This window comes from Scomber scombrus, chromosome 5 (genome assembly GCF_963691925.1).
Source record: "Scomber scombrus chromosome 5, fScoSco1.1, whole genome shotgun sequence".
NCBI lineage: Eukaryota > Metazoa > Chordata > Actinopteri > Scombriformes > Scombridae > Scomber > Scomber scombrus.
The window spans coordinates 22,668,641-22,812,819 of NC_084974.1; the positions used below are offsets into that span (position 1 = coordinate 22,668,641).

General features: G+C 42.1%; 3 protein-coding genes across 6 annotated transcripts; 1 reads left to right on the forward strand and 2 right to left on the reverse strand.

Moving 5' to 3' along the window:
- The first annotated feature begins 22,277 nt into the window (after positions 1-22,277).
- LOC133981008 (C-X-C chemokine receptor type 5) lies at positions 22,278-25,898 on the forward strand. Its single transcript, XM_062419894.1, has 2 exons — positions 22,278-22,307; positions 24,846-25,898. The coding sequence occupies exons 1-2, from the start codon at positions 22,278-22,280 to the stop codon at positions 25,896-25,898; spliced, it is 1,083 nt and encodes a 360-aa protein (XP_062275878.1).
- Positions 25,899-26,214: 316 nt separating this feature from the next.
- Positions 26,215-58,995, reverse strand: bcl9l (bcl9 like). Of its 3 annotated transcripts, XM_062418806.1 has the most exons (11): positions 58,428-58,995; positions 56,792-56,822; positions 56,180-56,224; positions 35,695-35,768; positions 34,989-35,397; positions 32,181-32,303; positions 31,644-31,818; positions 31,322-31,421; positions 28,525-30,928; positions 28,153-28,407; positions 26,215-27,900 (listed from the first exon to the last, which is right to left on the reverse strand). In XM_062418806.1, exons 5-11 carry the CDS (start codon positions 35,311-35,313, stop codon positions 26,708-26,710), a joined length of 4,575 nt encoding a protein of 1,524 aa, XP_062274790.1. In that variant the 5' UTR covers positions 35,314-35,397; positions 35,695-35,768; positions 56,180-56,224; positions 56,792-56,822; positions 58,428-58,995; the 3' UTR covers positions 26,215-26,707. The 3 variants fall into 3 exon arrangements, with proteins under 3 accessions (XP_062274790.1, XP_062274791.1, XP_062274789.1); XM_062418807.1 differs by lacking the exons at positions 56,180-56,224; positions 56,792-56,822 and having other exon boundaries at positions 31,337-31,421; XM_062418805.1 differs by lacking the exons at positions 56,180-56,224; positions 56,792-56,822.
- Positions 58,996-80,893: 21,898 nt separating this feature from the next.
- cdon (cell adhesion associated, oncogene regulated) lies at positions 80,894-115,386 on the reverse strand. Of its 2 annotated transcripts, none has more exons than XM_062418938.1 (19): positions 114,889-115,386; positions 99,823-99,961; positions 98,691-98,969; positions 98,027-98,173; positions 97,560-97,703; positions 97,184-97,474; positions 96,819-97,088; positions 93,096-93,376; positions 92,432-92,606; positions 90,845-90,961; positions 90,007-90,210; positions 89,189-89,370; positions 87,949-88,054; positions 85,961-86,083; positions 85,056-85,247; positions 83,888-84,183; positions 83,660-83,739; positions 82,302-82,558; positions 80,894-81,610 (listed from the first exon to the last, which is right to left on the reverse strand). In XM_062418938.1, exons 2-19 carry the CDS (start codon positions 99,893-99,895, stop codon positions 81,456-81,458), a joined length of 3,372 nt encoding a protein of 1,123 aa, XP_062274922.1. In that variant the 5' UTR covers positions 99,896-99,961; positions 114,889-115,386; the 3' UTR covers positions 80,894-81,455. The 2 variants fall into 2 exon arrangements, with proteins under 2 accessions (XP_062274922.1, XP_062274921.1); XM_062418937.1 differs by having other exon boundaries at positions 90,836-90,961.
- Positions 115,387-144,179: the final 28,793 nt, after the last annotated feature.

The following is a 144,179-nucleotide window of genomic DNA, read 5'->3' on the forward strand; positions in this document are numbered from 1 at the left end:
CTCAAAAGTTGTTGATCTATAGAGCATTAGCACATCATTTACATCAAAAAAGTACTTAATGCTGATATAAGATCGATTTTAAAGTCCAGCGATATTAAAAAAAAGTCACTGACAGTAGGGTCATGAGTGCAAATATTTATCACAGTAAGAGCAACATGCTAAATTTAAAAACCCATTACAAAAGTTGCATTAAAATGTATTTTTCCAGTTTTATTGGCTAAATATTTAAATACATAACACACACAAATAATACACAACAAAGCAAAACAAAACAAAAAAACTCCAAAAGAAATTAGAGAACTTAAAAGAAGAAATAAATCTGTAAATAAATACAAAGAGGTAAATAAATAAATATGCATATTACATGTTTACGTAAGTGAGTTATAAGTGCTGAAACAGTAGCAAGGCACTTTTTGTGGTTCTTCTTATGTGATGACATCATCATCATATGTGATGACATCATCAAATGATGTCATTTTTCTGAACAACTTTAAGACAATTATGACATCACAACTTTGGCCATAATTCCGCTTTCATCTACAGTGCTGCCTTTGATGTCTGGGTGTTGGATGCTGGTAAGTGGAAGCGTAGTGATGTTTGCTGGGTGTTGGATTTTGGCAGGGCAGTGATGTTTCCTGGGTGTGTTGGTTGTTGGAGGAGCGGTGATGTTGGCTGGGTGTTGGATTTTGGGAGGACAGTGATGTTTGCTGGGTGTTGAATTTTGGGAGAACAGTGATGTTGACTATGTGTGTTGCTTGAATGGAGGAGCAGTGATGATGGCTGGGTTTTGGATTTGGGGATTGTAGTGATGTTTGCTGTGTGTGTTGGTTGTTGGAATAGCAGTGATGTTGGCTGTGTGTGTTGGTTGTTGGAGGAGCAGTGATATTTGGTGGGTGTTGAATTTTGGGCGAGCAGTGATGTTGGCTATGTGTGTTAGTTGCTGGAGGAGCGGTGATATTGACTGGGTGTGTTAGTTGTTGGAGGAGCAGTGATGTTGGCTATGTGTGTTGCTTGGTGGAGCAGCAGTGATGTTAGCTTGGTGTTGGATTTTGGGAGATAAGTGATATTTGCTGTGTGTTTTGGTTATTTGAGGACAGTGATGTTTGCTGTGTGTGCTGGTTGCTGGAGGAGCAGTGATGTTTGGTGGGTGTTGGATTTTGGGAGAGCAGTGATGTTGGCTGTGTCAGAGGAGGACCAGTGATGTTGACTGGGTGTGTTGGATTTTGGGAGAGCAGTGATATTGACTGTTTGTGTTGGTTGTTGGTGGATGAGTGATGTTGGCTGTGTGTTGGTTAGGGGAAGAGCAGTGATGTTTGCTGTGTGTTGGTTGGTGGAGGAGCAGTGATGTTGGCTATATTTGTTAGTTGTTGGAGGAGCTGTGATATTGATTGGGTGTGTTAGTTGTTGGAGGAGCAGTGATGTTGGCTGTGTGTGCTGGTTGCTGAAAGAGCAGTGATGTTTGCTGGGTGTTGAATTTTGGGAGAGCAGTGATTTTGGCTGTGTGTGTTGCTTGGTGGAGGAGCAGTGATGTTGGCTATGTGTGTTGCTTGGTGGAGGAGTAGTGAGGTTGGCTGTTTGTGTTGGTTGTTGGAGGAGCAGTGATGTCGGCTATGTGTATTGGTTGTTGGAGGAGCAGTGATGTTTGCTGTGTGTTGGTTTGTGGAAGAGCAGTGATGTTAGCTGAGTGTTGGATTTTGGAGGAGCAGTGATGTCGGCTATGTGTTGGATTTTGTGAGAGCAGTGATTTTGGCTAAGTGTGTTGTTTGGTGGAGGAGCATATTGCATATTACATGTTTACATAATAAGTGAGTTATAAGTGCTGAAACAGTAGCTAGGCAATTTTTCTGGTTCTTAATATGTGATGACATCATCATCATATGTGATGTGGAGAGCAGTGATGTTTCCTGGGTGTGTTGGTTGTTGGAGGAGCAGTGATGTTGGCTGTGTTTGTTGGTTGTTAGAAGAGCAGTGATGTTGGCTATGTGTGTTGCTTGGTGGAGGAGCAGTGATGTTGGCTGGGTTTTATATTTTGGGAGAACAGTGATATTGATTGTTTGTTTTGGTTGTTGGAGGAGCAGTGATGTTGGCTTTGTGTGGTGGTTGTTTGTAGGAGCAGTGATGTTGACTGGGTGTTGGATTTTGGAAGAGCAGTGATGTTGGCTGTGTGTGTTCGTTATATGAGGAGTGTGATTTTGACTGTGTGTATTGGTTGTTGGAGAAGCAGTGATGTTGACTGGGTGTGTTGGATTTAGGAAGAGCAGTGATATTGGCTGTTTGTGTTGGTTGTTAGAACAGCAGTGATGTTGGCTGTGTGTTGGTTGTTGGGGGAGCAGTGACGCTGGATTTGTATGCTGGTTTTTGGAGGAGCAGTGATGTTGGCTGGGTGTTGAATATTGAGAGAACAGTGATGTTGGCTATGTGTGTTGCTTGGTGGAGGAGCAGTGATGTTGGCTATGTGTGCTGGTTGTTAAGAGGAGTAGTGATGTCGGTTGGGTGCTAGTAGTTGGAGGAGCAGTGATGTTGGCTATGTGTGTTGGTTCTTTGTACAGCAGTGATGTTAGCTGGGTGTTGGATTTTGGAGGAGCAGTGATGTTGAATGTGTTTTGGTTGGTGAAGGAGCATTGATGTTGGCTGTGTGTGTTGGTTGTTGGAGGAGCAGTGATATTGAATGGGTGTGTTAGTTGTTGGAGCAGCAGTGATGTTGGCTTTGTGTGCTGGTTGTTGGAGGACCAGTGATGTTTGGTGGGTGTTGAATTTTGGGAAAACAGTGATGTTGGCTATGTGTGATGCTTGGTGGAGCAGCAGTGATGTTGGCTGGGTGTGGGATTTTGGGAGAGCAGTCATATTGCCTGTGTATTTTGGTTATTTGAGGAGCAGTGATGTTGACTGTGTGTGCTGTTTGGTGGAGGAGCAGTGATATTTGCTGGGTGTTGGATTTTGGGAGAGCAGTGATATTTGCTGGGTGTTGGATTTTGGGAGAGCAGCGATGTTGGCTATGTGTGTTGGTTGGTGGAAGAGCAGTTATGTTGGCTATGTGTGTTGGTTGTTGGAGGAGCAGTGATGTTTGCTGTGTATGTTGGTTGTTGGAAGAGCAGCGATGTTAGCTGGGTGTTGGATTTTGGGAGAGCAGTGAAGTTGACTGTGTGTGCTGGTTGGCTGTAGGAGCAGTGATGTTGGCTGTGTGTTGGATTTTGGGAGAGCAGTCATATTGCCTGTGTATTTTGGTTATTTGAGGAGCAGTGATGTTGACTGTGTGTGCTGTTTGGTGGAGGAGCAGTGATATTTGCTGGGTGTTGGATTTTGGGAGAGCAGTGATATTTGCTGGGTGTTGGATTTTGGGAGAGCAGCGATGTTGGCTATGTGTGTTGGTTGGTGGAAGAGCAGTTATGTTGGCTATGTGTGTTGGTTTTTGGAGGAGCAGTGATGTTTGCTGTGTATGTTGGTTGTTGGAAGAGCAGCGATGTTAGCTGGGTGTTGGATTTTGGGAGAGCAGTGATGTTGACTGTGTGTGCTGGTTGGTTGTAGGAGCAGTGATGTTGGCTGTGTGTTGGATTTTGGGAGAGCAGTCATATTGCCTGTGTATTTTGGTTATTTGAGCAGCAGTGATGTTGACTGTGTGTGTTGGTTGTTGGAGGAGCAGTCATATTGCCTGTGTATTTTGGTTACTTGAGCAGCAGTGATGTTGACTGTGTGTGTTGGTTGTTGGAGGAGCAGTGATGTTGGCTGTGTGTGCTGTTTGGTGGAGGAGCAGTGATATTTGCTGGGTGTTGGATTTTGGGAGAGCAGCGATATTGGCTGTGTGTGTTGGTTTTTGGAAGAGCAGTGATGTTGACTGGGTGTGTTGGATTTTGGCAGGGCAGTGATATTGACTGTTTGTGCTGGTTGTTGGAGGAGCAGTGATGTTGGCTATGTGTGTTGGTTGGTGGAAGAGCAGTTATGTTGGCTATGTGTGTTGGTTGTTGGAGGAGCAGTGATGTTTGCTGTGTATGTTGGTTGTTGGAAGAGCAGCGATGTTAGCTGGGTGTTGGATTTTGGGAGAGCAGTGATGTTGACTGTGAGTTTTGGTTGTCAGAGGAGCAGAGCTATTGGCTGTGTGTGCTGGTTGGTTGTAGGAGCAGTGATGTTGGCTGTGTGTGTTGGTTGGTGGAAGAGCAGTTATGTTGGCTATGGGTGTTGGTTGTTGGAGGAGCAGTGATGTTGGATTTGTATGCTGTTTTTTGGAGGAGCAGTGATGTTGGCTGGGTGTTGAATTTTGAGAGAGCAGTGATGTTGGCTATGTGTGTTGTTTGTTGGAGGAGCAGTGATGTTTACTTTGTATGTTGGTTCTTGGTAGAGCAGTGATGTTTACTGTGTATGTTGGTTCTTGGTAGAGCAGTGATGTTAGCTGGGTGTTGGATTTTGGAGGAGCAGTGATGTTGACTGTGTTTTGGTTGGTGGAAGAGCAGTTATGTTGGCTATGGGTGTTGGTTGTTGGAGGAGCAGTGATGTTGGATTTGTATGCTGTTTTTTGGAGGAGCAGTGATGTTGGCTGGGTGTTGAATTTTGAGAGAGCAGTGATGTTGGCTATGTGTGTTTGTTGGAGGAGCAGTGATGTTGGTTAGGTGCTAGTAGTTGGAGGAGCAGTGATGTTGGCTATGTGTGTTGTTTGTTGGAGGAGCAGTGATGTTTACTTTGTATGTTGGTTCAGTAAGAGCAACATGCTAAATTTAAAAACCCATTACAAAAGTTGCATTAAAATGTATTTTTCCAGTTTTATTGGCTAAATATTTAAATACATAACACACACAAATAATACACAACAAAGCAAAACAAAACAAAAAAACTCCAAAAGAAATTAGAGAACTTAAAAGAAGAAATAAATCTGTAAATAAATACAAAGAGGTAAATAAATAAATATGCATATTACATGTTTACGTAAGTCAGTTATAAGTGCTGAAACAGTAGCAAGGCACTTTTTGTGGTTCTTCTTATCTGATGACATCATCATCATATGTGATGACATCATCAAATGATGTCATTTTTCTGAACAACTTTAAGACAATTATGACATCACAACTTTGGCCATAATTCCGCTTTCATCTACAGTGCTGCCTTTGATGTCTGGGTGTTGGATGCTGGTAAGTGGAAGCGTAGTGATGTTTGCTGGGTGTTGGATTTTGGCAGGGCAGTGATGTTTCCTGGGTGTGTTGGTTGTTGGAGGAGCGGTGATGTTGGCTGGGTGTTGGATTTTGGGAGGACAGTGATGTTTGCTGGGTGTTGAATTTTGGGAGAACAGTGATGTTGACTATGTGTGTTGCTTGAATGGAGGAGCAGTGATGATGGCTGGGTTTTGGATTTGGGGATTGCAGTGATGTTTGCTGTGTGTGTTGGTTGTTGGAATAGCAGTGATGTTGGCTGTGTGTGTTGGTTGTTGGAGGAGCAGTGATATTTGGTGGGTGTTGAATTTTGGGTGAGCAGTGATGTTGGCTATGTGTGTTAGTTGCTGGAGGAGCAGTGATATTGACTGGGTGTGTTAGTTGTTGGAGGAGCAGTGATGTTGGCTATGTGTGTTGCTTGGTGGAGCAGCAGTGATGTTAGCTTGGTGTTGGATTTTGGGAGATAAGTGATATTTGCTGTGTGTTTTGGTTATTTGAGGACAGTGATGTTTGCTGTGTGTGCTGGTTGCTGGAGGAGCAGTGATGTTTGGTGGGTGTTGGATTTTGGGAGAGCAGTGATGTTGGCTGTGTCAGAGGAGGACCAGTGATGTTGACTGGGTGTGTTGGATTTTGGGAGAGCAGTGATATTGACTGTTTGTGTTGGTTGTTGGTGGATGAGTGATGTTGGCTGTGTGTTGGTTAGTGGAAGAGCAGTGATGTTTGCTGTGTGTTGGTTGGTGGAGGAGCAGTGATGTTGGCTATATTTGTTAGTTGTTGGAGGAGCTGTGATATTGATTGGGTGTGTTAGTTGTTGGAGGAGCAGTGATGTTGGCTGTGTGTGCTGGTTGCTGAAAGAGCAGTGATGTTTGCTGGGTGTTGAATTTTGGGAGAGCAGTGATTTTGGCTGTGTGTGTTGCTTGGTGGAGGAGCAGTGATGTTGGCTATGTGTGTTGCTTGGTGGAGGAGTAGTGAGGTTGGCTGTTTGTGTTGGTTGTTGGAGGAGCAGTGATGTCGGCTATGTGTATTGGTTGTTGGAGGAGCAGTGATGTTTGCTGTGTGTTGGTTTGTGGAAGAGCAGTGATGTTAGCTGAGTGTTGGATTTTGGAGGAGCAGTGATGTCGGCTATGTGTTGGATTTTGTGAGAGCAGTGATGTTGGCTAAGTGTGTTGTTTGGTGGAGGAGCATATTGCATATTACATGTTTACATAATAAGTGAGTTATAAGTGCTGAAACAGTAGCTAGGCAATTTTTCTGGTTCTTAATATGTGATGACATCATCATCATATGTGATGTGGAGAGCAGTGATGTTTCCTGGGTGTGTTGGTTGTTGGAGGAGCAGTGATGTTGGCTGTGTTTGTTGGTTGTTAGAAGAGCAGTGATGTTGGCTATGTGTGTTGCTTGGTGGAGGAGCAGTGATGTTGGCTGGGTTTTATATTTTGGGAGAACAGTGATATTGATTGTTTGTTTTGGTTGTTGGAGGAGCAGTGATGTTGGCTTTGTGTGGTGGTTGTTTGTAGGAGCAGTGATGTTGACTGGGTGTTGGATTTTGGAAGAGCAGTGATGTTGGCTGTGTGTGTTCGTTATATGAGGAGTGTGATTTTGACTGTGTGTATTGGTTGTTGGAGAAGCAGTGATGTTGACTGGGTGTGTTGGATTTAGGAAGAGCAGTGATATTGGCTGTTTGTGTTGGTTGTTAGAACAGCAGTGATGTTGGCTGTGTGTTGGTTGTTGGGGGAGCAGTGACGCTGGATTTGTATGCTGGTTTTTGGAGGAGCAGTGATGTTGGCTGGGTGTTGAATATTGAGAGAACAGTGATGTTGGCTATGTGTGTTGCTTGGTGGAGGAGCAGTGATGTTGGCTATGTGTGTTGGTTCTTTGTACAGCAGTGATGTTAGCTAGGTGTTGGATTTTGGAGGAGCAGTGATGTTGAATGTGTTTTGGTTGGTGAAGGAGCATTGATGTTGGCTGTGTGTGTTGGTTGTTGGAGGAGCAGTGATATTGAATGGGTGTGTTAGTTGTTGGAGCAGCAGTGATGTTGGCTTTGTGTGCTGGTTGTTGGAGGACCAGTGATGTTTGGTGGGTGTTGAATTTTGGGAAAACAGTGATGTTGGCTATGTGTGATGCTTGGTGGAGCAGCAGTGATGTTGGCTGGGTGTGGGATTTTGGGAGAGCAGTCATATTGCCTGTGTATTTTGGTTATTTGAGGAGCAGTGATGTTGACTGTGTGTGCTGTTTGGTGGAGGAGCAGTGATATTTGCTGGGTGTTGGATTTTGGGAGAGCAGTGATATTTGCTGGGTGTTGGATTTTGGGAGAGCAGTGATGTTGACTGTGTGTGCTGGTTGGCTGTAGGAGCAGCGATGTTGGCTATGTGTGTTGGTTGGTGGAAGAGCAGTGATGTTGACTGTGTGTGCTGGTTGGCTGTAGGAGCAGTGATGTTGGCTGTGTGTTGGATTTTGGGAGAGCAGTCATATTGCCTGTGTATTTTGGTTATTTGAGCAGCAGTGATGTTGACTGTGTGTGTTGGTTGTTGGAGGAGCAGTCATATTGCCTGTGTATTTTGGTTACTTGAGCAGCAGTGATGTTGACTGTGTGTGTTGGTTGTTGGAGGAGCAGTGATGTTGGCTGTGTGTGCTGTTTGGTGGAGGAGCAGTGATATTTGCTGGGTGTTGGATTTTGGGAGAGCAGCGATATTGGCTGTGTGTGTTGGTTTTTGGAAGAGCAGTGATGTTGACTGGGTGTGTTGGATTTTGGCAGGGCAGTGATATTGACTGTTTGTGCTGGTTGTTGGAGGAGCAGTGATGTTGGCTATGTGTGTTGGTTGGTGGAAGAGCAGTTATGTTGGCTATGTGTGTTGGTTGTTGGAGGAGCAGTGATGTTTGCTGTGTATGTTGGTTGTTGGAAGAGCAGCGATGTTAGCTGGGTGTTGGATTTTGGGAGAGCAGTGATGTTGACTGTGAGTTTTGGTTGTCAGAGGAGCAGAGCTATTGGCTGTGTGTGCTGGTTGGTTGTAGGAGCAGTGATGTTGGCTGTGTGTGTTGGTTGGTGGAAGAGCAGTTATGTTGGCTATGGGTGTTGGTTGTTGGAGGAGCAGTGATGTTGGATTTGTATGCTGTTTTTTGGAGGAGCAGTGATGTTGGCTGGGTGTTGAATTTTGAGAGAGCAGTGATGTTGGCTATGTGTGTTTGTTGGAGGAGCAGTGATGTTGGTTAGGTGCTAGTAGTTGGAGGAGCAGTGATGTTGGCTATGTGTGTTGTTTGTTGGAGGAGCAGTGATGTTTACTTTGTATGTTGGTTCTTGGTAGAGCAGTGATGTTTACTGTGTATGTTGGTTCTTGGTAGAGCAGTGATGTTAGCTGGGTGTTGGATTTTGGAGGAGCAGTGATGTTGACTGTGTTTTGGTTGGTGGAAGAGCAGTTATGTTGGCTATGGGTGTTGGTTGTTGGAGGAGCAGTGATGTTGGATTTGTATGCTGTTTTTTGGAGGAGCAGTGATGTTGGCTGGGTGTTGAATTTTGAGAGAGCAGTGATGTTGGCTATGTGTGTTTGTTGGAGGAGCAGTGATGTTGGTTAGGTGCTAGTAGTTGGAGGAGCAGTGATGTTGGCTATGTGTGTTGTTTGTTGGAGGAGCAGTGATGTTTACTTTGTATGTTGGTTCAGTAAGAGCAACATGCTAAATTTAAAAACCCATTACAAAAGTTGCATTAAAATGTATTTTTCCAGTTTTATTGGCTAAATATTTAAATACATAACACACACAAATAATACACAACAAAGCAAAACAAAACAAAAAAACTCCAAAAGAAATTAGAGAACTTAAAAGAAGAAATAAATCTGTAAATAAATACAAAGAGGTAAATAAATAAATATGCATATTACATGTTTACGTAAGTGAGTTATAAGTGCTGAAACAGTAGCAAGGCACTTTTTGTGGTTCTTCTTATGTGATGACATCATCATCATATGTGATGACATCATCAAATGATGTCATTTTTCTGAACAACTTTAAGACAATTATGACATCACAACTTTGGCCATAATTCCGCTTTCATCTACAGTGCTGCCTTTGATGTCTGGGTGTTGGATGCTGGTAAGTGGAAGCGTAGTGATGTTTGCTGGGTGTTGGATTTTGGCAGGGCAGTGATGTTTCCTGGGTGTGTTGGTTGTTGGAGGAGCGGTGATGTTGGCTGGGTGTTGGATTTTGGGAGGACAGTGATGTTTGCTGGGTGTTGAATTTTGGGAGAACAGTGATGTTGACTATGTGTGTTGCTTGAATGGAGGAGCAGTGATGATGGCTGGGTTTTGGATTTGGGGATTGCAGTGATGTTTGCTGTGTGTGTTGGTTGTTGGAATAGCAGTGATGTTGGCTGTGTGTGTTGGTTGTTGGAGGAGCAGTGATATTTGGTGGGTGTTGAATTTTGGGTGAGCAGTGATGTTGGCTATGTGTGTTAGTTGCTGGAGGAGCAGGGATATTGACTGGGTGTGTTAGTTGTTGGAGGAGCAGTGATGTTGGCTATGTGTGTTGCTTGGTGGAGCAGCAGTGATGTTAGCTTGGTGTTGGATTTTGGGAGATAAGTGATATTTGCTGTGTGTTTTGGTTATTTGAGGACAGTGATGTTTGCTGTGTGTGCTGGTTGCTGGAGGAGCAGTGATGTTTGGTGGGTGTTGGATTTTGGGAGAGCAGTGATGTTGGCTGTGTCAGAGGAGGACCAGTGATGTTGACTGGGTGTGTTGGATTTTGGGAGAGCAGTGATATTGACTGTTTGTGTTGGTTGTTGGTGGATGAGTGATGTTGGCTGTGTGTTGGTTAGTGGAAGAGCAGTGATGTTTGCTGTGTGTTGGTTGGTGGAGGAGCAGTGATGTTGGCTATATTTGTTAGTTGTTGGAGGAGCTGTGATATTGATTGGGTGTGTTAGTTGTTGGAGGAGCAGTGATGTTGGCTGTGTGTGCTGGTTGCTGAAAGAGCAGTGATGTTTGCTGGGTGTTGAATTTTGGGAGAGCAGTGATTTTGGCTGTGTGTGTTGCTTGGTGGAGGAGCAGTGATGTTGGCTATGTGTGTTGCTTGGTGGAGGAGTAGTGAGGTTGGCTGTTTGTGTTGGTTGTTGGAGGAGCAGTGATGTCGGCTATGTGTATTGGTTGTTGGAGGAGCAGTGATGTTTGCTGTGTGTTGGTTTGTGGAAGAGCAGTGATGTTAGCTGAGTGTTGGATTTTGGAGGAGCAGTGATGTCGGCTATGTGTTGGATTTTGTGAGAGCAGTGATGTTGGCTAAGTGTGTTGTTTGGTGGAGGAGCATATTGCATATTACATGTTTACATAATAAGTGAGTTATAAGTGCTGAAACAGTAGCTAGGCAATTTTTCTGGTTCTTAATATGTGATGACATCATCATCATATGTGATGTGGAGAGCAGTGATGTTTCCTGGGTGTGTTGGTTGTTGGAGGAGCAGTGATGTTGGCTGTGTTTGTTGGTTGTTAGAAGAGCAGTGATGTTGGCTATGTGTGTTGCTTGGTGGAGGAGCAGTGATGTTGGCTGGGTTTTATATTTTGGGAGAACAGTGATATTGATTGTTTGTTTTGGTTGTTGGAGGAGCAGTGATGTTGGCTTTGTGTGGTGGTTGTTTGTAGGAGCAGTGATGTTGACTGGGTGTTGGATTTTGGAAGAGCAGTGATGTTGGCTGTGTGTGTTCGTTATATGAGGAGTGTGATTTTGACTGTGTGTATTGGTTGTTGGAGAAGCAGTGATGTTGACTGGGTGTGTTGGATTTAGGAAGAGCAGTGATATTGGCTGTTTGTGTTGGTTGTTAGAACAGCAGTGATGTTGGCTGTGTGTTGGTTGTTGGGGGAGCAGTGACGCTGGATTTGTATGCTGGTTTTTGGAGGAGCAGTGATGTTGGCTGGGTGTTGAATATTGAGAGAACAGTGATGTTGGCTATGTGTGTTGCTTGGTGGAGGAGCAGTGATGTTGGCTATGTGTGTTGGTTCTTTGTACAGCAGTGATGTTAGCTAGGTGTTGGATTTTGGAGGAGCAGTGATGTTGAATGTGTTTTGGTTGGTGAAGGAGCATTGATGTTGGCTGTGTGTGTTGGTTGTTGGAGGAGCAGTGATATTGAATGGGTGTGTTAGTTGTTGGAGCAGCAGTGATGTTGGCTTTGTGTGCTGGTTGTTGGAGGACCAGTGATGTTTGGTGGGTGTTGAATTTTGGGAAAACAGTGATGTTGGCTATGTGTGATGCTTGGTGGAGCAGCAGTGATGTTGGCTGGGTGTGGGATTTTGGGAGAGCAGTGATATTTGCTGGGTGTTGGATTTTGGGAGAGCAGTGATGTTGACTGTGTGTGCTGGTTGGCTGTAGGAGCAGCGATGTTGGCTATGTGTGTTGGTTGGTGGAAGAGCAGTTATGTTGGCTATGTGTGTTGGTTGTTGGAGGAGCAGTGATGTTTGCTGTGTATGTTGGTTGTTGGAAGAGCAGCGATGTTAGCTGGGTGTTGGATTTTGGGAGAGCAGTGATGTTGACTGTGTGTGCTGGTTGGCTGTAGGAGCAGTGATGTTGGCTGTGTGTTGGATTTTGGGAGAGCAGTCATATTGCCTGTGTATTTTGGTTATTTGAGCAGCAGTGATGTTGACTGTGTGTGTTGGTTGTTGGAGGAGCAGTCATATTGCCTGTGTATTTTGGTTACTTGAGCAGCAGTGATGTTGACTGTGTGTGTTGGTTGTTGGAGGAGCAGTGATGTTGGCTGTGTGTGCTGTTTGGTGGAGGAGCAGTGATATTTGCTGGGTGTTGGATTTTGGGAGAGCAGCGATATTGGCTGTGTGTGTTGGTTTTTGGAAGAGCAGTGATGTTGGCTATGTGTGTTGGATTTTGGCAGGGCAGTGATATTGACTGTTTGTGCTGGTTGTTGGAGGAGCAGTGATGTTGGCTATGTGTGTTGGTTGGTGGAAGAGCAGTTATGTTGGCTATGTGTGTTGGTTGTTGGAGGAGCAGTGATGTTTGCTGTGTATGTTGGTTGTTGGAAGAGCAGCGATGTTAGCTGGGTGTTGGATTTTGGGAGAGCAGTGATGTTGACTGTGAGTTTTGGTTGTCAGAGGAGCAGAGCTATTGGCTGTGTGTGCTGGTTGGTTGTAGGAGCAGTGATGTTGGCTGTGTGTGTTGGTTGGTGGAAGAGCAGTTATGTTGGCTATGGGTGTTGGTTGTTGGAGGAGCAGTGATGTTGGATTTGTATGCTGTTTTTTGGAGGAGCAGTGATGTTGGCTGGGTGTTGAATTTTGAGAGAGCAGTGATGTTGGCTATGTGTGTTTGTTGGAGGAGCAGTGATGTTGGTTAGGTGCTAGTAGTTGGAGGAGCAGTGATGTTGGCTATGTGTGTTGTTTGTTGGAGGAGCAGTGATGTTTACTTTGTATGTTGGTTCTTGGTAGAGCAGTGATGTGTACTGTGTATGTTGGTTCTTGGTAGAGCAGTGATGTTAGCTGGGTGTTGGATTTTGGAGGAGCAGTGATGTTGACTGTGTTTTGGTTGGTGGAAGAGCAGTTATGTTGGCTATGGGTGTTGGTTGTTGGAGGAGCAGTGATGTTGGATTTGTATGCTGTTTTTTGGAGGAGCAGTGATGTTGGCTGGGTGTTGAATTTTGAGAGAGCAGTGATGTTGGCTATGTGTGTTTGTTGGAGGAGCAGTGATGTTGGTTAGGTGCTAGTAGTTGGAGGAGCAGTGATGTTGGCTATGTGTGTTGTTTGTTGGAGGAGCAGTGATGTTTACTTTGTATGTTGGTTCTTGGTAGAGCAGTGATGTTTACTGTGTATGTTGGTTCTTGGTAGAGCAGTGTTGTTAGCTGGGTGTTGGATTTTGGAGGAGCAGTGATGTTGACTGTGTTTTGGTTGGTGGAGGAGCAGTGATGTTGGCTGCTTGTGTTGGTTGGTGGAGGAGCAGTGATGTTGGCTGTGTGTTGGATTTTGGGGGAGCAGTGATGTTGACTGTGTGTGCTGGTTGTTGGAGGAGCTGTGATGTTTGTTGGGTGTTGAATTTTGGGAGATCAGTGATGTTGGCTATGTGTGTTGCTTAGTGGAGGAGCAGTGATGTCGGCTTGGTGTTGGATTTTGGGAGATAAGTGATATTTGCTGTGTGCTGGATTTTGGGAGAGCAGTGATGTTGGCTGTTTGTGTTGATTGTTGGAATAGCAGTGATGTTAGCTGTGTGTTGGTTGGTGGGAAAGCATTGATGTTTGCTGTGTGTGTTGTTTCTTTGAGGAGCAGTGATGTTAGCTAGGCGTTGGATTTTGGAGGAGCAGTGATGTTGACTGTGTCTTGGTTGGTGGAGGAGCAGTGATGTTAGCTGTGTGTGCTGGTTGTTGGAGGAGTAGTGATGTTGGCTATATGTCAGAGCTGGGGACTCGGACTCGCGACTCGGACTCGAGTTGCACTTAAGTCTCACTAAACTGTGACTTCAGACTCGACTTGGACTCGACCTCAAAAGACTTCAGACTTGACTTCGACTCGAGGCTCGAGACTCGCGAACAACCTTTATTTCATGTTATTATTATTATTCTCATTATTTATCTGTCATTCATCTTTTTGTATGATCTCTGGCTCTGAGCTAGATGTAAACACCAACGTCATGCCACGCGCATGCGCCATGTGTGAAGCGCGCATCTTCAGTATCAGACATTGACAATGGCGAGTGCGATAAGTTCAGCAGGAGTGCCTCAGATCATTACGTTTGGATACAATGCCTTCACACTCCCGATTTTCCCTGGTTCTCCCATATTTCGAAACCATCTCCCGCCGCCCTCCCGTCATTTCTCCCGTAATTGACAAGCCCCAAATTTGTTTGTTAATAATAATAAGAAGCGCACAATAGCAAATGTTTTATTTTGAAAGCTCAGACAGGAAACCACCGCAACTCTTATTATGCTTAGTGCCACTAACTTAGTGGCTCCGCTACTAATTATTAAAAAACACAACGTTGCGTTAACTATGGTCATTTTATATATATATATATATATATATATATATATATATATATATATATATATTATAATATCCCCACACATTCCCTGCTGTGTGTTGTGTTAAGCAGCAGATAAAAGGCAGCTTGGAGAAAAAAATAATGAACATGTGTTTGTACCACAGTGTTAAACTGCAGTGCAGTGTTTCTGTGATGTTCATGTTTTGTTCATTTTGTTATATTTTACAACATTGTTAAAATAATTATTTTTTTGTTGAAGAAAATACAGTTATGGAATTGAAATAATTCTTAGTGTATGTTTCTTCACATCACATTGCAGTAGATTCTCTATAGTGAACCTACAATTGGTACATTTTCATACTGTCCTATATCAAGGTCTTTGAATATATGAAGGAATTTGAATTAGTGTTGGCGAGAGACTTGAGACTTGACTCGGACTCTTGACCAGAGACTTGAGACTTGACTTGGACTTGACCCTCAAAGACTTGAGACTTGACTTGGACTCTAGCTCAAAGACTTGAGACTTGACTTGGACTTGTAAAAAATGACTTGTGAACAGCTCTGCTATATGTGTGTTGGTTGGTGGAGGAGCAGTGATATTGGTTGGGTGTGCTGGTTGTTGGAGAAGTGATGTTGGCTATATGCAAGTAGGTGGAGGACAAGTTATCTTGGCTTGGTTGTTGGCCGGGTGCTGGTTGGTGGACAAGTAATGATCTGTGCTGGTTACTAGACGGTGGAACAGCAATGATTTTGGCTGGATGCAGGTAGGTGGAGGATGAGTGATGTTGGATGGGTGCTGGTAGATGGTGGAGGAGTGATATTGCCTGGATACAGGAATGTGGAGGAGCCAGGTTGTCCAGGTGCTAATTGTTGGAGGAGCAGTGATGTTGGCTGTGTGTTGGATTTTGGGAGAGCAGTGATGTGTTCTGTGTGTGTTGGTTGTTGGAGGAGCAATGATGTTTTCTGTGTGTGTTGGTTGTTGGAGGAGCAGTGATGTTGGCTGTGTGTGTTGGTTGGTGGAGGAGCAGTGATGTTGGCTGGGTCTGCTGGTTGTTGGAGGAGCAGTGATATTTGCTATGCGTTTTGGTTGGTGGAGGAGCACTGATGGTGACTGGGTGTGTTGGATTTCGTGAGAGCAGTGATATTGGCTGTTTGTGTTGGTTGTTGGAATAGCAGTGATGTTAGCTGTGTGTTGGTTGGTGGGAGAGCAGTGATGTTGGCTGTGTGTTGGTTGTTGGAGGATCAGTTATATTGGCTTTGTATGCTGGTTGTTGGAGGACCAGTGATGTTGGCTGTGTGTGTTGGTTGGTGGAGGATCAGTGATGTTGGCTGTATGCTGGTTGTTGGAGAAGCAGTGATATTGACTGGGTGTATTGGATTTAGGAAGAGCAGTGATATTGGCTGTTTGTGTTTGTTGTTGGAACAGCAGTGATGTTGGCTGTGTGTTGGTTGTTGGAGGAGCAGTGATATTGGATTTGTATGCTGGTTTTTGGAGGAGCAGTGATGTTGGCTGGGTGTTGAATTTTGAGAGAGCAGTGATGTTGGCTATGTGTGTTTGTTGGAGGAGCAGTGATGTTGGCTATGTGTGCTGGTTGTTAAAGGAGTAGTGATGTTGGTTAGGTGCTAGTAGTTGGAGGAGCAGTGATGTTTACTTTGTATGTTGGTTCTTGGTAGAGCAGTGATGTTTACTGTGTATGTTGGTTCTTGGTAGAGCAGTGATGTTAGCTGGGTGTTGGATTTTGGAGGAGCAGTGATGTTGACTGTGTTTTGGTTGGTAGAGGAGCAGCGATGTTGGCTGCTTGTGTTGGTTGGTGGAGGAGCAGTGATGTTGGCTGTGTGTTGGATTTTGGGGGAGCAGTGATGTTGACTGTGTGTGCTGGTGGTTGGAGGAGCTGTGATGTTTGTTGGGTGTTGAATTTTGGGAGATCAGTGATGTTGGCTATGTGTGTTGCTTAGTGGAGGAGCAGTGATGTTGGCTTGGTGTTGGATTTTGGGAGATAAGTGATATTTGCTGTGTGCTGGATTTTGGGAGAGCAGTGATGTTGGCTGTTTGTGTTAATTGTTGGAATAGCAGTGATGTTAGCTGTGTGTTGGTTGGTGGGAGAGCATTGATGTTTGCTGTGTGTGTTGTGTTTTTGAGGAGCAGTGATGTTAGCTGGGCGTTGGATTTTGGAGGAGCAGTGATGTTGACTGTGTCTTGGTTGGTGGAGGAGCAGTGATGTTAGCTGTGTGTGCTGGTTGTTGGAGGAGTAGTGATGTTGGCTATATGTGTGTTGGTTGGTGGAGGAGCAGTGATATTGGTTGGGTGTGCTGGTTGTTCGAGAAGTGATGTTGGCTATATGCAAGTAGGTGGAGGACAAGTTATCTTGGCTTGGTTGTTGGTCGGGTGCTGGTTGGTGGACAATTAATGATCTGTGCTGGTTACAAGACAGTGGAACAGCAATGATTTTGGCTGGATGCAGGTTGGTGGAGGAGTGATATTGCCTGGATGCAGGAATGTGGAGGAGCCATGATGTTGGCCAGGTGCTAATTGTTGGAGGAGCAGTGATGTTGGCTGTGTGTTGGATTTTGGGAAAGCAGTGATGTGTTCTGTGTGTGTTGGTTGTTGGAGGAGCAATGATGTTTTCTGTGTGTGTTGGTTGTTGGAGGAGCGGTGATGTTGGCTGTGTGTGTTGGTTGGTGGAGGAGCAGTGATGTTGGCTGGGTCTGCTGGTTGTTGGAGGAGCAGTGATATTTGCTATGCGTGTTGGTTGGTGGAGGAGCACTGATGTTGACTGGGTGTGTTGGATTTCGTGAGAGCAGTGATATTGGCTGTTTGTGTTGGTTGTTGGAATAGCAGTGATGTTAGCTGTGTGTTGGTTGGTGGGAGAGCAGTGATGTTGGCTGTGTGTTGGTTGTTGGAGGATCAGTTATATTGGCTTTGTATGCTGGTTGTTGGAGGAGCAGTGATGTTGGCTTGGTGTGCTGTTTGTTGGAAGAGCAGTGATTTTGGCTGTATGCTGGTTGTTGGAGAAGCAGTGATATTGACTGGGTGTGTTGGATTTTGGTAGAGCAGTGATATTGGCTGTTAGTGTTGGTTGTTGGAATAGCCGTGATGTTAGCTGTATGTTGGTTGGTGGGAGAGCAGTGATGTTGGCTGTGTGTTGGTTGTTGGAGGAGCAGTGATGTTGGCTGTGTGTTGTTTGTTGGAGGAGCAGTGATGTGCTCTTGGTGTGGAAATTTGTGAGAGCAGTGATGTTGGCTATGTGTGTTGCTTGGTGGAGGAGCAGTGATGTTGGCTATGTGTACTGGTTGTTAGAGGAGCAGTGATGTTGGCTGGGTGCTGATTGTTGGAGGAGCAGTGATGTTGGCTGTGTGTTGGATTTTGGGAAAACAGTGATGTGTTCTGTGTGTGTTGGTTGGTGGAGGAGCAGTGATGTTGGCTCGGTCTGCTGGTTGTTGGAGGAGCAGTGATATTGGCTATGTGTGTTGGTTGATGGAGGAGCAGTGATATTGACTGGGTGTGTTAGATTTTGTGAGAGCCGTGATATTGGCTGTTTGTGTTTGTTGTTGGAATAGCAGTGATGTTGGCTGTGTGTTGGTTGCTGGGAGAGCAGTGATGTTGGCTGTGTGTTGGTTGTTGGAGGAGCAGTTATAATGGCTTCGTATGCTGGTTGTTGGAGGAGCAGTGATGTTGGCTTGGTGTGCTGTTTGTTGGAAGAGCAGTGATGTTGGCTGGGTGCTAGTTGTTGGAGGGGCAGTGATGTTGGCTATGTGTGTTGGTTGTTGGAGGAGCAGTGATGTTTGCTGTGTATTTTGGTTGTTGGTAGAGCAGTGATGTTAGCTAGGTGTTGGATTTTGGAGGAGCAGTGATGTTTTCTGTGTGCTGGATTTCGGATGAGCACTGATGTTGACTGTGTGTGCTGGTTGTTGGAGGAGCAGTGATGTTTGCTGGATGTTGGATTTTGGGAGAGCAGTGATATTGACTGTGTGTTTTGGTTGTTGGAGGAGCAGTGATGTTTGATGTTTGTTGGATTTTGAAAGAGCAGTGGTGTTGGCTGTGTGGGTTGGTTGTTGGATGAGAAGTGATGTTTGGTGGGTGTTGAATTTTGGGAGAGCAGTTATGTTGGCTATGTGTGTTGGTTTGTGGAGGAGTAGTGATGTTGACCGTGTGTAATGTTTGATGGAGGAGCAGTGATGTTGACTGGGTGTGTTGGTTGTTGGAATAGCAGTGATGTTAGCTGTGTGTTGGTTGGTGGGAGAGCAGTGATGTTGGCTGTGTGTTGGTTGTTGGAGGAGCAGTGATGTTGGCTGGGTGTTGAATTTTGGGAGAGCAGTGATGTTGGCTATGTGTGTTGCTTAGTGGAGGAGCAGTGATGTTGGCTATGTGTACTGGTTGTTAAAGGAGCAGTGATGTTGTCTGGGTGCTGATTGTTGGAGGAACAGTGATGTTGGCTGGTTGCTGGATGGTGAAGGAGCAATGATGTTGGCTTGGTGTTGGATGGAGGAGCATTGGTGTTTCCTGGGTGCAGGCAGATGTAACAGCAGTGATTTTGGCTGGATGTAGGTAGGTGGAGAAGGAGTGATATTGGCTTGGTGTTGGATGTTGGCTTGGTGCTGGCTGTTGGAGGAACAGTGATGTTGGCTAGATGCTCGATGGTGATACAATAATGTTGGATGGGTGTGTTGGTTGGTGATGGATTTTGGAAGAGCAGTGGTGTTGGCTGTGTGGGTTGGTTATTTGAGGAGCAGTGAAGTTGACTGTGTGTGTTGGTTGTTGGATGAGTAGTGATGTTTGGTGGGTGTTGAATTTTGGGAGAGCAGTCATGTTGGCTGTGTGTGCTGGTTGTTGGAGGAGCAGTGATGTTGGCTATGTGTGTTGGTTGGTGGAATAGCAGTGGTATTGGTTGGGTGTGTTGGTTGTTGGAGTAGCAGTGATGTTGGCTGCATGTTGGATTTTGGGAGAGCAGTGATATTGGCTGTGTCTTTTGGTTGTTGGAGGAGCAGTGATGTTGGCTGTGTTTGATTTTGGGAGAGCAGTGATGTTGACTGTGTGTGTGTTGGTTGTTGGAGGAGCAGTGATGTTTTCTGTGTGTGTTGGTTGTTGAATGAGGACTGATGTTGGCTGGGTGCTAGCAATTTGAGCAGCAATAATGTTGGATGGCTGCTGGTTGTTGCATGGGTGTTTGATATTGGCTTGCTGCTGGTAAGAGAAAGAGCAGTGATGTTGGCTGGGTTCTGCTAGTTGAAGGAGGAGTGATGTTGGCTAGATGCAAGTAGGTGGAGGACAAGTGATCTTGGCTTGGTGTTGGATGTTAGCCGGGTGCTGGTTGGTGGACAAGTAATGATCTCTGCTGGATACTGGATGGTGGAAGAGCAATGATGTTGGCTGGATGCAGGTAGGTGGAGGATGAGTGATGTTGAATGGGTGCTGGTACGTGGTAGAGGAGTGATATTGCCTGGATGCATTAATGTGGAAGAGGCATGATGTTAGCTGGATGCTTGATGGCGAAGGAGCAATGATGTTGGCTTGGTGTTGGATGGAGGAGTATTGGTGTTTCCTGCGTGCAGATAGATGCAACAGCAGGGATTTTGGTTGGATGTAGGTATGGTTAGGTGGAGAATGAATGATATTGGCTTGGTGTTTGATGTTGGCTGGGTGCTGGCTGTTGGAGGAACAGTGATGTTGAGGAACAGTGTTGGATGGATGCTGGAAGGTGATACAATGATGTCGGCTGGTTGTTGGATGGATGCTGTCAGTTGGAAGAGCAGTAAAGTTGGCTGTGTGTCGGATGTTGCCTGGATGTGGTCAGTTGGAAGAGCAGTGATTTTGGATGGGTGCTGGTAGGTGGTGGAGGAGAGAAGTTGGCTGGGTGCTAGCAATTGGGTGAGCAGTAATGTTGGATGGGTGTTTGTTGTTGGCTGGGTGCTGGTTAAGTGGAAGGACTAGTGATGTTGGCTGGGTGCTGATAGTTGAAAGAGGAGTGATGTTGGCTGGGTGCTGATAGTTGAAGGAGTGATGGATGGATGCAGGTAAGTGGTGAAGGACTGATGTTGGCTGGTAGCTAGCATTTGGAGGAGCAATGATGTTGGATGGGTGTTTGTTGTTGGATGGGTGTTTGATGTTGGCTTGGTGCTGGTAAGAGAAAGGGCTGTGCATCTGTTGTTGGTGGAGCAGTGATCTTGGCTGGGTGCTGGTAGGTGAAGGAGGAGTGTTGTTGGCTTGGTGTTGGATGTTGGCCAGGTGCTTATTGTTGGAGGAGCAGTGATGTTGGCTGGTTACTAGCAATTGGAGGAGCAGTAACGTTTGATGGGTGCTGGTTGTTGGCTGGGTGTTTGATGTTGGCTGGGTGCTGGTAAGTGGAAGGAGGAGATACTGGCTCGATGCAGGAATGTGGAGGAGGCATGATGTTGCCTGGGAGTTGGTTCTTGGAGGAGCAGTGATGTTGGCTGGATCCTGGAAGGTGATGCAGTGATGTTGCCTGGGTGCCCGCAGTTAAATTTGGCTGGGTGCGAGCGTTTGGAGGAGCAGTGATGTTGGATGGACCATTTAAGTAGTGTACTGGCTGCATAAATGTGTACAAAGTAATACGCTAAAATGGTAATCCAGCAAGACCATGCTGGTGGTAGCATCATTAATGAGAGCTTGCTAGTGGGCCAGCTTCACCAGCAAAAACTATGCTGGTGGACCAGGGTCATTATTGAGACCTTTCGGTGGGGAAGCCTCAGCATCATTAATGAGCACTTGCTGCTGGACCAACTTCACTAGCAAGACTATGCTGGTGGACCTGCATCATTAATGAGAGCTTGCTGGTGGTCCAGCTTCACCAGCAAGACCATGCTGGTGGACTGGCATCATTAATGAGAGTTTGCTGGTGGTCCAGCTTCACCAGCAAGACCAAGCTGGTGGACTGGCATCATTAATGAGAGCTTGCTAGTGGACCAGCTTCACCAGAAAGATTGTTCTGGTGAAGCTTATTGAGACCTTGATGGATCAACTCCATTATGCTAGTCCACCAGCTAAATCAGCACTAACCAGCATAGACCAGCATGCTATATTTTGGTTTGTAACCGGAAAATTGGAATTCATGCAGTTTTCTTGTTTCTGTCCTATGTTGGTAAAATTAAAAATTAAAAAAACTGACTCATTTTTAAAATATATCTCTCCTGCTGTCATTCCAGTGTGGAATTAAAAAGGTTTAAATGCACGCTAATATGTGATAGACTGACTGGAAATAAGGATGCTGAGATTTTAGGGATTTGCTGTTTTCAGATATGTCTTAAAAGCAGTTTTTTTGCATGTAGATTGTAACGGACATGGTCTATTCCTACAAAGTAGCATGGATAATTTGAATCATCTATGCCTCTTTGCATCTTGTTGTAGCTGTTATTTAACCAAGCCCAAACAAACACTGACACTTGTTTTTCTAAAGGATAGGTTCACAATTTTTAAGTCTGCCTTAAAGCAACAGTTAGGTGTCCATATGAACATTAAAACAAACTTTGCTTGATTTAATCATTCCTCCTGTTCATACTGGCCATTAAAATATCCCTTCATAATGCACTTTCAGTGTAAGCAATGGAGGACAAAATCCACAGCCCTCCTTCTGAGCAAAAATGTATTTAAAAAAGTTTATCTGAAGCTAATATGAAGCTTCGACCATCCAAATTAGTCAAATCAAGTCAATATCATTAAAAGTGAGTCTTTTTAGTGCCAAAGTTCCTCTTTTTGTTACAATCTTTCCACTGTAGCTTAAGATGAAAACACTTTCTGCTGATGCACAAAGGACATTTTTACTAAAGACTGTTACTGATTAAGATATCCACTTTATTTGACTAATACAGACGGCTAAAGCCTCATATAAGCTTCAAATAAACTTTTAAAAACATTTTTGCTTAAAACGAAGATCATATATCATATATCTCTTATATTGTACGCACATTCAGAGGGGATCTTCTAATGGTCAGTATGAACAAAAGAAATAATTAAAGCAAGCAAAGTTTGTTTCAATGTTCATATGGAAACCTGACTGTCTTTTTTAGGCAGACTTGAAAAACTGTGAACCTTTCCTTTAAGAGCCTGCCCAAGGGCACCTCAACCTGAATTTATACGGCAACCAAACAAGTGGTTTCCCAGTCACAAGACCATTTACTTAACCACTGCTGCCCAAGTATCTCCACAATACTTAAGTTAAATTATTAATAAGCTCAGGCATGGCCGTAGATACCATTGAGGACACCAAGGTCATGTCCTCTGTATTTTTGTCTTGAAGTTTCGTTTCATTGGGAAGTGAAAATAGCCAACGAGACAATTATCCTTGCATTAACAGACCGTCACGTGACACGTACTTGCAGATACCGCTGCCATGTCAAAACAAAAGTAGTCGGCTATAGCCAGTGGCGGAGTGAGGCCTTGAAATCCACCCAGAATTTTTTCACTGGCCCCGGCCCCGGTGTTGTGTCCCAACTGGCTTCCGTCAGCAGATTCGTCACAAATGTACAAATATACACAGCATATTACTGGAGATTTTTAAGTCGCAGTTATATACTCACTTCCAGAATAACTGGACCACAAGAGGGACCATGACTGAGAAATGCACAGCAAGAAACCAGTAAATACATTATGGATTACATATACCTAATATATAAGTTGTAGTCTTCTTTTTGACCTCGGTATTTGAAAAATCCTGGCTACGGCCTTGAGCTCAGGCTGACTTACACGTTCATAATACATGTGATGAATGTTGCAATAAAGAAAAGAAAAGAAAACACAGAACTGATGCTGATGATAACACCAAAAATCCATCTTTGAAGAGCATATATGACTATAATTGTCACTTGTTTGTCAAAGACTACATTGCAGGGTGCAGTAACTTGTACTTGCATCACTGCTCTTGCATACTTACTATAAAAAGCATTGACTGGTTTGTACCAAATACACTCCCAACAAAGGTATAAGCAAAGCGAATATTGAAGAACCAGTACAAACAGGAAGTACAATGACATTTCACCACGGCAGTGTAAGCTATACCTTCAACTGACTGAGAATCAACACCAATGGCTATAACATACTACGGCTCTACTTCTGAGGTAAATTGTTTTGAAAAATTGTGGAAGTGAATAGTAAATTGTTTAAGTAGCTACTGTCTCTGCAAGGGCTTTTTTTTATTTTAAAAATACTTACGTAGCCTATATAGTGAATAGTGAGGTACTCAAACATGTTTTTATTTTCAACATGTACTTAAACGAAGTAGCTTCGTAGTGAGCAATAGGCTCTTTCTGTGATTTAGACCAATGAAATATCCCTTAAATGCTGGATGGACACCATACATTAAGTTCAATCTACTGTTTAAAACAGTATACATAACTTGTTATAATTTTATAAGCCTCAGCTGCAACATCTGGCATCTTAAAGGAAGAGATTTTAAAAATAAGCACCATCGTCTAGCAGCGTCCTATGGTTAAAACTCAACTACAGGATTTTTAAATTAACTGTAAGAATGTGATAGACAGAATTACTGAAGTGTAAAAAAGGCACCTTTAACAGATGTAGAGTCATGCCGCTTCCTTCCTGTTAAATCATTAGGGAAATAAGTGGTGAGGAAGAAATTAAATGTAGTGCATCCCATATAATTTTCATAAAAGGGGAGTGCAGTGAGTAACTCCATTTTCTAAATAAAGACTTCAAATCGCTTGCAATTTAATTATCATCACATTGATGTAGAGGAAGACACAGAAGAGAGATCTGTCTTTCTGTTACCCTATGGTTAAGCCTTTCTTAAAATGAGTCAGAGGAACACAACCTATGCACTCCTTTGCATGTGTGATAGTGCTTGTGGACTCTGGTGGCTCCTTCAACATCAGATCAATGAAAAATTACACTACCTCCAGAGGGTCAGAAGGATGAATAAGACCGACCCTCTGTATACAGCCCCATGCATTTTAAAATCTTTCTTAGTGTATAAGTGTATATAGCCTACTAACCACATGATCATCTACTGTGACAACAGAAACTCACCATGACTCAACCCAAGCATGAAGAACTTAATCAAATTGTGAAAATGAGCCATATTCCTATCCGTTCTCTGCACACCGTTTCCTCATTCAAATATAAGTCTCACATTATAAAGTTAAACTTATCATATCATCATGTGATACTGATTTTTTTCTTTCTTTTTTTTAGTGTGACAGCAATACACCTCCATAGGTGTGACTTTATCTGCGATTATTTCTAATTCCAAATCATAATCGTTCAAGACAACAACAGATTGAACTGAGACAGTTCGTTTAGCTATTGGAACAAAATTTTGCCATTTTAAAAGGCAGAAAACAAATATATAAGAAAAAAACATCAATATGTTTACCCTTCTGTCTTAAACAAAGCTATTACTTTTAGATGACACTTAAAATTAGACAAACAAGTGTAATATTTGCACATTCTACTAAATACCTCTGGTTTTTCTACCACAGATATTTTTAAATCTACACTACTGCTATTTAGTTTATGATTGGGTAAAAAAGGGAAGTGAAAAAAAGGTTTATCAGTGTTTCCTGACTAACAATTAGTTTGAGAACTGAGCTGAATCACAGAAAACAGAGCGCCAAATGATTAGTAAAACTTCATGATTCCTTTTTTGCCATTTCATTGTAAATAAAACATACCATCAGAATTCAGCTCAATTCAACCCACCTTATAATTGTGTATTACTTCACAGCACATGAAATGATTTTCCTAACTGTGATGAGGTAATTAAAACTATTTTCCTCCTTTATATTTTAAAGCCATACAACGAAGAGAATTATACTGACTACGAATACGATTACACCGTCTGTGATGATGAGGACCGGGACCTGGACCTGAATACTGTGTTCCAGCCTGTGCTTTACAGTTTGATATTTCTGCTTGGAATGGTGGGGAACGGCTTGATGATAGCAGTGCTGCTGAGACATTGGCGCCGTCTTCGCATCACTGAGATCTACCTGCTGCACCTTGCCCTTGCTGACCTGATGCTTCTTTGTACATTTCCTGTTGTTGTAGTTGAATATGCAGCCGGATGGGTGTTTGGGGAGTTTCTCTGCAAGCTGACGGGCCTGATGAAAACTCTTAACTTCCTTTGTGGGAGTTTCCTTCTGGCTTGCATTGGGTTTGATCGGTATTTGGCCATTGTTCATGCTATTCCTAGTATGCAAAGTCGTCACCCGAGAACAGTGCACCAAATATGCATTTCACTATGGCTGGTCTGTTTGGGGTTGTCAGTACCCAATGTTGTGTTCCTTACTGTGACACAGGAACGTGCAAACTCATCTAGGCTCTCCTGTTTCAACACTGAGTACGGTATCCATGCAAACAACTGGGATTTGACCGACAGAGTCTTAAATCATGTGTGCTTTTTCATACCTCTGGCTGTCATGAGCTACTGCTACACAGCAATAGTAGTTAGTTTGTGCAAAAGTCAGAAAAGCCAAGCAAAGAAAGGTGCCATTCGACTAGCTTTACTTATCACTCTCGTCTTTTGTTTCTGTTGGCTTCCATATAATATCACCTTACTGATAAAAACATTGGACGAATTGAAAATCATCTCATATGAAAACTGTGTGTCTTTTAACTTAATGCACCAAGTCCTTGGGGTGACAAGGAGCCTGGGCTTGTCACACTGTTGTCTGAATCCTTTCTTGTACGCCTTTGTTGGGGTGCGGTTCCGCAGTGAGCTAATACAGCTGCTTTGCCAATTGGGCTGCCGTAGTGTTTGTCTGCCTTTCATCAGAACTCAGGGTCACAGTCGACCATCCGCTTCTGACATAGCAACAACTGCCAGCAGCAGCGTCTTCATGTAATACACCCTTACATAATATCAGCTGTAACTAAAATGCTTCTGTTCTGTTGTCTTCTACAGTATTTCACTTGTTATGATGGAAAGTGTTTCAATGTTATCAGATACTCTGACAATATAGTACCCACTGCTTTTTTGATTGCATTTAAAATATGATTTATTTACCCAATTAAAAACAAATGAGATTGTTGGGGAAAAAACTGTTTTGCTTGCAACCACTGGTCTTTGTGAAGTAAATAAAAATCGAGATGTTTTAAAGCAACTGTGTCCCCTTGTCCACGTTATCAAATGACACCACAATAAACAAAACTTAGACCACCTTAGAGATCAGTATTATTCTATTTTTAGACTTCTATTAAAACACTGTTATACAGAACTGCAAACAATCACAAATGGCTTCTTATATACAGCAGGTATATATTATATACACATATAATTGTGTTATATCCTTTTGCACAACAGTTTGGTAGTTGAAGAAAAGAAATCAATGATATTAAAACAAAGAGAAATTTGAGGCACTCCTCTCTTGAACACCACTCTGTTCCCAAAACAAATACACACATCTTTGAAATATACATATTTTACAGTATTTTAGAAAATGGCTTCAGATTTGTTATTGAACCGTGTTACAGTGCTTTTAAATATTCAATTTTCTAATCAGTTGTAATCCAAAATATGAAGATTATCACTGATATTTTTGTTTTTACAATTCCTTTTTTCAAACAACTGCAAGAGTAACGATGAAAAAATTCGACACAATGGGTAGGTAACCTTTTTTTTTTTTTTTTTTCATGACAGTTTTTATGGGCTGGATCAAAATGGCATATTGGCCATACCTCCAGGGCCATAGCCAATGGGACTGTCCAGAGACATTCCCCGCTGTCTGAGAGACTGGGGCCCCATCATACCAGACTGTGGGTGGGGAGGGGCCATCATCGGACCCTGAGGGGACATTAGAGGACCCTGGGGGCCAAAGGGATCCCCTGGAATTGACATGCTTCGCTGCTTAGCCTGCATCATCATAATGTTTTGCTGTGCCATCAGATTGTGTTGGTGCTGCTGGGATGACATCATGCCAGGGTATGGATTAGAGGGATGGTGGAGAAGACTGTTGGCCATCATGGCTTGCTGTTGCTGGAGTTGGTGCTGCGGCCCCATGCCTATCCTTCCCATCATATGCCCAGGGGGGCACATTGGGCCCATGCCTCCACTAGAAATCATTCCCCTAGAGCTCCCCTGAAGAATACCCATGCTTTGGCGTATTCCACCATGTGAGGGGTGAGGTGGCAACTGCTGTTCAGCCATCATGTTCTGTAGGTTTGCTATGTGGGGGTTGGATGAAGGGCCGGTACTGTGTGGAGGGCCAGAAGAAGACAGCTGCTTGAGGAGCTGCTGTGGAGTAGGTTGCTGGGATGGTGGCCCCTGATGTGGATTCTGATGTGGCTCACTCTTAGGGAAGTACTGAAGAGTGCTACTGGGTTTATCAGAAGGAATGATACGGGAGAGGTCAAACTCAGGGATCCCTGTGTGAGACGGTCGTATGACTTCACTTAGGTCCGGTCCATCCCCCATGGGCAAAGAGGCGAATGACTCCGAGGGGTGAGAAGGGCGTTGGTGAGGATGGCTTTTGCTAAGCAGGTGTAACTGCTGAGGTGGCAAAATAGCCTCATTAGTCTGAGAGAAATTCTGTGACATTCCTCCAATTGGTGAGTGCATGGGCCCATGAGATGGTGGCCGCATGCGGGGAAAACCTGCCATCTGGTTCTGAGATATGGGTGAAACATTACAGGGCCCCAGTCCGTCAGGGGCTCCTCCTCCCATCATGGCAGAATTCATGGCAGGCATGCCCATTTGGTTTGGGGAAGAAAGCACAGGTCCTGAAGCATCATGGGACAGGTGCTGCTGACTTTGGCTTACAATACCCATGGGGCTGTGTGGATCACTGTGGGGCCCAATGGAGCTCTGGGAAACAAGTATCTGGGAGGTCTGCGGGTTCCCCATGTTTCCTGGTGATAAACCCAACATGTGAAAATAACACTATTAATATTTAAAATATATCTTTTTCTCAACACATTAGACTTATGAAGTATTAATTGGAATTCAGGGTACAATAATATGAAGGTTTAGACTAGCTGACATATTTTATAGGCAAAGCAACACAGATCTAGGAAATAACACTTCATTCATTCAATATTTCTCTAATGGCATGGAAATATCAAAGGACAAATAACAGTCACAGTGTGTTCTTGTGTTCATACCTCCAATGCTGACACCAGATAAAAGAGGTCGATCTGGCAGCATCTCATCATCAGAAGTGGCAATTGTTTTGATTGCATCGTGATAGAGAGGAGTGGAACTAGGCATGGCATACTTGGACATCTGAGACATGATGAGAGACAAAGGATTCTGTGATGGAGGGGCATCAGGGGATGAAGTAAATGGCATACTAGGATTCATAGAGCCTGGCTGGCTAATGGGGGTAGAGTTGGAACTCCTGGGGGGAAGTGATTGGCCTGCAAAGAACATAAAAAAACAGTTAATGTTGCAGAAATATGAAGAACAGCACTCATAATTATCAGACATTAGAGATCCCAGCAGTGTGTTCTGATTGTGTTGTGTTCAGAGTGTACCTGTCTCATTGGAATTACTTCCTCCGTTGCCCACTACTCTCCCACTTGTTGGACCACCCGGACTTGGAAGTGCTGTTTTAGGAGACGGCCACCCTGGAGAGGCCACAGCCATGGCAGGGGATTTGAGTCGTCCAGGAGAGGCAGACGGAGAGTGCAACCCAAGGTTGGAAGACCCCATTATCTGAGGAGACTTCATGGAAGAAGAGGAAGGAGTCCCAGCACCGGACGCGGAGGGAAGAGCGGAATGATGCCCTGCAGAGGAGATCTGAGAAGGAGACTTCTGTCCTGGAGCAGAGGGAGAAGGTAGAAGAGGCTCTTGGTTGAGGGATGGAGATTTAAGCTGACGGGGAAGAGGCACTGCAGGAGAGTTCAGTGGATGAACATTGATTGATAGGTCAGAGGGGTGCCTAGGACCATGATCCGCTCCCCTCAGGCCTCCAGTGATCGGCATATGACTAAGTCGTGACGTACCCCCCATTTGATTAGAAACCTGCTGGTCAGGCCCAAACATCTCAGGGCCAGGTTGTTGAAGATAGGGTCCTTCCACCTGTCCTCCAGGGAAAGGACCTTGATTGGGAAACTGAAAGTGACCATCTGGTCCTGGGATCATTCCCTTATTTCCTCTTCCATTTTGTGAAGCTCTGATTCGTGAAATCTCTCCAGGACTAAACATTTCACCTAAAGGCCCCCCTCCTACAGGACCTCCTCGGAGCTTCTGAGATAGAATCATATGCTGTTGTTGCTGAACATTTATCTGTGGGTTCATATTCATAGAAAGGTTGCTCCCTAGAGGAGAATCCACCAAGTCTCTCATCTGAGGACCCCCTCCAGGAGAGCCCATAATGTCCCGTGAACCAGGAAAGTCCATAGAATCACCTCGCGTGGAGGGAGGACCCCGGCCCATTCCCAAATTGGGGAAGTCAGGGCCCCCAGGATTATCTGTCATTCTTGAGCCCAGGTTGCCCTGTTGCTGCTGTTTAGCTAATCGATCAAGATCAAACCTAGTAAGTCCCTGCATCTGCCGTTTCTCCATGATGTGAAACATTTCCTCACGCGTCAAGAGATGTTCTGGCTCACCCTGCAAGTGCTGAGGAGGTCCACCTGGGTAGCACCCATGAAAGGGACCCCCACCACCCATATTGTTGGGCATATCATCTAACCAAATCATCCCTGGCCTAGTGGGCCGTTGGGGTCCTAGACCCTCCATGGATAAAACTCCCCCTGGACTACCAGGAAAACCCCCTCCCCCTGGTGGACCTCTCTGCATCTGTCCTATGAATCTAGGACCACGAGGTCCCTCCTGGTGCATGTCCATAATTCGTGCATTTCCACCCATTCCTCCTCCCATCATATTGCCAGGACCCCACTGCTGGTCTCCAGACTTGCTGTGGTAGGGAGGAGGGGGTCCTCTCATCATCACGGGACCCCCATGCATGCCCATTTCAGTCATCATTCTAAAGTGCTGGGGATGTGTGGTGGGTTGCATTTCCTGTTGTCGTCTCTTCTCTTGGTAGTACTCTTCTTGAAGTTTCCTCCATGCTATTTGCTCTGGGGTCAATCCGTCTGGTCCAAGTAAGGGACCCATGTCAATCCCAGGTGAAGACAGCTGGTGATGTTGGTGTTGTGGTAGGTTATGATGAGAGTCCATTTGAGGGCTTTCAAGGGCAGGTCCACCCAGAGATTGTGTTTGAGAAATTATGGACTGGAGGGGTTCTTCATATTTCTTCATTGCTCCCATTGGAGTCAAGGCTGACGACACCATGTTACCACTACTGCAATTTCCAGGGTTATTAGTGCCATTTTCACTATCCTCAAGAATAACACTCCTGTCAGTATTGTTGTTATTATTTAGGTTGGAGGGATTATTAGTAGGATTGTTGTTAGAGCCTCCTGTGTCTGCAAGGCCTCCACTTGCTCCACTGCGTAGAAGCAGCCTCTCTATGTCTCTCAGCGTCTGCAAAGAACGCTCTCTGTGTTCCAGCTGCTCTTTGGATAGACCATCTGTGTTCCCTGGGCCACTCCTCTGGCCTGTATCACTCTGTAGATGTGCAGATAGGATGGAAGGACTCCCTGAGGGAGAAACAGTAGCAACAGGAAGGGACATACCCCCTCCACTTTCCCCATCCCCATTTCCTAGGACTGGGCCTGCAGGTGCAGGTGTGCTCCTTCCCTCTGATCTATGGGCGATGCTGTTATTGCTCGACGCTCCACCAGGTCTAATCTGAGAAGATTCATTATCTGAGTGTCCGGCTGATGACGGTGTTCCTGCAGGATGCAATGGGCCTCCAACTCCTGCAGAGGATGGCTGAGGAGTTCCACTTTGGGATTTAGGGGTGCCTGTGTGTGGAGAGCTGCTGGAGTTCACCTTCTCAGATAGATTAGGAAGCTTCCCTGATGGGTGGCCCTGTGGCAGACAAAAATGAGGAAAAAAAATAGGTTCAGGCTGTTAAAAAATGCTGTTACAATTCCTACAGTTATATTATTATCATGAATTGTTATCATCATTATCATTGTCATCATCATTTTCACCTTGATTACTTTATTATTATCAATATCATCTTTCTATTTAAAATAATTTTCCAAAACAACTCATAGTGCACTTCACTTTTTTGGTGAAAACATTCGAAGCAGCAACAACTGCTGATGAAAACAGGAACAAAGAAGTATTTGAGACCAAAATAGCTAAACAAATTACCCTTCCCACATGCACCTGTGGTCTTTACAGAGGAAAACACTTTTAATCTACCATGATACAGGTTTGACAAAAACATTAAATTTTGTATGAATTGCCAGTGACCTGTAAATGTCTGACCTGCTCCAACTTGTTGCATGGAACATTTTGCTGGTGAAACAGAAGGATGGAATCGGACTGTCCTTTCAACACTGCCTCTGCAGCACTGTCAAAGTAAAATATCAATATTACAAATTAGACGAACACTGCAATCCTATAATTCAGTTTTGAGATCTAAAAAAACATATGCAAGTCTATTGGTTTATAAGATGAACAAAATGTAGACATCTCTACTTTCAGTTAATGGAAATAACTTCTGGCAGGTGAATTATTGTTGGATTATTGCTATTAAAAAACCTTGCATGTCAGATCTGTACATAGTTCATACCTGTTGGCTAGGCTGGTTGTGAAAACATACACCACTTGCTGTGAAGACTGAGGTGGCTCTGGCTTTAACCCTGATCCCACTCCACAACTCAGTACAGGACCCACAGGTTCAGACATGGGCCCTGAAGACAGACGATCAGGAAGCCCCTGGATAGGACCTGCAAGCCCTGGCTCCCCTGAAAAAAATCATCAGCACAATAGTTGAATTAGTCTCAAATGATATATTGGTGTTTACTTGCAATACCAGTACATCTTTTTGGCTACAGCATCTTAACACTAGATGGAGCTAAACCACATGTAAAGTCAAATCAGTGGAAAGGGATCATATGGCATTCCAAGCTCTCATCTTCTTCCTTTCAGTGTATGTGTGTACAGGATGTGAACAGCTATGGATAATTTATGGCTTTAACCTGTTGTTTTCAATTTCAAATTACAATTGAGAAGTGGAAGGGGATTTGTACTTAATTAGTACACCATTTGTGACACCATTTGTTATTTAGGGCTGTTCTACATTCACCCTCTATGTAAACAGACTCACGGTGGGTTGCAGTGTGTGGCTTGTCTTCATCTTCCTCCGTGTCAGGTCCAGAGCACCATTCACCTCCACTATATGGCTGTTTCTTCTCCAGAACACAGCGCCGCTTACTCCGCATAACACTCTCTAGGGGATAAGACACACATCAACATCTGGATAACAACTGTCATAATACTCTTCCTTTAAAAGGTTTTACCAGTGTCTCTGTTTTTATTGTTCACTGCTAATGGGCTCAACCAACCACTGTATTTTCCAGAGCTAGAGGCTACTGTACTTCTGTGTCTAATGCACTTTGTCTTACAAGTTATTGGATTCCAGCTTACAGCTGCTTTGACAAATGTAATCAATCACTTTAAATCTGAACATGATGTTAAATGCCACAATCACATGAAATCTATCATCAAATGGTCCATTACAAACAGTAATTAGCGATGTTTGGAAAATGTACTATAGTCATGTCATGTAACATTATGGACTATGTTGAACAGATCAACTCCCTGCAAGCCAATTTAAATAATTTTTGAAAACACTGGCAGCCTGAGAGGTGACACCCAGGCTCATGCAGTAATATGTGAACCATCTCTTTTGCATACATGCTCCTTCAGCTGTGACTGCACTGTCATGACAAAGCAACTATAAAGCTATAAAAAAGCAAAAGAATATGATAGAAAAAAGATAATATAAAGTGAAATTAGTTAAATAAGCAAACTGAGCCAGCTTATTAATGTCAATTAAATGAACTAAAATATTAAAGAAAAATGACACAACTTAATTATCAACAATACTTACAAGTAAATATTAAACAGTGCAGTCATTTGCAGTTCTGTTCATCTTGGGTTTCGGTTTTCCTTGCCACTGCATTTTGAAACCGTAATCACAACAATATGCCATGCATTTGACTCACATTTGCAGATGTTTTGAGAAGCATTTTGAGCTTCTAATGTGGTGCAATTATAATATCGTGGATTAACATTCACACAAGATAACTACTGTTACAAAAAAGGCACAACTAACTTCTGACATATTTTGGCAAATGCAGCTGTGGGGTTTAAAGTCTTAATGGTGACAGGAAAGAAGAATACACTAGCAATATCGTTGATAAATGTCACACATTTAGAGAAGCTATATAAACAAATCAGTGAACATTTTTCAGGCTCATAACTCAACATCTTACTGACTTTGTGGCAGAAAGCTTATAATACATGAGTTTGGGTAATGGCAGACTTAAAGGACCAGTGTGTAGGGTTTAGTGGCATCTAGCAGTGAGGTTGCACATTGTAACAAACTGAATGTATATAATTCTACACACTGTACCTTTAATAGACTGAATGTACAGTAAAGGAGGAAGGAAGTTTGGAGTGACAGTGCAGAGAAAGGACAGCAGAGGGAGGACTGCTACCTTTCAGAGAGGCAGTATGAAAGGGCTGATGTCTCGTTCTCTGTAAATGTTTTCGTTGCCAATAGTAACTAGTTTATCTTAACAAGAAAAATCAGCTATTGAGCCGTGTCTTCTGCCATGTTCAGAGTATTTGTCACTGACCCCGTTCAGGTTTAGCAGCAAAGTGATTTGAAGTAAAGCGAGGGGAGGCTTGCATTTCATTTCAATGCACTTTTGTTTTTCTACGGGCAGAAATTAGATCACAGGGAATGACAGAGCAAGAGAGAGAGCGAGAGAGAGAGAAAAGGGACGTGTGTGTTTGTCTGTGTGTTAGTGGGTGGGCGTGTGTGTGTGTGTACGGAGGGGGGCGGGGGGTCAAATGGAGCAAGAGGAGATTTTCCATCAAAAGACCCACCCTATCTTTCATTCTCTCCGTCTTTCAGCTTTTACAGCTCTATGTGGGAACCACACCACTCCCTCTGAGTCTATCAAGGTGTGTGTGTGTGTGTGTTGTATTGCCATCATTGTGGGAATCAATTTAAGTTACATACCTTGGAAGTGAGGCCGGTCCTCACTTTCTCACACTCTGTCAAAGGGCCTTTTGAGGCTTTAGACTTGGTTTTAGGGTGAAGGTTAAATTGTGTTTATGTTCTAATTAGAGTAAGTGTTTGGGTTTAGCATTTAGTTGTGATGGTTAGGGTTAGGGGCTGGGAAATGCATTATGTCAATCAATGTCCTCACTAGAATAGCTATACAAACATGTGTACGTGTGTGTGTGTGTGTGTGTGTGTGTGTGTGTGTGTGTGTGTGTGTGTGTGTGTTACAAAGAGGAGGTTCAAGTCATGTACAGGAAGCCCAGATGAGTTTCACAAATTCATATAAATGTCATCTGCAGCCATAACACTCACGTGAACACCTAAAAAAAAACCCAATAGCAAACAAATGCAAATGAAACACATGAACAGTGTTGACTGAGACACTCATCAAATAGGAACTTAAAGTCTTTCCACCCACTCAGCATCTCTTGTTTTACAAACAACAACAACAACCTCTCCAGGCTTACTAAATTTTCACAACCTCATGACCTATCTCTGTCTCTTTACAGACACTACAGAAACCCTGATGCTTTTTCATCTAAGACACGTCACTGCAGCGCGGGCATGGCACAACTATCAAAAGCCAGGGGGAAATTCTGACGCTTCACTGAAAGGTCAGGGCATTTCAGCAAGAGAGAAAACAAGTTCTTCTGTCCTCTCAGTCCTTACATTCACTTCCTGCTGTGGAGGAGGTGAATGCTCGTAATCTTGTATTTCGGGTAAAGATTGGGCTGATAGGAAGGTAAAGGAAGTGAACTTCTGCATACTTCGAACAGAAACATACAGTCTATATGTCCGACACTCTGACTCAGTTTTCTCTGTACATGTGCACCTTACCTCCTTTGGCATCTGTCTCCAGGGCTGGAGGAATGGCATTTCTTGAATCACCAGAGTCAATGGAGACACTCCGCTCCCGCTTCGATTTGGTTTTCAGCATCCCTCCGACGCTGCTCACTGATTGGCTGACAGCCTTCAGCCCAGGGTTGCCGGGAGAAATCTGGTTGGTTTTGACTCCATGGCTCCCAGCACTTACGCTCTTTGGACCCAGGTGACCAGCAGTGCCCTGCTGCTGCTGAGCCTGCTGGTTTACACTGGCTATTTGAGATCGGCTGTCACCGGTGACCTGCTTGCCATGATTGGCTAGATTATTGTCTGGGTGCATTTGATTGGCTGGTGATTGAGGTGGAGGTCTGGTATGGAGAATAGTTGTGCCTGTCAGCGGAGCTCACATTGCTTACAGGCAACACTGATGGAGAGAAAAAAAAAAGATAATCAGCACTTCAGAATAAAACTGTCTATCGGGCCTTGAAAGTTGTGTTTTAAGGCAAATTCAAATTAATTTAAATTCCTCCACAAGGCCATATCTGACTTTGTGACTTGAGAAATGTTGAAGAAAACTTGTACTTGACTATAAATTATAAATACATAGCTTCATTGAATCCATTTCAGCTGAAAACAAACTCTACACTGAGCCTGTACTGCGTGGATGATTGGAAACACACTTTGGTTCCAGGTTAGGCTTTAAAACGGCCTGTTCACTCACCTCATCTCACCCAGACGCTCAACTGACATACTGCCATGTTGCTCTCCAGGACGCTTCACTGACCACACATGGACCTGAGGGACAACAAGAAAGTAATATCATCAGTGGAGGCAGATAGCAACCTTTACAGTCAGTGCTATCTGTTAGTGTATGCTTTCTCAGCCGGTGGGTCAACATCAACCTCATGAGCAAAGAGAGAAGAAGCCACAAGATTGATAAGGGAGTAAGGCCAGAGACACTCTGATGTAACTATCCCTTTAAGGGAAAGAAAGCAAAGAATGAGTTAGAACTAAGGGAGGGACCTGCAACTCAGAAGTAGCTCAGCAGCCTTTTAGGTCCCTCCCCCTACCAAACACTTTGCAAACCACAAAAACTCCACCACACATTCCACAACAGTGTCTGTAGCAATACCTGTCTCTCCCTCACTCGCTCGCTCACTTACTCACACAGACTCATTCTCTCAGTTTCACACATTTTGAGTTTAAGCACACAACTTATTACTGGCTCATGATACAGTTTTGTTTAGGCCTATTTAGACACACCACCAAACCTTGAGGGTTTATCAGCATTACCCACATTTGCCTTTAATCCATTTTAGTGTGACCTGAGAGCCCAGATGACGAAGCCTATGCCTCACCTCTCCACGTTCTGCTTCTTGTTTTACTGGTAAAGTTAGAGGATAAAAACTGTTTTGAAAACTGTGCAGGATTCAAGCTCAACTTTTAGAAAAGTGGAAACTTCCCTGCACATACGGCTTCATTCAAGCTGATGTCACCTGGCTGTGTCCATAACCCAAAGCTACTGATTTTAACCTTTGTAACTGGGGTGCACTTCTCCGTGTGTTGAAGAATGTCTTTGCAGTCCAAAAACTGGTTGTACGCATGTTTCTACACCATCTATTACACAAAGGCTGCTTGTGCACAGAGCATTAAAACAGTATTTGCAGGTCTCAACTAGACCCTTCCACACCTGTTGCTTGTGAACAATAGTTGCTCAAAACAGTCATCATGGGCTGTTCAAAAACATCTAGCCTAGATATTTGGCTGACATAATGCAGATCTCGTGTAAACATTTCCACTGGTTTCCATTTTTGGCAGATGACAGTTCTGCTGTTGCACACCGCATTTTCAGACAGGTCAGCTGTCCCCGCTCTAACAGAACCATCTGTACCACTCACTCACCTTGACAGGTAATGGTAAACACAATGCTGTAATTAGTCATTAACTAACGCCGGCTCAAGACAGCACAGAAAGGTGCCTTGTTCGCTGGCTGAGGCCTTCATCATTCATTAACTCAAATGGGGACAGTCAGACGTCGCTCCTGTTGACAAAGTGTGACTCACTCGCTTTGTGCAACACAAAGTGGACGCAGACTAATCACACAGTGAGTCGTTGACCTTCGAGTGGACAATTAAGAAAAGATAGGCCTATCTAAAGTGAATCTAGTAGATATCAAGGTGTCTGTGACATGATCAACAAACTGAAAAGCCTGTAGAAGTCATATGTATCTAGTTTGTGCTGTTACTTTGAAGCGGGTACAAATCATTGGGCTGTCAAGTAAATTTTGTGTCTTGCTTTAATATTTTCTAAACCTGGAGCCAGGCCTAATAATACCATTATCCCCACTCACTGCCGCATGTATGGAGGCTATATTTAAAGTCCCCCTCCAGTCAAAAATATGTTTTTCTTCTTGTTCCTACACTTAAATGTTTGAGCTGCACTGTGCAGAATGATGTTTGTGCAGAGTTTGACACTGGAAAGCTGTTTTAATATTTATCTGCGGACAGTGGAAAGTTCCTCTGTGCTCATTGAAAATCCAATTTTAGGGGGTGGGTCCACAAGCATTATTTCTGACAATGTGACTGTTTTGGCGTAACCACTGTTATGTCCACTGATTTGTGGACTCATATTTTGAAGCCTCAATTTGGCATTTTGATTGTCGCCATCTTGGTTTTTAATAAATAAAATGTACTTACTGGAAAAACTGAACAGCTGACTCTATGGAGGGTCTTTTAGTACAACCAAACGCTGAACAAGACTTTTTAGTCGACCAAAATGTTAGAATTGAATTCCCTGGACTGAAAACATGCTAAAATAGTGACAGCTATGCAAACACTCATATTCTAATCTGGGGTGACATTATGTAATATACGTAACCAATGTTGTCACTATGGTAGCCACTTGTCAATCACAAAGTAGCCACACCCCAAAGCATACCCTGCTTTATTGCTTATTTTACTCTAAATGGGACCTTAATGTACAAAATGACTTCCATACAATCCAACTTCTTTTTACAGTCAGCGGAGTCTTCCCCTGCTAGCCATTAGAGAGAATGCAGGTTTGAGTCACTTCCTCATTGACCTCATTCTTCAGACCTGGAGCTTCCTGCTTGTTTCTGACATCACAAATAATTTAGAAGCCAGTCCTGGTCCAATATTCAACTTTCACAAGTGTGATGTTAAAACTTGCAGCCAACAGTGCATATAGACTGAAAATTAACTTTACAGTGAAGTAGGAGACAGCTTGAGTTCAGCAGTTAAACTTTGGAAATGGAAAATTCATATTAATAGATTCTGAATTTCTCAATGAGAGAAAGAGTAGATGTAATTTTAAGGATTTTAACAAGATAATTTAACTTTTTTTCTGGAATAACCATATCAGAAACAAATAATTATTCAAAGTAGAATATTTTATATACATCTTACAACACATCTAAAGGGATCCGTATATTGCAACCAGCCACAAGAACAACACAACTGTGATAGTCATTACAGTGACTTTGAAACACGTACAGCCCTTTTCAGAGGTTTTATATGGTTTTTAGATTCTGTAAAGTAGGAAAACACCAATGTATGAAAAGGATTACAACTGTTCAAACTAATCTGCCCTTCAACAATTACGGCTAAACAAGGAGCTGACATGACATGGCAATTTTTGGTTAGCACATTAATGTTTAACTGAACTGTTATGTGGTCACAGATCTCAACAAAGCAGGCTTCTCTACTCAAGCCAAGATATTCTATTTGAATAGAGGTGTTTACAGGCCTTGACAAAATATTCTCTTTGGAAGAGTCTCCAGACCTAATTTGTGTTGCAACATCTACAGAAAAGTACTACAGTATACACAAAGACCCATGAACCATGACTGTTTATACACCATTTACAGTATTGTGCAAAGGTTTAAGGCACTTCAAACATTTCGACTGTTATCCATAATCCAGAGAGGTGTCTGATTGGTCCCAAATTTAGTCTGCAGCATGATGATGACCCCAAATATTCAGCCAGAGTCATCAAGCACTATTTTGATAGACAAAAGGAACAAGCAATCCTGCAACAGATGGTATGGCTCCCAAAGAGTCCTGATATCAACATCATGGAGTCAGTCTGGGATTACATGAAGAGGCAGAAGCAGCTGAGGCGCAGAAATCCACAGAAGAACAACTGTGGCAACTTCTCCAAGATGCAGGAAACAACCAACCTGCCAACTGCTGCTGTTATAAAGACAGAGCGTGCTCACATCATGTTATTGATTTCATTTAGGTTTATTCTGTTTACTGAATTTTATATGACATTGATTAATAAAAGCTATTCATGGAACTATTTTGAAAGCATCCGCACTTGCTTAAAACTTCTGCACAGGACTGTATTTCAGATTAGACATGAGCAGGTATTACGATTTTTCTAAGTAATTTGAATCTTCAGGATATTAATTTAAGGGCATATTAATACTAAAATCATCTTGATTACACAGAGGTGATAATCTTTACTTTGAAACTTCTTAAAAATGAGCATGACCTACTTGTATATCCTATTTTATCTATGTAATGCAGATCAGTGAACACGAGCAATTTGCATTTTGTGCCACCACCTCCCATTTTTGTTTATAAAAAGGCATAGACAAATCAGACACGCCTGGACAACCAACACTGAACTTAACTGGTGTCATCTGCATTCAGTACATCCTGATCCCAAGACGTGAACATAACAAGACATGTAACTGCTAAGTTTGAGAAATGATTAGTACTTAATTATCTTGACATTTGAATGATGAATTAAATCAAATCAACCTGGCTGCTATGCAATTAGTTAGCAATAAAATCAAGGTTGTAAAGCCAAACTTAATGTCCCTTAAGGGACGTGTTCTCCATTTCCCATCCAGTCAAACTGTTGCAGCCAAAGCAGGTTTTAACATTCATGTTCAGTCTAGCTATGTTCAAGGTTGCTGCTCTTCATCTGGTCTTAAAGGCTACAGCCTCTCGTATCAAACAGGGTTTCCTGTTGTTTTCTCATTATGGTTTAACAACTGATCAGCGGCAAGAAAATGCATATTGCACTTCTTTACCAGAGCCATTAAGCCATTTAACCCTTTCACAAACAGTGAGATAAGTGAGAAATTGTGGTAAAATGATCATGAGTCTTTAAAGGCATTCATTTCTTGCTCACTGTTATCTGGGATAGGCCCACGACGCTGCAAGGATTAAGTGGTTATAATTAGATAACAGCTGGATGCATGGATGAAATTTGATAAAAGACCTGTCTTACTGTGCAAAAGTGCATGCTGACGCAGTTTGGAAATGTACAAACACCAGTTTAGCTTGTTATGTAAAGGGCACTGGCTCCTATGACTAATCAGACATACCTCGTGTGTACAAAGACTGACTAGTCAAGGTCCTGGCTCACCCATGCTGACTAGCAGTGGACCAATTACTGACTAAAAACATGTGAAAAGGAAACCATGTCAATCCTTTCTCACAATGTTTATTTCAGCTACATTAAGGTGATATTTAACAGGTAATTCATAATAAGGTGTGACCAGACGGGTGCAGGACTACCACATTTTTTTGGTTTATTGTAACACGTGTGACTAATAGTTATGTATTGTAGCTGATATATTTTGAAGTAGCCAATCATTTATAAATAGGCCCATGCAAGTGCCTTATTAGGCAAAAAGAAAACCTGTGTTACTAATAACATTGATGATGGCTCTGATCTATTCCAGTGTCTCAGTATGCCAGTATGCAGCACACCAGGACCCTGAAACTGAAGCAGCCAACATACATTTTTATTATTATATTATTATAGTCTACGTTACTATATGCTGAGGCCCTTTATCATAGCAGTACAGTACCTGGCCACACCTGCCCAATGGCAGTTCTTGGAGTTGGTGGTCATGCTGAGTGGAAGAAGAAATTAGGAGCCTGTCACAAAACAGAATAACTGATTTATTTGATTACTTTGCTGATTAAAACCTGATTCAAATCTGGCAGCTGATCTGCAAATTAGTAATCTTAACCTAGTAAATAATCAGTTTTGTATGTGAATTAATAAAATGGAAATAATTTGCCATTTGGTAAAATACGTTTAAGGGATGTCAAAGACAACACAACATAGTCTCATGAAACTTTATAACCACAAACTAGACACCAAGAGCATTCAGAGGATGGATGGCTTTCTTAGGTATATTGACAGTAAGGGGGTTTCTTTCTGAAAAAAACAATTCTTACAGAAATCTCCAAATGTCTAAAGTTTTAATACCAAATCCCAGCATGAATGTTTCTATGGTGCTCCTTAAGGTCTTGGTGTCTTAATGTGGTATTTTGGTATTGATAACCATTTTTATTCATTCTAAACTTCTAAACAAAATCTGTGTAAATGGTATCAACCAAAAAACAACTTAAGAGACATAATTGAGCATCATGGCCATCATGTGCCTCCATCATAATGTCCTAAGCCCTTATACTCTAGGAACCTAACCAAAACACAATGTTTATTACAGATTTATTACTAGACAAACTCAACACACAGAGCTGAGCTATATCTCAAATTAATTATCAGGTTAGGGTCCCAGCTTTCAGATGATACACCACTTCTATGTGGTATATTCTGTTGACCTGCTATCTGCCCCTAAAGATCCCCTGTGTCCCCCAAAATGGGGTCTATGGTAGTGATACACAGCTGATACGGACTGACTGGAATAGTGGCTCTTACTTGAATTATCAATTTAAAATAATCTCAGTGTACTATAACAGGAAACCTCACTTATTTGCCACTTTATTAGGCAAAGATCATGATGCACAATATTCATCAAATATCCAAAATGTATCCAGTTGAGTGAATCCAGTCCAACTTATACCTGTCGATTATGTTATAAAATACACTTATGAATTACTAATCGACGCAAAACTTTGATACGGAGTAACACATAAGGATGGTCTTCTAAGTTTAAACACATACGACAATCATAGCTTCATACACTATATCTCATCTGGCACGGTTGTGTAATTTGGCCCATCCACCAGCAGTCACTGTTAGCTTTTTCAGCTCTCTGTTGACTCGCAGCAGCAGCGCATTCTTGCCTTATTTGCAAAATCTGCTCAACAGTGTATTGTGGTCCATAAAAGTTTATCTGTCTTATGCATGAATCAACATGTTGTTGTACGCTACGAACATTCCTCTCTGCAGTCTCAGTAACAAAAGCTTTTCTTTTTTAAAATATAAATAACTGTTTAAAGAAATTACCTAACTGGCTGTTTCTCTGTCATTTGTTTGAATAAACTCACAAACCAATCAACCCGACAGTTTGTGTCCATGAGAGAAACTGAACAGAAATATGAAAGCACTGGAGTGATTATATCCAAGCCCTGATGTACATCGTTTGGTCTTATTGCCTAATGTTAAACAATTAAACATGTTGCTGCTATAAAAGAAGATAAGTGAACTTCATTTGTTTTTTGTAATATCAAATCCTTCATAAATCAGTCAACACTCGTCATTTGTTTACACAAAAGGTGAGCTGTTACCTAATCAGCAAATGTGTCGGGGTGTAATATATTCTCTGTTTCTCATTTGACATTTCACACAAGTTTCAACAAATTTAATTGTTGGACCTTGTCCAGATGTGTCCAATCACTGCTCCCTGCAAATTAGGGGAAATAATTCAATGAGTGAAATCCATAGCACATGCTCTTTAAGTATAAAGCCAATTTAGGGCATAATAACAAGTACACACACACACACACACACACACACACACACACACACACACACACACACACACACACACACACACACACACACACACACAAACCAGTCCGACACACGCGCACCTACATTCTTTCAACATGAATAGAAACAAACATAACTGTTCTCAGTTAGGCTTGAAGGTTTAGATGGTTTAAATGAATTTGCTAAAAAGTATTTGCCTTTGAGCGAGGAAAATACTGATGTTCTACTTATTTTTCTCGTCCAGTGATGTTGTATTCTAAGAAACACTCGTCGGTGGTTTCCAGGTTTTCAGTGTAAATCCCTGGACAATGCTGTAAGAATAATGCAGGTCAGAATTTTTTTTTTAAAACAACATTTTAAAGAAGCTGTTGTGCCTGTGTGTGGGTATATGTGTCATTAAATAGGCTGAGCTCCCATTTAGTCCCAAAGGCCCTATGAAATATGTTTAATTTTTTCCAGAATTTCACCAATTCAATAAGAAAGCATTTAAAATGTAATTGAATGAGATGAATACACAGTAGGGTCCAATAGACTGAAACCGCTTTCCCATTGTTGGACCCTACTGTGTGTGAATGATGCAACACAACATTGCACTATTTTCTTTATCAAAGCATAGTGCTTCAACACAGAGTACACTCTCTCTCTCACACACACACACACACACACACACACACACACATTAGTTTGAAGAAGTGAAACAGATATGTAAGCACTGCGGCCTGAAGTAATCCCTCACATTTTTGTGAGTGATCGCACTGCGCGCCATAAAAAAAGCCTTAGTCGTGTCAGAGGGCCTCATCGACATGACTCTGTGTGTGTGTGTGTGTGTGTGTGACACTTTTAATTCGAGAGGGGGTGCCAGTCAAGAGGCATGTCTGGCTACTCATTGAGACAAGATGGCGCCAGGGTGCTCGGCTGGCCGTCTGTCGCTCTGCTCTGTGTTCACTGTGTGCGTAGTTTTTTACCTGTTCTGTCAAGAGGTATCATCTCTCCTCACGTATGATCGTGGAACTCTGCTTGAGATTGGAGGCTTCTTCGATCACCTTAAATTTGATAAATTGGTGAGTTCTCCTCCATGCCTCGAGGAAATCCCGGCGTTTCTGAGGCGTCCTCCCCTCTACTTTGCCCGCCAGAGACGCCGGAGAAGGCGTGGTAAACGTGGAGGCCTCCGGGTTAGGCTCGAGGCTAACCTGAGGTATGTCCGTGTGTCTGATCACTGCAATGATGTGCATTTTCTGGAAGTTCCCCTTTCCCTGCGCTCGAGGAGGACTAGAGGCCGATGGATCCGACCAGTGCTCCCTGACGTCAGCGGCTTTGACAGCGTCAGCTGTTCGGTGGACCCCGATCAGATTTTGCTGCCTCCTTCTAGCTGGCGTGCTCGAATCGGGAGACGCGGTGTGGACCGTCGAAACCTCCGCTCACTGAAGCGTGCTTCGTCCTCATCTGACACTTCTAATGTTCAGTTGGCTTTGTTGAATGTGAGATCCGTCACCAACAAAACTTTTTTACTAAATGATTTCTTTACCTCACGCAAACTGGATATTATGTTCTTAACGGAAACCTGGCTCCGTGAAGGTGAACTTGTTCCTTTTTCGGAGCTTCTTCCCCCTGGATGTAGTTTCTTCAGCTCCCCTCGCACCACCGGCAAAGGTGGAGGACTGGCATCCATATTTAAATCCACCTTTCACTGCCAGCAGTCTCCAGCTGTCAACTGCTCCAGCTTCGAGCTCCAACTCTTTGAGGTAAACTTTCCCGTGACTGTTCTTTGTGCGGTGGTCTATCGACCACCGAAATTTAACAAAGACTTTATTCGGGATTTTGCGGACTTTGTGTCGGGTGTCACTCTTAAATATGATCACTTTTTAATTGTCGGCGATTTCAACGTGCATGTCTGCTGTGAAACTAGACCTTTGGTCAGAGACTTTCTCAATCTCATTGACTCTTTTAATCTCACGCAGTCTGTTTCGGAGCCGACGCATGAAAAAGGCCACATTTTGGATCTTGTGTTGTCTTATGGATTAAATGTACAGATTACCGAAATCTGTCACACTCCCTTATCCGACCATCTACCTGTTTTATTTTCCCTCTCACTGCCTGCACCTTCTACTACGGACTCTGCCGCCGTTCGCTGTCTCCGTGTTTTTAATTCTTCAACTCCTCTGCAGTTCTCCGCTGCTTTTAAAAACTCCTTCTTGTATTCTCTGGATGATTTTGGCGACCTCAGTGTGGATGTCTGCATGACGATGTTTGATTCACTCTGCACTGAGATTTTGGACTCCATTGCTCCCATGACTTTAAAGCGTGTAAAGCCACAGACTGAGCCTTGGCTGAACGAGTCCACTCGTGCGCTCAGACGCGCATGTAGACAGGCAGAAAGAAAGTGGAAAAAGGCCAAACTCCAAATTTCTTGGGATCTCCTACGTGACTGTCTGCTAACTTATCAGCAGGCTGTTAAAGCTGCTAAAACTGAATATTTTGCCTCACTTGTCTCCGCAAATGTTCACAAACCGCAGGTTCTTTTTAATGTATTTGATTCTCTTGTGAATCCTTGTGATGCTGTCTGTATTGAGCCTTCTTCTTCTCTGTGTGAGGATTTTCTGCAGTTCTTCATCAATAAGATTTCTGCTCTTAGGTCCCTGCTTCCTCAGTCTGCTCAGGACCCCTCAGTTCCCACAGCAAGCTCAGCTGTTTTTCATCAGTTTGAGCCTGTTTCTCTCTCTTCACTCACTGAAATCGTGGAACACTTACGTCCTGCTAACTGCCCATCCGACAGCATCCCATCCCGTTTGTTTAAAGAGGTTTTCTGCTCAGTTGAGTCTTTTATCTTGTTTTTTATAAATCAGTGTCTCAGCTCTGGATGTGTTCCATCCTCCTTCAAACATGCCACGGTGCAGCCTCTTTTGAAAAAGAAAAATCTGGATCCCTCGGTTTTGTCCAATTTTAGGCCAATTTCCAAACTCCCTTTTATTTCCAAGATTTTAGAGAAAGTCGTTTTTTACCAACTCCAAGACTTTTTAAAAAGGGCCAATGTTTGTGAATTGTTTCAGTCTGGTTTTAAGCCTCTCCACAGCACTGAAACTGCTCTGTTAAAAGTTTTTAATGATCTTCTGTTAAACCTTGATTCTGGTAACTGTGCCTTTTTATTTCTTCTTGACCTGACAGCGGCGTTTGACACAGTGGATCATACAATTCTTCTGTCACGCCTTGAACACTGTGTAGGCATCAAAGGCACTGCTTTGAGTTGGTTTAAATCGTACCTCTCTGATAGATCCTTCTCTGTGCACATGGGCCAGTTTTCCTCCACAGTGGCCCCTCTGACCTGCGGGGTCCCCCAGGGGTCAGTTCTGGGCCCTCTACTGTTCTCCCTTTATATGTTACCCCTAGGGTCGATTTTTAGGAAGTATGGTATTCCTTTTCACTGTTTTGCTGATGATGTGCAGGTATATCTGCCGTTAAAGGTACCTACCAGAGATTCTCTTCATGCTGTGCATAACTGCATGAGGGACATTAAAACATGGATGGACTTAAACTTCTTAAAATTAAATGAGAACAAAACAGAGGTTGTCCTGTTCGGTCGCCCTGACCTGGTTCAGGTCCTTGCCAGCTCTCTTGGCCCACTAGCACCTTACATAGGATCCCACGCCAGGAATCTTGGCGTTATTATTGATGGTGCTTTTAAATTAGATAAACAGGTCAGCTCTGTGGTCAAGTCTAGCTTTTTTCAGCTGAGGCTTCTAGCCAAAGTTAAACCATATCTAAGCCAGAAAGACCTTGAAAAAGTCATCCATGCTTTTATTACATCTCGCTTAGACTACTGCAACTCCTTGTATGTCGGCATTGCCCAGTCAGAGCTTAACCGACTGCAGCTGGTTCAAAACGCAGCAGCTCGTCTCCTAACTAGTACTAAGAAACGAGAGCACATAACTCCGGTGCTCTCTTCTCTTCATTGGCTTCCGGTTAGATACAGGATTGATTTTAAGATTCTTTTATTTGTTTTTAAGTCTCTGAATGGGCTGGCCCCAGAATACCTGTCTGACCTTATTAAACTCCATCAGCCCTCCAGAGCCCTTAGGTCAGCTACCCAGGTGGTCTTGGACGTTCCTCGATCCATCAGAAAAACTAGAGGAGATCGAGCCTTCGCAGTTGCGGCTCCCACCCTGTGGAACACATTACCTTTTACTGTGCGGACTGCAAACAGCCTCTCCACTTTTAAAACACTACTTAAAACGCACCTTTTCACTTTGGCCTTTGGTGGAGGATAGCCGCTTTTATTGGGTCTTTTATCTGTTTTATTTCTCTATATTATTATTATTTTTTATTTTTTTTTCCATTGTTTTTATTGTTTGTTTTTATTGTTTCTACTTATTTTGCTGTAAAGCACTTTGGTAGGCCATTGGCTGTGTTAAATGTGCTATATAAATAAAGATGACATTGACATTGACATTGATAAATAATATTTATAAAACAGAAAGAAAATAGCTCTGTCAAACTATATGAAACAGGAAAGCAAATTTAAAGTAGCAATGAAATATGCATTAACAGAAACCAGTACTGCTAAAACAGATAGACCACAACTTGATTCAGTTTTCAATAGGGGTCTGTGTGTGTGTGTGTGTGTGTGTGTGTGTGTGTGTGTGTGTGTGTGTGTGTGTGTGTGTGTGTGTGTGTGTGCGTGCGTGCGTGTGTGTGTGTGGTCCCACAGTCTCAGAGTTCAATCCACTCTGTCAACAGTCTGTTTTGCCTCCCCCACAAACCCCTAAATCCCTTCAGTTCGATCCACTTTCACGGACATAAAAAGACAGACAAGTTAAAAGTCCGCTTCAGGTTTTACCTCGGATCGTTGCCCTCAGTGAAACACAGACATAGACATCAGAAGACAGAAGCTGCAGCATTGAGCTGCAACAGCATGATGAGCTGCAGCAGCTCATCAGCATGAGTTGCAGCAACATGAGCTGCAGTGGCAGCGTGTCCTTAAATGACACCAGAACATGTTATAGACTGTAAGCATAGCTTTTTTCTGTTCATGCAATTTAGGCACTGTGAAAAAAATGCATTGGTGCTACAGAGAAAACTCAGATTTTTTTTATAAATTGCATCTAAATTTCAGCAAATTCCACGATATTCAGCATTTTACAGTAGATTCAATTTAAAAAAAATCTAATTCTGTGTTTTCTGCATCGCGCAAAACAAATCATAGGGCCCTAAGTCCCACTGGGTCACACAGTCCTCTGTATTTTTAGAGCAAGCTGGTATTAATAGACCCAGAGAGCCCTGGGGAGTCAGGGCCAACAGCGAGAACAAAATACAAAGCCAAGTCCAAAACACAGATGCCACAGTGCTGCTCTGTGGATTCACACCAGTAAACACTGAGACGTGTTTAACAGTGCTGATGAATGAATAATGTGTGTGACGCAGGAGTGCGCACATTTACACAGAGATCCACAGTTGAGTCCTTTTTGCAATCAGCTGGTTAACAAACTGCATTTGCACATGGCGCCAGTCGAAATGGAGCCTAAGAGGAGGAAAATGTGCTTGGCCACCCCGCGCTCCAACTCAGGACGAGGCCATGGCTAATACAACATGTATGACTGTTACCAGAATAAAACCTCTGTGACGCACTAATCTAAGTTGAAAGTTGCCCTTGAAGCATCCACCGAGTTCTTGTAGTCTTTATCAATGACCGTGGTGATCTAACAGGGACAGCCAAACAAACATTTATAAATCAGGTTCACTAGAGGACATGTGCTGGGTTTAAACTGGAGGCTCAGGTTGTGTGATGGTCAGGCTGCTGGATCTTTTATACAGCATATTTAACTTTAGTAAAGACGCAATAATGTTAAAAAAGGGACACAATGAAGAAAATGAACAGCTGAAACTGATTTAGTATGTGTGACAGGCACTAGAATATAAGAATAAAAACACTTTTAGGAGTATTATAAGATTATTACAGTGATTTCCTCACAGGGCTGGAGGATGAAATGAAAATCAACACTGCAAGAATAACATAGTGATGTTTTATAAAGTTAAAACACTTCCAGATAAGGATGCATATTTGCTAATCTGACTCTCATTCATGCTTGTCATTGTTTTTCCTGAAGTGTCATCATGTCTTCACTGTAAATGACTCCTCTCCACCTAAAGCATAGTTTCCACTGAACTTTATCATCAATATGCTCAAAAATTTTCCACACTTCATCTAAATGTCTAGCCGCCATCCTCATGAATCACTGTGTGTGTCTTTTTTTTTTTTTTTTTACTGAAGAACCAAAACCAGAGAATAGCCGGGTTTTTTTTGAGGTGACGATAAAGTCCCCGATTGTGAGTCGCATTTTCAAGAACAGTTAACCGTTATAATGTTCAGTTTTTTAAAGGTTTCCCCAAAGTTTATGTCGCAGTCAACTCATAACTTGAAGTTTGACTTTTAACAGAACAAACCACATTCATCACTTAAGACATTTCTGACAATATTTATGAATATTTCACTCAACACACAACCTGCTCATGGTCTTCTGGGCTCTGGCTTCCCTGCTTTGTGTAATGTGGGCTGTGTGGCTGGTGTAATGAATCCCTTTATGTTCACACACACACACACACACACACACACACACACACACACACACACACACACACACACACACACACACACACACACACACACACACACACACACACACACACACACACACACACACACACACACACACACACACACACACAAAAGGTTTCAAACAAGCCACTTTGAGATAGAAACGCTGAGATTCTGGTGCTCGACGTACCAGGTGCCTCCTTTAACCCTTAAAACAGGCAGGAGTGAAAAATGAGATGTGAAAATTAATTCTGATTTTACTAGTAATCTCATTTTTTAGATTTTATGATTTGTATCTCCACCAGGATATGTTGAACCTATTAAAGGTATAAAAAATGTTTTATTTGATAACGAGAAGTAATACATTCATGCTTTCCCTTGTCATTAATATCATACATTCTAGTTTCTAAACTGATTTTTATCATTTCTATCAAAGTATAGACCTACCAATGAGCTTCAATTCTACCAATCCCGTTCAACCAATTCTCTTTTTCAACAAAGTGATCTCAGATCATCCAGAGCTGGGTTTTTAAATATACACAATTACGCCCATAGGAAAATAGGAAGCACAGCATTCTTTAATTATGTTACACAATTATGGAATAGTCTACCCAAAGCTATAAGAAATGTGAGCTCTGTGAACATTTTTAATTGTCTAATTTTACTAACTCTCTTTTTTACTGTTTTATTTGCTGTTGTTTCATTGTATTTTTTTCTATAAAGCACTTTGAGCTTGTATGAAAGGTGCTCTATAAATAAAGTTCATTATTATCATTATTATTATTATTATCATTATTATTATTAACTAATTAGAAAAAGGACAAGGCACATACAATTGAACAACCACCTTAACTAATCATGCTCTTAACAGGGTGTTAAAGAGTCTGTATCTCCTGATGCACATTGCCTGTTTAAGAGTTAAAAAAACCGTAATGAACTCAGACAAACGTATAAGATAAAACAACAAGAACAGGGTGTAAACTCTTACTGACATAAAAACGTGTTTTAAGTCACTGCTTTATACTTTACTTTAAAATCAACACTGCTACTGTTTGCAGGAGAAGTGCAGCCGAACATACTGTATATGAGCATTAAACTCCTCCAAAGAAAGGAAAAGCAGCTCAAGGATACAGCTGCAACTTGATGAAAGGAGTGTGACAATATACAGCAGCAGCAAAACACAAAGCTCAGCCTATTGTTGGTATAGGGAGTTTAATTTAGATAAGACCTGCGGACACAGAATACAGCAGAGCACTGCCGCTGCCTCCTGTGGTTTAAATCCCTACGGTGGCAGTGCATACCAAATATGTCTGCTGTTATGACACAAAAAAACTGAATGAAACTCCTGCTTTTAAATCTATAGTCTGCTGTTTTTCTTGACTGAATTAAACACATTCACAATTTAAAGAAACAGAATTGGGAAAATCGTCGGGAGTCGTCAAACTGACCGGCAAAACTTTACATAAATCAACAAGAATGACGACAGGCGAGCTTCGCTAAAGTTTAAAAGATGTCGAATCAGCCGCCAAGCTCCTGCCAACTCACACCGCATCCTGACATACAGCGAGCGAGCGAGCCGGTGACGAAATCTCGCGCGAAACTGTTCTGATATGCAGCGTGACGATTTTATCGCGAGTATATTCCAAACCAATCAAATCATTGAGGGGCGTAAACAAACTTCTGGCGCTATCAACAGGAAGCAGTGTGTACATTTCAACCAATAAGAAGTGTTTAGGGGCGGAACACGGCCGCGAAATTTCGTCCAGATAGAGACAGAGCGAGCTATTTTTTGAGGGGTGGGAGTCATCGCTGGACTGGGCGATGTCGCTCGCGGCATGTCAGGAAAGGCTGATTGAAAACTCATGCATTTTAAATCACTTTTTCTCGCTCGCATCGCTGTATGTCAGGATGCGACCCAGAAAGTATACTGCATGTTTGGCATTTTTTGGTCTGAAAACTCAAGTGCGGCTGTTTAGAGTGTTAACAGGTGGGGTGGATAAACTCTGTTCATGGATTACTGACTACATTCAGCCCCATAGCCACCTCTCATCTATTTTTTTTAACTCTTTATAGTCCTTGCTGTGACTTTCTCTTTTTCTCTCTCCTATCCTCCTTTCCTTCAATCACACGCTTGTTTTTTATCTCCCGACATGCGTGTTTGTTATTCTGCAGCCTGGTGTTGTGGGAATGTATCCTACAAGCATAACAAGAGGTTACTGCCGGTCAAGATCCATTTGTACATCTTAAAAAATTAGAGAGTGTGTTCAGTTGGTCCAAAGATCTGTCAGTTAAATCATGGATAAAAGATATTTATTATTTTTTTGGTGGGAAAAAAAAAGTTGATCCAAAAAGTCTATGATCTGTAAAGATCATAGACTGTCAGCCCCCCCCCCCTGGGGCTGACAGTTCTCAGATTGCTTGTAATACTCGTTGGGGGGTAAATTGCAGTGCATTGTGGGGCAGTACACAGGTGACAGCCAAAATGACTAGCGCACTAGGGGGCTGTGAGGGGGGTTGTGGCAGGTTGCTGTGGCAACATAACATGTCATGAGGCTGGGTAAATATACGCTAACCAGTAGGCGATGTGCAGAAAAGGAAGGCCTTGCAATAAAGAAAAGGCCACAGAACAAGGAAAATAAGGGAAAAAAAACAACACACACAAAACATCTAAAAAGCGTCACTGTCTTTTTGCATGCCTCACTGAGCAGTGACGACAAAAAGAGATGACCTGAGATTTACCTTTGTTTTTACATGGAGGGGAAAACATTATGCACTGTACATATAGCGTTGTACAGTTAAGCAGAAGAGGAAAGAAGAACATTTCAGCTGGAAGAAAAGAGTACATGACTACATAAAAATAAAACCATGACCAACTCTGATTTTATGTGCTGCATGTGGAGATTGCACATGCTTGTGTCATATGTGTTAAGATCTAGGAGGGGAATTTCGCTAAAAGGCATGAAAATATGGCCAGTGTACACCAAAACTCTGCCGGCTCTTCCAGACAAAAACAAGATGAATAGCTCCTCAACGGCACGGGGGATTAAGTGGTATGAATACTGCAGGCACCTAGTCGATGGTTTTTGCGACAACGAGGAAGTACTGGTTCATTTTGTACAGAGGGTCAAGGGTTGCATCCTTTCCAACACATTCTGGGAAGAAAGCCAACTAGAGCAAGGAAACAGAGCAAACTGCAGCCTCAGTACAGACAGAGAGGTGGCATTACGGCACAGAGGCAGTTGGAAACGGAAAGCTGATGGACAGCAACCCTTTTGTATGTGTCTACCAGTAAAGTTTGAAACACCAGAAAGTCTACCCCATCAGTTGTTTTGGTTTTTTTACCCAGAGGTCCAATATTATAATCAGTGAAAATGAGTCTTAAAAATGCACTCTGCATGTGCTTTATACTATATCATACAAAATGTTGGTTTGTCAATAAAGAGTATACCCTTTTTGAGCATTAAGCGCATTAACCAGGCATAACTAAAATCTTAAGTGTTGTTCTTATGAGAAGCATTAAGAAATATACTTCCTTTTCCTAAAAAAAACAACACTACCCATACTAACCATAAACTGTAACCAAAATAACTTCCCCCATCACTGACGGACAGAAAGACAACAAAAAAAGTGATATTACAGATGTGACAAATGTTGCATTCAGCCTGTAGACCAGAGTTTTAGTAATTTATAACACATTTCCAAGTGGCCAGAGTAGTAGAAAGTAGAAAGCTGCGGAGGTGCTGAGTGTCCTGGGTTCATGCAATGATGCAAGCTGAAAGAAACCTGAGATGAAACCTACACATGAAAGAAAGTTACAAGGGAAAATTTACCTGGGTAAACAAGCATAGGTGTAATTATTGCACTGGATATAAACAAGGCAGGAAATTACCTCCACATCATCAAGAGTGTTTGCACATGTTTGGCCTTTTGCTGATTAATTAACAGTATCTAGACAAGTAAACGTGAAAAAATAACCTACATTCATTTGAGAGTGCTGGTGTCTTTAGCTCTAACTAACCTTTTATTTTCATTATCAATTCATCTGCTGATAAGTAATCTTGTCTATAAAACATCGGAAAATAGTGAGAATGTCCAGTCTAATTTCCAAGTCAAAGGTTACATGATTAAAATGTCTTATTTTGTCTGAACTTCAGCCCAAAACCCAAAAACCTTTAGTTAACTTTGATGTATGAAAAAGAAAAGAAATCATCACATCTGAGAAGCTCAATTCAGCTCATTTTTTGGCATATTTGCTTGAAAAATGACCAAACTTTGAATGGTTTATCAAAATAAATATAATATGAATATAAAATAATATCTACCAACGTGTGAAGATTTCTGCATCCATATAACAGCAATCAATCATTTAGTAAAACTGGTATCACTTGCTCCAAACAGTTTTAACGTGTCCAGTCTAGTTACAAGCATGTTTTAGACCTGTCAATGATTGTATGGATTGTCATCTGCTTCGTTTAAATCATTTGGTTGGTTTGTGTGTAAGAAGCTCAGGTTCAGTAAAAGGTCAGATGTCGTACTCATGAATTAGATTTCTGCTTACTACCATAAATTGGCTGCCAGCTTTAGCCAAAAAAAAAAGCATATTGCAGCATTTTGAAATACTGCTTGAACAATCAAAAGCAGCCATAATGATTTTTGAGCAGTTGCAGCAAATACATACATAACAGCACCGTCCTGTTACAAAATCCACCAGCATAATATTAATCAAACTGATATTATATCATTTTAATGTAACGTGCAATCTGAGCCAGCATGAGAATCACTAAAACTGACCAACAAAACTTATGTTTCAACTCAAACATGAGAAATATGATACTCAGATGATGATTGGTTAGATCTGATTGGAGCTCAGGCCTCATGGTGGGCTCACAGGTATCAAGCTCACAGTTTGTTTTACATCTGGAAAAGTTAACTTAATTGAATTTTACGCTTTGAGTTAACTAATACGACAATAACAACTACCAAAGTTTCAAACATATTAACAAGACGTCACAAAGACCCACAACTAACTTATTTATTGGTTGTTATGACATTTGGTCAAATCAATTTTCTTCTGTACTGTAAAACTGAAACTATCTTTGATTCAATTTACCGCGGCAACGCAATTAAGTCACATCACAGAGTCAAGCTGATCACCGCTTCACATCTCAGTGAGTGGTTCAAGAGATGGGACGTTATCTGTTATTCTCTGAGGTTTGACATAAAGAATGACGCACCAGCTGAATCAGCCTCTTAATGACAACACTGGAGTAAAGATTTAGAGATTTATATTATAGGAGATATAAAGAATAGACTACAAATACATTTACCGTATTGCTCCAAATATGTCTAAAAAAGTGATGTCATGTTATATTTGGGGTATAAACAATCACATGTTTACAGCATCAGATCTTCTGGTTGAATTGATAAAGTGCAAGTGTAAAACATGCATTATGGGTTGTTTGTAGCCTTAAGGTTAGGCTAGCAAGTGTCTTAAAGTGTGTGTTTATAGTGAGCGTGTTAGCGTCAGTCAGCCCTAAAAGTGTTTTGTTAGTCCAGTTTAACCTGCAAGAGTCTCTGAGGGCTTGTGTAACGTGTTTTGGTGCAACGGACGAAATAAATTAATGACGAGTGAAGACGAGCCCAAAGCGTCATCCAGTGTTTCTACAACAGAAACGGAACATGTCAAGCTGCCAAATACCAGTGTCACTGATGATAAGGTGCTCAAAAAGACAAACAGGCAGTCATGTAAATGCTAACAACCAGAGAAAATCATGTTTGACTGCTTCCAAGAGCCTGGTAGGAGAATGTGTGAGTATGTAAGTATACAATGATGTAAGTTACATACACAAAGTAGTCTGAGTGGTGAGGGGGGGTGGGGTTGTCTTATAGTCAGAGTTTAATGGCTATATCCACTATGCTTTGAATGGCTTCGCTAATTTGTGCAGTAAAGAAAAAAAATCAACATCACATCAGCTTTTTCAGTGACTGGTCTTAAATTCTGGTGCTTATGTCAGTTATGAACACATGAAGAAATATCTATATATTAAATGTGTAATCCCTGCTAAGAAAGTCTCAATGTGGTTATTTCATCCACACCTGAGTTAAAATGGCATTGTTGTCACCTAACTGATCAAATTTAAGCTAAAGAGCCTGAAAATGCTGCCCTATGTGTGCTTAAGGCTCCAGTATGCTTCATCAGTACTGCTTTGCAGGATGGTCGAGCAGTTTTAGAGACCCCTTCACCTCAACCCATCCTGACGTCGGATTAGGGAAGCCTGCATCCAGGACTGCAACTAATGATTAATATCATTAAATATTCACTTTATGACACAGAAAAGCAACTAGTTGATTGTCGCTGTGGCTCTAACTGCATCCGACACTTTCTGTAATTATCGGAAACCATCAATCCAAAAAACAACTTTACTTTATCCCCTTATTTAGATATTTGTCGCGCCTCTCCCCATTTTTATGACAGCTGGCTTTCCACTCCAACCTTCGAGTGTGGCTACTCAGAACGGCTATAAACACTTTCGCTCTCTGACGCGGTCTTCAACAACAAGCGGCCCTTACAGAGTGACTGAATGTATTCGTGTCTTTTAAAAAGGTTGGAGGACCAGCAGCAGACAGAGTACTTTTGTCTACAAAGACCGTATGCAAAAACATGCAAAAACTAAGCACACCGAAAGGCAATGAACCGCTAGAGACACTCAGACATTTAAGTCAGCCAGAATGAATGAAACTTGTCATAAAAAACGCTTCGCTAAATGTTTTCTGCTCAGGGATTTGGACTGTGACTTAGGCCTCTGCAGTCCAGTCCGGCTCAGTACTTAACCGTCTCAGTGTTTTCTGTCATGTGGACGTGTTCTCAGTATCACATTATTCTTTCATAGCTCACCTTAGCAGGGCTCCCGGTAGCTCACCCCAAACTTCTCAGATCACCCTGCTAGATAAGAAACACTTTGTCAGCAGCTCACCAAAATCTGTCTCTGCTTGCACCAGAGCAGTCTGTGCGGACATGCAGTGGCTGCCGCATGCTTATTCATTCAAATCAATTCTGGAAAATTTGGGTTTTCATTCATATTTAGAATACGTCAGTTAAAGCCCTCAAACTTTGCTACACATAAATTTTTGATATGATAACCTTCTCGTTTGCAGGAGGTCTGCTTCACCGTCACCTCTTCTGTCCACTTGTTTTATTCATACCAAGTGTACAGAAGTGCTTACTAAAATATTACCCTGCAGCTTATAAACTGCTGGACTAAAATAGATAAATAATATTTGGTCTATTAATCCTGGACAGATTAGAATAATTGTCTAACACACAGCTTCAATCATTATGTGCAACAACTTCATTTGTAGGAAATTAGGTGTGAGGAAATAACACTTAAAAAAAGAAAAGTACAATAAAAAAAAGGCTTATACAAAGGCCTACAGGTAGGTAGTAACTTGTCCTTATAAAGAAAAGGGGGGAAAAAAGAGAAAAAGATCAGGGAGATATTTCACTTACAGTGGAAAGCAGCTCACAGTGTACTGTATCCCTGAAAGACAATTCGGATCAAGTTGCAAACTCTGTTAGGTGCTATATATAGCTCACCAGGATATTGTAGATACACACACACACACACACACACACACACACACACACACACACACACACACACACACACACAGCATTAAACGCTTGTGGACACACACACACACACACACACACACACACACAAAGAAAGAGAAAAGCTGTAGTAGCACCGATGCTGAACAAGTTTGAGTGCATCGTTATCACAGCCACATTCAACAGGCTGAACTCAGGAATAAAAGCAAGAAATCATTTGCGAGAGCCTGAAAAAAGTTGTCCAAGAGGAAAATGTGTGCGATGCATTGAGTTAAATGTTATATGAATGCCTAAAAAATGCCTTACAAAATGAGTTATGGTGGCTGTGAACTTTAACCCCTGTGAACTGTAAGGTCATGGGGTTGATATAAATGCAATCAATCACACACACACACACACACACACCTGAACCAGTCTGAACTTTGTCCCCAAAAGTATGACACTCTAGTTACACAAGAAGAGAGACAAAAAAGGAGTATATATATATATATACACACACACATACTCAAGCTGTATGAAAGCACTGAGTTATAAAATTATATATCAACTACAATTATATCAGTGGGCTTAGACTGTCAGTAACAGATTTTGACTGCTAACTTAATCCGATAAAAACGTGTCAGATGAGAGGAGAGTTTGTCTTGAATCACACAGGGTGCAGCAGAGGGCAAGAAACCCCCCCTCCCCTCCCCTACTCATTAAAATAAACTATATCTTCAAATTACACATATCTAACTTTCCTCTATTAACATAACATTGACTATTATGAAAGAAAAGTGGGTGTTAAGTGTTCAGCAGCTCCCCTACATGCATGCCTCACACACCAGCATGCTCTTGCTTATGCTTTAAGTGACAGGTATCGTTAACGCAGGCTGTCACCTCCACTGAGCCCCCCCCCCCCTCCAAAAAAAAACTCTCAAACGCTGCTTTGGCTTGTCAGATTAGCTAGCTGACAAGGGGCTAATATTATAGTCATTTTTAACACATCTGGATTTTTAAAGCACAGGAGAGGGGGAGCACGTTAAAACATAAAGTTGAGGGGTTGGGGGAGAAAAAAAGGACCGCACTGTTGTGTTGAGGAAGGGGAAAGAGGGGGGAGAGAATTTAAGGACACATGCCCCTGCTGTGAACCCCGGCGCTTCTCAGCGGAGACTTGCTGCGCCAGCCAGCTAACTTAGCATGCTAATTCATGTCTTCGCTAGGCTATACTTGCCTGTAAGCTGACGTTGCCGTGGCACACACACACACATACACACACACATCTGCCAAAAAAAAAACACAGCCAAGCCAGCTGCTATTATAGCTAACGGGGTTTGAACTTTGTTACGGTGCTCGCTAGCGACTCGGTAAAAAAAAAAAAAAGAAAAAGAAAAAAAGAGAGAGAGAGAGAGGGAAGAAAAAACACACACAGAAGAGAAAGTTAGACGAGTCCACCTCCACACATAAGGAAGACAACACTGAAATATGCGACAGCTAGCATGCATGCTCCGTGACACTGTTTTTTTTAAAATTATAAATGCTGTTGTTACTCTACCCCATTTGGCTGGTGTGTCTGAGACAGAAGAGGCCGATGTCAGGACTGACGGCCAGCCGACATTCCCCGGAGTAGTGGCCGCCTCCTCCTCCGCCGCCGCCGCCGCCACTCGCTGTTAACGTTACCACTGCGCAAGATGGGTCCCGATCTCCCCCGTCCTGTTTGATTAAAGGGGGGCAAAAAAGGAAAAAGGAGCTGGTAGCTGGTGCAGGTTTTTTCTTTTTTTTTTTTGACGGACGGAGAAAGAAAAGGAGGAGGAGGGGGGTGATAAATAACACGGCGTGGCTTAGGTTGAAGTTTCGGTTGAAATCAGAGGACGCGTCACCTTGCAGCGGTTCATGACTCCCACTATTCAAGATGTAAAAGGGCAGGACGTTGCATTTCTCTGCGAGTCCATATCAAGCCGCTCACAATAATGTGGCCACACGGGCATCCGTATGTCACTGTACAATACTGATAAGTCAAACTGGACTGAGACTCATTATAATCACCAAAGATTATATCAGTATTTTTTAAAGATATATTTACACATGGCGGTGATGTCAACACCCTGACATTAAATTTAGTGTTGCAGACGCACAAATGTAGTCTACATTTCCTTAAACTTTAGAGACAATTATTCAATCAATCAACTGCTGTCTATTTAGTGTGTCATTTTGACACATGATTATATCAGTATTTTTAAGAATATTTTCAGTCGATGGCGAAGTCAACAAACTGATATTAAATTGAGTATTTACACATTTAGAAAATCAGATCACAGGTCTAATATACCTCATCTTACAGTACCTGTGCTTTGTTGTTGTTATCTGATTGCTTATATTTAGTTTATTTTTCTTTCATGCTTGTATATGCGTACTTATGTCTGCCTTTGTGAAGCACTTTGGTATATGGTGCAAAGTCTGTTTGCTTTTAAAAGTGATTATATAAAATAAAATAAACATGAAACTTTCTTTCATATTCAAAGGAGAAGACACAAGCTCAGACACTTGAGGTGTTGGGGGGGAAGCATTAGTGAAGATCCAGTTGTTGCGTAGAAAAAGTTGCTCTCTTTTTTAAGATGAATACTCCCTCTGGTGGTGTGGGTAGAAGATAGAAGAAGTAGGCTTGGTTACATGCCCTCAAGTGAACTTGGGGGGAGGGGGGGGGGGTATTATTGTAGATGTAGGCTACTGACTATGCTTTGAAGTAGAAAAGGGTTTGAAGTAGTAACTTATGTTTTGTTTCATACAATGTGTTACTGAAAAGGCTGATAACACATGTTTTACTCCAGCAATTGACAGTTTTGAATAATTAAGAATATACCTTTACAATGTTGGCTACTGCTTAACCCAAAGTAATTTCCATGATTAAGAGAATATGAGACATTGTTTAGGGAAGACATCACATCTCATAAACGTTGCCTAGATATTCACTGGCACAAGGATTTGCACCAGTTGCATCTCAAACCTAAAGGATGCAGATTTTTTTAGACCACCTACAATGTAAGAGACAGATTTTTTTGTGCTCAAGGTGTGACAAAGAAAGCCTTCATCTATTTTTTTCATTCAGTCGATTATTAGGGAACACCAAATAGCCTACATATGTTGAATCTATGTGGAAGGAGCAGCGATGATTTATACTGGGGAGTGGTGTGAATAAAGCTCAAAGCGGCAGTATCTGAGGGTGAGAACAAAGGAAGTGAAATTAATCACAAACCATAAAAGTGACTTGCTTTAACTGCCTGATTTGCAGACGTGGTCAAAGTCCTGAAAAAGATTTGACCACCGTCTTCATGACTTCCTCCTCAGACGAGGCAGAAAAAAGGACTAACATTAATGAGCTGAAGAAGCACAATTACACCTGTTGGCGTCAGATATCTTTAATCATTGTGTAATTGAGATTTTAATTACGCCATTTGGTAGAGACATTCGCTCTTTATTATTCTGTCATTATCTACCAAATTAGAGTGGGAATAAGCTCAGACTCAATTTAAGATGTTTGTTTGTTTAAATATCTAAATAAAAGTATTAACATTTTATCTGGTATGCATCTTGTTTTTCCTCATAGTTCTTTTTTATTTGAGCATTGTGTTTACACTAATTGCCAAACAAATGTATTTTTAATCAAGGTAGAGGTATACTTAGCTGCACAGTGTTTTTTATTCAGTAATTTATGGCTCTGGGCATCTCTCCCCCACCATACGTACCAGCCCAAAGATACTTTAAGAGTGAATGAACCCACAGACAGAGTATGCTGCATTTGTGGGTTATGATAAAAATGCAACGAGATGCTGTGAATTCTATCCCACCGTTCCCCCCCTGAGATATGTTCTTATCTGAGTCCATTATTCTCTGCTGGTATATGGCAAGCAGAGGAATGAGCTCAATTAGGTGAGGAAATGAGAGGAGAGGAGGAATTGGACCCTGGTATTTGCAGAGAAGGAAAATTAAACATTGGAGGAAGGTCAAGAGAACATAAGAAAGGAGCAGTAGGGGAATGAGAGAACAGGAGAGTGTGTGTGTGTAAGAGAGAGAAAGAGTGAGAGAGGAGGGAAATAGAGAGAGTGAGACAGGATGAGAAAGTGAAACTATGTTGTCATGGAAACTGGCATGGATCTGAAGAGCAAAACAAGAATGTAAATTGGTTTACCCTTAGGGAGTGTGATGGTGCTACAGGGAAGAAATAAGCAGGGAAATGTATTTAAGGGGGGGCCTTCCAGAGCAATATATGCAAATAAAGGGATTGGGAGGGGGGGGAGAAAATAAATTTATCATAGTAATGATGGTGATGAAACTGTGTAGTTCAATGTAATAACACCAAGCAATACATACAATACAGCAGATTAGAGCTACCACAAAGTGTTAGTAGATGGAGATAGTAGCAGCAGCGGCTGGGAGTATCACCCGTCATCTTGAACACAGCTGAACAACGTTACTTACAAATGACTAATTATAAAATGCTTTAGTTTGGGAGGCAGAGGTCAATCTGAGTGGGCGAATTACTAATGTGGCTTGGCTATTGCTGCCTGCATTTTATTTATCTATTTATGCTTAACAGATTGACATTTCATGATGAAGATGCATGTTGGCCACCTCTCGCTTTAAGAGTTAAGAATATAACATGACAGAATTCAAGCCTGACAAGACTGCTGGTTTTCTTCTTTTAAAAAAGCCCTCTTTCAACAGCTGCAGGGTGTCCGTGCAGACCCATTACAACAAACCAAAAATGAAAAAGAAGAAAAAAAGTTTTGTGTACATCATTATTATTTTCCCTCTCACCTGTTGTGCTCTTTCATGCCACCAAAGCCCCCCCCCCCCCCCCCCCCCCCCCCCCATCACTTTGCTCACACACATTCTTCTTTCAGTCAACTGCTGGAATCCCATCATTAGATTTCATTTTAGAGTCAGCTCAAGATGATATGAATGTTGCCAAGAAACTATGGTTTCCGTGGTGACAAACACTACCCATGCCATTGTGAGTAGCAATGTAGAAAGTCAAGTCCCTCACCTACAATCTCAACCACCCCTCCCTCTCAGAGTGGAAGCACAGCACACTATGTACTCAACAGACAATACACGGTGCTCTAATGTGTTTGTATCTCTATCTCTAAAATGTCACACATGATGACTTCCTGCATTACACATTTATCTGCATAAAGTAACTACATATTTCCTTTTTGCATTTGGCTGTACATCAGTTTATGTATGCATACAGTACATTATACATAATGAGACAGTAACACAGTAAGGATTGACACAGTAAGTGATATTCAAAATATTACATCTTTTGATAGACAAGGCAGACAAAATGTACCTTCTGGCACTACATTAAACTCTATACTGTACAATGAAACATAAATAAACAGTTATAATCTGTTAAGAAACAGTTATAAATACCTCAAACAGGATAAGGAGAAAGATAAACCTGAGAAAGCAGTGAAGCACAAAAGAAAAAGTGACAATAATGCATCAATGGCTGACAGTGATAAATAGTCCAAATAACCAAAACATCAGCAGCCGTGTGCAGATTTGTTTGTTCAGTCTGCCTTTTGTGTGCTCTTTTAGTTGAGGCGGGTAATTGTAATTGTAGAAAAGGCGTTGCCGTAGCGGCTGGTGAAAGACACTGATGCACAGGACCGCTTTCTCAAAACAGGTGGTTTCCCATATGGGCAAAGTCAGCAACAATCATGTTTTTCCTCTCTACTTTAATTTGGAATCATATAGTGCTTAGATGAAGGGCAGCCAGCAGCCCACAAGAAATGACAAGCTGCTCAGAGCGGGAGAGGCAGAGCATCACAGCAAGCAGAAAAGGGATGCTGAGTGGATTTTCATTGTTGAGAATCTGGACCAGAATTTGTTGTGACATGTTCCACTGCCTGTGCAGAGACGAGGAAGAGCATCCTTCAAGTCAGTCAGGAAATGTCCTCACCTGATCTGAGGGCTCGATGAATTTAATAGACTTCATTGTGTGCAAAAGGCATCGTTGTTAATTACCAGGGAGAGATGAGCATCTGGGTTCTTGTGGAAGTCAATTTAATTACCACAGTCTTGTTTGTGTTACGATCAAGGTTGTTGGCACACCTAAATACCCATGAGGCCAATACTCTGCAGTATATGGACACCTTGTTTTCTTGAATTAGGCCCAGGTAGATGGTGTATTTAAACAATGTTTTAGATTGGTAGTTTTGGTTCAACATTGGCACACTGAGAGCAGAATTCCCATTAAAGCACAATAACACAAAGTCTAATATGTCCTCTATCTCTTCACTGGGATGGAATCAATCGAATATAAGAAACCTAAACAAAGAATTTGACTAACTCAATACAAAATATCATGTCACTTCATGAATAGACCATTTTCATCAATAGGATGTGTTACTGATAGCAAGAATAAACACATGTTAATGACTCAAATATAAGTCTGGGTCTTCTATGAATAAGTGAAAGCCCTTCACAGAGGAGATAATTTTTAGGTCAAGTGACAGGTGGTTCTGGTAGGAGCTCATATTTTGGGCTTTACAGTAAGTTTGGACTGGACAAGCTGTTATAAATGCTGTAGTAAATTTTCACAAAAAACTATAACAAGTTTAGAAAAGATAACTATCATATCATAAGTCTGAGCAATGTCCTCCTGCTCATGTTTGTACAGAACATCTGCACACGTTTCACTGTGCAAAACATGAGTAGACAGTAGATGGCAGTAGAGTTACTCTGATGAATTTTAATCATGCACAGTCCCTCACCATTTCTGAAATTCACTGACAGCCTTTGCAAAGCATAAACCACAGGTATGACTCACTGTAAAGCAGCAGAAGAAAAAATTAATAGTGAAGCTACAGTCCAAGATTATTTGCATCAGACCAAATCCAGATTTTTCTGCTGTTTGTGTGGCATGTTGGCAGAGCATTCCTCAACCTCTGCAACAGTATAAACCTTTCAAGATTGTTTAGTTTTGGGTTAGTGCTCACATATATTAATCTTCTGTGGATAAACCAAACCACTAGGTCACAGAAAACATGACATATTTGACACATTTACATAAAAATGTTAAAAACTTGAAATATAAAGTTAAAAAAAGGATAATATATATGTTATTCTGTTCTTGTGGCAGGTTTAATTGAGCTTTTTGTTTCATTTTAACTAATTAATCTAATAAATAATGTCTTATCTTAATTCATAATGTCTATACTACGTCACACAGTTGCAACTGTATTTACGTTTGTGAGGGTAATGGGTGACACAGAGCAGGCCGTGCCTATGAAGTTTAATGGGGCCACATGAGGTGAGGTCCTGCACTCTTTGTGAATTGAGGCTTGACCCTAAAAAAGGTTATGGGGACTGGAGGTGTTGCTGTGACCTTTTGTAAAGCTGTGAATGTCTGGCCGTGCCTTTTCAGGTCTCAAACAAACACAGTAAGCGTATATGTACATATGGCAGTGTCTCCCTTTGAAACAGTGAGACCTCAAAACAGTCTGGATCCTATTAAATCCCTTTGTCTTTCTCCCATTCTCCCCTCCTGGTCTGTTTTTACTTTGTGTTATTCATATTCATTCCATTACGACCCTCCTCCCCTCCATCTTAAGCATCCCACAATGCATTTCGTTGAGACTGTTAGGCAGATGTTTTCATGAATACATTCTGGGTACAGAAATGGTAGACAAACTTGACACTAAGCTGGGAAGTAAGACTTCAATTTGAATAATTTGCACGTATGTATGTGATTGTTCTAAACTATAAAACTACACAGAGCTGTGCATGAGACAACCAGCTTATTCTATTGATCCAAGTAGAAATCCTTGCCCCAATCCACATGACAGAGCAGCTGGCTGAGAGTGGCCTCATCTGGAACTGCCATCATTGCTTGTTAAATGCAGTGTGCGAGCGGGGTGGGAACATGGCAGCATGCGGTCTCAGCCAATCCATAACCAGACACTGGGAACTGGTGCGCACAAGGCTGCAGGTCACAGAGCAGTTTGTTTAGCGTGTGTTTGTGTGTGGGTGTATGTGGGCTACATGCCTGCGCTGGACCTGACCATGATATAGAATCTGTGCCGAGTGTCTCCCCCAGCTCCCCTCCTTTCTCTGAATCCTGTCTATGTAATTGATCCCAGACTGGACATTTGAGTTGCCAGCAGCGATTCATATCGTTTTTATCTTTTAGACAAGCCCTCTACTGCTTCCAGATGGAGAAGGCACTCCAGGGTTCAAGTTTGTTTTTTGAAAAAAAAAAATGTAATGCTTTAATGTCTTAACCTTACCTTTACCAAAAACCATGCAGCAAGAGGAGAAACCTACACCATACAGCACGTCGCAGATTTATGTCACTCACAGTGAAATTCATAGGCAATGCAGATAATTTGTTGTTTACCTGTGATTGTTTATGTGACTACTGTGTGTGCATGAATGGAAGCACATTACAGTACACTTGTGACAGTGTTAGTGGTTAAGCATGTGGCAAAAGTATGAGCTTACGGCTTTCCTGACTACAACTCCACATTGTCATTGATGTGTGCAAAACATGAACTGCTGTAAAATTATCTGTGACTGAATTATTTAGTTTACATCTGTTCTCAGACATATGCACACATCCTAGTCTGTTTCCCTTTATTCTTCATCTTTGAGGCACATTCAACATATGAAAATGAAATATACGTAGATGTTGCTGAAAATCTGTTCTGAACACACCCTGTTCTCCATCATTTGTTAAGGTTCAGAGGAAATAACCCTCACCATTTTAAAATTAATGAATGAAAGAATACATCCGGGGTTGTGGCAACAAAACTTTATTTCTTCTCATAACATTCATTGGATCCAAATAATGAGGGAAGGAACAAAAGCAACAGTTACTTTGAAAAAAATATTGACCCCTTTACAGTCACCTTTCCCACCCCAAAAGCTCTTGAGACCTCCTTCATATACAGTAAAAGCCAGAACCCACTTTAAAATGAGCACATATCCATTTTAGAGGGTAACAGTGAGACTAGAAGAAGCAGTCTCACGCTGATGGTGGGTTTTACCTTTATTTTACATGGAAAACATCTGTACCAATGTTACATTAAGGTGTTAAGGTTTTGCCTTGTCGTGAATACTAATTACTCTCAAGCTCAGGATCTATATAGATGGAAGGCTGCTTAGCTTTTAGTCTCGAACTGTAGGTAAAAATTATGATAAACTAGCCTATTCATCAATTATCATTTGAAACACTGATAAAATACTGCAGTAAATTAAAACTGTAATGGCACAGATAAGATAAGAGATCATCTTCCACAAACTCTGCCACTGCGCAGGGAGACAATAAACATATAGAAATCAAATTTCACCACACTATGGACCCTTTTTAAATTAAATCAATTCAATCTCTCTTTATTTTGCATGTACAGACAGCGTGCAGTAAATGAAAATAATGAAATCATCTAAATGAAATCAATAAAACACAAAAATGTAATGTGACTGACCCTTAACATTTAAGATTGACAGCAACAGTTGAGAGGTATCTCCTGTTCTTTCCTTATGTGTGCTGGCAGGATTTCTTAAAAACATTAGAGCTTTATGGCTTTATGATGTAAAAATCAATTGCATTTGTTCCCACTGTTGCAAAAAGTGTTTTATTAGTCTTATTTTAAAGCGCCAGCATCTTGAATGTATATGTCAGCGTAAAAGTTCAACAATAGCTGCAGTGGTTCTGACTTGAGCCAACAGGCAGGTAAGGTAATAGACAAAGTATGCACACGTCAGTGTCTTTTGAGATTAAACAAAGAAAAGCAGGAAACAGGGATTTGGACAATCAAACTATCTGTCTTATTCCTCCTTGGTTCCCACAAGGTATTGCAGCATTCAACAAGCAAAAAGTACTACACACAAGCCATGAGGGAAATACAAATTGTTAAAGATATATGTTTGCTTCATGTAACCCATAAAATGCAGAATTGATTTGTGTGAACTGTATTTTAACTGTCTGTCTGTGCAATCACTCAGTAATCAGACATAATGTATGTTCAGTACTATACATATTTCATAATGTACATGCTAGAGCTATGAACTGCTCTGATGTCTGCTCCCAGAAAAAGAAAAACAACATAATTAATGTGTTGTCCTTTGGATTTGAGTGTAGTATACAATCTGTTTTTAAGAGAATGACAGAAGCTCAAAATGTTCTTCCTGAAACATACAACAAACTCGATCTGTAAATCAAACAACTTCATGGGGTCCTGACTAAAGCTGGGAAACCTTGCAGTAAATACTATCAGGCTTCCTCTCAGGCTGTGCCTTTTCTGCCAGTCTCGACTCAGTGAACATCGTGCCAACCAGCATCATGCATGTTCACACCCCCACTAGCACAAATTAGTGGTGCGCTTGTAAATTACACGCAGGGTATATCTTTTTTCCCCCTAGAGGACGAAAGAGTTAAACCATGTTTGACAACTGCATTACACCAGTGGAAACAAAATAGTAATTTCACTGTCATGTTTGAAGCGTTTTCGGAGCTAATTTTTGGTTATAAGGAAACATCTCAACATCTAAATCGTCGACATGCCACAGTGCTGCACTTCTGTTGAGAGAAGGTTAGGGTTAGTCAGATAATTTACTGTCGTACATCTGGTGATGAATTGGATAATAATACAAAGTGTTCCCTGAATGGTGCAGTATAAACAGTCTGAACAAGAAAAACACGGGTCACAGTGACAGTGAAATATGCTATCTGACACTGAGGGGGAAAAAACTGAGTTAGCATCTGCCTAAAGCACTTTAGCACCAGTGTTTCTGCATGTTTTAACCCATTTACTACATATCACATGCTGTACACCTAATGTTACTGCTAAAGGGTTTTGAAAGCACGTAGGACTGAGTTAATCCATCACAGCTCACATTATGTCTGTTTTTTACTGTCACATTATTGGATAGTAATGCAGGTATATAAAGCTAGATTAACTATACACATCTACACTGAATTATCTGTGTTATCATCCTAACTTTGACAAAAGTAAGAAACATTAACACTATGATGGATGATGTTACATTACATTCATTTATAGATGTTTTCGTCGAAATGGAACTTAAAAAAATGAATTCAGCCTCCAGTAACAAGAGCAAGATTTAATCAAAATGAGATTTGCATGTAGGTTATTTTTCATTATTCAGCTTTATCTCTCATAGTTATGACTTCTACAGTAATTAAGAGAGAATTATGATTAGATCACAATATATTAAAAGGTCATAATAATTATGAGATAAGTAATAATTATAGAATAGTGATATAAGATAGTACCTCTTAATCAGGACTTCATATTTCATAATTATAAGAGAGTAACATATAATTATAAGTGAATGAGTTTGAGTGAATTATGAGAGAAACACTTAATAATAATTAAAATTGGTTACATCAGTTGATTTCTTTTTTAAGTGACAGTAATGGGCTTTCATATAAGCAGGAAAGCAAAGCTGAAAAAAACACATCTGCTACACTATTATCATTAGGGCCCGAGCGGCGACTGCAAGTCGCCTGGTGAAAGCCCTATTGAAATTGTAATGTTTATTATTATTATTATTATTATTATTCCGACATTTCGTGCCCCAATTTCGCCCCTTTCCCAAATGCGAAAATGCTTATACTTTTGCACGGACGTCCGGCCTCATCCGAATTTCGATATTTTTGGGTGGTCGCACATGGTCGACGCAGAATGGCGGAATAGCGCCCCCTACAAAGTCCAAAAATGCCCATAGGGAATTTTGCTAACTTTGTCCTATGCTCACAAAATTCGGTACACATATGTATTATACCCACATATGCAAAAAAGCCTCTTGACCTCATGACCTCAACCCAACAGGAAGTCGGCCATTTTGGTTTTGATTTTTCCAGCCTAAAATGAACTCCTCCCACAGCGTTCGCCCGATCAAGTTCAAATTAGGTACGCAACATCTCCAGACCTAGCTGAGCTTAAGTTGTGCTCTGCGCATCCGTAGGTCAAAGGGCGTGTCTGCCAGGGATCAACTAACTTTGGCGTGCTCGCCATGTACATACGAGTGGCTCTCACGCCCACATACTTCATCCAATCAGCTTCAAACTTGCTGGACATGATGATGGCTCCGCCCTGAACGTCCCGATATATTAACTTCCCACGTAACCCATAGCGCCCCCCGGTGGTAACAGGAAGTGAACTTAAATTCATGAAAAATACATAGTTGACCCCATCAACTTCATTCAGAACCAGTTGGTGAAGCTACATTATGAAGACTGTGAAGCTACGAGTAATGGTGTCCAGGTGGCGACGCGGCGACCATCAATTCCTCGCCATGAAAATACGTTTGGCTTTTTGATGGCTTTATTGAACTCGTATCATCATGAAAATTGGTACACAGGTCCAGGGTGCCGACCTCAACGTCTCCATTCGCTCATAGGCGATCTCACTCGTGTCGCCCCCTAGTGGAAACAGGAAGTGCCATATTTTACATCATCATTGTGCGATTTCCACAAAACTTCACGTGTAATCACTGTCCCATCCTGAACACAACCGCTTGTGTTTTGTTACACTGTACTTCCCCCTGGTGGATGAACCATCAACCTCTCATAACTCCTTCATGCTTTGTCCAATTCACTCCAAACTTCACATGACTGATGAGTGGCCGCCCTGAACACACCAGACCACACCAGACCATATGTGTAACTACCTGTGACTGCCCCCTACTGGATGAACGAAAAAACATTGCATTTTTGGCCTCCTTCCAGGTTTTTTCTCACTTTCTGCTTCACGCCACAGCCCCGCCATGCCTCAGGCCCTGCGGTGGCATGGGTGAGCGAGGGCCCACCATATTTAATTATTATTATTATTTCTTCTAACTTTTCTTTTTACTGTTTCATTTTTTCTTGAGAATTAAATTAATCAGGCTAATCAACACTCAACGCTCTTATCAGGAAAGTTGAGTTATGAGGAAGTGGTCATACAGTATGTACGGGGAAAAACATGCAAAAACTCTGGTATGGTTGTTTAAAATTATCACTATGACCCACTATAACCTTAATCAGCCTCCTATCAAAATGTTTTAGAATAAACTATAATGCAGAAATGTATGTAAGTAAACCAATCACGCATTATGGACAGTAAATATCAGGGTCTTGATTGGCAGGTTAAATACTATATAACATCATTTGTTAAAAAGCAAAATAAAAGTAAAGGGTAATCATCTAAATCACACATTCATTTGACTCTTTAGCATCTTGTAAACATGCACAAGTTAGGTTTCTGAGATCTAATAAAGAGTTTTTAGAAGTTCATAACAATACACACATTTTCCTTTGTATCATTACCAAAGGAATATTGCCACTTTCGACCTTAATATGACAGCAGGGTTTTATAAAGCACAGTATGTAAAATCTCTAAATGAAATATTCATTGAACAAACCATTCTGTCAAGCTCACTCTCCTAATCTGATATGATGAAATTCTGGCTAAATGAATTAAACCGTGGAGAGTGCAGCCAAAAAAAACATGAAGCGTGGGATTATTGCATGTTCCTCTTCTTCTCTGCCCTCAGCTGCCATGGGAGAGTATTGAAAACAATGAGGCCTATGACAGACCACCTGCTCAGAGAGGATTGTGGGTATGAGCTACTGTACACTAAACAGCTGAACCAGGAGCAGTACGAGGGTCCCGTGGGGAGAAGGGGGCGGAGGGGGCCGGTCCAAACGAGGTGGTCTTGGTTGCAGTGGTCATGGCTGTATGTGGCATATCTGCTGCCTGGATCCTGATGGACAGTGGTCAAGTCTGTGCTCAGTACATAAATACTCCACGCTACATTAGCCGCCAAAGCCTTTCCACATGTTGTTTGCAGAAGGCCTCTATGGTGCTTAAACTCCAATCCCCATCTGGCTCTTTCCAGGTCAGCTCTTCCAGGACTTCACACACGTTCCCTGACATGGACCTGGTTTCTGCTTCACAAGAGGGGAGAGTGCCAGGCCCTCTGTAGTCCTGCGGTTTACATACACAGCCTTGCATGTCGCCAGTTCCACTCAGACCAGCACACTGTAAAAAATGACCACGCTCGAGACCTCGTGGAGCATTATGACATATTCTTCTTTATCCAAAGTAAAACTTCTGTCAGTGGACTGAGACTTCTCCTGTTGGATACAGTGTGGTTTCTCTTGTTACAGGACTGTGAATATAAACATGCTGAAACAAGTCAGAGTAAGCAGATCTTTCCACTAGTCTAGAGAGAATGGCACTTGATTCGAGTAAATTGTTTACAAAAGTTGATTTTAATTGGGGACTAGTTAAATACTCTCACCTCGATGACAGATATATATTCTTGTGTGGGAAAATAACATGTCAAAACTGAACATTAAATTCATAAACTCACTATGAATTTTGTGCAATGCAAGAGATCAGAGAGATCAGGGAACCTCTTTACTTTTGCTATGCAGCCAAGTTATATACAATTCAATTCAATGTATTTATATATACAGGCTGTTTAAGGGTACTTGAGCTCATCCATTCGACACCAGCTTCAGGTCTTCTCAGTAATTACAAAGCTTGTAATATCTGAGAGCAGTGGGGCTCTCAAGGGTTGAGTGTTTGACTTTGACTTTTACCCTGGGATTTCAATGTGTCCATATAAACAAAAGTGTTTTGGGGGAATGAATAAAATAATTGTTCCATAAATACAGAGTGTATTCCTCCATTACAAGCCTGCACATCTGTTAGTTCAACAATTTAGGAAATATGCATATTTTATTGCCAAGAAATGGATGAGATGATTACTGCTCTTGTCTCTATGGTGAATATGAAGCTACAGTCAGCTAGCTTAGCTTAGCTTAGCATGAAAACAAGAAGTTACTGCACTTGGCCAAAAGAAAGTCCCCCATAAATGTGCATATAGTGTTAATTAGTACGCTTTAGAGGCACTGGGTTTGTTACCTAATAGTAGTAATTTGTTTATTGGGACTATGTACAGTTTTAAACATAAATGTTATAATTTGATGTACTGTACCAGAGTTCACTTATAGCTCATTTTCATCTGCAGTCCCTTCATATTAACCTTTACATACTGTTCAGGGTCAAATTTGACCAATTTTTACATTTGAGATCAGTAAAAAAAACCCCAACAACGTATTTTCTTTTAGTATGAAATTTGATTAACTTAACATACCAAGATGAAAATATATTCGACACAAATTCATCCAAAATGTCAAAAATATGAATTCTTCACATTTAGTATCATTTGTTGAAATAGTTTCTCCTGTCTTATGAAACATTGGACCATTACAACCAGTGTTTTTTATATAGTTTTTTCCTCATAAAAAAAAGTAAGTATTTCTGCTGTCTGAAAGCTTAATTAAGGATTAATCTCACATTTATCTGTGACCGGTGAGGTGTTTATGAATGATTTGTGGTTCAGAAGTTTGTTATTGATACTAATTGTGAGGAAATTCTGTGACAGGTCAGAATATGAACAGTATGTGAGGGTTAGACATAACAGCACAATAACAAACAGTACAGAGCAAAAATAAAAGCAACCTATTTCCCAAACTTTTAAACGATCTCTTTTAGTAGATGGATGTGTGATGTTCTACTTTTGGTACTTGTCTCTGATGCAAATGAATTGATTGTAATATTTTAAGTATTGTTTTAGCATTTTATGTGTATTTGAAAGTGTAGTGGAGTCATCTCGCTCCCACAGACCCATTTTATTACTTGCTTTAAGAAAGCGTGAATCTAGTGCCAAACTGAACCTGGAAATCAGTCAGAAAACAAACTGTGCATTGCTGCGAGACTGCAGAGGTTATCCTTTGCTTTCCTTAATATTTTGTGCCTGTGTACTCCTGGGGCTCTTCTGAGGAGAGAGGCCCCTTCCTGCTGCCCTTGTCCCAAGGCCAGTCAGCTGTGGCTGTGCTCTGCTCTGTGATTCAGGTAGAGGCCCAACAGGGAGCCTTTTGCAGAGGAGGCCAGCATGGCAAGGTTTGAGACTATGAGATGAGAAGTGAGCCAGGAGGGAAATGGACGTCATGGGGGTGGGCCTCCGCACTTTACGAGCACAAGCCTCTGCACAGCCTTGCTTTCGTCCACTCTGCCTGCCTGGCAGATAAATGATGATAGAGCAGAAATATACCATAGGCTCACTAATATATGTTAGCCTGTCAACCAAATAGGTACAACAGCTTCGCTCCACCTCCTCGATGTGTGGTCCCTGACACAACTGTCAACTGAAGAGAAAGCAGGGAAGTGGAGGAAATCTCATGGCTGCAGCAAGCGTGAGACGTACGGAACCCAAGTCTGAGGGCTGTGGGGCACAGAGGACAGCTACAGTTATAAAGAAGAGGAAGTCTATATTGCTGGACACTGAACAACAAACAACATTCAAACAAAAACAACAACATGGTGGCTGTACAGTGCTTTCTGTCGAAGAGGAAAAGAAAAGAAAATCAGAATCTCATTAGATGATAAGTGGAAACACACATCCTAACTGTAAGCCAACAAGGACTATTTTTCTCATCCAGAGATTGGATCATGTGCTGTTAAGACTTAGTAACACATTCCATTACAGGTGGTCCTCTGAAATAAGATGTTAGCTTTGCTTTCAACAATGCCATTGGTAATGACTGATCTAATCATAGGGCACACTCAAGGAACCCACCTGTTTTGCCAGCTCTGCTCTCACATAAAGTGCAGCGTTGCCAAGCCTTCACAGTCTGGGCGGGTGGCACATGTTGGGGTGGCAGTAATGTGTTACCCAGATCCCTATATAGTCCCAGCTATCTGGGTTTGATTCTGTTCTCTCATCTACTGCCAAGAACAAAAAAAGTTGCTCAAGCTTGGCCCGGCCAGATCCACTCAATGGGGCACTGCACCTGAAAGCTTTTACAGGGCTAAGAGGGTCCAGATAAGATGCAACCTTCCGTTTGTCGCTAACTCACATCCACCAAGGCCAAGTCCCCCCTGCGCTCGACCACCATCTAAAAAACATTTTGTTTTTCAACGACTAACATTTTCCAGTTGCCTGGTCTTCTTCCTTCTCAATTTTTTAAAAGGTTGCAAGCAGCCAGGCAGCAAATCAGGCAGGCAGCCAGCAGATGTGGCAGGCCCTTGTGTGCAGGACTGCAACCCTTAGAAAGGATGTGCTTCACCAGTAAAGAATTTGGTCCGCTCCTTCTCCAACAGAAGAGGACTTACTGGTCCCATTAATGACAAATCACACATTTTCTCTCCTTTGTCGTAGCTTGGACATTACAGCTTGATGTAGCAGCTGCAGGATGGTCGTTTCACGGTTGTAGGCTAGCTGCTCTGGCACGAGTTTACTTTTTTTTTTACTACGGAAAAATTAAATGTATTACCATATGTTGTGGATGATTTTATTCCATATGTAAGGCCTAATTTATGGTCATAACTCACAATATACACTCACTTTTCGAAAGTGGGGAATGCAAATGCTAAAACCAAGTTCTGTTATTCTGTTTCAAAATATTCTATTTTTGTGCTGTTTTCAACTTATAAAGGTGAGAGAAATAATCAGTCAAGACATTTGAGGACACAAGTGGTAGAGACTGTATGAATGTATTAGGTTTTCCAAGTTTTTGGTAGGTTGTATAAACGGCTGACACTGAATCCTGCCCTCTATAGTTAATACCATTCACTGCAAGCAATTTCTATGGTCTGTCCAGATGTTTGGGTGACTGGAGCACAAATAATTTAATTGTTTCAAAAATTAAACACCAAGTTACATGTTTCCCAAATCCTCTTCTTAAATGTGTTGCTTTTCTTTCATATATTTTCTGCTGGAAAGCAACACAAACTGAGCTCTCTCTCTCGACAACCACACTGGCATAAACCATCATGGATGTTTGCCTGTGACGTTCATATAGCCAACTCTCAACGACACAGCTGGTTAGCATGGGCCTGCTTCTTAATGCCTTGCTTTAAGCTAACTCTCCACTTGAACGCTATGACCCTCCGTTCTTCTTTAATTCAATCTTTTCTCTTGCGAGATACTTCTTGGCAATTTTATCAGAAATATGATTGTGCAACGCGTTTACGAGCTTGTCAATGTTTCTCAGACACATCTTTGAACTTCTTCTCCAAGTCCACTCTGCCTTTAGAAACCATGTTGTTTTATATTGCATTTTTATTACATCTGTCTGTTTTCCAGCAGCCTTCTAAATATAGGCCTCCTTTTCCTCCCCCCACCCAAAAAACTGAACTCTAAGTCCTTACTAATTAGAGCCTTCTCCTCAGTCTGGGGTTGCCTCCAGTAAGAGCAAGTTTATGGGCTGCTTGCAAGGCCGCACAGCATGGCTGCAGCATGTTCCTGTTGCAGCGGGCTAGGGTTAGGGTTAGGAATTTTTTCACTGGTGGCTGCTGTGTGGCACCGCTAATGAAGCTCACTGTTATTCTCCTGCTAAATCTAGTCTAAACACAATTTTATTTCTTTACAACAAAAGTGTCCTATTTCAACAAGCATTTAAATATTTTGGGGACAATAATCCATAAATGAATTATGCAAAAAAAGCAATGCATTTTTAAGTGTCTGTGGGCAATACTTCCACAAAAAGCTTGGAGACGATAAATAGTTGTCCACTGAGTCATGAGAAAAAACAGTCAATCAGTAGATGACATGAATCAGTGGTGATTTTATTCTGGCAGCATGCCTCTCAAAGGGTAAATAATAACTTGCATGTGTTTGCGTGGAAGCCTCAGCGTCCATTTTCCGACCCTGCTGGGCCCTGGTTTTCATTTTGCATCGGAAGTGATGGAATATCTAAAAAGGCTATCTCCACCGGTTTATTCAATAATATATGACGCAATGGCATCATCCTGACACCCTACACCTTTCGCTCTCAGGTCTAGCCATTAGCCCAGTCATGAGTGAAGAGCTGGAGAGACAGGCAAAACGGAGCGACACTGGGGAAGTGGAAGCGTTGATGAATAATTTAAAGTGAATCGAGTGTAGTTTGAGAGAATTCTCCCTGTCAGTCCTTCAGCGTCGCTCAGTCTCTCTCAGTGTGTACAGCAGTCTGGACTGGAGAAGGAGACACGCTTTCACCACTGTTATAGGCTTTAAATAGCCTCCTGACTTGAGAATAGAAGCATTGTGGCACCAAAGAGAGTCTGAGGATGGTTCCTTATTTCTGCTTGCTCTTCTGCTGGCTGGCGCTTCCTCTGAAAGGTAAAGACTCATTGTACTTTAACTTCCTTTAAGAACAAAGGTGTCGAGTTGGAGGCAAGTCTAGGCGAGTAGAAAAACCGCTCTCTGAAAGTGCTGTCATGACTTTGTCAGATTGCTAAACTGAGCCAGAGGGAGGGTCATAAAATCCATCAAACAGGCCAGAGGCAGATAAACTATGAGTGTGCTTAATTATGTGTTGTTCATCCTCAAGAGCTGACGCAGTCCATTCCCAACCAACTGTGAGGTCTTGCGAATGCTTGCCCAAGATAGTTATTAACATCTGACACTACTGAGCCCTTTTTTTTGTGTAGAAAACAACAATAATAGCTTTTCTTTCCACACGGTGTTACTGACTCCGGCTGTCTTGTGTTACCAGGTTTAGAGATATTCGACCCTGAGGAGGTGGAATACATTCGCTCCCATGTTACAGCGACAGTGGGAAGCTCAGTAACCTTAGACTGTGGCTCCACCATGCCAACCATCTTCATCTGGGGCTTTACCAAACCAGGAGCCGATAATAATATGGCAGTGGCCTACAACTACGGCCAAGGCCCTAAGCTCCAGTCTCAGTCCAGCAGCCTGGGTCGCATGCAGGTGCCCTTCAACACCTCAGCTTTACTCATAGAAGGGCTGCAGCAGGATGCAGAGGGGATGTACACCTGCCAGGCTTTGTATGATACAGACGAAGGGGCCAGAGTAACTTTCTACTTCACCCGGCTGGACTTGGAGGATGACTGATGATAACTCTCTGGTGTATCGTATGCACATAAGTGTGAGCTTTGTACAAAAAAAGCAACTGTTTTAAAGAGTTGATTCATCCACATAAGAAAACTTCTAGTTATACCAGACCATGCAGATAATTAAAAAGTTTTGGTTTTCCAGGGTTTTATGATACACTATTTGTTTTTGATTTTTTCTTTTTTGCCTTCACCACGATACAGTGAAGGTGAATTGGATTTCATGTGTAGTGCTCACAGAACTGGAACATGGTTTTCATTTAATTTATACATTTGAGAACAGTAAATACACACCCTTAACTTAATTTTTTTCAGCCTGAAATTTCATACTTTTTTGCAGCTGATGCACATTTTTGTAAATCAATGTAATAGTAGTGTAGTGTGATCATGAAAGTGTTTCTCCATAAACAAACAGTGTTAACACCTAAACATTATACCTTCTCTGATCTCTGAAAGCTTAATTAAGAATGAAAAGTCAGAATATGAAGAGTATGTTCGTATTAAAGGGAAATTCCACCAATTTTACACCTCAAAATTAGTTAACTCATGGAGAATACTGCTCAGTCTGTGGAAACCATTTGTAATGTATAATGTCGTCTGCGGCTCTGGAGGAGCTCTGTCATGTTTGAGAAAATAACCCTAGTGATGTTATCAGGGGGTTAACTTGGTTTGGACTTTTACACTGTTAATTTTTAAAAGAGGGACTGTTTCACTTACAGGAAGGGTGGCGTTTGAAAGCCGTGGGTTGACCAGGCAGGGAGGGTCATATTTACAGTAGGCCACTAACGGACACGTCATGGGAACTGGAGGATTCAGATTTTTGGAGCATGACGTATAATAAGGAATAAAAAAAACTGGGTGTTTGGTAAATGTAAACTGTTTTGAGTTCCTTTCTAAAAAATAAAATACCATCCTTGAGTTTTTCCAGAAACAAAGTCTTGGTTAATAATTTAAACACCTGTGACTGTGTAACTGTTTCACTGGAATTTCTTCCTACGGAAGAATACAGTAGTCTTTAAAAACTGATAAGAGCGTGTCTGGGAGAGTGTTTCTGTAAAGGACGCACTGCTGTTACATTTTTTTGTTGCATTTTTTTTTTAAAAAGGTAACTGATTCAATTGTACTGGGTTGCAAGGAAAGACAGATAACCTAAAACCTGTGCAAAAAAAACCTTAACTACCTGCATAGCTAAATACCAGACTTAAGTGAGAAAATATGTTCTATTTTGATCTTGTGAGACTTTGTGAAAACCGACCTTTTAACTCCAGACTGGACTGTAACACACACTGAAAAACACTGATCAGAAAAAGACTGCGTTATTGTCTCCTGCAACCTTTGTAGCCATATAAACTTATGAAGCGTGACACCATGTAGACCTATGAGGCGGCGGTTTAGATATCAAATACCTAGCCGGTCTTGTATTGTCTTGATAATTGAAACCGTCTGGATTCATTGGACAACACTTTTTCATGTCAACACGTCCAAACTGCTTGTCATCAATAGGCTCAGTATTGATCCAGAACAGTATGATCGCACTGAAATGGTGAAGTCTGTTGACAGAGAGTTAAAAGTATGCAGCTGGGATAAAGATTAGACTGTGTTTCTACTTTTTTCCCCTTGATTGTGTCCAACAGGTGCAAGTGCAATTATAGTGGTGATATCAGCATAAAAACCCAACTGTAAGTCGCCTCTGTCATGTTCATGCATCAAGACTTAACAAATAAATAGCAGATATCCTTGAGGGAACATATGGATTATAAGTATTATACTGCCTATGACCTCATCATTTGCAAGGACCCACTGGAATGCTGTTGGAGTTCACCCAACCACAACATGCTTCGCTTGTGGTTTGTGACATCTCAAGGATAAAACCGCCTGAGGCTGAATCAAGTGAGTTAACAACACACTGCCCGATTCATAAGAATCGCATTCATTCAGGGTGTGCTGGAGAGGGAAGAGAGAGAGGAAGAATGGTGGGCGGAGGGGAGAGGGACTGCCGTTAACAGGTCGGCTCTGCAGCAAGGGGCAGAAATTCCAGGACAGACAATGAGCTTTCTTGTTCCCATGGGCTCCTTAATGAAGGGGTGTAGCTGCGTGGGTAGAGGGTGCAGGGGAGGGCTGAGGGAGGGTGCCGACTGACAGACGTGGGAGATGGAGAAGCAGCTCATTTAGAGACAACCCTGCCCTTATCTTCTTCTCATCAGCCCAGCTAGCATCTGTCAGCATCCCCTCTCCCTCCCATGTCCCTTTCATTTCCAGCTTCATTTCCTACCCCATTGTTTTGTTACTTTTCTTCCTAACGGCAGCGCGGGAATCTTAATGAAGACTGGAACGAGCCACAGCAAGGACAAGAAAACTTTAAAGGAAACTTAATGAGTGCAGAAAACAGGCAACAGGCAATTCTTTCCATCACGCTGGGGCCTTGAGTCACAGACTGTTTTTGGATTCACACTTCAAAAACAATTAGTTTCTCGAGTCAGTGTACATCTAGAACACTAAAAAGGGTTTCAAGGCTGAGTAACTCCTCACAAGAAAGGACCAGTTTCAGCTCAAGTCAGTTGAGCAAATGCCGCCAGACTCTATCAAGACTAAAAATAACAGCCGGAAGAGGCAGCACCACGCCTCAGCAGCAGGCGAGTAAATCCGTGTGCCAGGAATATCCCGTATACCAACAGGGAGAAGAGATGCCAGGCGAGCCAGCTTGAGGACAGGCAAGCAGAGTCTGGCACAAACACAGGCAGACAGGCACCAGGCATGGGAAGCCTGCACTACAGCCATCCTCATTGAAGCAAGGCCAGCACTGTCATCTACCCGCTGCAATCCTATCAAGTCAAATCAGCCAGCACAACATGGAGATTATTTTAAAACCAATAGAGGGTTTAAGCCTTTAAAGATGGGGTTTGGCCAACGTAGACTGAAACCTGAGGAGAGAATATTCCAACGGTTTTATGAATGAGTTATCAGCGGTACGTTCATACATCAGGATCATCACGGTGACATTTCTGCTCAGCTTCTCTCCCGTTCATCTAATAGGCTCACTCTGTTCTTTACAGCAAGATATTAAATATACACCAGGTCAATTTGCATGTGGGCAGCTCCGACTAGCAACTTTAAAAAAAGAATAAAATCAACCTTTAGGACCCAGAAATCATTGAATATGATCTCAGTAAACTCAGACAAATTGTCATTTTTACCAAGCAGTCTGTGGCTGCTTAAAGGGTCAGTACACCCAAACCATAAAGAAACAAATTGTCCTTCTCAGTCCAAATTAGTACATAACCATGATAGCTTTAATTTTAAGTTACTGATATTTCTGCCTTCAACAAGAAACAACAGTGGTGAACAAAATACTATTTGTGCTGCAATAGTATTTTGTCTTTCCATAAACTGTGCCCATTTTTTACTTATTCTTCTTTGATGGTACAATTAAATTAAACCATCAGCATGACTAGATTTCACTATGGACTATGTTTTTCTTGTATTCGGGTGAACATATCCTTTAATATTGATGATGCAAAATTGATGAGGGAGTGTAAAATGTTCTCTGAATGCTTGTGATGCTGCTAGATTTAGCTTTAACACTTCCTGTAGGGGGACATTTGCATCATGTAAGACATATAAGACACCAGAATTGTACCTGGTCAGATAACTTTCATCTGTATGATCTCAAACTAGAAAGGATGGGAAAGTATTCTGTGTTTACAAGCATTAGGGGGATATTTAACATATGAAGGTGTGTGTATGTGTATGTGTGGGCTACTTGCACTTAAAAATTAAGTTTTAATGTAACTACTCCACTTCTCCAACAGATTGGGGCCAGTAGGTCAACATGCTCTCAAAGCAATGGTCCATTTTGAGTAAAGTAATGAGCTATCAAGTATTCACTGAAGCAAAGAGCAGCAGCCTTAATCTGAACAGTGAAGAGAGTGTTCACCCCATTCAGGGGTCACTGCAGTGGAACAGCCCATCAGAGAGCCACATCAAAGACCTGCCAGAAATATCGATGGGTTTGGACCAAAGCCGGGAAGTTTAACTCTGGCAATCATTCATCAGGCCTGAGCATGAAGGAGGGGGAAGAAAGAATATTGAAAATAAGTTGTTGTTTACTCTTCCATATCTTCTCTTTATATTATTACAAAATTTTACACAGACAATTGCTAATCTCCACGCTCGAGTGGAACACAGAGGGGACAAAACAACAAAAAATAAAAAGTATTTCTCATCCAAAAGGCATAAATAATATAAAAGACAAACTTTTTTCTTTAAAACAGATACATTCATATGAAATAATATTTTACTACTACAAAAAATAAATAAGTCATCTAAAGAGTCTTTGATCTTTTATGAGGGTCTTCCCTCCAATGGGATACAGTCTCTGTCTTTGAGCAACGCTCCCTTTTCTCTTTGTGTTTCTCTCCATCTGGCTTTGCTCTCAGTCTTTTGTAGTCGCTCTCTTTTCCCATGACGCTCATCTCGGCTCAGTCCATTGACAGTTTTGTTTCCTTGTCACCGTAACATGCAGTGTCTCTGACTATCACATCGCTGGTCCTCTTCCTTCCTCTGTGATATTATTCCACCACTGTCTCTCATCCAGTCCCTCTGCCTGGTTTCTCTAAATCTTCACACTGCGGGAGAGTGTGTTTGTGTGTGGGCCGCCTTCAGACCTCCTGGGGGCCGGGCTGGATCAGCTCTCCTGCCAGGCTGCTGGTGGAGATCCACCCAGGCTTTTCGTCACAGTCCAAGTCTGGCAGGCCAAGACTCTCCCAGCACACCATAGGCCCCTCCGTGTCCACGCACTCCGGCTCCTCCTCAGCTGCACAGAGAGAGGGAGAGAGAGAGAGCAGAGAGTCTTTGGTTTATTCTTCACATTAAAAAAGACAAGTACAGGTTCTGTAGTGGCCCACAGTGTAATTTGTGGTGATGCTGCATAGTTTGTCTGTATACAACATGAGGGTTGGTAGTGATGAAAAAAAATACTCAAAAGGCAGAGTTCAATTTCACAGTAGTACAACCACGAGGGTCTGGAAGTACTTTTTTTTTTCTTCACTTTATCCACGTGGAATTAGTTTCTTATTTCTAATGTCTTAAAGCAATAGCTTGACATTTTGGGAAAAATGCTTATTTTCTTGCCAAGAGTAAGATGAAAAGATGGATACCACTCTCATATCTGTTTGGTATATATGAAGCTATAGCCAGAAGCCTTTTAGCTTAGCTTAGCACAATGACTGGAAAAAGGGGGAAACCGCTATCCTGGCTAGAAAAAGTACAAAAAACAACCATAGCAGTTTTCAGGGGTTATGTGTCGGATGTTCTCTTGGCTACAAGAGATGTCTTGTGGAAAGATGGATGCAGAATTGAATGTTTTTGCTATAACCTATGTATGCTTTATAACTGAGAGAAGAGAGAAAACACCAGAAGGAGAAAAGAAGAAGGAAAAGAAAAAAGTTGAGGGGGAGACAAAAGGGAAAATACTTGGAAAGCTTCTGTGGGCATTTGTGTCTCACCAGTGTTGTCTGCTGGACAGTTTTCATTGTTCCCAATCAGACAGCAAGAATGCTGTGAGGGCGAAGACTCGCTGTTCTCGTCTGGGTGGTACCCTGCGTCGGCCTCCTGGTCACTAGAGTGGCTGTCGGGGCTGTGGCACTGAGACGAAACCTGGCCCAGAGGCACCATCTCCAGTCCGTCCTGCTGGCAGGACGCCACACGATGCATTAGAGGCAGAGTGCCGCTGGAGTAAGTGCCATTGGTCTTGTTGTAACATCTGCACAGAGACAGAGGGAGATGGAAAGAGAAGTGAGACCCGTTATTTTATAAGGTGACCATTTGTTGCTGAGTGCTCACCCACTGACAACCCTCAGCGGTGCTTCACATATCACTTGGGTTATTCCTCTCTCCAAATATCTGTGGGTTTTCCGACACAGAAAACCCTTGTTTTAATACCCCTAACAGTGCACAAAACAATGACAGCTCTAACACAACTGGAACACTCTACGCACAGCTGCAAAGAACGTTTTCAACAGTTGAACCGGAGATTAAAGGTCCAGTCTAACTGCTTCTAAATAACTGTGACACATTGTGGTTTTTGCCTCTCCAGTGAACTTCTCCAATGCAGACAGTTGCACCCAGTGAATTTCACTGCATCTCCCTGAACCCAGCGTCCCTCTATCGGTGCATGATTGGATTGTGACCACACCTCCTCTCTTCCCAGCAGCCGGAGGTAAATAAACACGGGGCTCATTAGGTCTGCTGGCTGGGTGCACACAGGGTAAACTGTGATGCTGGGGACCCTTGAGTACATAAACAGGACTAGCAGGAGGGGAAATGTGCGTGTGTGTGTGTGTTTGGAGCAAGAAGAGATCTTTGAAGTTGTGAGGTCACAAGAAAAAGAGGATTTAAGATTTAAGCCAGTATTTCATTGCAGTACCTATAAAATTCATCAAAAAAAAAAAAAAAACAACCATCCAGATTATTTTAAAATAAGCAGTTTTTGTTTATCCAGATTTTATGTTCCCACAAAAATATTAAAGTGGTTGTGTTTCCTGCTGTAAGAAGACACTGATTACTGTAGTTTACTATAAAGACTATAGAGGTGCTCTTGTGACAAACACAGCTAAAAAAATAGAATTGAAATCAAGCTGTGAATTATGCACCAGAATAAAAAAGTAAGAAAAAAAAGAATAATTGGTTGTCATACAAATTCCATTTTTCAGCTTCGATTTTCATCCAGATTTTTGTTCCAAATTCCAATTTTATACCCATTTAAAAAAAAAAAAAACTCTTCTCAGATAATGAGTCCTAGGTGTCAGCAGCAAACCAAAGATATTCACTAACAGATTGTTGGAAAAAAGACTTCTTCTCTTACCTGTTATTGTTGCAGAGGTTCTGACAGCTCATACAGTCAGACGACTCTGTTTGAGGAAGAGCTGTGTACATGCCTCCACCCTGACAAGAGAACACCAACACTAGATTTAGCCAAACTAAACTGAATTTGCACCTTTAATACTTCTAAAGCATGAATAAAATGATGAATTAGACACCCAGCCTCTACATTTGGGCTACTTTATGGTGTATGGATTTATAGTACACTCACGTTATGGTGGTGGTGGGGGTGGGAGTGCTCGCAGTCCCTGGTGCTGTGAGGCAGGGTGCCATCGTGGCTGTGTGGGTGGCCAGGTGAAAACAGGCCGCTGGAGCCATTGAGCAGCGCCAAGCCGTTGGGGAGCTTGTGGTGGAGGTGGTGGCACCCCTGGGGTAACATGGGACCACTGTGCCCGTAGCCTCCGTGGACGCTACCATTGATGCGGCTGGTGCCAGGCAGTGTGGTGTACTCGAGAACATGGCCGTTCATCTCTGCTGGCTGGTACAGGTAGCCCGGAGGGTCGTACTCTACAGCAGAGAGAGAGGGAGAGAAAGAAGGAGGAGGTGATGGAGAGTCAGAGACCAGCCAAGAGTATAAAGTCTTGTATACAGTAATAAAGGAACAATTTTTTACACAACATGAAAAATAAACCTATAATCAGCTAAAACCAAATTGAAATACCCTAAATATAAGCATTCCTTTTTCACACTTAACCATATATGGGATATGAAATAAGTGTATATTTAGCATCACAAGGGCATTTTTAAAGTTTTTTGGCCTTTTTTGTCATAGTGCAAAATGACAAGTATCTAAATTTGTCATCTTTATCTTTATCAGATATTTTGTCATTGATATCGACTATTTGAAAGGCTGCTTGCCTTAAGATAATGTTAAACGCTATATTATATATATATATATATATATTTATATATATAGTATATAGTGGTAGAAAGTAGAAAGTGTCATTTTATTATTAGAACTAAAACTCGGGTATCAAACTACCATTAAGGTTTAAACATTTTCAGCCCTACGTATAGTTCAGTTCACTCTGAAAAGTCAGCACCTGTAACTCAATCTCCACTTTTAAGAAACAACAAAAAAAACACCTATTTACAGATCCAACAGGTCTGGTAAAGCATCCATCCAGCAATGGCAAATACTTCTGCAAGCGCTGTGGGATCCATATATACACTATGATCACTTGGACTATGCTGCACACGCTGTCTTGGGGCCAACTATCATTATATATGAGACCGGAGGTGGTGGTGCTAAACTCATTGAACTGCAGTACAACTTGGAATGAACACAGCATATGTTGTATTAAAATTCTCACGGTTTAAAGCAGAAACTTTATATTTTCGGTTTTCTATGCCAGCTTTGACTTTGCCTGTAAACTCACTGTGCATATTGTTCTGCTGCCGATTCCTCCACAGACACATGGCAATAAATGCCAGCAGGATGAGCACCATCACTCCCAAAACACAGCCCACAATCAGGTACAGCAGTCCTCCAGGAGGGCTGGGGGGCTCCTGTGGGTGGGGGCCAGGTGGAGTGATGGGGTACTGGCTAGGCGACCCTGGGGATTGACGTGCTGCAGCAGAGAATGAGGAAGGAAGACATGAGGAACAGCTTTTTACCCACAAGAGAAGAAAAAATAACACAGTCCCTGTTCACACCTGGCTTTAACACGCGTCTTGGGTGATCTGATCACAAGTGGACGGCTCTAAGTGTGTCAGTTCACACCTGGCGTTAGTATACGTCTCCACATGCGTCTCGAGTGACCACTTGTGATTGGATCTCACTTCCTTGCTCATTTCTGTTTTCTGTACTTAGTCTGCTTTAAATTTAAGAATATTGCCGGAGCATCCATTCTCTGCCTGTTGTTGTGGCTTCGTGCCGTTTCACTTTATTTAGGATCACTTTAATATGATGCCAGCTTACACAGAGGACTCCAGTTAAGAAGGCTCTTTCTATATGGTCCAGGACACATTCACATACTCACTGCTAAAACAATGTGGTTATATGCAGCCCAACTCCTTCCAATAGTGGTCTGAGCGATCGGATATCAACGCGTACCCAAGACGCATTTTAATGCCAGGTGTGAACACGGCTACAGTACTAAATTACAAAATGGGTGCCATTGTTCTTGGTCTCATAAAACACAGCAACATTTATGTGGTGTAATTGTGGTGATCATACCCATCATTAAAGTTATGTCCTTCACAGAAACATGTCTGAACTTCTGATGGAGTTGAGATTTGATGGATGTGTGAGTCATTCAATGTGCAGTTTGTGTTTTCTTACCTCTGGTCTCACAGATCATGACGTTGCTGTATTCGCTCTCTCCTCCATCATTAAAGCACTGCATCTTGATGTCGTAGGAGGTCTCGGGCTGGAGATGTCCAATAAGGTGCCAGTTTTTTCCACCTGAGAAGAGAAGAAAACGGGGATAAAAGGTGAGACTTCACTTCCTCTACAGGCCGTTGACTCACGTTGCTTTAAATCCTGTGTAAACTTCCAGTCAGTATTATCTTCATTCCCCTCCATGTCTTTATGTTTCACACCATTGTGGAGGTCATGTTCTTTCATGCTCTCTTTCACCCCCTTCCCTCTGTCATTGCTTGAACCCCCCCCCCCCCCCCCCCCCAAACCACCACCACCACCACCACCCTCCTCTCCTAATCTGTCAGTCCCACGAGGGCTCAGACAGTTGCTTTACTCTAGACAAGCTCCATATATGGCAGCTTCATGTTTGTCCTGGCTCTCTTCCAGTATTACCACTCCACACACACACACGCACGCACACACAACGCTGCTGCACTACCACACACAATCACACGACTACGTGCTCTGAAATCACAGATGAGACGACAATCTCCGACATGGAAATGCTACATTTCCAACAAATGAGGCTGAAATAAACTTCTTGCTGAGTTTGGTTTAATATAGAGTATAATACATCACTGCACATGTTCTACCTTTGCCTTCACCTTTGTAGATTTGAACTCTTGTAAGTGGGAATAATAAAAGAAACTTGCTGCTACAGCTAAATATACTCAGTATGCAGCAGATGTTTAATACAGAAATAAACAACACTTTAAGCTCCAGTGTGTGTTCAATCACAGATTTTATGTAAAAGACGACTGATAAGAAACAGTCTTTCAGCAGCCAATTTAAATGTGTCCATAACACAGTATTTAAGACTGCTGAATACTTACAGTTGGTGCTGGATGGTTTTGTCAGATTCTTAGCACTGAACATTGACTATATAAATATTTAATATAAAGTTTATATACAGTCTATGCCTTAAACCTGTTTTAGGCAAAGTTCTTGTATATCTACTTGTGTTAAGACATTTATGAGGGGAGGGCACTGTTTGTAAAAAATGTATTATTCCTTAAAAAGGTATTGAAAAAGTGTTATATTGGTATTACTACTAATGTATTTTATTCACAAAAAAACTCCAAAAGTCATCTGGACATCTTTAAAATTATTGTCAAGTCAAACATTTTTGTAGAAAAATGAGACAATCGTGTACAAAAAAAGTAATGGAGTCTATGTTTTTTGTTCGTCACTGTGTCCTTTGATACTATTAAATAAGTGGCTTTAATGGGACCGCAGGTAAATTTAGTCTAGGTTCTGTATAACTGTTGTTTTAACAGCATTTAAATGATTCAATATCAATTGGAAGAAAGTTGTAGCTATATACTTGAGTAAATAAATGCTGTTGAAACAGTGGATATATGTTAAAACATTTTTTTACTGCATATATCCCAGTTTTACCATAGATTTCTTAGACAAATGACCATATCATTGCTCACTGGGTTCCTAGTCCCAGCATACATTACTCCCTGTCAGTAACGAGCCCCTGTAAAACCAGACCTTCGGATGTTAAAGAGTTGGGCGGAGTGAAAAGACGTCCCTCCTTCCCTTCCTGTACCAGCCTTGACTGTTAGCATTCCACGCAGCAACCTGAGCCCCTCTCCTCTGCCCGCTCTCATATTTCAACTCTGGCCCATTAGCTGGCAACCATTTATTAAAAACAGATTTTAGAGAGCCTCGCTGCCTAGGGACAGCACTCTCTATAAATCAAACAGCACAAATGCCTCTCTTCACTACACCCCACTCTTGACACTGAGTATCCATTACCCTCCCAACTCCTAGTTTATCTGCACAGCGTGAGCTTAACCACAGGGACAGGATGGGAGGCTGTCGACAAACACTCCACACCACATCATCCATACGCTAAATCTGTGCTGAAAACAGACATCAAAATTAGCGTTTCCACTTACCTTCCACCACATCCCTTTTGTAATCGCTGTCATTGTCGCTGTCTGTGGGCCGGTAGTAAATGTAGAAGCCTTGGATGGGAGTGTTGTTGTTACTTGAGGGACTATACTGGAAGGGGATGGAAAAAAAGATTACGTTAGACTACAACAATCTGGTGGGGCAATTACTACACAAAGACAAGAAACTTTCCAGAAACTAATGGAAGACCCATGCTATCAGCAGATGTACAGTCCGGCAAGCGAAATCATGATTGCACTGTCTGTCTGAAGTTCAGGAGATAATAAGACTGACTGTCTGAGGTTAAGTAAATGCGGAGAACTATCTGCATCCATCTGCAGCTCAAATTGTTGTTAGGAGGACAAACAGCTTTGAAGAAAGCAGAATCAAAACACATACAGACAGGGCCTCTTAATCTCTGTTGGAGGAGAGCTCTAATCAGTCCAGCTGCTCAATTAAAGGTCTGATCGAGTCTCCACTGCCAAAGAACCACCAGCCAGCCACTAAAATGCCCAATTAGTTTTTCAAATTGTTCAGACACCAGCTGGTCCCATTGCAAAGTACAATTCTTAGTACTTCAATTCTTAAGTATGGTACTTTCGGTGTCATGCTACTTTGTTTGTTTACCCCACAGCTGCAAATTTGACACGTGGTGTTTGGACAGGAGTCAGATTTAAGCCTCAAAAATGAGGATTTGGGACTTGACTTGGACTCACAGCTGTGACTTGAAAGCGAGCTGAAAAAAAAAAATCATTCAAGTCTCAAGTTTTGACCTTATATATTCTGAGAACAGCGTTAAGACTATCAGTCAGGTTTTTAACAAACTAACAGTTTAGCCAGATTATCTAAAACACTTTGTTTTGAGTTAAAAGTGGAGGTAAATGCACCCAAAATGTCAGTAATAATCCTTTGATGCACAGAAAAAATGTGTAGCAAAATAGTAGAATTATTTCAATAATGAGTTTGTATGATTATTTGTCAATTTCATATTTGTCTTTTTAGATTGCTTTTTATGTGTGCGGATGAATTTTCTACATGTACTTCTGTTTGCTAGCTCGCTTTACTCAAATTGCACCTACCAGACTTTGATTTAGTAATGCTGCAGCTTTTCTGAGATCCCATTAATTAACTTGGTGAACAAAATGTTATAGTAACTGATAAGAAGGAGGATAAACAGCTTTGAAGACAGCAGCAAACTATGAAAAAGAGGCACAACTGGATGTCGTGCGTCTCTGGTGTACTTACAGTCCAGCGCAGCATGATCTGCGTGTCGCTGGAGGCCTCGTTGAATGTAATGTGAGGTCCGACCACGGGGCGGTCCGCGATACGAGGGCTGGCTTGTGGAACCTGGTATAGCTTCGAAGGAATGCTGTGAGGACTCTCACCGTACAGGTTCATGGCTACGACGCGAAACTTGTAGGTGGAGCCTGGGAGAGGGATAAGGCGAAAAAGACAATGTTATAGAGAAGAGCTGAGCAGGTGTATACAGTAAAAATGAATTATATCAGTTGTTGTGGTTGTATGTGTTTCTTATAATTCATTTTATTGTTATAACTTAGCTGCAGTTGAAACCTGCTCAAGTCTATATAAATCCTTGTTGCTTTGTTCATGTGCAGCAATGAATTTGTTTTTTAACACCCTGTCTTATTTTATCTTATTACAGGTTTTTTATTTTATTTTTTTGGTATTTTGTCTACTTTTTGCAGATATGTTGATGGTAACCAGCCTGCAAAACAACTGTGTTCATCCAAAGTAAAGTCTCAAAAAGGCCTCTGTTCATATCATTATCTATGTCGGTGAAATATTAGCCAGATGAATGTTTCACTCTCGTAAGCAATAATGCTGAACTAGGACTGACTTATCAAAATAGAAAAATAAAAGACAACAATGATAAGCAAACTTTAAGTCTAGTCTTACAGCATCAAATGTTCATTTTACATCTGTGTTTTTTTTTCCATTTTTATTTTATTACTGGGGGGAAGGAACAAGAATCTCTTATCGGAGCAGAAGAGTCACGCTTCACTGAACTGTAGAGGAACGATCTGAACTATGTGGAAGCTCACCAGGCTCCAGATTGCGAACTTCCACAGACAGCTTGAGTGGTGAGATATTATCCGCAGCCACTATCCACTCTGCACTGCGGCCTCGCCGGTACTCGACACGGAAGGCCGTGATCGGAGAGCCGCCGTTGGCTCTTGGGATCCAAGTAACATAAACCGAACTTTCTGTTGCCATGGAGATGGTGGGGCGATCAGGAGCCTCGGGTACTGAGACAGAAACAAATAAAGTGTTTGAATTGTGAGGAACTAAAAACACACAGAGCAATGAGAACTGGCAAACATCACTGCATCCCAACTCATATAAGGATGGGACGAGTCAGCAGAGAAAGAAAGGAAGAAAAAAAAAAAGGAAAAAATACACATCACAGTGAAGCAGCATGGCGTGGAGGAATGTGTACTTACTGCCTGGGCTCTTAGCCACATAGTTAGAGAGGGCAGGAGAGAGCAAGAGAGAGAAAAGAGGGTTAGTGAAAAGACTAATGTGAGTTCAAAGTAGGCCTTCTTGTTATGCATCCACACAGACACATTTAGATCCGACCCCAAAGTGTCAAATGTACAATCTCACAGCTTTCTGCTTACAGCATCTTTCATCCAAACAGTCATTACAGAGTGTCAACTGTCATTTCACTGTTTGTACTCCCGAGACATAAAGAAACAAAGCAGACCACTTCTAAACATTGAGCTGTGAAGCACTCAACATAGTCTGGTCATCCACTCGGTAATACCTACACGACAGAAAGCCTAATAGCTTCTTAAGAAACATCCTGCAATCATCGAGCGCAGCAGCAAAACAGGAGTCCGCAGAAAGCTAAACGAATGCGTCCACCCCTACCTCTGTTACCTCTGTCATGTATGACGACTCCAAAGTGTGTGTTGGGGGTTTTGTCCTCCGGAGCTTTGGGGGGCATTGAGACGACGGGAGGCTTTGAGGGATTCTTGTTGGAGGAGGTGCTCTTCTCTAAAAAAGGGGGGGGAAAAAGGTAGGTGTAAGAAAACAAGGTCCAACAGGTCTTCAGGGATATCACTTCCACCAAAAGCACATGGAGCAGCTCCGGATCTTGCCTCTGAAATCTAAAATTTCCTCCTGGTTTCCGGAGCTGTTCTCATTTTATCAGGGTGGGTCTCAGCTTTCCACTTGACAGCTCTGCAGCTACACTGTGTAGTTGTTCCGATCAGTGTGTGAGTGTGAGTGTCTAATTTAAGTTTTCAGCAGCCCAACAAGCATATGAAACCACTGCTTTTAACAGATTGATGTTTAACTACAAATTAAAGAAGAATAATTTAGTAGCTGATGCTTTTTAAACAGGCCACTGAAGACACAAAAGTCATATCTTTGCAATTGTTTCTGTGTATTCTCGTTATTTACATTACATAGTAATTCATTGTTTGCGTGTGGGTGGGTGGGGGGCAGGGGTTTGTACTATCTAAAGCACTTTGTGTTACATTGCTATGGGTGAAAAGTGCTATAAAAATAAAGTCTGATTGATTGATTGATTTAATGACCTGAGAATGATTTTCATTCTCTCATTATATCCTAATTACATTTAATGGCTTTTTAAGTCTGATTCTGATATTTATTAAGTTATATTTTTAAAATTTAATTTAATTTAATTTTAGGTTTTAAAAAAAGGATCTGGATTCAGTATTTTACCACCAGAATTATATTCCTGGTAGTGAGGAGGCTTTGAAAGGAACATCATGTAGAGAGATACATTTTACTGAGAATACCATGCCTTTTTGGGGACAGTTCTCAGGGAGGTAGCAGCGCTCTGGTGTTCCCAGCTGCAGCTGGACATAAAAGCCTACTTTTGGACTGGTTGGCATTTTTTGGTAAAAGGCCTGGATTCTGTGAACCATCCTTGGGCTACAATCATATCCGTGGTTCCTGGCTGTATTTTACATTTTATTTCTGACCTAGGGAACATTTTTTTAACCCTACTGCGGTATAGCATTATTGTTAGTTTTTAGAACATTTGCGGTTGTTCTTATTTTTATTTGTCTCAAAAAAAACCTAAAAAAACAAAAAAACTGCTTCCAGTCATTCGGTTTAATTTGCCTCTGCTTCAGTAAGAAGACTCAAAAAAAGCACTGTACTTAGCATTTTTTCAACTCTCATGAGACTATTATCAATGGAGAAAGCGATGTGTGTTTCTGCTTCTTCTCCAATAAATATCTTCCTGAATGTCTGTTGAATGTCAGACTGAATCCAAGACGGACCAAAATCTGACATTTACTGTTGATTTTTTTAGGCAGCTGAAATCTTTTCCTGTGTTGGAAAAGGTGTTAAAGTGGTTTTCTTCCAGTGGTCAGTCAAGACAAGAAACACTAACCAGCCTAATGTGCACAGGAATGCAAAGTATACAAATATCTGTTGTTTTAACAGTGTTTAAATGTGGATTTTTCGTTACAAGCCAGTGGTCGCACCAACCTTTGCCAGTGCGAAAAGTGAGCATTGCTGGCTGGCCCTCGCCTGCTGAACTCCGAGCCACCATCAGCACTTCATAGAGACTGGAGGACTCCAGCTCTGGCAGCCGCAGGGTCTTCTCACTGCCAGGAACACGAACTGTGTACCAGCTCCCCACCACTGTTCCCATTTCATCGACCTGACACACACACACACACACACACATACAGACACACACAAACACATGACTAAAAATGACAAAGAGCAAAACCAAATCATCTGGCGGTATAAATCCTCCGCACTTCCATTCAAGCCTGAATAACAACAGGGAACGGCCTCAGAAACAATGCCTGTGAGATTTCTGTCATAATTTCCAACCCCAGCTAAACTGAGCCCTGCTGCCAGCAAAGTCTTAACTGGTATTGCTGCAGTTTTATAGTCAGAGTGAGCTTATTACTGAAGCAAACACAGGGTTTTAAAGAGGAAATGACCAACCTTTCAGTCAGTCCAGGTCCTGGTCATACCTTTTTTATTTTAATGCACAAATTACAGCAAAACACTTCAGGGAAAAGTCATGTACTTGCGGTAACACTAAAATCTGTCTTTAAGTAAAGGGTAGTAAGGGTGACAATAGGCAGATAAGCTCATAACTTTCCCCTTAGTTGACTGACAGTTAGTCTCAACTCACCTTACGGTACTTTACAAAATAGGCATTGATTGGACTTCCTCCATCACGCCCCGCCCTCCACTCCAGGTCATACATATCAGGTTTGTGAGTCTGAGGCGGGCTGATGATGATAGGCGCCTCTGGAGTGGGACGGTCACCACTGCGGTCGACCGGCAGGTTGAGTGTGTGGTGGACGCCTTCCTGCTCGGTTAGGAAGCGCTCGTGGCCCTCATCGCTCTGCATGGGGTGGAGCGATGGTGAAGCATCCAGCATCACACCGCTGGTGGAGCTCACCAGTGGATCTGTCGGGGGGGGGGGAAGACGATACACAGTATGTTTAATAAAGCTGTAATAACAACTAACTGGGGCGGCTGTGGCTCAGGAGGTAGAGCGGTCGTCCTCCAATTGGAAGATTGGCGGTTCGATTCCCGGCTCCTCCAGTCTACATGTCGATGTGTCCTTGGGCAAGACACTTAACCCCTAATTGCTCCCGTTGCTGTGCCAACGGTGTATGAATGCGAGTGAATGGTTAGCTCCCTTCTGATGTGTTGGCACCCTGCGTGGTAGCTGCCTGCCATCAGTGTATGAATGTGTGTGAATGGGGTGAATGAGTTGTAGTGTAAAGCGCTTTGAGTGGTCGAAAAGACTAGAAAGGCGCTATATAAGTACAGTCCATTTACCATTTAACTGTGACTGAATTAAATTCCTTCTTGATTACTTTTTAGGTATTCAGGTTTCACCAGTTAATGAAGGTTTTAACTAAAAATACAACAAACAGACATATAGCAGCTTTTATACAAGCACATTTATTTGTCTAAAAATCTCTAACATGATGAATAAACATGTCTAGATGGAGCTGTGAAATCAGACAGCAGTCAGAGATCTAATTGTATATGGTGACATTTAATTGACCATGCAAATAAAACAAATTAGCTTTTGGGAGTAACCACCAATCACATGTACTTAGTACAGCAGCTCCACACTGCATATGCTCATGTTTTAGTATGCAGTATATTGTGAAACTATAAATTGTTCCACTCCTAAATGTAACTCAGTGAGGTGGCACTAAATGTCCACAGAGGATACACCAACACTGGAAAGTTTTACATTTGGAGCAAGCCCTATTTTTAAAAAATCTACATAAAATAACAAGAAAACCTGGATATCTGCAGCACCATACAATCACGCTTTGTTTGGTTTTTTTCATTAAATCTTTGCCAGAGCCAGAGCAGTCCACCTGGGCAAATTATGCAAGCTGGGAGCCTTTTTATGGCTGACACTGTTTTGGCAGAGCTCATGGTGGAATTTTTTCACAGACGTTTGGAGGAGTGCTGAGCACAGCCTACGTGAGCAGGGACCTCTCAATTCTGAGCCACACCACTGAGGTCAGAGAGCACCATGACAGTGATTAAGGAGGTCAAAGCAGCAAAGCTTACCAAAGGGAAAAAGTGCAAGGTACTGAGTCCACTTTTGGGCAGGTTTTTTTTGTGTGTGTGTGTGCAGCACTGGTTCACTTTGTAAAACAAACAGGTCCGGAGCTGGTAACACTAGACCTGATCCTGGGACTGCAGCCAGCTGCCACACATTCCACACGCCAACCATTAAAATACCGGAGAGAATCAGACCCCAGCATTACATCCAGTCCTACACACTCTCCCGCCCTGTCCCTCCCTCTGCCCTGCACCACTCTCGCCTCTCCACGGCTCTGACTCATAGCTTCACCGCGGCCGGGGCTCCTCCTTCACCACACTGAGATATGAGAGGAGGCAATTAAGGCCACGGGCAGCATTTTCACCATCTGATGGAGGGGAGTGATATATCTTTCTTGAGTAAGTGCTACTACACCTGGACAGAAATATGCTGCCAGGCCCTTCCCAGAAAAAAAAGGTCAGTCCATTAGCGAAGAACACCTGTGAGTAAATGGGATAGTAAATCACGAAGGATTACTGGCAGAGATGAGAGCATCAGTTTGGACTGAGCTCAACTCACTTAAGGACGTGTGGATGTATTTTTTATAGACATCAGAATATCTCCTTTCTATTAGGGTTGTGGCGAAGAGGTAGCAGTTGCAATTACGACTATTATTAATGATTACTTTCATTATAAATTAAGCTATCAGTTGTTTAGTCAATTTATCACTTAATTTGGTTTATAAATATCAGGAATATGTGAAAAAAGGCCCATGACAATTTCCAGAAGGTGCACATAGTGATGTTTTTTAAAATTGCTTGTCCAAAACCTGAAGATATCAAATATAAAGTGATTTAAAACAGTTCAGAAGATAAAACTAGAGAATAATTGGCTTTGTTGCTTGATAGATGACTTATGAAATAATAAGTACAATTGTTAAATAGTTTTCATTAAATCAGCTGATAAAATATTAACTCCAGCACTAGTCTTGGCCAACCTAGTAGACCCGCTATCTGGAAACTAGAGAGCACAGTAAGTGCTAATGGGAATGACAGGAAGAAGGACACCACACCACATCTCCCCAGTGGCACATTCAACTAAACTGATGAAAGCAGGTGGTTGTCATAGTGATGGAAACAATGATACCAAAACACTAAAAGCGAGCATATTTCAGATTGCTTCTTCTGTGATTAATTACAATAACGGAGAACACACACCGGCAACACCGTTTACTTTAAACGCATCAGGCATTTGATAAGCTCCGGTACCTGGTACCCAAAAAACAACCCAACACAAACTGACCTCCGAGTGTTTACCTCTGCTGGGTATATCCCTCTTATCAGCTTCACATACTGTTTTTGTGTATAAATGGGGTCTGGAGCAAAAGACATTAAATCTCATCCTTCCTCCTGTGGTCTGTTGGGGAGCAAATGTTTTGCAGCGAACACGCCCAATCCTGTCTGATTTGTACTCCCTATGTACCGCATGTAGTTGTATTAATCATTCTGCAGATAGAGGGGCGAGTTGAGTAATGGGGCCCTCGTACAGAGCTGCTGAGGGGGGTGAGAGAGAGAGAGAGAGAGAGAGAGAGTAGTGGTGGAGGGGAGGGGGGTTGTGATGTGTTAATAAATAAAAGGCAGTTGTGTATGATGTTGACAGCTGGGTGGTCTGGTCCTCGTCATAACCCTTCACGGCTACTCCTTACATTCCAGCGTCCGGGGGCTTATCCCCGACGGCGTGCACAAAGCTCACTCTCACGCTCAAGCTCAGTTCAAGGCTCAGGAGGAGGGCGGCCTTGGCCAAGCCTCTCCTACCGGCCCTCAGAAAAACACACACACATACACACTTACACTCACAGTGCAAGGACTCCATACAGATACTGTATGCGCAGGCCCACAGAGATCCCGCCTGGTAAGATGCCTTAACCATAGGACTTAACCCTTTCCATTACCATTACCAAGAATTTCTGTAACAATTTATATTCATGCCGCCTCTCTAGAGCTGCTTCCTTTGGTATCAGCTGTCGTTGTACAAACTCACAATGAGGAAATGTCTTGTCCAAACCCATAGGACAAGTTTTTATACAAGATTTCAAAGTGTTACGAAGTGGCTACGCAACACTGTATCCAGTTTTATATTGTTTTGAGGGGTAAGTGTAATAATGGGAGCAGTGGGGTTGAGGAAGTTTTAAAAAAATCATAAATGATATATCTTTAGGTTTTGGATTGTTGATTTGATAAAACAAGCTATTAAAAGATGTCAATTTCAGCTCTATTTTCTTACATTTTATAGACCGCATGTTCAATCATTATAACATGACTGATAGAGGCATACCTGATTGCACTGTAAGCATTCCGAATGACTGTGCCGAGCTAATCCCATTGTCCAGTAGACACTGATACATGCCACCATCCTGCGGTGTCACTTCTGTGATAACAAGTGAGGACCCGGAGATCTGAAATCGGTGCGATGGGGTGATGGGATCAGCGTTGAATAGCCAGGTGATGTTTGGGGAGGGGTTTCCCCTTGATACGCAGGTAAAACGAGTGGAAGAGGCGGGAGAGACGTGCTGGTTGGTCAGGCCCTCCACGACAGACACAGATTCTATAGAGGGAGGGATGGAAGAGCAACTTAAATTTCAATGTCTCTGCTTCATAAAGTCTAAACACAAAAAACACTATTTCTTATCCGTTTCTTACCAGGAACATTCACAGTATAGTTAGCACTCATCACAGTCCCTCTCTCAGTCTCAGCAGCACAGGTATAACTTCCTTCATCACTCCTCGTCACCGTAACAAAGACAAGGTTGTTGTGCTGTCGTTGGTGAGAAGGCCCCAGTGTGAATGTCTTGCCATCCTTAAACCATGTAGCTGCTGGTGCAGGGCTACCAGACACGATACACTCCAATGTGAGCGGCTGTGACTGCTGCGGCGACACGGTCACAGGGGTGGTGGGGTAAACTATCCGCACAGGTGGGGAAGTGTCTGAATCTATCCAAAAAAATAAAAAGGCATGTTAGCAAAAATAATAGAAAAAGCAAGGCGAGATACTTCAATTAAATGTCATCTGACTTACGTTTGACTGAGAGTTTGGTACCATGAGTCTGCATCACGGTTTCCCCGGTAACAGGGTTGTACGCACCACATTTATACATGCCTTGGTGCTGGGCTGAAACAGAGATAATCTGGAGGTTCCCAGATGGAAGAACTAGGTAGTCATCTGAAAAGAGAAGGAGAAAGCAGCTTCAGTAGTAGCACAATATCTTGTCCAAAAGGGGTAAGCAATATAAATGAATTCTTCGAACATGGTGCATATTATATTATGACATTAATATATTTTGTGAAAAAGGATATTCTCTGGAAAATCAAATAAATGTCAAATCCAGGAATGAAATGTGCTAATACAACATGAGATATGAACGATATTAACAGTAAAGCATGTCTTACAGCATGTATCGTCATATCTAGAGATAGAAAATATTTGAAAAAAACATAAGAATAAACTTTTACATTTATACTCTGGTTTCTGGTTTACAAACATACCTGTTGAAACTTCTATCCACTCCCCTCGTACCCTTAGCCGAGGCAGGGCTGGAGGGACACTGTGCGGTAGAGGACACTCTATAAGGACAGTGCTGCCTTCCTGCACTGATAATGACCGCCGTCGGCCATCTTCATATTCTGATATTTCTGCAAGGACAAAGAAAAAGAAAAGTCCTTAATTTAAACTCAATTTCTGTGCAGAATACTGGAGTTTTAATATGTGCAGAGAATCAGCGCAGACCCGAACAAAGGCGAATAGTGCTACTCGGGTCATGATGTTTGTGTTGGATCACTGGGTTTTATTGTTGGAGTGAGTGATTCTACTCATGTCTGATACAGCTCCAGATCAGGGTCAACCCCTTAGTGTAGTGTCCAACGGCAAGCAACATCCCAGCAGGAACATAACACACTACACAGGAAAGCCCAAGGCTCATTAAGGATACCGGTCGAGAGGCATCTGGAAGGGTGCCCGAGTAAAAAAACTCCTACTGCTTCCTTCCCTCCGCCACTCAGCAGCAGGCAGCTGAGGACAGCCATTCTTTTTAAGTGTTGCACACTCACAAAATGGCCTTCATTTTCTCAAAGCTACTTCCTTTCTTTCTTTCCCCCGTCGCTTTGAAGTGAGCAGAAGTATTCACAAAAGGGTAATTCTCTGCATCCGTACCTGCTATGGCCACACGTGCGTGGCGGCTGGCAATAGCCGGCCCGTGGTCTAAGCGTGCCACACAATGATAGACGCCGGTGTGGATGGGCTTAAGAGAGGAGATGGTGAGGGAACCTCCATTCAGCTCCATGCCGGGCAGGGTGTCAGGGTCCAGGGGAAGACCTCTGAAGCGCCAGGAAATAGCCGCAGATGGAGGACTTGCTGAGCAGCGCAGACGAGCGACAGAGCCATGACTCTGAACCAAGGAGGCAGGCTCAGAGCGGAAAGAGGGATATTGAGCTGATAAGGAAACAAAAGGGGAGAAAAAAACTGGTAAAGAATGTTGAATAAGTATTTTTGTGGTCATTGGTTAATAAACCCAAATTACATAAGACCACATTCTCATTGACCTGTACTGCTTTCAAAACATACAGATAGATTTCTGCCGCCTGCACCTTAATTCAAGAAAGCTGAACATAAATTAATTTGTTGTGCTCAAAGAAATCTGATATTTCAAAACCTGGACAGCTTAATCTAACTCTATGTACTATGTGTTACAGTAAGTGAGAAATACATTTGGGGGGCTTTTTTGTATTTAGGGTGAACCGAACCGATGCTTTTGTGGTTTTTGCCATAAAAATTCAAAAGATATATCATATCTATATGAAACTATGCCGTTAATGCCAACATCATTTTCCTTTCTCTTAATAAAAGCTTAAATAGCCTTTGCTTTGCTGCCATTATGGCTACCATAGTGACTATCTGTTTCTTTAGCTTTCTGCTAATGAACAAACACCGATGTAAGAACTGTATAATAAGCCATGAGTATGAAAACACATATCAAATATCACAAGTTATGAATTTAAAGCTGTGATACTTGACTTTTGATATACTAGAGGCCGAAGAACTTCAAATCATGCCTTATCATACTGCAAATTATTACCTTAAAAGCTAATATTTGTGTATCTATGTATCTCCTATTTGGTGCTGGGTAGGCAGTATACAGTGAGTTTATCAGAGCTTGTTTGCTTAAAAGCTGCTTGATAACTCCAACCAGTGCAGATATCATACAGCAACCTTATAGGAAGTTATTTTAGGAAACGGATCTCACCACTCCTATCCGTGTGACACTGAGAGTAGGACACCAACTTACATGAGCAGCTGATAAGCAGGGACTGGCTGAGACACAGCACAGTGGACAGGAGGACCCTTAGGCCACTGTCCATGGTGCACTTTGACCCCTGCCAGCAGCCGTGTTGCCCAGCACGCACGCCCTCGACCGTTCAACAAACCTGCAACACACAGAAGAGAGGGAGAAACACATCAAACCAGAGCTATGCACGGAAACATGACAGGATGGGCAAAGGATGAGAAAGAGAAAAATTATCATGCAAAACACGCCGGCGGGGGGATTTAAAAAGGTGGATCTTCTATTAATCTATTAGGTTCCAAATAAATCCTGCACGACAATCCTTCTAATCTTCACGACACATCCCCTTTACACACTCCTTGATCTCCATCTCCCACCCTCTCCTCTGACCCTCTCTACTCACCCACTTCAGTGTCTAAACAGAGGCTGGAATGTCCAGCCTCTCCGCTACCCTGCCCCTCTCTCCCACTGGGCCGCTGAGGTCTCCCGCTAATGGAGTGGCTGTGGAGAGACTGTCGCCCCACTCTTAATATCACTCTCTTGTCACACTGTGTTGCTTCCTCATAGGTTCACTGTAGCCTGAAGTGCAGGCCCAGACACACTCAGGGAGACAAGAGAAGAGCCAAAGGGAGAGACAGAAAAGGAGTGGAGGGCACGTAATTAGGAGCATTCCTCTATCCTTTTCAACCCGACCCCCTCCGACTGCAGCACCTCCTCCTTTTTCTAAGAGTAATCCGGGCAGGCTTTGATCCCAGGTTCCTGGTTGGTAACCAGGGTTTGAGCCTGAGGCCGGAGGGACAATGGCCGTCCAGCTGTGATATTCACACTGGCGCTTCAGTGGCTCACAGATGTTAGCGGAAGGGCCGACCGGGGCTGAAGGGTGGGTCAAATTAAAAGGATGATGTCTGGGTGGGATCAGTGAAGCTGAACAGGTTTCTTACACTCGTTCTCTAACCTAGACATTGTTTCATCTGCTCGACAATCAAGCAGGTCAGTTTGTTTAGCCTCCTCTCAAGGTTGCAGCACGACTGCTGTGTCCCAGTGGATTACAGTTTGAGAAGAGCTACAATGACATTCAAGTCCCTAACAAAACTGTGAAAAGACAAAGTGGCCATCACAGTTTTTTAAGTATGCCAGTTGTTTTTGTCCGACCAACAGTCCATAACCCAAAGATATGTGACTTAAAATTATATAAAAGAGAGAAAAGCAGCAAATGTTGCCATATTTTGCGTAACACATGACTTTAACTATCAATACATTCTCAAAATGATCACTGATTTATTTTCTGTTGATTGACAAATTGAGCTGCAGTTCCAGCACTAGTTTGGAAAGATGCTAGAAGCACATTTGTTCCTTTATGATCTTTCCATTGAAACACAGATGCTTTATTCATATCCTCATCCTCTCTCTCTTCATCTTTGTCTCTCTCTTTCCCTCTGATGGCATCCTGAGAGGAGGAGGAGAGAAGAGGCAGGAAATAATAAACTCTCCCAGCTTCTGGCTCACGCCCCCTTCTCACCCGACAGTCAAAGGTCAGAGAAGAGCAGAGAGAGGGTGAACCAGCGGGTGTCTGGTGGCCCTGGACCAGCCCCCAGAGGTCACCTCCAGCTCTCTCAGCTACACACACACACACACACACACACACACACACACACACACACACACACACACACACACACACACACACACACACACACACACACACACACACACACACACACACACACACACACACACACACACACACACACACACACACACACACACACACACACACTAAGAAACATTCCTCACTAAACAGGTGTAAAAGTACTTAAAATAATAAAAAACGAGTAAAAATTCTTTCTCAGTAGCAACAAATGTCAGCCTGATTCTGATACTGAACTGCTACTGTGAACAATCTGTAATGTGACTTTAGGATTATACATACTATACTGTATACAGTATGTGTTGTACTCGCTGCATTACAGGCTCCAGTTTGAATGTGTGCAAGCTCATTCAGGCGGATCAAACCCACATCTTGCAGGCTAGCGTTTCTCCATCCCACGAGTCGCAACAGGCCCCGCACACTGCCCCCATGTCATCAGTGGAAACTATCTTTCTCTCTCTGCCGGAATAATGATATATAATTACAATAATAACAACACCGCTATAAAAATGCACAGCTAGGCACTGGTACATTGGCACACAGTGTGAGAAACCGGAGCTGATACTGTAACTCCCTCTCTATCTACCTCACTCTCTTACTCTTATTTTAACCCGTTACTTCCTCCCAGTGGGCGTAGCAGATGGGCACCGCAGCAGCGACTGGGTGCCCTTGTGTAAACACACACACAGCTGCCTATCTGGCCCATTGATCTGGCGCAACGAGGAAACACAGGGGCATCATTCCTCCCTCTTATCTGTTTGGCTTTCCCCTGACATCCGCCACCATGAAGCCGCCTCAGTGGAGACAGACACTGTGAGGATATCTTGTATCCCTCATCACAGAGAATCGTCCTGATGCTGGCAGCACTGGCTGTATGGAAAGGCAAGCCCTGCTTCCTCCTGAGCAGACGCCCAGACAAAAGCTGGAGTGGCCCTTTGACAAAGGGGAAGTCCCTGTAAAATGAAGTCTGATCAGCCTGAGAGCCGTCTGCTCTGGTCCCACGTTGATCTGCAGCCAGCCAGCCCACTCCCTCACTGCTCTGCTCTCTTCATCCAAAACTCCAGACCATACTACTTAATGGAAGAAGAAAAAAAGTCCTGCTCCAGATTTCCTCCTCCTGTCCCAAATCTGATCTTGTGTTACTCTGTTTTTACACTTAGGTTGTAGATGCAGGGCCATTTTCAAGACAGGTCAACCAGCTATAAATTGAAGAGACATCTTGCGCACAGACTCCGGGCCACTTAAAGCTGATATACAGACACAGGGACAGTTTATGAAAATAAATGGGTCATTGAGTTCAAGTGGAAAAGTTCATATTTCTTGGGTGGGGGGACTGAGCATGTATGTTTAGGAAATGTTTGACTGACACCTGGCTTAAGTGTGTGAAAGCGAACAAAAAAACAGCAGTCTACTTTCGGCAATTTGCATCTCTCAATTACTTAATTTTTATCTTCTATACTCCCTTCCAGAAGAATTCATACTGTACTGTACTGTCCTGAGACAGCACTTTTATTTATCCATCTTGGGAGTAATACAAAACTTGGACACAGGAATAGCCCCATCCATCCCCTCATAGGACAAGAGGGATTCCTGGTGATGACACACAAGAAAATAAACACCCTGACAGGCTGCCCTCAGGGAAAGGAAAGAGGTTCAGGTTCTGAGGGGGGGGGGGTTAGCACCTGCACGCCTTTTTGGAGTCCTTGGCAGGAACTACTTAAAGCCCCATCTGCCCCCATGTGGGGCTGGCCCATATCCCTGTCATATTGGGTAAACAGGGACAAAAGCAACGCGGTGGAGCATCAAAGACCTGGAGGGCATAGGAAGAACAGGTCACAACTGGTGCTGCTGACTGAGGCAGGGGCCTGGCCTCTCCGCTTCACAAGACTGCACAGCTGAATGAAAGCCAATGGCAAACATCGAGAAGCAGCTCCACTGCTGATCCGATAACAAGGGCCAATCCTGACTGCTATGGCAATCAATACTGGATTGGTGCAAATCCAGTAAATTTGAAAGGTTTATCTAGTTTTTTAAAAAATGAAACAAATAAATGGAACTGAATGCAGTACAGAGTTAGAGATAAAGGTATTAAAGGGTAAGGGAGCAGCAGGGTGTGAGAGAAAGAGCAAGTCTTTTCTGGTATGATGGTCTAATCTGACCTGCGCACTGAAGCTGATTCACATGCTATACCCCAAACCTGTCTGCACTCGCCCCACATCTCACTGACAGAAGATCTGCAGTGTACACATTCCTCAGCTCCACAGAGAAAGAGAGAGGCACAAGAGATGGGAGATAAATTCAAAACAAAAAGATGAGAGGCAATGGGGGAAACATCATCTAACCATAAAGCAAGGACTCTCTGTCTGTCTGTATGTATGTCCTTTACATATCTCGAGAACTGGTCATCCAATCTACTTCACACTTGGCGGCCGTATCACTCGGGGCCCAAAGAAAAGCAGTGTCAGATTTGGTGCAATTTAGAGACGCGACAGGTTCAATATTAATAAACTTTGAACAAACAAGCAAACAGCAAGCCGCTCAGCTCTGTGTCTGAGTGCTGAGTGTGCAGAAGTAAAAAAGAGTGGGATGGAAATGAATTTGGATTAGTGGATATTCTTACTCAGGGTAAAATTTGAGAAGTTGGAAATTGCATAGGGTCTGACGAAATGGCTAAATGACGTGTGTTATAGTCAAATAATGAAGAAAAAAAACTACTGAATAGAGTGTGAGTGTTCATTAAACCTTCAAATCCCTGCATGAGTTGTTTTCACCCAGAAATATTTATACTTCAGATTCTTCTTACTCCATAATAATAAAACCATAAGCATGAGCCGGCGATCTAAGCTGTACACCAAGTCGGAGAAACTTTTTTTTTCCACATGGCACGCTCTAAAAAGAGAAAAATAGACAGCGTAAACAGAGCTTTTAATCAAGAATGGACAGACTCTGAGGCTACTTCCCACGGGCAGCTCAAAACCAGTACGTCTCATATAAGCACAAATCTTTTGAGCAAATATACCCACTCCAATGATCCAAACTGAAGCCACAGAAAATAAATGATCTAAGAGCCCAATATGATGGATCCACTTTATTTTAGAAGGAGCATTTTTTTTTCAAAGGCTCGGTTTTTGTATTTTATTTTTAAATGCAGTCCACATTATACATGATATGAGAAAAAGATTCACTATTACAGCACTTTACATCTGCGTTCAATACAATGTTAGTTTCTTTCATGTTATGGGTATAAATGCTCATTCACAACTCATTAATTTATCTAAAATACAGTATTAATTGTTCTACTATATACTGGAGGCCAAGCAATCAGCCCGTTACGAACAGGCACTGCACTAGTATGAGAGAAAATAGGAAGAAAAGCTCTCTGGGAGAGGAGTAAATGGAGATGGGGGTATAAAGAGGTGAAACATTCACTGGGAGGTGAAAAGTTGCCAAGCCTCGACTCATTTCTCCTCCCTCTTTTTTTGGCTCAAAGATAGAGACGTACAGATAATGGCTGAGCTCGTTTCCGCGTCTGCCAAAAACTGATGATTCAGCCTGACTACATTCAGCTCAGCCCAGAAACTTGGGAAGAGACTCCCGAGAGAAGAGACTCCAGGGGACCATTATGGGCTTCTTCTATTGGTCTGGGTGAGCCCACTGAGGCAGCCTGGGGCCAAAGAGGAAACTAATGAGTGGAAACACTGGGCCTCTGGTACAGCCTAACTCTGTCTGATTAAAGACTGAGACTTTATTAAAAGTAGGACAGACTTAGAGAAGGAGAGTGAGCTAAAAAAAACAGATAGAATGCGAGAAAGAGAATAGAAAAGAGAGGCATGATTTGGAATCAACCAAGGGGATTAGAAGGGGGTCCTTTTTGTTTTACAGTGACAAGTGAGGAGCAAATCACATTCGAGGAGTTTAGTCGATCCATAATAAAAAATAACTGCCCCTGTCTGAACCTGATATCCTGCAGAAATGGTAACATAAGTCTCCTAAATAACTCACTTAAGTGTGTGTGAGTGTGTAGAAGACAAATGAGACGCTACTTAAAGGACAGTCTGCTTCTCAGACACTGGTGTGTGTTGGTGTATGTGTGTGTGGGTCGGCGGGAGTACACAGCATCAGCAGTCCGGGAGGCGCAGGGTGACATCGGGGCCAAGCTGGTCCCAGAGCCCGGTGACGGCACAGCCCTGACGACAGCGCCGTGGTGTGGGATCAGACGAGAGGAGGAATGAAAGGAGAGGCCCCGGGGGATCAGACAGTCACATCCCACAAAGCCCTGTTTACCAAGTACACACATTCCCTCCAACCCCACCCCTCCCTGCACCTCCTCCTCCTCCCCCTCCAACGCCTCCGTTCTCCAAAGCCCGACCCTCCCAAAGTGCCAGGGCCGGGACCTGGGAGACAGCGTTAATTCCACCCTGAGGCTTGTTGGCCGAGGACACAAACAGAGAGTGGAGTGAGGGGAGAGAAAGGGAGGGTGGTAGAAAGACTGAGACTGAGGGGAGAGAGAGAGAGAGTGGGGACTGAATGGTACAGTATGTAAGACCTATCTTAATTGGAGATTGTTCTGCAATGTCTTGTTTTTCCTGGGAATCGGCGAGGGGGGGAGACAGGAGGGTGGGGAGGTACGGTTGTTTCCCAAGGTCCTGAACAGCAGGATTAACCACAGGGGTGAAACTCAATAGTGGCCTCGGACACTGGAAACAGATCCCTGGGTATCACCACCATACAAGGCCACCTCAAGACCTTTTGCAAAGCGCATGTAACTAACAACCCTTCCCCATTGTTGGAGCACTCTGGGCCCTTCCGGCTGATTTCACAGGCCTTTCAGCCCACAGGGGAACGTCTGCTCAGACGAAAAAGGTAATTCTGATCGAAAGGAGGAATGCACAAGAGGGCCTTCTTGCCCGCGGGGCCTGGGTGTGTTATAACACTGATCTCCAACATGTGCCAAGAGTCTGATTCATCACGCCAGGTGAGAGGGGAGCTGGGATTGTGAAGCCATGGCACTGGGGCAGAAGAGGCCACAGATTCACATTCCTCAAAATCAGCTTTGATTAGAGAGATGATGGGAAAAAACGCGTTGATGCAGGGGAGGAAAAACCATCACGTTTGCCAAAACGTCTTGAAAATGTCTACTTTTCTCTAGGGGAGTAAGGACGCTATCTGTGTTTCTAAATGCTGTTGTGTGGGCTGTGAACTATGGGCATGCAGTGATGTGATCCAGCCACCCCCACCCCTCTCCCCTCAGTGCAGTCTCCCGTCCCTCCCCAGCTCTCCTGGATTCCATCACCGCTTGTGTCTCTACGGCAACAAGCGGCGAGGAGGCAGACAACAGTTTCTGTTCAGTCTCCTCCTGATAGGTCCCTGGCTGCTGACCAAACGCACTTTCAAACTAAAACATATATTAAATAATGTAATTTCAAATATGTGCAACAAAAACAAAATGACAGAGTGTACAGATAGATAGTAAGAAGAAAGTCCAGAGCAGAAAGAAAAACTCAATTGGGGTTGCTTTGAGGGTGTTTTTCTCAGCTTTGTTTGTCACTTGAGAGGCGTGAGAAAGGAAAGTACACACAGAGTATTTTCATTTCTCAGAGTGATGAATTGACTCTGCAAATATAATGGATTTATGGCCTTATATTCATGGATGGTGGGGGGTGAGAGGGATTTACGGGACAGCAAGTCTCGTCTGCGAAGACCTGAACTCCGCCGCCAGCCAGCAGAACAAAAACAAACGTGTAAAAAGGTTATTAGTCTTCTTCACCAATTCCACAAATCTCTTGCAAAAACCCAAACAAACAAACCAGCTCCCCTTGTACGTACAAGTCTGAGGACCCAAAGCTAAATATCCAATCCTAAACAGAGTGTGTAAATGCTTTATTTAGTTTGTCTAAATGTTTATCCGTCTCGCCTTGTAACACTCCACGCTTGTTGTGCGGCAATCGAGAGATCACAAAACAAACTTGGTGGTGATACATCAACACACACATCATCCGAGTTTCCACTTCTGGCTCTGGGTCAAATAGTAAAAACCTCTCCAACATGTTTAGGGTCCAGGCCGCTCAGTGCTGCAGTGTTAGAGGTGAGAAAAGCTTTTGGCAGATGACGTAGTGCCGGTGACGCTGCCAAAAGAAACACAACCTCGTGACAACAGCGAAACATTGCAATAATACAGAACCGGTGGCATATGCTAACCCAGTGTGTTCTTTGTGTTGATTTCTGTGTGTTTGCTACTGTGTAAGAGCACCGCAAAGACATGACAGTGATTTATTTTACTTAACTCAAGTCAGTCAAACTAGAGATGTGTTTCCATTCATCACGAGGCACAAGAAACACGCCCCACGGTTTGCACAGTATCTGCTCCATCTCCAAACATTCACAGAAGAATCCAGAAGGCAAAAGCATTCATATGTTTTATTCTTCTGGCTTAAATTCCTCCTTTCACTTTGAATATCTTTTATAAATAAAAGGTTCCGCAGCTCCCTAAGGGGGGGCCACATCTCGGTGCAGGGATGGCCCAAAATGGCACCCTTAACCACAGGTCTGGAGGCAGGCAGCGGCAGTACCCACACTGCCTCACACTCTGATCTGGGAGAAAAACAGCCCTTCAAACAAGTAGCCTGTTTGTCAGCCAGAGGGGAGTGCCAGCCACTAGTTTTGCCTTAATATAGTCTTGCTGATCCTCGCGCTGGCTTTTAAACAGCACACACATTCTGGTTCGCACAAAACCCATGTCAGATGTGACTTATTGGTTCAACATTTGAAATAGAAAGCTGCGGTCGCTTGCAGTTTCAGAAAGAAAAAGACAGTAACTTTTGGGGCCCACGCTGAGGCGATGGACTAAGTCAGGCATATTTAGTAGGGTCAGTTTTCAGGAAGGGAAAAAGAAATGAATCTTGCAAACAGGAAGACGCATGTTCTGAAATACTTTGTTTTGAACTGTGAGAGCTGTCAGCAAGGGATCGGATCAGAAGTTCACTCCCCGAAATCTTCCCTAGGGCTGAGAAATCAATAAGAAACCTACATGAGACACTGGCCGTGGAACAATGGGTCTCATCATGTATTTGCTTGACAATAATGAGAAAAATAGTTGTTTTTGGCGAGAGGCGAGTTGAGTTGTGTAAAAAAATGCCACGTCAAAACCCTCCTTGGAGAACTTTTTGTTCTTTCGCATACATGTGGTGTTCTGCATCATGTTAAAGGCACATACAGTATATTATAGCTACATGAGCCAAAAAGCATTCCCTAGGACGATTATGAGCACATAATAAAAAGGCATTTAGAGAAAATAAAAAACTTCAAATTGTAAGGCTAGAAAAAGACTTGCAGCACGCTTCAAACAGCCAGCAGAACCGACAAAGTGTTTTGCAGCCTGTCATGGTCTTTTGGACTTTTCATCAAGCCAACCAGCTCCAGTACGTATCGAGATTTGATCTTTCCCTACATCATATTTTCCTTCCAGTAAAAATCATGCTCTCTATCAAAATGTGTCCTGTGTCACACAAACTGCTCTTGACCATCTGCTGGCGAGGTATTTTCATTATCTGCGACCGCCTAGACAGTGTGTTTTTCCTCAAAGTGCCATGTGTGTGGTATTGGTTTACATTCCCTTATCATATTCAGAACAGACATATATATTTAGTTGAAGCCTGTATTTCCATTACATTAACACAAAACAAACCGTCTTCAGAGAAGAAGCAGACCTCCGAGCCCCTGCCTATCTCTGAGCCTGCACGGCTTCGCCCCGCTGAATTTTCGGTGGCTGGCTGGAACATCTGTTTCTGCTGCTCCAAAAACTGTTTGTTTGTCTTAACAATTACGCCCTGATGTTTCTCATTTCATTTTTCGAATCTCTCAAAAGTCATTATCCAGTTTCAGGTCCTTCCAGGTTCTGAATTTTTTAGAAACTCAATACGACCGTCTGTTGAAAGCTGGTGTATACATCGAGCTACAGTCAGCTCACCTTTGACATTTCGGAGGAGCTTTACCAGTGGAAGCATGCAGCCTATCCGTAACATCCTGGAGTAACATGCTTGCATAGTAGAGCGAGTCAGTGCTGGGCTGTTTGGATCATCTGTCAGACATAGAAGAAATAGGGAGAGGGGGCGGGGGGGGGTCCCACTGAGAGACATATGTGTTGTGTAGTTATAATGACAGTGAGAACGCGGAGCAGATAAGAGGTGCTACTAACGACAGCTCCGTATAAACACGAGTGACACCTTCTGCTACTGCGTTTACCTTCGCGGCTACTTCAACACGGAGTCAATTCCACTCACAGAGAATAAATTTAGGGGGGGAAACGGAGGGTGGAAAGTAGTCTTTTTTTGTTAGCACTGCAGCTGTAGGGTGCACTCACCAACTCAGCAGTCACAAGAACTCAAACTCTCTTTCTGACCTGCCCATCTTTTCCCATCGACCCCTGCTCATGGCTGCTGGGTGTTGTCAATCAGCACCCTCTGGCTCCTTGAACATGGGGGGGGACTCTTTGGCAAACTGCCCAAAACTCCCCTCTGTCCATCTAATTGGGCATGAGCTGTGGGTCTGTCCTTGACGAATGGGAGCTGAAGCTCACAGGGGTAAAGGCCAGCATTAGAAAATGGGAAAGACGCTGCAGTATGACTCAATCCCTGAGCAATGGGAGTAAAAAAGGAGGGTAATGTGTCAATAGTTCAGAACAAGCCAGGTTTTAGTTTGGGAATAGTTGTTAGGAGGGTCAAACAAAAGTTAAGTTGACTGACAAAACAGTCAACTTAACTCTGCTTTATTATACTAAGGAGATGAAGTGGATTAGCCATCAGAGATTTAGAAAAAATGATTAAGACTTAATTCCAGCGGTCAAAATATTGTGATGATGATGAAAAATAAGGCGGCTGGTTCGAAATTCAGATTTCTCACCTCTTTTATGACTCTCAGAACATTTCCCTCCAACAAAAGGTTTATCCTTTAAAAGTAATATGACAGATCACAGTGGGAAACCAAATAAACAACTGAACCACATTGTAATTTAGGGTTTAAACTCACTTCCATTCACTTTAAGGCCACGGTAGTCTGACTCACCGGGTGTAGACTGTCGGTATAAGCCCGCCATTGGCTGACTATTTCAGTTGCATGTGTGTGACCATTTCTCAAAATCCCATTTCGGACAGGAAACAACAACAACATCCTCAAAGCTAGTAACTTAAACACTGAAAATGGCAAATTTGATGTATATAAAAAGGTAAACCTGCTTAGTTTTTTCAATGATTTTGCTATTTTAATGCCAGGTTTCACCTCTCCACGTGTAAATTCTCAACCAAAACAAGTTCCCCCACCAACACACAATTTCACAAAGACACCATCGCTGCATCCTGCTACCACCACCACCCAAGACGATTGTGATTGGTTTAAAGAAATACAAAACAAGCCAAGGCGTGTGCCCCCGCCGCCGTAGCAGAATGATAAAGGGTGCAGGTAGACCTTTCTCCAGGGCTGGCACAGCGCTAAAATCAAGTGTGGAGATGGGTCTGGCTATGTGACACCAGACCCGCGGCTGAGGTTTGCTGTCTGGCCTCAAATCCGTATGGCCTAGAAAATAATATGAATGTGGGAGGTGCCCAAAATATACTTAAGTCACCCATCTAGGACACACCCTCTCCCACCACACTTACCTCACATACTGTACATATTCATTCACTCACATTCTCTTACAGCTACAAGTGGGGCTGCAACTTACATCTGAAATTGTATTTTTCTTTATGATTAATTGATTTAAATGTAAAAATAAAACCCTAGCCATCCCAAATTGTTTTTTTCTTTTGGTGCAAAACCAATAATATTCAATCTAAAAAATATATAAAAACAGAAAAAAATCAGCAAGTTTTGAAGAGCTGAAACTAGCAAATATTTGGCTTTTTTTTCTTTATAAATGACATTTTATTGATAATTGCTAATCAAATGTTTTCAAATATTTTTCTCTCAATCAATTAATCGACTAATTATATCAGCCTTAATTGAAATTCATGCTTTACCTCAACTGCTGAGAAGGGTCTTATTGCAGTTCCGCAGACTTAGATGACACGACACGCCCCCCTCCCAATGTTTTTACCCTAACACTAACCATGACAATCCTCGTGCCTGAACCTAACCGAGCAGGCGTGCCGTGTAATAAAGTGGGTGTGTCGTGTAGCGTACCATCGTGAGTCCGCAGATAGACCTACTTGCAACTGCTGCTATTCGACATCCATTTGTCATTGTTGGAGCGCAAGTGGTTGTGTGATTATAATACTGCATCAGAGCCATTATGAGTGCAGGGGCTGGTATCATTACACATGCTTACATTCAAATTGCCCACTTAACATAGTTCTCCTACAGCAACATGTGTTTATCATTAGCAAGCACTCTAATGGCTCAAACATTATTTGAGCACACTTAATGACATCGTTGTGCTTTGTTCGGGTCTGTCAGATAAGAGTCGGGCCACTAATGGTTTATTAATTTCCCTGTGAGTCACAAAAACACGCTGTGAAAACTAAAGAATGACTCTGAGCCTCTGCCGTTGTCAGACTCAATCACATTCCCAATACGTAGTTACAGCGGGGGGAAAAACCCACACATTAACAACGTGCTCTGTTATACAAATTCATCCGTATGTTCAGCTTGAAATACAACATCTATTGGTAATGGAGCTTGGATTTCTGGGTCTGTTTTGCTGTTCAAAAGACTTTTTGTCAAATGTTTTATGAAGAAAAAAACAGCCATACTTGAAGACAATCTGATCCAAGAAAAGAGTGTAATGGCAAGACATATTTCTACAATCTAAACCATTACTTTAAGTATCATATTTGCGTTTCGGGTCCTTCAGAATCAAGGAAGACGAACTTCTATCCTGCTCGATATTGTGCTCCGACATTCAACAAACCAATGTTGGAGAGGCACAGAGCAAGTTTCTCCACAGACTTCAGGACCAGAATGCAATGCAGCCACAGCACACACTGCGAGCGGGGTTAAAATGGTTGAAAGAAAGTGGCCACAAAAAATAAATAACAACACCTTGATATAAAAAAAATTAAAAAACTCCTACTGGAACAGACTCAGTATCAAAAAGCTTTGTCCTTTAAAGTGAGCACCGTCAGCACAAAGAGCAAATCTCTCTCTCTCTGACCCTGTAAAAAGCTCACCCAATATTGGGGAGCACTGAAAGGATTTGAAAGCCATCGGAAGTGTCTTCTTGTCCCCCACTGACGCAACAATGCGCGAGCAACTGTTTGAACTTGAAAGTGTTTTATCTGGGAGCAGCCATGTGTGTCCCACTGACTGGATGTCATGCATTTGAGGAAGGATTCAAGACTTTGTTCTCAATAACTTTTAAGTGTTCAGTTTTTCTGAGAGTTACCCCTATGTAACAAAAGTCCCTGTGAAGCGCTGATGATAGGGGTGAAGAGCAGACAGAGGAAATTACTTAGAGAGAGAGGGAGAGAGAGAGAGAGATAGAGTGTGTGTGTGTGTGAGAGAGAGAGAGAGAGAGAGAGAGAGAGAGAGAGAGAGAGAGAGAGAGAGAGAGAGAGAGAGAGAGAGAGAGAGAGAGAGAGAGAGAGAGAGAGAGAGAAAATAAAAGTGAGGGAGTTGTTTCTGGAGCCACATCATTACTATCACTTTTACTCTGACTTTCTTTTTAATTTTTGCTCAGAAACACACAAGAAAAAACCTCATCCTGGATTATAACTGGCTGAATATTTACGATTCTCAACATTTATGTTGCATCTTTTATTATTTTTGAATGAATGGTGTGTTTTGTACTTGACAAAGTTTTTGCAACAAAGCACAAAACTAACTTTATTTATTTGTATTTGAATGAAGAAATATGCAATTTTAACAATGGGGACTTCTCTTAAAATTACTTTTTTTTTTTTTTTTTTTTAAATCTGTGTATGATTCAAAAATGATGCTATCCTCAAAGTGCCTGAAGTGCAGCAGAGCAGATCACAACACTGCATGACTTAAGTAAAATCAGCTTGTACACTCAGTCCTGAGCTTTGACTGAGGGAAGTTTTTTGACTAATCTAGCTTTTTTTTGTTTTTGTTTTTGAAATATTTCCCACATGGAAAAGATTAGAGGAAGAGACAGACACTGAAGAAATGAATGAAACTGAATCTGTTTGATGATCTCGATCACCCTACACTCAAACATCTGAACTCTCTCTTCTGTAAAGATTCCCCATTTAACCTTTAGTATTCTTATCATCTGTGTGACTAAACTAAAGCTTTAATGTCATGCTGAAAATCAGATAAATGCACATTCCTCATCGCTAAACAGTGGCACCTTCATCTGAGCAGGCAGGTACAGTTTCTTTTCAGCTCAGTGATTTCTGCACTTGCCAAATCAAAGCACTTCTAACATGGATTTACCAAAATCAACATTTATGACACCCTAGGGGGACATTACTGGTTCTCTGTCTTCAGAGAGAGAAAAAATAAAACTTCAAATATTAGTCTAAACTTTCATGTTCCTGCACAGTGGTAAATGTGGCTCCTGAGGTGGATCCATAATAAAAGTACAACTTTAGAACAAAGTAAATGTTTCACATATCCCAAGTCCATTTTCACCTTTTATGACCATGACACCAATGTGTCAACTGAGGGACATATTTGCCATTTCTAAAAATGTTCTTTCAACTTCAATACAGCCCTCAGGCCATCTGTTTTCGACTTGGACTGCACTGAAGCATTGCCTTCCAGAGCTGTTTACCAAACTTTACAAAATATTTAGGCTCTTTCTTGTATGTCATTCACCTCAGAGACAACCAAACTGAGCTGTGTCAGAATGCATAAAGATAGCAGATAATGGCTGAATAATGGCCAAATGCTATTTTAAATGCTTTAGGGTGTATTTTAGCAGAACACACAGTATGGCTTTACTGAAAAATGCTGCTCAAAAAAGTCTTGTATGAAGATTTACTTATTCTGTGTGCAGGATAAAATCAAAACAGTCCAAACTACAGTACAACACTGTATTCTGACACTATTCTGACACTAATCTGGGTAAAAGAAATGTAATTTTAAATAATGATTGTGTGTTGTAGGTGTTTTCACTGTATGGAGCATATTAAAGTGAGTATGTCACCTATTTAAGTTATTGTAAATATAGCTTATAATGTGGGAGACACACATAATATTCATCTCCGGACACGGGTGACCCCGTTTACCAGACTGCCACACAGACGGAGCATGTAGTAGGTCTCCACATTCACCACAATACAAAGTTTAGAAGACAGTGTAAAGTTTAGAAAACACATTTAACCAGCACTGTGGATTTCTGCTTCTTTGAACAGTCACTTTTTCCATCCTGAGAAGACCAGCTTGCCTATACCTTCCCCTCTCCCAGTCTGCCAGCGCCGGCCGGGCCGGGACTCCCCTCTTGCCTCCCCTCCGTCCGTGCTTACCTCTGTTGCAGGAGGGAAAAAGCTGCGAGCCGTCGGTTGTATTAACAGCAAAACGCATTCTTCTGGTGGCAAATCCGTACGGGGCCCTCCATTACACTCGGGCTCAAAGTGCGAGGCGACGGGAGAAACATGAAAACAGCCGGACGTGGAGAGTGGAAGCAAAAGAGAGAGAGAGAGGGGGGAAGAGAGAGTTTTCAAGCCCCGCAGAGCAGCGCAGTCTTCGGGGCCAAGGTGCGACAACCTCCCCCTCCTCTCCTTTCCTGGGTCTTAACTCGAGCTTGAGGTGGTGGTGGAGAGTTCTCTGCAGGGAAGTCCGTGTTTCTGAGTAAAAGCGTTTACGTCCCGGTTTCTCTCTGTCTCTCTTTCATACACACATACACATACACACACTCTCTCTCTGTCTCCTCTGTCTGTCTATCCCGTTATTGTACACTTCTTCTACCCTCTCGGTCTCCGTCTCTCTCTGTGCCGCTGCCTCCTCTACATACGCATCTTTGAAACCAGTGTCGAGTTGCTCAGCAAATCATGGCAGCGGTGAGGCTGGTCGTCAAACTAGGAATGTCCCAGCCCCGCAGTTCAATACAGCTCCTGGAGAGGAGGAGGGGAGGGGGCAGACAAGAGGGGAGTGTTGCCTGTATAGACTGCATTAATACATTTTTACAATCCCAACAAGAAAGAAGAAGGAGGGGGGGGGGGCAACTTCCTTCTTCCTCCTTTGCGCACACCTGTACTGTGATCAGGAGGTAAACCCACCTGAAAACTTGTTTAATGCTAATTTCATTATGTAGGAATTAATTAAATCATAATTACTGCTTTCGCTGAGGTGAATGAATGGATCTTGAATCTAAAAAATTGTGTTTGTTTTATTGTCGTTTTTTTATTATTATTTATGAATCAAAAAAGAACAATAAATGCAAGAGATAACATTAAAGTGCACACTTATTTCCAGCATGGTCACATGTTTTTAAAAAAATATGTAAAATTACACAATAATTTCATTTAAAACCCAAATTACATGAGTGAAAACTGATATAAAAATGACAATACAATGACTATTGATGTCCTACCACACCAAATAAGTCGAAGTCCACACCACAACCATTCTAACACTTTATTCTAACTAATGTAGAAACAACTTCCAATAAACAAAGTTTTATGGTTTAAGACTGTAAAGAAATAGTTCACCTTTAAAGTTACTATTACTGATGGTTGTGCTTTTCTGCAGTCATGTGAACAAACAAGGTTTTTATTTGCGATATACTGTTAAGGTAGTTAGGTGGGTAATCATAAGAAAACCTAACACAGATGTGAATAAAAATTTTGTTCCCAGAAAAGCACAACTCTAATATTTAGAGCTGACATCAGTTTGACACGAGCACCAAAGTAATTAAAGTAAGTAATGGAAATCTGTGTCAGCATACAAGAGAGTAACGCTTACGCCAAAGATAACAAAAAATGTTTATCATAAACTACATGCCTGAATTTAAGTACTTACATGGTTTTACTTATTTTTTAATTATCAAGAACAGAATAAAAAACAGTCACAAATATCCACACACTCAGTTAGTAGTGTTAATATTTAAAGCTTCACTAACTGAGAGGAAATCTGACTCTGTTTAAGATAGTAATAGTTGAATCAATGCAACAGCACAAATAGCTTAAATCCCAACATTGCTTCAAAGACATAAAAGCAGTACTTTTTTAAAATTGAGGACTACACTTTGCCTTGTAGATTAAACCAGCTCTCACTGGGCCCATTAAGTTGAATTAAGTGTAACAGGAGCATATGTGCCTTTATATCTTATTCTCTTGTTGTTATAATTACACAATATATATCTCGTTACAGTATATTTTTTAATTGGAATGACCTCCAAACTCCATGTGTTGAAGATCAGAGGCCCATCTCCTTCATTTCTTCCTCTGACGTCCCTACTGTAAATTACTTTAGCCCCTTCCCCTCTCCGCCTTTTTGTATAATTCCCCCTGTGCGAGAAGTGGGTGTCATCTTATTTTGGCCCATTTATCATCCTACTCCATCCCATTATTTCTTCTATTCTTTTTTTTGGATCTTCGTTTCCTGTTATAATGTCTGTCATCAAGTTGTCAAACGTATTGATTTCAATGAACTGGCACTTAAAATTGGCTGTTTTAAGAGTGAGTGTTGCCAGTTTGAAGTTGTGTCAAACTAAGCTCTCTTTTGTTTATTTATATGATAGGAGCTGGAGCGTGCAGTAGAATTAACATGGAGGTTTTGTTTCCCTGTTTATTTGTCAGAATAAAAAAGAGGTCAGCTATCCAAAAAAAGATCCCAGTGTCCCAGCATCTTTTCTATCACACTAATACAACACAGAAGCCCTCGGTTTACATAAGGTTATGTAGGAGGGGGTTGTTTGAACAGCTAATAGCTACGGGTCATTTTCTGGCATCTGAACTGTTAGTTGGATTGGCTGAATGTTGGTTGGCTCTGGCTGTTTCCTCATCGCTAGGTGAGACGCTTTCACAGAAAGGCAGCGAGGGAACTGCAAGCATAAAACAGTCATCTGTTGTGTGTATGGGCATGAGTAAACAACGTAATTATCTTTGAGGCAGTAATTATGCACTCCAGTGTTGGCTGGGCGGTGGCGGCGGGCCCACCCTGTCTCAGTCAGCAGGTGCAGCTCACCATCTGACAGCTGACTCCTATGGAAGGTGTGATCCAATCCTCCAGAGGCGAGTTCAACCCACTGAGGGCCTTCGGGCGGTCAGGGCCAAAGCCAACAAACCAGCAAACCTCTGACACAGGAGGAGAGGAAAACAACATGGAGGATGTGGTGGAGATGGGCCTGATGAAAGACGGATGCTTCAACTGTTTTCACTCACAGAAAGTGGACAGTCCTGCTATTTTTCTTTTTTAACTTTTGTTTAACTGTGCCAGTTTTCTGTCAGTGTGACGTATGCTTTTCTTTCTTCTTTGTTTTTTTCTCTAGGTACTGTCAATTCACTTTTCAGCACTGCTCTCTAATGAGGCATACTGAGTTTTAGTTCTATAATAAATAAAGCAGTAATAAGCTGTTGGGTTGCCAAGATGTAAAAAAAAAAAAAAAAAAAACAACAAAAAAAAAACCCTTTCACAGGTGTGTACAAATACCTCTACAATAACCTGACCTCTTTGTCCTGACCTCACAGTACCTCTACCAAAATCAGTTTATTGATAACTTACTGATGTTTACTTATTCATTTATTTTGGCATATCACCACAACCCTCACTCTTATGTAAAGCACATTATTAATGCTGCTGTGTAATTACTTTTTAATATTACTAGTAAATCTTAACACAGTCGAACAGTTTCTGACATCTATTAACTCATTAAGTCAAGTTGATTTTATTTATATAATGCCAAATCACTACACATATTACACTTTTCTTCGGCATGAGCATGAAGCAGGACAGTCTGCAACCACAATCCATGGAAGCCCACAATCTGCAACCACGCGGTCTGCAATATCGAGCCATAGAAACCTATGAGACGAGAAAGAGCAAAAACTCCAAAGTAGATGCCAAGTTAGTAACATGTATTAATAGTACATGAATGCATACAGATGGAGAGGAGAGAGGAGCTCAGTGCATCATTGGAAGTCCCCCTTGGCAGTCTAGGCTTATAGAAGCATAACGACGGGCTGGTCCAAGGCAAGCCTAAGCCAGCCCTAACTATAAGTTTTATCAAAAAAAGAAACATTTTAAGCTTATTCTTAAATGTAGAGAGGGTGAGGTTTTACTCAATCTCAAAGATTCATCACTTGGTTTTGATACTATTTCTGGTAGTCTACTTAAATCTGTTCAGGATCTAATACTTTTGCCTTTAACTTATATTTTCAATCTCTCATCACAAAAAGGTTGTTCCTGATCAATTAAAAATAGTAAAAATCATACCGGTATACAAAGATGGAGATCCAGCTTTGTCTGACAACTACAGACCAATTTTAATTTTACCTGTAATAGGAAAAGTGTTGGAAAAACTTGTTTATGAAATGTAATAATGTTAGTTTTCTCTTTTTCCTTTGATTAATGTAATCCTCACACTGGAGAGTGCCTAGAATAAGCCTCCTTGAGGGTTTTTTGCGCTTCTCCAACACATTTCATGTTGCCTATTTGTGTATAATCTGTTTCATCTGTAAACATGTAAACTAATAAAATTAAAATAAATAAATAAATAAATAGAGAGGGGGCCTGTACCCCAGACCTGAACTGGAAGATGGATCCACAGGAGAGGAGCCTGATAGATGAAGGCTCCCATTCTACTTTTGGAGACTCGAGGATCCACAGGTAATCTGGATTGTAGGAATGCAGTGTTTTAGCATGGCAATAGGGTACTATATGAGCTCAATAAGATATGATGGTGCCTGACCAATAAGGGCTTTTGAATCTGAGGATAAGGATTTGAGCCAGTGCAGAGAAGCTAATATGGGAGAAATGTGATCTGTTTTTACTAGTTCTTGTCAGTACACATCCAGCAGCTTTCTGAATCAGTCTTAAGAGACTTATTCGGGGCAGCCTGATAATAAGTAATTGCAGTAATGTGTGGACTAGTTTTTGGAACAGGATGTGCCTGATTTTTTTCAACATTTTGTAGGCGAAAAAAGGTAACAATTTTTATTAATGAGGGCGCTGAAGGACATATCCTGATCAAAGATAACTCCCAGATTCCTTACAGTGTTGCTGGAGGCCAAAATTATGCCAGCCAGAGTAGCTTTACTGTGTTTCTAAGGTGTTTAGGGCTAAGAAAAGTAACTTAAGTTTTGTCTGAGTTTAGTAGCAGAAAATTGCAGGTCATCCAGGTATGTAGAACACCTTGTCTACCTTTCGTGTGCATGGAGGATTCATCTTAAATGTGTACAAACTGAAATCAATCTGATAAATAGGACTTAATGCAGTTCCTTTAATGCCAATTAAATGGTCCAGTTTATATAACAGGATGTGTTGGTCAATGGTGTCAAATGCAACATTAAGATTTAACAAGACAGAGAGAAGTCCTTTGTCTGATGCAAATAAGAGGTAATTTGTAACGTTCACCAATGCTGCCCCTGTGCTGTGATGGGCTTTAAATCCAGACTGAAAATCCTCAAATAAACTGTTGTTACACAGCTGATTGGCGACTGCTTTCTCAAGGATCTTAGAGGGAAATGGAAGATTAGATATAAGTCTATAGTTGGCTAAAACACCTGAATCAAGAGAAGGCTTTTTAAGAAGGGAAGGGGTTTAATTACAGCTACTTTAAAGGACTGTGGTACATAACCTATTAATAAACACAGATTGGGATGATGTCTAAGAGACATGTTGATGGTTTAGATAAATAAATGAATTATTTATCATCATGTTTAACTGTAGGCCTGATGGCGGAGGTGGATAAGCACCAGATAAGTTGATTTTTTTATAATCTTGCAACACAAAAGTTGTTTCTTAATATCTTATTACTATAAATACATTGTGTACTGACTATTAATAATCATAATCAGTCACAATTTATACACCCTTTATATGGTGTTTCTTATTCAACAGTGGTACCCACTTTTTCCCCTCATCGTCTTTAACAGAAGTGATTCATTTTCTTTTAGGTTGGTCTCTAAGTGACAAAAACCTCTCTCTCTCTCTCTCTCTCTCTCCCTCCCTCTCCCTCTCCCTCTCAGGGTCAGGAGCTGGTTGGAGATGGAGATGGAGGCTCTGGGTTCAGAGGGGGGTGAGTGGGGTGATTGGACACAGTCGCATGTGAAAGGCCAGAGAGCTGCGAGTCCACAGGGAGCAGAGTCCACACACAAAGGGCCAGGGAGGGGCTCAGTGGGGGCAGGAGGAGCGACCAAGGAGGAGAGGCCATGCTGGGAACCAAAGCTGACAGCACAGACACTTCTCATCCACTGAGGGTTCGCCTGTCTCTGGCCCCCTGGGGTACATACTCACTTATCTTTGCAGAGCTGCCAGCTCCACACTGTCGAGCCACAGCAGCCTCAGAGAGCTGCTCACCTAGAGCAAAAGCAGCAGAAACATTAAGCACACAAAGCAGCAGTGACCTCTGGCCCACATTTAACTGATATGAGGCCTGTTTCCTTAGTCATAGCACACCTGATAAAAATATCAATAGATTACAACACATTTAGGCAATACCAGATTACTTGTTAAAGATCATGCAGAGGTTGTAAAACACAAGCAGTTTACACTTATACAGATTTCAAAGACTGAATTTCCTTGCATGATACCTGGATGGAGTTAAAGGAAGGGAAATGGCAGGAGACATGCTAACAAAGGCTTTATGTCCCAAATTCGCAGGCTGGGATTGTTTGGAGTTGGTTGGTACCTCCGAGGATAATAAGCCCCCGACCACTGTCAACAGAGTGTTTATGGCCTGCAAAGCAGTGCTCCGTTGTGTTGACTCTGTCAGCAGGGGCCTGAGGGACGCCTGACTCCTAGTGCTATTAAAAGGCACTTCCAGATAACAGGAGTGCCATCCCTCTGTTTGGGCTAGTCATAGTTTGTGGATTGGTCAGCAGGACAATAAACCACAGCCCTAATTGATCTGACACCCAGATTTATGTAATTAAATTGAAAGCAGATGTTGTGTAAGATCGTAAAACTCCATGAAAAACCCCATCTTCCATTTTTATTCATAAAGTGTTTTAGCATGGAGCAGGTCCATTTAAAAAATGTACAGATATTTAATTTCTAAGATGCTTAAACAAGCACAATTATTTTAAGCCATTTACAAGTTTTTATAAGACAAGAAAAACAGTGTGGGTGAAGAAATATACGAGAGTGAGAAAAATCACAATATTTTACAGCATAGACTAAAAAGATTTCCCCACGGGTGCTGTATATCTCATGGCTTAGACAGGTGTGTGCAATGAGTGTGTGTGTGTGTGTGTGTGTGTGTGTGTGTGTGTGTGTGTGTGTGTGTGTGTGTGTGTGTGTGTGTGTGTGTGTGTGTGTGTGTGTTTGTCGATGTGTAAAAGAAAGGAAGACAGAGAGAAAGAGAAATTTGAAGGCACCCCTCTCCATCTGGTTTCTGCATCACTGTGGTAGGATCACATTATCCATCGTAGGCTCTCTGGGAATTTCATCAGTCTGTAACATCTCACTTATTCACACATCTCCCTGGGCTTTACCATGTAGAACAATCCTGAGGGTCCCTCCTGACATGGTGATGACCTGGGACATCCTCTGACCATCTTTAAAGCTTTTCCCCGTCTGATATCATGTCTCTGTGAGAATTGTACGGGGCATAAAACTGTCTAAATTCCAGTTTTCACACGGTCCCTGTTTTTCCTAAGTTGTCCACAGCTCAACAAAATATGTTCATAGACATAAATGCAGCTACTGCTTTGCCTGGAGACAAGGAGAGTGGAAAGTAAAACTCTTGGGAGTTAAACACAAAGGTTGCTAGTAGTTGCTTATGACTTCACCACATTTCAAATAAGTTATAAAACACAAATACAATAATGTGCTCTTACTACCTTTAGATTCCTTTGTCATATTTAATGGGAAAAGTAATGATGATAAAATGGAAAAACATATTATGTTAAAGGAAGATTTGAGGTAAAAATAAATTGTCAAAATATTCTCATATACACAAGTTCAAGCTGAGTGTATCCAAACATATATTATATCTAAGACATAGATGAATCTAATTAATGACTTTCACACAGTTTTTTATATATCTGTGGATCACACAGTTTGGCTCATCATTAGAGGAATATATAACACCTGCTGCTATTTGTGTTATTATGAGTAATTTGCATAGGAATTAAATTATGTGTCATGCTTTCTGAATGTAACAGGCTACATTAACAGTCCATTTTTGTACAGTATTCATCATTTGAAACCATGAAAACTATTCTACTCCTCTCCACTCCTCTCCTGCAATTTATCACTTACACCAAACTCTACTGATTTTTAAGTGGTTTACAAGTTTCATCCCCAACGTGCGAATCGGCATTGACGTCAAGCTGTCATGATAAAACATTTGGGAGTTGGTTGTAGTGGGAGTCTGGGGAGTAGTGGAGCAGGAAAAGGGTGCAGTGAAATATCATTCCTGTTTAACACTGATGTTTCCTCTGGTTCCACAGGCTCATGGTGATCTTGTGATTTATGGTGCAGCCAGCGCTGGAGGAGCTGATCAGAATACAACATACAGCTGCCCCATAGCTGCACACAAACATGTATATACCAAAGACTAACGCTCATATGTAGTCATTGAGGGTCTGAATTCAAATCAAAGCAGCTTGGAACTGGAGGTTTTCCGGCTGTTAGATTCTTTTTTTTAAAGTCTCAACATTTCTCATCTTCTCTTTTGTGTATATTTGCTTCTGAATGTGAATCCAGGGATTATGTGCGTAAAAATGTGACGCTTGTTGTGGCTAACTGGCTTTTCCAGCTCATTCTGAATAGCATGAAGTGATGTAGAAAATGAGCTAGATGAACAGGATTAGGACCCGAGACTCGGAGTGCTTATCATCTCCCGTAGCACTGGAGTGTAGCCATGGAAACAGGAAGTGAGAGGCAAGCTTCCAAGATGGCCACCAGCTTGTGAATGGGTGCATTCCTCAACGGCAGGGTGTCTGCTGGAGGGAGGAGGGGCGTGCGAGTGTTTACTCCAAAAAGGGACTATATAAATAGTAACTGCTGCTGTTTTAAGGACTTCCTGTCACTAGGTATTCCATAAAACAGTAGTTAAATAAACAATCAGTTTCCCATTGGGGCTGCCTTGTCTATACTGAAGTGAGGTCTGCTGTGGGTTCATTCCAGGACCCCGGCGTGCGGATTTTAAAACCCCCAGACCGGAGTCGTGGAGCTGTTAGAGGTCACCACACTCTCTTTCACTCACACCCCGTCTGGTCATACAAACCCCTCACAGGCAAACTGAGACTGAATTCCACATACAGCATGTTTTTCTTCTGCCAAGTAACTTAACTCTGACTTTTCAATGACCACTCCTCATTGTTTTCTTATGAGCTGTACCACCGCTGTGCAGTGATTCAGGGCACTGTTATGATCTGATTGGGACATCATTTACTGTGTTAGAGCTTGAGACATATAAAAGTAGAGGCTAAGAAACAGGATTTAGACTTTAAAACAATTTGATGGCTCTATACATCAGCAAATTTGACCTTATATAAAACAATGACAATGGAGTTAAATTGTTGACTTTCAGCTTTGATTTGAGGGTGTTTACATCCAGTGAAACTCTAAAAGAAGAGCTAAAAGTCAATCCTTTAACCACAGGGTAATTGCTTTGTTGTAATTGTTTTATTTCAAAACCAACACACAAAGAAATATCTAAAAGGAATAAAAAAATCAAGTGTGCAACTAGTTTCAAATGTAGTAAATCCAGGGAACCTCAGTGAGCTCTTGAAGATTAAATGTAAAGCATGTCCAGAAATAAAATGTCTATTAAAAGTCTGTATTTAGTCGGCCATCAACCAGTTCAGACCTCACAGGGTCTTCACAAGGCCATAGATAATAAAAACAAATTAGTTACACCTGGTTCACTACCCAGACAATCCAGTGGACGTTAACATTATTCCATCGCATAATGAAATTACCACAGCCTAACTTATTTCCACAGTAAATCTGTGGATTCGCTCAGCTCTTGAGGTCAGAGACAAGGACAGAGGTAAAGAAAAGGAATCTCTGGTAATCTCTCTTGTCTGCGCACGCACACACACACACACACACACACACACACACACACACACACGCACACACACAAATTCACATATACATATAGATGTCAATGTGCAAATACACAAACATCTACCAGCTGGCATTGTCAGGAGGGACACCATCAATCATGCCGACTCTGTTTTAGACAAGGCCATGAAGCTGTCAGCATGCATTCCTGTACACAGCTTTTGCAGAGCACATTTGTCAACCTCAAGGAGAGCGCATGCCCAAAATGTATATATGGATAATGGCATTCCCCCAGGTGCTAAAATAATCCACAAACAAAATCCTGTGGTATCAGCGGAGGCCTCGAGTGGTAAAATGTAATCCTCCAGAGGACATTTTGCCATGCCATCATGCTTGTTTGTTTGTTAGGATTCAAGCAAAGATGCAGAGATTGGAATTTGGCACACACAATGGAGGCCGCGGACAGGATGTCAGGGTGTGATAGAGCATCCGCTGCCCTCATCTTTTTTCTTTTTTTTCTTCTTGCCTCTGTCTCCCAAATGAGACAGTGCCCTCATCTTGAGAGAGGTATCACTTTTGTTTGTGCGTCGCACTGGTCAAACACACCGTCCAGGGAAGATAGCATTTATCTCTTTTCGGCTTTGTCAGATGTTGAGCCTTAGAGCCTCCAGCAGGGCCCAGAAGCACAATCACTGCAAAATATCAACAGATAATCACTGTGGAGCCGCAAGAAATGTACTAAGTGTAAACAAAGTGTGTGTAACAGTAAACAAAGAAAGCTTGGGTGTGTGGTTCTGAAGCACATGTGCTGTGATGTTATATGTGCAGATTTACTGTACATGTCTATTTTAAAATTTCCCATGTTGTGTTTGTTTTTAAATGTAGCCAAACGGATGCATGTTTTGTCTTTTCATGTTGTGATAAAGTCCGCTATCTAATCAGTGAAAAGGCACAAAAGATTTGTTAGGTTCAATCAAACCCCAGAGTCCCAGAGGAGTGACTTTCCCCCGGCACAGGATGGGCTTTGTGGAAATCTTAGGCAGATGTGAAGTGAAGACTGATGTCTTCATAATGATCTCTGTTTTTTTGTTTTTTTTCCTACTCTCAGTCATGTCACCCAGCTCTGCCCATCTCCTCCTTTTTCTCCCCCTCATGCCAGAGAGACAAGCTAAATCCGTGAACAATCTGCTCCATCCCGCAGGCTGCGCTCCTCTCTCTGCTCCATAAATCGCAGCTCCCTGGGGACAGGTGGAAAGACAGTACAAGTGGGAGCCAGATAGAGCTGTCTGAAAAGGCTGCTGTTTCAAATTAGGCTTGCCGGACGAAAGTCACCTCAATCCTAAAGTTGAATCCGACTTCCTGTATCCTGTTTTGTCCAGCGGTGTGGGCAGACACTTGTTGTTGAGCGTCATTGTGTTCGGACACACGAAGCTGGTGTCACTGTGCCTGTGGTCTGCTGATCAGGGCACTGAAAGACAGTTTACAGCCCTGTTAAAAGCGGATAAAAAGCTCTCTCTAAAGAGGCATATATTTCATGGCTTGTGTGCTCCCACAGTTAATGTCCCAGCCCAGCATGAGTTCACTGGACTTCCTCCCTCGTTCTGCCTCTGTGCCCTGATGGACTGAGGTCACTGCAGAGTTGTATACTCCAAATGAAATGGAGTGCAGTGAAATGGAGAGATGAAATTTAGTGAGTCTTTACATAAATAACTGCAGGATCACAACCTAAATGAAGCACTGAATCTTTTTGCCATTGTCACAGTGTGTGTACAGGTGGGCCACTCATTGCTTTTGAAAGTTTTGCAAAGCCTCATTTATTGCAAATGCTTTACCATGTCAACAAAGTCTTTTGGGCCACTAAAGTTTATTTCCTTTTCTGAGGAACTCTGTCGTCACATCTCAACAATGTTGGAGAACATGTAATTTTCTTTGAATTACTTTGGCAACCTTAAAGATCCAATTTGTGAAGTGTTGTGCCACGACCAGTATTCAAATGTCAGCTGTGGACCCTGCTATCAGTCTAAATTTGATTGAGCATTTTAATAAACTTTAAAGGTATTTAATAAGCAAAGTAACAGTAGACACAAACAAATCTCTCATTTTAACACACAAATAAAAAAGTCTGCTTACATTATAAGTAAGCAGACTATAAACATGTGTGGCAAACAAGACAAACAAGACATTCACATAACTGAGTGAACATTTGTGCAGATTTACAGTCAGTATCACAGATCACGCTTGTTTTGAGTGTCAGATATAGACAGAAACTGAGCAGCCAGGACAAATCGATTGAAATAGAGACAAGGCAAGTGAGATCTGGAGCTCTTTAAGTCTCGGGGTGGATTGATGGCACAACGGGGAACACTGAGACATCTCAGGTTCACCGCTGTGATACAGGACTGTTTGGGGTCAGGGTGAGAGAATCACAGGAGCGTCAATTGAAGGACCATCTGATGCTGCTGCTGGAGGTATAGTGTCATAACAGCCTCATGTGTCTGTTTTGATAGTGACTGATCTCACCTCAGGTGCTCACAGTAGATCTACTCACAGGGTCAGAGGAGCATTGCTAACATGACCCTGACCTCTCAAAAGGAATAATTTTCCCACAATGTGACTGCAGCCAGTAGTTACTTAGCTTTAGGGCTCCAGGCTGTCGACGTCAATGTATAGTTTGAGGTCAAAAATTTCTTCACTGTGTCAAACATTTGAAAATGCATTCAGGTATTCCCATGTCGACTGAAATGAGTTGCCATATTTTTAAAAACTAAAAGACAGAGAATTATCCTGTCAGAGAGCTGAAATATTTAGAAAAAATTGTATTAATTTTAAGTAGATGACTCCGATCTGGAAATATTTGGACAGCTTTAAAGAAAATGAACTTGGCACCATTTGATTCTATATTGGTTACCTATTATTTGAAAATCTCTGTCATGTCTGTAACTTCATGATGTTGTCTTGGTAGGTCTTATTTGTAAAGGAATTTTAGAATTTTTATGGGACATTAACTAAAGAAATGAGTCATTTGAACCATTTTAGTCTAATTGTAATTACAGGCGCAAATTAGCAGTTTATCTATATCCAATTATGCCTTCTTTGGCCCAAACACCAAAAATAACCTTCATATACATTATCTAATTCTGCTTTGTCTACAGCCATTAAAATAAAACAAGATCATCCATTTGGAGTTTTAAAAATCTAATTCATTCAGTTTCTCTACACAGCCTGAGCTGCACATTATAAATATTCTCAAGCCACTGCAGCTGCACTAACTTTCCTTACTGATTATGCTGTGGTTGCACACATATATTTACTCTAATGAAAGACTTGCTACTGTATAGTCTGTTTGTTGGAGGAGAGCTGTCAAGTCAGAACATTTTAAGAGATAATGAGATAAATGCTAGACTTTTGGACCTACAGTGCAATCATTTGGCTGCAGATGGTATTGATTAAGCTAAATGTTTGTATGTTGTAGAGAAATATTTAGGCTTTTTTATGAGGAGGTGACAAGGTAACACAGTCCTGCATGTGTCTTCCTTGCTGAATTTATGATCTTATACACTCACAGGCTATGTAGAGATGGACAGAGAGAGGTTACATGTCCCAGAACGAGCATTTTGGTATGGAGGAAATTCTCAGGGACTACACATTGATGGAGTTAATCTCTTCTGTTTTAATCTGGCTCATGTTAAGATATTAAGAACAGCCACTCTGGCCCCGGTCCCATCACCTCTGACCCCCTCTGTAATCCGCCTCTCCCATCAGCTCATTAAGCCCGGGGAGTTCACACCTCTAGCCATGTTGGGCCCAGCTGTGTCCCCCTAGTGCCCAGGCCAGCCCGGGGTGTCAGGAAAAAGGCTGCTGGTTTCACAGGCGCACAACAGGCCCGGGCCTCTGATCTCTGCTAAAAATGCAATAAATCACAGAGTGGAGGTGATGGTCCAAAGTACTCATTAAAGCAGGCAATAATAAATGTGGAGAGAATGAAAGGCTCTCTCTACCTGTCAGCCTGGACTGGTTAATGAGAGGAGCCTGTTGGAGTTCACTAATGACTGATGATTAGGAAAAGGGTAGATGGAGTGTTAACAAACGTTTAACTACAGCAGCGGCAATAAATGTTTCACAGCTACAATAGGCACTACAATGCTTCCTCTGAGTGCATAAAAAATCCTTGTTGGATGTATTCACACCCACATTTTCACCCGTTTCAACTTAACTCCAACATTACGACTGATTAATATGAGTTCGTACAGTGTATACACTTAAAATGTCACAGTGAAACCACAGTGGCTCAGTCATTCTAATAGGATTTTGGCGTTTGCTAATGGACAAGCCAGTCTCTCTATTCATCAACCTGACAAATAAATCTTCTTATGTTCATTTCAGTACCAAAGAAGGTGTTCTTCTGTAAAACATATTGTTAGACTGAGTGAAAAGCTGTAATGCAACCACAATGGTTATATCCATGCTAACGTGACTCACTTTTTCTTCCTTTTCTGGAGGATGTACCACTACACTACAATGGTGTTTGTATCTATTATCATTAAAAAAAAAACATCAAAATCATTGTTCAAAGTGGGGCTGAAAGGATTTGTGAATTAACTGACAATTTGACTGAGAGAAGATTAATAAGCAACTGATTTTTGAGGTCATTTCTCAAAAATCAAACATCTGCTTGTTCCAGGATTTCAAATGTGATGATTTCCACTGTTCTTTGTTTCATATCATAAGAAATTGAATATCTTTGGGTTTTACATAAAACAAGATATTTAAAGGCACTATAGGCATTTTTAAGGCTTAATAAGTTATAAATGAGGCAATCAAAAAGATAAAATGATTAGCAAATAATAAAAAATAATCATCTCAAACTAATATATAAAATCTTGTGTGAATGTGAAACCTGCCTCATGACTCAGATTTGCATCATCGTGAACACAACCTTAGACACAGCCACATGCCTTTCATGGCTCAGGAACACTACACATGCAATCAAATAAACATGCTCATATTCATTACCTGACCTGGGCCAGCCAGCTGCAGGAAAGCTAATATTGGACTTGGTGGTTTGGGTGGCGCGGTGTGGATTAGGAAGCAGTGTGGGTGTGAAAGAGCTCTCTTCAGAGTCTTATTGCCCCTGCAGACTGCACCCCCCGTACGCAGGGCAACTATAGGAGTCAATCCAAAGGCCGCTTTCACAGCGTAGCCAGGTGGGATGCAATGCAATAACCAGACACGTCAGGCTGACTCACACAGAGGAACTACAGGACTACAAATCCCACCTGATTCAGCTGTATCTCACACTCTTGGATGTGTTTCTCTATTTTACATAACCAAGATTTAATTTTTCAGAGAAAAATAAAAGATTATATTGTGAGATTAAAGTGGCTCAATATGTCTCAAATGAGATATCTCCAAATGAGAAAGCAGATTGAAGTCAAAGTCTTGCTCTTGATGTTTGTAGTGAAATTTTGTTGTGGAGTCTAGTTTCTGTAAAAAATAAAATAAAAAAAACAACCTCATAACATAAGCTTCAACCAGCTCACAACATTATCATCCTGCTTGTAAATTGTTCTTGTTTACTGTAAACATCAGCTTAGTCTGAAAACTGTTTTCTATGTTTAAAATGTAATAGAAGGAGGGAGAGGGACGGAGGGAAGAAAAAGAGAAGTCCAGGCCTGACTGGATTAGGAGAGGGCCTGTTTTTCCTCTCCGTGTCAATGCACTCCTGCAGCAGAATAGATAGATAGTGACGGCCTGCCAGTTGGTTTTCATTACGTCCTCTGCACTTCAGACCTATACAAAAAAACAGCATCGCTCCCTTCCTCCTGCCCCTCACAACTGAACACAGTTTCCCTCTGAAGGAAAGGTACAAAATTGTTCCTGAAAGTGAAAAAAAGAATTGCCAGAGGGGACTTTTTTCAATGTATTTTTATATAATATCCTCTTCAGACTTGAAGTCTCCCCCTGCATGCCTTTTTTCTTTTAAGTAAAACCCTGTCATCTACCCCGTGGGGGCTACACTGGAATGCTACTTCAATATAAGATCTGTACCTTTACATTCTCTGTAATGCATGCCTATGTGTGTCCAAGTGAGTCTCCACACGGGGGGGAGAGAGGAAGGCAGAGGGGGGGGGGGGGGGGTTCAGTCAGGGATATGGAAACAAGGTGGAACTGTGCTTTGTTTGTTGCCCTCTGTGCATACCGACACATAATTGAACAGCAATAAAATAAGGCACAGATGTGCATTACTGGCTCAGACTTCAATTGTCCGCAGCCTGGGTGGAAGCCTGATCACATGGCATTAAAAGGTGGACGGTCTGACTCTCTTTTTCTCTCTCTCTCTCTTAAAGGCCTGTTATCTCTCCAACATGCTGTGCTGCCTGGATGCCAGCATAGCACACCGATAACCACAACCAGAACATCTCCCCTCATAGGTCTCCTCACCCTGTTCATCTCGAGTCACGCCATGCTATACCTACGGGAGCGGTGCGCTTCAAAGAGAGGAAACTTGCACACACAGCAGAGCCACAGCAGGCTGATTTTGGAGGATAAGACAACTCCTGTCTGTTCTTTGAGAAGCATTGCCCTCTGACCCTTTTGGCTTTAACGTTGACAAACTGAACTGTTCATTATTTCAATCAATCAGAAATTCCTTCCTGTGTGTGCCTCCTGCTTTAAATCACTTGGCATTAGCAGCGGAACTGCAGCAAAATCAAAAGCATGCAACCTAATGTGGCAAAAACACAGAAAAGAAGTGAGTAAGTGAAGCATAAAATATGCCATGCAGAAAAAATAACACTGGAAACAAACAAAATAATCTTCAATCAGCTTCAACACATCGGCCCCAGCCCCGAGGGCCCGAGGACGTTGCTGTATGGTTTTGATGAACACACCTACTGTAGTCAGGAGAAATGTTCTGCCAATATGCGCTGCTGCTCTTCATTTGGTGGCAGTTGTCCAGGTTCAGGCTGAGAGTTTTTCAGCTCGAGGGGCCTTATTGTCAATAAAACATTTTGCCATCGTGATCATCTTACATCTGTTTTGTTTCTGTATAAGAAAATGCAATGCAGTAAATTGACCCATAAATCTCCTGGGATGTTCATTTAAAGAGTCCCAGACTGTTTTCCAAATGTTTTGATTTGAGTTCGTGACATAGGCATACATGTGCATGCTTTTACTTTTGGGTTAACCAATGCTGTACAGTCTTACTTTGTCATACTGAAAAATGTGATTACTTTTTTCATACTGAAAAATGTGATTACTTTTTTCATACTGAAAAATGTGATTACTTTTTTCAGTAAACGGGTAGTCTAAGTTTGGTCTCTTTCGCAGGTAGCCACCACCAAAAGCAGAGAAATACAACCCCAGATAACAAAATGTGTTGGTTTTTTTCGCAGGCTTGCTCAGGTTACTCACTGGTGAGGCCTCAATAAGGAATCACCTGGTTTAGTTCAGAGTTGGAGGATAGGAGAACATTGCAGCATCACTGAGACGACGAGACTTCATGCAGTCACTGCTGCTAACCCTTACACTAGCCGTGTATGGTCAGTAAGCTGTAGGCTGGCTGCTTGTTTAACCAAAAAATTTAATTTGCTTCTTCTACATGTGTTAAATACATAAGCTGTAACATATGGGTGTGGAGGCTTTTGATGGAGCTGGGCTGAGTAAAGTAAGTAACAAATAATGTCACCAATTACTTTCACTGTTGAGTTAAATACTATTTTTAGATGAATAATATGTGTAAATTACTGCATTTTTCAAGTAAGTTACACTGTTGTTGAACCCTTGTACGTTCAGATCCCAGCAAGGTTAAATCAGAATTACATTTGGAAACTCTTTTATTAGTTAATTCTTTTTTTAAATTAATGACAGACATGAGAAAATGTGGTGATTTATTAGGACATGACCTGATTTAACCTGCAGCTGATGATTAACATTTGTTGGAGAGTCGTTCACGGTCACTATATCACTACTTGTCACTCCTCTCATTGATTATATCCATTCATTTTTTTCAATGTGTTTGTTGTTGTATAAAAACACATGTGGGGAAGAAAGAGGGAAAACCAGGAGACAGTCCAAAAGGCTGTTTACTCTTCAGTGCTGGCCAAGCAGAGGGGGAGCAGAATGGGAACTGCTTTCAGCTCCAGAGCCTGCAGATTTTTCCAGATAGCATATCTGCCTCTTTAAATCTGCCAGAAAGGGTTTGTATGAGACCCAGATCCTTCAACAAGCATCAGTCTGTTGATGCAAAGCAGAGCGATTACAATTCCTTCCCAAATTGCAGAAACTCGCTGCCTCTCCAGGCTGAGGCTTCAGTGGGTTGGACTCTGCATCACAAGACCACTGTGTACACGCTGTACTCTTATCTTCTGTAGCAGAGAAGCTAAAGATAGGGATAAAGAGCTACAGAGCTACCAGGATGGGAAACAGGATCGCTCAAATAACACACAGACAAGTAATCTCTACACTAATCACACTAATTACTTCACTCAAAGGGGGGTTTTGGTCTGAATATTAGCCTCAAGGCATCCTATTCCTTTTATCTTGAGCAGTTAGCTCTGTTACGGAAAAAATCCACCTGAAGAGGGGGAGAGGTTCAAATCTCTCTCTCTCTCTCTCTCTCTCTCTCTCTCTCTCTCTCTCTCTCTCTCTCTCTCTTTCTCTCTCTCTCTCTCTCTCTCTCTCTCTTTCTCTCTCTCTCTCTCTCCGTCTCTCTCTCTCTCTCTCTCTCTCTCTTCTCTCTTCTCTCTCTCTCTATCATCTCTCTCTCTCACTCTCTCTTTTTTCTCTCTCTCTCTCTCTCTCTCTCTCTCTCTCTCTTTCTCTCTCTCTTTCTCTCTCTCTCTCTCTCTCTCTCTCTCTCTCTCTCTCTCTCTCTCTTTCTCTCTCTCTCTCTCTCTCTCTCTCTCTCTCTCTCTTTCTCTCTCTCTCTCTCTCTCACTCTCTCTCTCTCTCTCTCTCTATCTCTCTCTCACTCTCTCTTAGATAAAATAGTTTTCAGAAGTCTTGAACATTTCAAACAGTTTTCTTTTGATTATGTAAAAAAAAACTGCTTCCTTGAGATTTTGTGAATAGTGACACTTTTTATGTGATTTGCAGCTGCTTATTAAATCCATTACTTGTAAACAAACTCATTTAATTTTAAACTCAGGTAACAACTTGTGAAGTAGCTTTTGCTCTTCATTTTCTGCTCAAATAACTGTGGGCAGCAGTTTATAGATTAGATCAATTTCAAGTTCAGACAGGTTAAATGTATTTCCTTCTGAATATATCTATATAGGGTACGATCTCAGATTCTTAAACCTTGTTTAAATTCACAAGAAAATGATCTTTATTGATTCTGATAGTGGTTTTCCAATTTGGCTTAAATGGCAGAGCAGCTGATTTAATAAAATATTGCTCAGATTACTTCAGATCAGATGAAACCTGTGCTATCCCTGCGCAGGAACATCAGGAACACTGTGTATCCTTCCAGCAGCAAACAGCACACATAATAGTTCATATAATGTGGATGTTTATGTTTCAGTTTAAAAAAATAACAAATTTTAAAAAGCACTGCCTCTGTGTTCACTGTGTAATCTATCTAAAGCTGTGACCCCATGACAGGATGTTTAGTTTTCCAATAGCACCTTAAAGTGGATTTGTACATGGCCAATTACCTACAATAATACATTTTAGGAGCAAACATAGTTTGGGGGGGGGGGACCATTTAAATGTTCATCTTTGATGTAAGCAAGCAGAAGTGAACAGTGCAAGTGTGTCTGTCTTTGAGAGTCACCCAAGTGAACGATGTGTGTGTTTATGAGCCTGTGGGCCCCAACTACAGCAGGTTGTGTTTGAGAGTTGCTGGTGCTGTGTGACCGTCCTGCGGTGTTAGAGTGAGGAGCTGGAATCATCCGAACCCCCTGCTGCAGCTCCAACATCTGCTCGCCCGCCGTAACCAATCAGAAGGGAGAGCTTGGAGTCGTGACGAATCAGCCTACTCGGTGATCTTTTCAGGGGATCCTGGTGGAGTAGTTGGAACAAAAGCCAACCCCCACCATCCTGAAACCCTCCCGCTGCATCCACCCTCTCCATCCTCCCCACAGCCTTCTGGCTTTGATATCTTACACCCCCTGCATAGAGGAATAGCCTCCCCTGTTCATACCCCCACACACACCCCACCTCAATACAAATAATCCCATGGATCATGACAGAAAAATGATGAGGGTTTTAGTATCCTGTAAATGGTTGACATACATCTCGGTTCGTCTATAAAAGCTTTTTCATGTCCGTTCTTCCCTTACCTTTCACAGGATAAAGTGAGATATTCCCCTACTGGATTCTGAGGGCCTGGTCCGGTGAGACAGCTCTCATCTGCAGCTTCTGTGCTCAAACTATCTATCTCGTTACTCATCTCTTATCTAGACATTCTCGCTTTAAAACGAGATAAACTCTAACAGCCTGAGGATACACAGGCGTCATGTGAGCAGACATAGTAACACCAATCTTCCTACAAGAGATAAAAATGAAATGAAATGGAATTCATGCAGAATAAATCAGAGTATCTAAGATCCTAAGATGTTTTTGGGGTCAGTGTTACATTTTATTTGTGAAAACAGACACACCAACTTTTGAACTGAACCAGACGGCTCTGTAAGAATGGTCCAGACAGTCAATCCTTTGGCCAGCCCGGCTCAGCAGGCTAATGACATGGCTCTCTCTGAACATCTGAGGAATTGGCAGACAGGCAAAGGGAGGACTGGGTTCACTGAGTGAAGTGCAGAAGGTAATTATGGGATGGAGTAATGTAGAGACAGACAGAAGAGACAGGGGGCACATCGAAATATGTGGCATAGGGCCCATTGACACAATGGGTACCTGCACAGGGATGACATCCACTCCATCCACATGATAGGCCGTGACCAGCTAGAATTACGCCGTGCTGAAATATCTCCTCTCCAAGCTCATACTATCCTGTTGTCTTTCAGAGGGACTTCAAACATTCAAAAGTTAAAGTGACTCTGCCAAACACTGACCCGTTATAGCACATAAATCATTCTCAATAGATATATGATACTTAGTCTGTAGTTTATCTCTTGTTTTTTTTTACAGAGCACTATGAGGTGCCAGCTTTAGAGGGTGAGGTGGCGGTCGCTGCTCTCTTATGTGACATTTTGGAGCTGAGGTGAGAGGTGAGAGCACTTTCTGGTCTAATCCTGATTCAATCTCTGTAAACTAAGAATAAACCAGAAAATCAAGTCCTTCCACACCAAGTCCTCAGGTAAGATCTTACATGATCAGTTACTGAATCATTAAAACTAAATAAAGTGTGTAAAATTGACAAGAGTTTGCAGGATTTCTGGTTTCTTCTCAGTTTACAGCATTTTTTCGTTTTATCGTCCTTTACTTGATTTGATCTCATCTCTCCAGTGATCCAGCTGTCATCAAAGAAGGAGGACGCCACAGCTTGCATGGCTCTGGTTTCAGAGCAGATGCGCCCGGGTATCAGGGATCACCTGGGGAAGCCTCGGCCTCCTGGCAGGACCAGCTGCCCTCCTCGAACAGGTGCCTAATGGCTATAAAATCAGGTTCGGTCAGTTCATCGTTACCACTTGAATTTGTGCATTAGTCAATCCTCTCCCTTTCATCCTCTAGGCTGTCAGCTCTTATTTATCTAATTGGTGTTACTGGTGAAGAGGCACTGACCCGCCAACCTTCACCCCTTCCACCAGCCTCCCTCCTCCTCATCCACGAGGCCTTAGCTCGGCCTTCTCATTGGCCCTTAGACCTCATGTCTCCAGCTCCCTACATGCAAGCCTACTACTTTTATGAACCCTTGCACATTGAACTCTGTTTAACCCGTGGTGAGGCTCATAACCAGCGACAGGTCAGACCTAGCTGACCGTCTCACCACCGAGAGACTGAAGAGGGCTACGGATCTCACCTTTAGGCCATATTCAAAATGAAAATACCTATGAGAGCATTTTTAAAAAAATGCAGGGTATCTTCTCCAGTACAGGAACCGTTGATGTGATTGTTGAAATTCAGACCTGGAAATCTAGTTTGAAGATTCCGCAGATACCAAGACAGTCCAGTGGTTTGTACTCTTTTGGGGCCATGATAAGTTATTACGGCAGAAATATAATACTACTCCAGCTTAGCACTAGTGACATAAACAGCAGAGTTAGCACAATGCTACACACATGCACAAGGTATTCTGTCTGCTATGTGCATTTGATTAACCAGCTCACTAAATTGCCAGATGATGCTGGACAATGCTGCTGCTGCAGTAGTTGAGCTAGAATTAAAACTTAATTGAACTCAGTGGTCCATACATGACTCTGTGATTCAGTCACATTGAAATGCAACATCATCTTTTTTTCCTTCTTATCCTCCAGCAACAGGTTGCATCTTCAAGGTTATTTTTGTGGTCTCACAGATGTTTACAGTCCTCCCAGAGTCATAAAATGTTGCCCAGGGCAAAAACAACATTTAAATCCAATATTTCCACAGAGTTCACCGGGTTTGGTTTTGGACTGAACATGGGAGTGCTGAGGTCACTGATGGGACCAAGCCAACATCAACCTTTTCTCTTTTTTTATGCACAGAAACCTGTGGCAACATTGAAATAGTTGTATTTTATGACGCATCGTATTGGCGGCCTAAATAAAATCTACAGTGTACTTCTGTGTTTCCCTCTGTAGGAGCCACAACGCACTGACTCATGAAGATGGAGAAGTAGATATCCTACTGCAGGGAGATTCGACAGAATTATAAAGACCAGCGGACAGACAGGAAGTGTGGAAGGCTGGCAGGAAGAAAGGCCCGAATTTACTGCGCCAGCGCTAAACGGGAGTTTCGAAATGGAGAAAGCAGAGAGGACAAGAGCAAGGAGGAGGAGGGGGAGGAGTTGAGTCGACTGCCTGAGAAAGGAATACTGCCTCACTGAAAGAGTTTCAGTCAGGAAGGCACAGTGGCTGGTGGGTAATTTATAGCACAGAAAGGCTTGTAGGGTGAAAAACATTATTTTAGCGGCCCCCACATCCTAATAGAAGCCAGATGTGGAGGGATTAACAAAGACCATTCCCCCCTTCTCTTTCTCCCTCACTCTAACTCTCCCTCTCAACCTTTTTTTTTCGCCCTCCCCCTCCTCTAACTCGAGTCCCTACTGTCTCATTTTCCTCCACTCTCTCTTTCATACCCAATCTCAGGCTTTCCTCCACCACTTCGGCATATTTTTACTTGAGAGTGCGATATGCAATGGGAATACGAGAGCAGTCAACACTCTGGTTTTTGAGGTGAGACTTGGGAAAGCGTCATTGAGCCTTTCCAAACAGATCTCCTGTTTATCCCCGCTCCCCGCTCCCCGCTCCCAGCTCGTGTGCAGACGGGAGCTTTGTGGTCACTGATGTCACTTTACTCCAGGAGCTGGAGGAGGTTGCCAGGCCACACGTCAGGCAGCAACAAAGCAGCCTGGCATCGCTTTACCCAATGATATCAGGATGCAATTTGTTTCCTTTCACAGCGAGATCTCCTAGCCCCTAGAAAGGTATGATTAAACAGCGAAGAGAAACTGTTGTAATGTGGCGCCGGGATCTTCAAAAAGCTCTTTATAGTTCTGAGCATGTGGCAGCATCACAAAAGCCAAAGTGCCATTACCTGGCATGGCTTTGAAGGCCAAACCAAGACGCCACACAGCAGACATGCCGAAACCCATATTGACTGCGTAAGCCAACAGCAGCGCCAAAAGACAGATAGATGAGAAAGTAGGACAGATGTTTCAAGTCTGTTTGAGTGCATTAATCACTAAAATGTGTTGAGGGAGAGAGCTGCCAATGAAAAGGTCCTGCATTCCTTCCAGCAGAATGGTATCGCTTCCAAAGTCAACACATTATGTAAATTGAATAAGATTATTTTCGCTCTTCCCTCAACACTTACATCATCACCTGGGAATAAAAGCTCAATGTTGCAACCCGCTTTGCAGCCTCAGAGGACCTCTGGTGCTGGGATGAAGTGCGCTGAGTCAGGGCAGGTGCTTCTGGGAGGGTTTGAGTTTTTCAAATTGTGCCTCCCATGAGCGACTGACTATTTATTTACATGAAGGCTTTTCAGTGATTTTGTGTGTGTGTTTATGTTTGTGTGTGTTTGGTTATACAGTATAGTACATAGCTGTTTGATGTTTTGTGTGTGTATATAGGTATGTAGCAATGTATTTCTACTTCTGTCTGTATTGTGTGTTTATGTGTTTATACGTGCAGCTGTTCATGTGTGTTTTCATGTTGCTGTCTGTAGTGCTTCACTGTATTTTCATGTATGGACGTAGCTGTGTTGGTCTTTACTGTAATCTGTGTGTGTTTGTGTGTGTGTGTGTGTGTGTGTATGTGTGTGTGTGTGTGTGTGTGTGTGTGTGTGTGTGTGTGTGTGTGTGTGTGTGTGTGTGTGTGTGTGTGTGTGTGTGTGTGTGAAAACAGCAGGGGCAGGAGCTCAGAGAATGACAGCGTGTCTGTGGCGGGCAGAAACCCGAACTCTCTGATCTCGTCTCAGAGTCTCCTGCCTCCCAGCTGTCACTGTGCCTCTGGCATCCTACTCGGCCTCTCGCCCCCCTCCTGCTCGCTTTGAAGACGGCTACCCAGGAAATTGAAAGCTGTTTTCAAACAAAGACAAGAGAGGAGAGAAGAGTACAGACACTGTGAAAAAAGGGAGTGTGTGAAAAGAGGGTGATGGAGAGGTTTTAGGTTAAAAAGGGTTGGAGATGTCCTTCGTTGATCGAACACTGATCAGACAGTATCAACTGTGATGACATGCTTCCCTCTTGGCATAGCTTCTTAATACAGGTGAGTTTGAGGATTTAAATGGTTAGTTTACCCTAATCACAACAGGTCTAATACATTTTCCTGACAATTTGCCTCCATTGTATCAGAGTGGCCACAGATGTTTTAGAGACAGAGGGATAACCCAACATGTAAATTAGAAAGTATGTATTTTAGGAGCCCTTACTTTAATCCTTAAATACTGTTCAGGATAAAATTTGACCAATTTTTACATTTGAGAGCTGTAAAAACACCCTATACACATTTCTTTTAGTCAGACCCGCAGCTCATACACATTGTTATTTATGCAAATGTACAAATTTGACCTGTATTTATTAAAATATATTTTTTTAAATCAGTATCAAAACATGTTGTTGTATTCTTCATATAATATAAAATGTTCTCCTGGACCATAAAATCTAATTTTTTCCTTAAGATTAATTAAACAGAAGGATCATGACTGATGGGGAATTAATGAATGCAAATTGGTGTGGAGACTATTTATGAGTCAGAATATGAACAGTTTGTAAGGGTTAATAATTTTAGAAACATGGGCTCCAGCGTAGGGTTTTAGTGTCCCATGATTGTTACGCTGTTGTAGACACTGAACACTTTTATTGTTGGGTGCATTAAAATGGCACAATTAAAGGAAACTAAAATAGTCTATCTAACATCTTGAATTAAAAATATCATCACAAATTTAAGTTGCACTATTAGCTTTTATGCTCATATGTTGGGTTTAGTTTAGCACTGGAGATATCTGAAATCATTACCATGAAGCCTTAGAGTGGTTTTTAATATAATGATGTCTATCTTAGCTGCTATTATCACATGGGTTAACAGTTTGTGTTAACTTATAAAAGCAATATGAATTTGGGGATGCTTTATGTAAGAGAGGCACAGTTGCTATTCATACTGTCACTTCACATTTAAGAGGTTCTGGTTTCAAAGCTCATCTTTAAGTGTTAATGTGAGGTTTTTTTGTTTTTCCTGTCCTATGAGTTTCTTCCTCCAGCACACACACCTGTGAACCTATTAGACTGAAGACTCAAGACCACTGTGAGTGTAAATTTGAGTGTAAACTGTGTCAAACTGATGCAGGCCCTTTAATCATACAGAGCTGAAGCAGCACTCATTCCTTGGGCCAGAAAGTTCAAAAGTGCAACATGATTCCCTCAATGAAACATATTTTATGGAGAACTGTTCTGTTTGGTATTCTCCAATGACAATACATAAATGAACCAAACCCACAAACCCTATATACACTGTGGCCATGTGTGTGTGTTTAGACCATAGTGTCATACAATCTCTCTATTGGCTGTCCTGCATGGCTGTCAGGCTAGTGGGGCAGGCTTACCTAGTCACAAGGCTTTAGTTTGAATGGGGTGTGCCAGAGTGATTAAAAGAGAGCATTGGGAATAGGTGTGTTACCAGAATCTGACAGAAAGTTTTCTGAATGCTGTGATCAAGAGAAGGATTGTTGAGTTTCCCCCTAAAATAGGGTTCCTGTCTGTGTGTGTTGCTAATATCATGCATGTCAGGTGGTGAGAAAACCTAGTAGGGCTCCACCTGTTCAGGCAATACAACTGTTGCCTGTTAAGCTTTTTTACCCATATCTTGATTGACTTTGTTGGGTCTGTAACTTAAATCCAAACGAGGCAATGAACACGTACCTACTATCTTGGATGTAGCCATAAGGTATCCAGACGCTATCCCATTAAGAAGCAGTAGGGCAACGTAGACATTAGTAGGTCATCTTGTGAAGTTCTTCTGCTATGTACCATCCAGTCAGATAGAGGTTCTAATTTCACGTCTAAACTCTATCAACAAGTCATGGATGAGTTAAAATAATAAGAAGATGAAAATAAGAACAGCCTAAAAATGGGATGAGGCCACTAGTTCCTGTTATTTGCAGTTTGTGATGCTCCCACTGGGTTTCAGTCTTTTTGAGCTCATCTTTGGTTATGGGATGAGGGGCCCACTGTTCATGTTTAAGGAACAGGTAATTGAACCAAGATCACCAAGAGATGTCCTGTAATGTGTCTCTTAGAATAGAATAGAATAGAATATGTTTATTGTCATTGAACAGCAACTCTACAACAACATTTCAGTGATTTTCCTTTCAGTTACATATAAAAGAACAAACAACAAAATAACTACCAATAAAAGTGCAGGATAAAAAAGATAAAAAGAACACAATTGACCATGACTCGAATGTAGAATAAATAAATGGACAAATGAATAATAATAAATAAATATACTGCACATGATATTGTATTGCACACCCCAGCAGGAGATTATTAGATATTGCACAGTGTTATTCGATAGAGTTCAGTTCCTTAATTACACTTGGATAAAAACTGTTCATTAGTCTGAAAGTGTGGGTCTTCATAGACTTGTAACGCCTCCCAGAAGGCAGCAGAGTGAAGAGGTGATTTGCAGGATGAGATGAATCCTGTATTATATTTTTGGTCCGACTCTTCTGTTAGAGCCAGACTGCATTCGGCCTGTGAGGTTCCCAGCGGAGAAACTTTGTTTTGGACTAAGTCACGCATGAAGGCCAGGTATGATAAGAAGGCAGTAAGGTGCACATTTGATCCAAGTGACCTTGAATTAGTGTTGGTTCAAGGACCGTGTGATCAGTTGGGACCTTGTTTTGCTTGTCCAAACAGAGTGTTGAGGAAGGTTGGGCGCCTAAATTACATCTTAAGCGCTTCTGATAAGGGGTAAAAAACCAGGCCATGCTGCATCAATGCATTGAAGGCATATGCAGGTCAGAAAATAGCAGTTTGTTGTGCAGTGCCATAGTTTGTTGAGGAGGAAGAGCTGGGTTGCTGTTACCTCCAGACATTTTTGAGCGCCAGGTTTTATAACACCCAGGCTTAAACTGTGCTTAAGGAAAACTTGCATCATCTGACCAAAGCTCAGACGCAGGATGTGACTCTTAGTTTACTCTTACCCCATGGTATGTTGAGATGTTCTTGGGTGAACCAATAGGGCAGTGTAGACTGTGGTGGAACAGCTGAGGATCCACCATGTCGTCTGGCGGTCACCCTTTGAAGGGACTCGCCTTCCCTGCCAAGTTCCTGTCCGCATGTTTACATGTCTTCAAATGAACTGTCAATGGAGCACAAATGCTAGACGGTGTTGGACCACAGAGAGCAAGCTGACAGAGCGGCGGGCACCAGATGACTACTGCGACAGCGAGGCAACAGGCAGACCAACACACATTACCTTAGCCTGGCAACCAAATGCTCCTGGAGGCCCGAAAGACAAGTGCCAAGAAATACCCAAAGTTGTGTTCACTGTGACATTAGAGATACACTTTATACAAAAAATAGAGACTCTACATACACTATGTAAGAATCAGCATGTGCCACATCAGAATTAGATCAATCTTAACCTTACATTTGGATTCTTTTTAATTAAATTTCACTTCCAAATGTGACATACAGAAATGAATGCCCCGACATGATAAACAAGCATATGATCACACACATCTAAATTCACATACATGAAGAACAAAGAAAAAAATAACTTAAATATATTCTCAAAAATGAATTTTTAAGGTAACTCTCTAAACAAGTAACAGGTGACAGTTTACAGCTTTATTCAAGGGAAAGGCAGTTTGGCAGTTCACAGACAGTTTTAGTAAAAAGTAATAAGAAGGAGAATTTTTCTCTCATACACTTACAAGTTACCAATTGTGAGGTGAAAAAAAGAAAGACAGAAAGCGGGATGGAAAAACAGCTGAAACACGGGTGGTTAAAACATTTGGAGGCAAGAATGATAAAAACCATGCATCAGAAAAACTGACAAAACAAACTAAAGACTAAAGAACTCTAAATAATATTATTATAAACTTTGATTGTAACAAAATCAACAGTATGAGTGCAATAAGAAATATAATTCAGAACAAGCATAATAGAAAAGCATTACCGAAGTATAGTAATTAAATAAGAGTACAAAGAACAGATTAAAATGACAACCAATAATGAAGGTTGCAGCTGTGTTACATCTTTACTCAATAATGAGTAAAATATGGGTATTGTTTGACCACAGTGTTTCTATAACAGATGAAGCAGGACCCTCTGACCTGGTGTCCTGCTCTGTCTGAAGTCTTCAAGACTCCCAGGGAGGGATCCTCTGTTACAGTAGAGCTTCCTTCAAACTTTCCCTCCTCATGTCTTCGAGACAATACAGGAGTGTGCCAGAGCACCGAGGTTCCAGTAGTTCTGTTGAGGTTTACACTGGAAAAACATTTTGATGATCCATGTCTCAGGGGGCAAGAGCCAGGCAGAGGGCATATGGTTGTGTGGTTTGGCCCGACAGCCGACAGCCGAAAAGACATGCAAACAAACAGTGATGGACAGGTGGGCGTCACACGGGTGTGGAGCAGCCAGACTGGCAGTCAGATGGAAAGCAGCAGCAGAGGATCCAGAGTGGCATCTTGGCACCAAGTGTTAGACCGACGCACAAGTCTCCCAGCCAACAATAATGTCTGCCTCATTAGATCTGGACCACAAGACTGACCAGTTGCTCCAGTGGGGAAAGAGCTCGTGAAGAGACTGTAAAGTTTATAAACCCAATTTTTATAGTAATGAGAAATGTAGTGTGGTATTTTTTTCAACTGTACTCAGTGTCTTTGCTCCCTTTTTCTAATAATTCAAAAACTACTTCATAAAAAAGTTTGCAAATTTGATACAAATGCCTTTATTGTAACTCAAAACCCCCTCTGAGTGATGATGTACTGTATAGTTTGTGAAAGTCTTGTTGTGACCGATAAGTGACCTAATACAGACAACATGGCATCATACTGAGACAATTTGGAGTTTGACTGTACAAAA

Excerpts from the sequence above, each read along its gene's own strand:
- cdon (XM_062418937.1), bottom strand. The coding sequence starts at position 99,895 with ATGGACAGTGGCCTAAGGGTCCTCCTGTCCACTGTGCTGTGTCTCAGC. Across the intron at positions 97,475-97,559 it reads TACCAAACTCTCAGTCAAAC|ATTCAGACACTTCCCCACCT; the intron begins GTAAGTCAGATG and ends TTTTTTGGATAG. Across the intron at positions 92,607-93,095 it reads ATTTTGTAAAGTACCGTAAG|GTCGATGAAATGGGAACAGT; the intron begins GTGAGTTGAGAC and ends TGTGTGTGTCAG.
- bcl9l (XM_062418805.1), bottom strand. The coding sequence starts at position 35,313 with ATGCACCCAGACAATAATCTAGCCAATCATGGCAAGCAGGTCACCGGT. Across the intron at positions 32,304-34,988 it reads GGAGACAGATGCCAAAGGAG|AGAGTGTTATGCGGAGTAAG; the intron begins GTAAGGTGCACA and ends CTTATCCCCTAG. Across the intron at positions 27,901-28,152 it reads ATCTGGTGTCAGCATTGGAG|GAAACATGGGGAACCCGCAG; the intron begins GTATGAACACAA and ends GTTTATCACCAG.
- LOC133981008 (XM_062419894.1), top strand. The coding sequence starts at position 22,278 with ATGGCCGTAGATACCATTGAGGACACCAAG. Across the intron at positions 22,308-24,845 it reads ATACCATTGAGGACACCAAG|CCATACAACGAAGAGAATTA; the intron begins GTCATGTCCTCT and ends TATATTTTAAAG.